This window comes from Staurois parvus, unplaced genomic scaffold, assembly GCF_062004578.1.
Source record: "Staurois parvus isolate SC_StPar_1 unplaced genomic scaffold, SC_StPar_1.0 ptg000394l, whole genome shotgun sequence".
NCBI lineage: Eukaryota > Metazoa > Chordata > Amphibia > Anura > Ranidae > Staurois > Staurois parvus.
In genome coordinates this window covers 2,881,070-3,015,318 of record NW_028318190.1, presented here as the reverse complement: position 1 = coordinate 3,015,318, position 134,249 = coordinate 2,881,070, and the positions used below count along the sequence as shown (strand labels likewise).

The window sequence follows — 134,249 nt, the reverse complement described above, 5'->3', positions numbered from 1 at the left end:
ACTCCTCGTTATCCATGTCACCTGTAATATCTGCATGCTAGCTCACTTAATAGTATTTTGTCATCGGTAGGATTTAAAACCCATCTCATGCTTCAGTATTCATTTCACTCCTACTGCAGCTTCCAGATCACTTGATTCCTTGGCAGACACTTAAGGGGATCATAAATGAACCCTATAGCATTGAAGAAAAGGGCCTGCCTGTAAAGTTGCTGATATTCACTGGAATCTTATGTAAGTGCTTCCCTTGGTACGTAGGGAAATGCTTGGAGTTGGCTGCAGAGTGATTTAGAGGTCTAAGGCCAGCAAAAGAGCCCTGTTCCTGAGGACCCATGGGGATATGCCCATTGTGGAGGGTAAAGCCAGGATTGGGTATATCCACCTGTTAATCCTGTCTGCAGAGGCTGCAACAGTGAGTACAGGGTGGAAACGCTCTAACTTTCATGTCTAAGGTGTATTTAACCTCAAAAAGCTTTTCTTTTAATTGGTATTATTTCCTGCACTGAGGTGCCCGGGCCGGGCCCTGCTGTGCCTGAGAAACCCTGGCACTCACTGTGCCTGGACCACCTCTTTCATTTGATTATTGCAGTTGAAACCCTGCCTTTCCTTTTTCTTCTGGCTGTGCCTTCTGACCAGCAACAATTCCTGACTCTCCTCCATTGACACAGCATAATGGTTTCAGCACACTACCTGGGTTCATAGCAGCTTACAAGTGCTTGGCAAGGAGGCATTTTCCCACCTTCTCACAGCTGGAGAGGTCATGAGTACCCCTCTGGGGACAATATTTCACAAGCATAGCAGATTACAATTGCAAGGGAAAAGGGTCAGATGGATTTGCTAGCTCTGCTGCCTCCAGTCTGATTCCCTGCCTTCCTCTGGCCATTCTTTTGGCCAATCTGCCACACCAGCTTCCTCTTTCCTATACAGAGAGGAATTTTCTGCCTCAATGTTTCATGGGCAGAATTTCTGGCCTTATTGAGGATAACCATTCCCCTTTGACCTCCCCTCCTGATTCAGTCCTTGATTTGGCCCTTGAGCCAAACATGTTGCCTTAGGAGGAGATGGTAATTGGATGATTCCTCTTCTTCTGAGGAAAGAGGTCAGGATGACATTTCTATAGAAGAGATTTCATCCAAGCTTAAGGATACCATAGCTACCCTTATCGACGCTGTACAATCCTGCTTAGTATTACAGTAGTTAGTCTGCTCACCCAAAGGTATCCAGCATGTGCAGGATCCTTTTGGCTTAAATGCTGGTCAGCTGAACTCCCACTTAAGAAATGCCATGAATGGTTATCCTTTGAAGGTAAATGCATGTTTGGTACCTTCTTGGATAAGTACATCAAGAAGATTACTGGAGGTAAGAATGATGCTCATTCCCAGAAAAAGGAGTCTAATGCCTCCACCAGCAGGTTTTTGACTTCTGAGGTTAGGAAAGGCTCCTTTTTGTCCCTCTCAATCTTCTAGTTCCAAATCTAACATATTTTGTAAGAAGACATGGCCCTCCAAACCAGCCAAGACTGGTTCCTAGGCTTTTACCCAATGATGGGGCTCTCCCACTTCTTAGAGTGGGATATACTGGTTGGGCCTTCTGGTCCCAGAAAATCTCAGATGCTTGGTTCCAGTGTGTTGATTCTAGGGGCTACAAATCTTCTTGCCTTCAAAATTGCCTCTCTCCTTGTTACAGCAGGCTGTCCCACTTTCTGCTGTTCAGGGGTAATTTTCCGTATTGCAACAGAAGAATGCTTGCAAGGCTTCAACTCTAACCTTTTTACAGTTCCCAAACCAGAAAGAGGAGTCCAGCCCTGTCTAGAAATGGGCATGTCGATCATTGCCTTCCTGGAGATTATCTGGCCTTAATAGAAATCCAAGATGCTTACTTGCACATCCCTATCTCTCCACCTCATCAGCGATATCTGTGTTTTGCAGTGTGCACTTAGCATTATCAATTTGTTGCCCTTCCCTTTTGTCTTTTGTCACGGGTCCTTTGGGTTTTACCAAGGTGCTTGCCCTGGTTTTAGCTCTGCTCCATGCCCAGGGGATTCATTTTGTGGTGTACCTGGATGATCCCCTGTTAAAGGGGAACTGAGCCCATTGTTTCAAATGTTTCTCAGAACTGTTATCATTCATGGCATTCCTTGCATGTAACTGTCACAGTTACTTGTGCACTCAACCAAACTGTCAAGTCATCAAATGGCTGCTGCCATAACTGATCACATGTGCAGCACCATAGCAACTGCAGATCAGAAGCTAAAATGGCAGCTTCCTTGTCTTTAAAGGATAGGAAGGTTTAGTTCTGCTTTAAAGGGACCAGTCCAACATCCAGCAGACAGTGCAGACTCTGCAGAGCTGTAGTTGGATCTTGAGTCTGAGGAAGTCCTCACTGGACCCTTCTTGCAGATTTTGGAGTACCTGGGCCTGTCATCAGTCACAGTCCAGTCCAAAGTTTTCCACTCTCATGTGCAGGCACTTTGGACCCAGGGGAAGCCCTGACTTTGTGCTTGCATGAGAGCCTTGGATTTCATAGTTGTCTCGTTTAAGGTTGTGCCATACACCCAGTTTCAATCCATACCACTTTATCTCAACATTCTCTCATTGTAGGACAAAAACACTTGGTTCTTGGACTGTCCCCTGCATCTGACCCCCAAGCCAGCCCCTCATAGCGTAGTGGATTTCCAAACCAGCACTTTCTCAGTCATTAGTGTCTGGCTCAGGGAAATGGACTTTGCATCTGGAAGTGTTTCAAGCCTTTCACCACAGGTAGGGGGTGCCAAACATGGATCTTTTGGCATTCAGATTTAACAAGAATCTAGACAGGTTTGGCACCAGGTCCAGGGACCCTCTGGCCTATGTAGTAGATGCTTTGGTGACATCGTGGGACCAGTTCAATCCATCAAGATGGAGAGCATTCTGATTTCTATTGCACCAAATTGGCCCAGGAGGATGTGGTACTCAGACTCCTGGTAGTCTCCTCGTGGACCTTTCAGGATCATCTGGATCTTCTGTCCCAAGGGCCAGTTATCAATTCCAACTTTTGGTCATGGTCTTTAACAGCACTGTCTTGGGAAACAGGAACCTTATCATATTTGGTCATCTGTACCCTCTTGAAGCTAAGAAATCAACTTCTTCTTTCTAAGTTTCAATCACACCTGGAAGGTCTGTTTTGCTTTGTGCAAGTCAAGGAACTTTTATCCTAGAAAGTTCTCTGTGAAATGTATTCTGTCCTTTCTCCAGTCTGTTGTGGATCAGTGTCTGGTTGTAGGTACCATCAAAGGCCAAGGTTTCATAATCCCTAAGGCCCTTGTTCAGGGTGTCACACATATATTTCCCCCTGTACGCTCTCCTGTGTCTTTTTACCTTATTCTGTTCTTGGCTTTTCAGAAACTGTCATGTAAACCTTTTAGGGATAATCCTTTGTATGACCTCACTCACAAGGTTGTTTTCTTGTTGCTATCACCTCCATATAGATGGCCTCTGAGGAGCCTTTGATACTGTTGCGCAAGTGCAAGACGGTCTTGCAACCTAAAGCCTTCTACCTACCGAAGGTGGTCTCTGCCTTGCACCTCAACCATTTTGTTATTCTATTCCTATGTCCTGCTCTGAAGCAGCCCAAGGAAATTTCTCCCCACTCTGTTGATGTGATACGTGCCATGAGAGTTTACTTCTTAGCTACTACTTTTACAAAACCCAGATTCCCTTTTTGCGGGGGCCTCCCTGCTTCTCCCTCTGCCATTGCTCTGTGGATCAGACAAGTTACTAAAGGACAAGTCTCTTTCTTTCTCCGTTAGGGAACACAGTACAAGATCTGTTAGTCTATTAGTGCATCATGGGCTTTTCAGCAATTGTTTCCCAAATTTTGAAGGCTGCCACCTGAGCCTCTTGTTTTTTGGGTCTGTTGGCATTGTTTGATGTGTTACCCACCTCTCAGTGGAACTGCTTTTGGATATCCCAATGTTAATAAGGTCCTGAACTGTACAACAAAGAAAAATAGGAGTTTTGACTTACCAATAAAAACTGTTTCTTGGAGTACAATACAGGACACTAGTTCCTCCTCTCTGTTCATATAATCTTTATATTACTTGCTTCAAACTGAAGATAGCTGGGTGTGGAAGTGGTTATATAGGGGTATGTCTCTGCAGCCTTCTGTTTTTGCCAGTGTCCAATCACCTGAAGGTAGCTGCATATAACTCAATGGTAATGACTTAATATCCTATGTCCTGTCCTGTCCGCCAAGAAACACATTTTACTGCTAAGCCAAAAAACTTGTTTTTCTTTTCCTACTCTGTGTCTTAATAGTAGCTTTATTTAAGAAATCTGTGATGTGTACTTTTACATTAGTGTCACTGGTGTTTCAGGTTCTTCCAGTTACTAGGGGCTGTACATTGTAGGGACACCTAGTGTGTCTGTGGTGACCTGTGCTTGCTTATACTTTATACCCTTTGCAATTTGACCACATGGGGAATCCCAATTCTTTTATTTCTGCTCTGGTTTGCTAGGTAAATTGTTATTGCTTATTTTTCACCTCCTTTTCTCTGTCTTCTTATGACACAGCTATCATACAGAAAGAAGTGGGTAGGGATGCATTTTACTGCAGTGGGGCGTGGATGTCACTTTCACAGTGGGTCTTGCACAGGCGGCATGCTTGCGCTCACAAAGTCCTTATATAGCTGTTAGGATAACTAGTTGTAAAACGTTGTCCTGCATTGGGAAGGGCATACACTAGACTTCAGACTTCTACATGAGAATTAGCATATACCCTGTGCAAAGATGATATGAGAACGCATACCATGTTTAAAATGTAAGTTCAGCTTTTCAGAAAAATGAAAATGTGAACAACATACACAATCCCCACCCTCTCCCTTGTCCCTGCTGTACTTCTGTGAGTGATGAGCTGTCAGTACCCAGGCGGCTGGTGCAGCCATTGCAGCGGTGTGGGAAGTTGAAGCCCCCTCTCTTCTCTTTCTTCTCACTGTAGTATTTCCAGGGTGGATCAAAGTGATTCTGATTGGTTAGCAGTTCCACAGCATCAGCCTGAGCCGTCCCAGAAGCCCTGCAGAAAGAAGAGGGAGAAGAGCAGCAATTTCAAATTTCCAGACCATTGCACTGGTTGTGTCATACTGACAGTTCATCACTCATGGAAGTGAATAAAGCTGGGACCAAGGGGGTGAGGAGGGTGTACCGTGTTCACCTTTAATTTTTTCTGAAAAGATGAACTAACTTTTTAACCATTTTGCTGCCATGCCCAGTGCGCCACTTTTAAACTCAGGTGGCCAGACCCTTTTTGCAGTTTTTCCATTGCTTTTTTATTCTGCCCTTACAGCTTTCAGAGTTTGTATAAGACCCCCCCCCCCCCAAATCCATACAGTATATTTTCTGAAAGCTCATGGCCAGTAAAATAAAAAGAAGTTGCTACTGATTTTATCAGATGCCTAAAGGGCCTTTTAGGGCCTCGAGATATTCGTGCAAGTATTTATCAAAATAATTTCATAAAAAATACACTAAAGCCATTATTAGCAGATACAAAACAGCGAATTTTACAAAATTCCTGCTAAAATCGAAGGTATGCAAAACTGTAAATAATCAAATTTCTCAAAAAATCTGGAGGTTTTAATTTTTCACTTACAGTTTTCAGAAGTTGTAAAAGACCCCTAAACCATACATTTTCTGAAAGCACATGACCAGTGAATAAAAAGAAGGTGCTACAGATTTTTTTTTTTAGGGGCCAAAAGAGGAGTGCAAATGTTTGTCAAATCTGTTTTAAATTTAAAAAAAAAATCTTTATTTGCACACATAAACACAACATAACTTACAAAATTCCTTTTAAATTCCTACTAAGACCTCATTCACATGGGGTGTACTACAGCGTACGCTCATGGAGGGCCATGGTTTTCTGCACAGCGATACACAGGTATTCTGTGTTTCCTTTTGCAAGCTGTCCAACTCATGTCAACTAGGACGCAGCTGCTGCAAGGACAAAGTCGCTTCTCCCAATCTGACATTTGGGAGGGTGTCAGTGTATGGCCCCAAACGCAAACAGTGTGAGTTCAGGGACTTACACCCACATGGATGTCAAGTTGGGAACAGTGACTGTGTCCATGCAGGCTCTGCATCCCAATTGACATGAATGGGACTGCCTGTACAGGAATGCACAGAACATCTGTGCAGCTAAACACAGTCCTGCTGTAGTATGCCCTGTATGAATGAGGCCTTAGGCCTTGTTTAGACATGCTGTTGGTTGCCGTAAAAATGTGTGGTAGAGCTGCATTTTTTCCACCCGCCAACTGCCCCCTTTGCAATAGGCAGTGGACGGGGGTGATTACAAGTCATGATGCTTTGCTTTGTGACCATGACAAAGTTGACCCGACTTGTAGCGATTGGCAAGCAGCAAGCCCAACAAATACTACACATTCAAGTCAATGGGGAAGTGCTACAAATGCCCTGCAAATGTGTGGAATTCACATGGTTGCGGCACATTTGTCAGCAAAAATGAAGTAAAAACAGATGGTGAGGTGTTGCACTGCTTCCTCACTGTTGTCAGTAGCCTCTGCAGTGCGATCTGAATGCATATCAGGCTTCAGAGACGGGGGAGATTTAGACACTTTTTTTTAGGGGGGGATGGGGGCTCAGCTGCACTGTAGATGATTTACTCATTAACAAATTGAAGCATAGTAAACACTGTTTATCATGCTGCAGTGATGAATGAACACAGGAGCATTCGGTATCGATCACTCACTATGTTCATTAAGGAAAGAAAGGGGGCTGGTGAACACATGTTTACCACTGTTTTTTTTTACTGTCTACTAAGAATGAGGTTCAGGTTTGGAGCCACCTTGGCTTCAAAGTGGAACTCATGGTTTCACAGTTCAATAAAATGTCAAATTTATGGTGGAAGAATTTGCACCCGAAATAATAATGCTCTTCACAATCTTTGTCTCTGAGAGCCAATAATGTGAAAAAAAAAATGGACAAGCCAGCCCTTCTCACTATAAAAGGGTAGACTCCCAACTGCCATGGTTTACCTGTTGGACCTGGTTAGGGAGAGCTGGCAAATCTTTGCAGGGAGACATTAGGGATAGATACAGTACTATAAAATGCTATACTGTGGATTGCAGAATGGTGGGTTACATACCCTCATGTAACTTCTGTGTTCACAGTTTTATGGACCTGCTATTCTTCAAACCTTTATGTGTATTTCCACCAAGCCTGATGATCTCTTTTTTTCTCTTGTGATTTTATTGTGTTCCTTTTCTTTCATTGAACTTTTTTCCATTTTATTTTTTCCCACGGTTAAAATCGTGAGTGGAGGCATATTCTATTTGATTTAGTCTTGCTAGGGCCCTTTTAAGTTTGGGTGTGCAGCATACACTTGCTGCTGAACAGTTTTCAAAGCAGCACTTTGTACACAACACACCACTGCATTGCTATTGTCATAGTTTTAGAACAAACTAGCTATAAAAGGCATAGGTGCTACACATGGTGGTATTAGGGGGCGAGCAGACCCTACAGAACTTAATGGTGGTAGAGCTGCACAAACCGGAGGTAGGGCATGTGTACTTTTTTTCCCTAACTGGCAGAGCAATGCAGTCAAAGCAGACCGAGCAGGCTGGTAGATTAGTGGGGAGCGGGGCTCAAACTAGACAGCAGAGTAATTAAAACGTATGTTTATGAATGCAATCATTCAAGTAAATGAACTAGCACATCTGTTATTTGAGAAGCACTATGACTTCACGGGAATATTGGAAACATGGACAACTCACATGACTGGGCTGCTAATATCAAGGAGTACACTGTGTTTCGGAGGGACAGAATTGACAGAAGAGGTATGCATGAGAAAAAGTGAATTTGAGAGATGATATCACTAACAAGAGCTGTGACGGTGCAGAGTCATTATGGCCAGAGCTCCATGAGAGTGCAACGAATGGTAAATTACTCGTGGGAGTATGTTTCTTTATTGTACATCACAGGACACAGAGCAAGCTTTTCATGACTATGTGGGTAATATGACATAGGTGAATGGACACTGGCAGATCAAAGATCCCCTATATAACCCCTCCTACACAGGAAGTACTTACGTTTTTTCTCCACTATATGTAAGGTGGATAGTCACTGATGTTCTGCATGTGCTCTTGGAGCATACTTGGAGGTCCAGAATGGTTCTGCTGAGAATTGAGGACTTCAATCGGATCCATTCAAAATCTGTTAGCCAAAAAAGGATGGTATCTGAGCTTCTTTGGATACAGTGCCTTGAAAAAGTATTCATACCCCTTGAAATTTTCCACATTTTGTCAAACATAAATGTATTTTATTGGGATTTTATGTGATAAAACAACACAAAGTGGCACATAATTGTGAAGTGGAAGGAAATGATAAATGGTTTTCAAACTTTTTTACAATAAAATATCTGAAAAGTGTGGCATACATTTGTATTCAGCCCCCTTTACTCTGATACCCCTAACTAAAATCTATTGGAACCAATTGCCTTCAGAAGTAGTGATGGGCTTCATATTTGAGATGAATGTAAGTTTGATTCGAACATGGGCCGTTTGCTGAAAACACGAATGGCAAAGGCATTCAGCGGGCTATTCGCCCGCCGTACCCCTGTGCCCTGGCAGTGCATTGTAATTGGCCAAAGCAATGCACCTGATTACATGTCACGTGCAATGCTATGGCCAATCACAGCGCATGATGATGTCACAAGTGGGCGGGGTTACCCTCCTCATCACAGTATTTAAGAAATGTCATTCCGGCACAGCTGTCAGACAGCAGGAGCCAGTGTTGAGAGTGGAGCATTTTTTTTTTCTTTCTTTGGGTCCGAGGTGGCGGCGGGCATTGTGATTGATTTTGGAACTACTTCGGGGACATGGTTTTAATTTTTCTTTTTAATAAAGGACTTGTCAAAGACTGTCTACTGTCATTTTTTACTACACTTGTTTTTTGTGAATGGATAGCAGTACCATGTATCGCATACTCATTCACATGGGGGGGCTGGATCTGGGGGCCCCCTTGTTAAAGGGGGCTTCCAGATTCCGATAATCCCCGCGCCAGCAGACCCCACAACCACCAGCCACGGTTTTAGGGAAGAGGCCCTTGTCCAACAAAGTGCTTTGGGGGGGAGCCCCCCACCCCAAAGCACCCCCCTTATGTTGAGGGCATGTGGTTCAGGAGGGAGGGTGTCTGCTCGTGCTCCCCCCCCCCTTTCCTGACCTGATGGGCTGCATGCTCGGATAAGGGTCTGATATGGATTTTGGGAGGGACCCAAGCCATTTTTTTTTAAATTTTGGCGTGGGGGTTCCCCTCAAAATCCATACCAGACCTGAACGGCTTGGTTTGGATGGGAGGGGGGACCCCACCCTGTTTAAAAAAAAAATGTAATTGTCTGGCAATCCTGACAATTCTTTTTACATTCAGCTGTCAGCGGGGAACATTAAAGAATGTAAAATATCGCATGGCTTATTAATAAAACTCATGCAGTCTTTTAGTAGCTGAGCGGTATCTTACCGCGTGCTCAGATGCGGTAAGATACCGCTCAGTAAATTGTCCCCTCTGTTCGAAGTTTGTGGTCGAAACGTTCAAGAGGTTTGACTGTTTGACCGCAAACCGAACAGGGGGGTGTTCGGCCCTTCACTCTTCAGAAGTCACCTAATTAGTAGAGTCCACCTGTGTGTAATTTATTCTCAATATCAATACAGCTGTTCTGTGAAGTTCTCAGAGGTTTGTTAGAGAACATTAGTGAACAAACAGCATCACGAAGGCCAAAGAACACACCAGACAAGTCAAGGATAAAGCTGTGAAGTTTAAAGCCAGGTTAGGTTATAAAATAAATATCCCAAGCTTTGAACATCTCATAGAGCACAGTTCAATCCATCATCCAAAAGATATGGCCGACCACCTAAACTGCCAGACCGTGCAAGGAGAGCATTAATCAGGAAAGCAGCCAAGAGGCCCATGGTAACTCTGAAGGAGCTGCAGAGATCAGTTCAGGTGGGAGAATCTGTCTACAGGACATCTATTAGTCGTGCACTCCACAAATCTGGTCTTTATGGAAGAGTGTCAAGAAGAAAGCTATTGTTGAAATAAAGCATAAAGAAGTCCCGCTCGCAGTTTGCGAGAAGTCACGTGGGGGACATGGTAAACATGTGAAAGAAGGTGCTCTGGTCAGATGAGCCCAAAATTTTACTTTATGGACTAAAAGCAAAACGCTGTGTGGCGGAAAACTAACACTGCACATCCACTCTGAACCAGGGGCGGACTGACCATTGGGGAACTCGGGCAGTGCCCGAGGGGCCGGGGTCAGTAGGGGGCCCCATGATATGTCCCTGGTACCTTTCATAGGCTTTTTTGGGTGTGGTTTGAGTGTGGGCGAGGACACAGGGGCCCCATGTTCCCCTATTGCCCGGGGGCCCCATGAGTTGTCAGTCCGCCCCTGCCCTGAACACGCCATCCCAACCATGAAATGTGGTGGCAGCATCATGTTGTGGGCATACTTTTCCTCTGTAGGGACGTGGAAGCTGGTCAGAGTTGATAGGAAGATGGATGGAGCAAAATACAGGGCAGTCTTAGAAGAAAACCTGTTGTCTGCAAAATACTTCAGACTGGGTCAGAGGTTCGCATTTCAGCAGGACAACGACCCTAAACATACATCCAGAGCTACAATGGAATGGTTTAGATCAAAGCATATTCATGTGTTAGAATGGCCCGGTCAAAGTTCAGACCTAAATCCAATTGAGAATCTGTGGCAAGACTTGAAAATTGCTGTTCACAGACGCTCTCCATCAAATCTGACAGAGCTTGAGCTATTTTGCAAAGAAGAATGGGCAAAATTTTCAGTCTAGATGTGCAAAGCTGGTACAGACAACCCAAAAAGACTTGCAGCTGTAATTGCAGAGAAAGGTGGTTCTACAAAGTCTTGAAATTTTGAAAAAAACATTTATCGTTTTCCTTCTACTTCACAGTTATGTGCCACTTTGTGTTGGTCTATCACAAAAATTCCCAATAAAATACATTTAGGTTTTAGATGTTAACATGAAAAAATTTGGAAAATTTCAAGGGATATGAATACTTTTTCAAGGCACTGTAGGAGAGAAGAATCCTTGAGGTTTGCCTGTAATGCATCCTTACGGCACTGGACCCTGCATAATGGAACGCTATACAATGTTTCTTCTGACCAAGGTGATTTCCAGCTGGGTGCAATACAGGTCCAAGGGGGTGGACCCCAGATGTAAGGGGGACTGAGTCCTTGAAGGTCTTTTATGACAGGGCCCACCATAATGGGTGAAGGTTGGATTCCTATTATGATTCAGAGTCCTGTGGCGGGAATGGTAAGTTTACATTGCAATGTTTCTTTGAAAATCCAACTGTCTGGTCATTCTCCTGGTGGCCGGTGGGGGCAGTGTGCTGTTTGGTCTGCATATCAACCACCAAGGCGGTACCAGGAGTCGTGCTGTTCAGGAAAAGGTGAACCACATTCTGTCTGGGGCAGAACAGCATGTGCCGTCTCTGTCAGCAGTTCTTATTCCAGATGTAGAAAACTGGCAAGGAATTTTTCTCCCTAGAGGTCAGTGGTTGATACCAGGAGAGTGGTCTCGGCAATCTGCCAGCATTGGGGGGAATTGGGTGGTGGATCTACTGACTTCCAGGTTCTACATCAAGTTGGGTTGGGTCCAGGTCCAGGTCGAGAGTCCCACTGGCAATAAGGGTAGATGAAGGGTAACACCTTAAGGACCAATTCTCCCTAATCTATGCCTTCCCCCAATTCTATTGCCATGTCTTTGAGCAGGATCCGGGAGGAGGTAGTACTGATAATAGTGGTAGCCCGGCCTAGCCCATAGTGTATCTGGCACGGGATGCTCCTTGGACACTTCTGGTCTGCCCAGACCTATTGTCTTGGGCCCAGTAATGTATCCTGCTCTACAATCACTAGGATTGAAGGCTTGGCTAATGAATCCCAGGTCTGGAATTTTTGGGGGGTCTTGGGTCCAGTTATCACTGCACTGTTGAGTGCCAGGAAGCCAGCTTCAGGGAGCTTCCATTACAAGACCTGAAAATCTTATATGCCTGGTGTGAAGCCAGGAAGTGGCATCCATGGAACTGTGTGATTGAAATGTTTTTTTCTTTTTTTCCAATCAAGAGGGGAAATTAAAACTGGCCTTAAGTACTATTAAGGGTCAGATTTTGGCTCTATCCATTTGTTTCTCACTCCTTGATTCATACTTTGTGCAGGATGTGATACAGACAGTTCCATCTGTCAGGCCACCCTTGTGTCCTTGGGATTTGAACATGCTCTTGGCTGTCCTTGGAAAAGCCAAATTTTGAACCAATTTGAGAGACTCCATTAGTCCTTTGATTTGGAAGATGGCTTCTTTGGTTGCTATCACATTTGCAAGAAGAGTGTCAGAGCTGGTGGCTCTTTCATGTAAAGAGACATTCTTGGACTTGCATCATGATAGGGTGATGTTGCATCCTCATTCATATTTTTTGCCTAGAGTAGTTACTAGTTATTGCTTGAATCAGGACAGTGTCTTGCCTTTTTTCCAAGTCAACAGTAGGCAGGGGAAATATCATTGCATACAAAGAATGTAGTTCAGGTGGTGAGGATTTACTTGAGCTTGGGGCACAGGTCAGGAATCCTGGTTTGTGCTATCAGAAGGGCCCAGGAAGGGCAGGTGGCATCTTTGGCCTTCCGCCATCAGGTGTCAGTTGCTTGTGTTTGCACGGCCGCTACATGGTCTTCAGTTCATACATTCACAAGGTTTTACCAGGTGGATGTCAGAGCCGCAAGGGATTCTACCTTTGGCCACAGCATATTACAAATGGCTGAGTAGGTCCTTCGGGATGGCTAGGCGGTGGTTAGTATGGTGTCACCCACCCCTCAGAATTTTTTTTATTGCTTTAGGACATCCCACATAGGTATGAAAAGCCTGCTCTGCATTCCCATGATGTACGATAAAGAAAATTGGATTTTTTTCTACATACTTACCTGTAAAATCCATTTCTTGGAGTACATCATGGGACACAGAGCAGGCTATTCCCTCCCCTCTTTCTGCAATTTCTTTGCTTGCTACAAAAACTGAAGTACTTCTGGTGTAGGAGGGGTTATATAGGGGAGGACTTCCTGTTTGATTGAGCTGCCAGTGTCCATTCATCCAATTGTGGCATATAACCCACATGAATAGCCTGCTCTGTGTCCCGTGATGTACTCCACGAAATGGACTTTACAGGTAAGTACGTACAAAAAAATCCAGTTTTAAGTTCCTCTAATATAAAGCATGAGGAAGCTTCTCAGCTTCCTACTACAGATTGAAATGGTGGGGAAGCAGGGCAATGTTATTATTACAGGCAATTATAATTGTCACGATATTGATTTGGCAAGTGGAAGTGCACATTCAACAAACACTTGACAATTCTTAAACTTATTGCAATACAATTTCGTGGAATAGATGGTGGAAGCCCCAAAAAGGGAAAAATGCCCTGTTGAATCTATTGATTTCAAACACAGAGCTCATTACAGAATTGCAAGTTAGAGACAGCTTGGGTAATAGTAATCACATGTGTGATAAATTACAAGAAAAAGAGGCATGTTGATATGACAAGAACTTTAAATTTCAAAAAAGCAAACTTCAATAAGCTGTGATTCTTACTGCTCAACACTCAATGGGACCAAATATTTGCAACAAAGAACACATAGAGCAAGTGGGAGTGTTTTAAAGATGAATTAAACAAACATTAAAGAATAAAAATTAAACCTGTGGCTAAATTCTAGTGTAAAAAAGAAGAAGAGAAAAACAGGCCTTTAAAAAGTACAAGGTACACCCTTAGCATTCCAGATTTACAAGGAATGCAACAAAAAATGCAAGAGGGCAATTAGGGCAGCTGAAATAGAATATGAGAGACACATTGCTACATCAAATATAACAAATCCAAATATGTTTTTCAAATATATCAATAGTAAAAAGGTTACAAAATCAGATGACCATGGGAAGCTAGTCACAAATGACAAGGAAAAGGTAGATGTATAAAATAATTTTTTTTCACTTCAGTTTTTGCAGATGAAAAAGACAGGTTGAAACAGTAATAGTACTGTCATTTCAGTGAAGATACCTATGTGGCTAACAGAAAACCAGGTAGAAAAGAGATTAGAGAAACTTAATGTCGACAAATCACTGGGTCCAAATAGCTTACACACATGAGACATGTGGGAACTTAGCTCATTTATAGCCAAACTCCTATTTCTAATTTTTAAAGAATGGTAGTAGTTGATTGGTGTAGAACAAATGTGGTACCAATTTAAAAAAAGGACTGAGATGTATACTAGTAAACTGCAGACCAATTAGCCTAACATCAATAGTATGTAAAATATTTGAGGGAATAATAAGAAATACTATTTATAAATTTTCCTTCGATAAAGGTATCATAAGTGACAACAAGCATGGATCTATTGAAAGCCGTTCTTGTCAGACCAACCTGTTATTGTTCTGTGGATGATTAGATGAAAATTGTATGGTGAAAGACCATTAATGTAGTTCATTTACATTTTGCTAAAGCTATTTTTACTGTACCTCATAAATGTTTAATCTATAAAATGTCTGTTGGAGCTGATGAAATTGTATGTAGATGGTTAGGAAACTGAATACATGAAAGGGTCCAGAGAGTAGTAATAAATTAATTATTTTCTGAATGGTCTAAAGTTGTGAGTGGTATACTCCAGGGTTCTGTCTTGGGGCCAATTATGTTCAATTTGTTTATTAATGATATAGAGGATTGGAATTAAGCGCTCAAATTCAATGCTTGCTGATGATACCAAATTGTCCAGGAAACTAAATTCAGCACAGGATGTAGCATCATTACAGGAAGACCTTGACAAAATTGGGTGTTGGGCAGGTACATGGCAGAAGAGGTTGGATATTAAGAAATGTAAAATTATGCACATGGTTTCCAAAAATACACATGCAAATTACATATTAGGAGGGGTTTCTCTGGGAGAATCAGTGGTGGAAAAGGATCTGGGGGTGCTCATAGATCACAGACTTAGTAATAGCATGCAATGCAAAAAGCTAGCAAAGTTAGCAAAATATTCAGAACAAAACAAAAACACAGATCAGAGTGATGTCATTGTAAGATACACTTTATTGAGCATAAAACAGCATCCACTTACATGTAAAATATGGAGCATCCAGCCTGGTGACAAGACATCAGATCAGTCCAAGAATTGTCACAGCAAATACCAGTAGGGTGAGTGAGAAGAGCCGTGCAGCACAGCCGGTGAACGTAAGCAATGTCTTTCTGGCTACAAGAGGCTTGAAAAAGGGAGGAGCTACAGCATTGTGACGTCACGCCGCCGAAACCACATGGGTCCCGGTGGCCATCTTGGATCTCTGTACATGGTCAGTGATTTCTGTTCTGTTCCCTATACAACTGCATTTGTTTGGAATAAACATACACCTCTTAAAACAGTATCACACTTTTGGCCTCTTTTTGGGCTCCCTGTGAGCTTTTAACAACCCACAGAGCTGCATCAGGGGAGCGGCAGAGCCATTGCTGACAGCAGAGAAAGCAGTGAGGGAATATCAGACCAGACCATACTCGCCTTTAAAGGGGCCTTCAGTTGATCTACTGAGAATGTTATCTCTAAATGCGCTATTTGATTGCGTATCTGGTGAGTGCGCAATCTTTACACTGTTGGACACATCACCGTAATATCGGATAGATCACTAGCAATTGAAGATCATTATCAGATCTTCCATGCACCCATCTTTGGACATTGATATTACTATTCCAGCACTTTATTAAGCACTATTGGTCACTACACAGTGACAGAGATATACAGTATGTTGCCACTAAGTTACTTTATTTTGTTGATATATTAGCACCTTATCACTGGTCACTTTATTGAATATTCTCATATATATATATATATATATATATATATATATATATATATATATATGTATGTGTGTTTTATATTACATATGTGGTTATTATAATTTGACACTGGGCTCAGGTAAGTGTTTAAGGGGGGCCCCCCAGTCTTTCCTTACATGATTGACAGCCAATGGTTCCCTTTGCTACCTCTGTGTCCTGTGAGGAGGGAAATAAAGACCAGCACATTTGCAGATGGTACAGCGCTGAATTAAGATTCATAAGTATATGGGAGGGGGCATACAACTACTGGGACAGTTTTGCATTAAGGCGAAAAAAGTCTTGCCTTTAGAACCACTTTTAATTACTGTAGTACCACTCCCTTAGGAGTTGCTGAGCTTTGGGTCCTCCTGTAGTCCTGCACAACCAGGCAACACGCATTTTCTTCCACACTTGCACACTGGAGAGAGTAAACAGTCCATGGGATGCCCAAGGAACTGTGAACATGAGGACAAATCTCCTTATAAACTATGTATAAGTCTATAGACAGTCTCTCCTTGAAGAGCTCTACAGCCCTTCTGGTGTACCTCCCCAGACCCCAGATGAATCCTCTTCTTTACTCAGTTTACTGAGGGAATCCCTGAGTAAGGGAACCCGGAAACTACCACTGTAGTAGAGCAGCCCCAGACAAGGAGCTAGTTGGGTTTGCCACCTGACTTCCCTCTCCCCTCATCCAGCCAGGGGGTGCAGGATTACTCACTCAGTCCTCTCCTGTAAGCATATAGGTTGGTGGCAGCTTTCTGGCTGGCTCCTTCCCTACTTCCCAGGTTGTCCTCTCTCAGGGGCGGTTCCGGCTAAGAGATCCTCCTTCCAAGATCCTGCCTGCAGGTGGGCCCTAATGGGGCTGGCGGTCACACCTAGCAGAAGGAATTGCTGCTACGATTTGCACAGGCCTTAATCACCGGTGTGAATGTAGCCTTAGGCTATATGCACACAGATGTTAATACAGGCGTATTGCCGAACAGCATAAAATACACCAGCATTTACTGTGCTTGGGAGACCTAGCTGAAATGCATTTTTTGCAACTGACGTAATTTTCTAAAAACATTTGCGTGATTACAGATGCCCAGGGTATTTTGTAATACAAAACAGAAATACGCCCCAGCTGGGGCTCCAAAGCTTTGTAAATATGGGTGTATTTTATGCGGTATGGCCAGGGCTGATGCTAGACTATTTTGCGCCCTAGACAAGACCAGCTACTTGTGCCCCCCCCCCAACCAAAATAAATAAATAAATACAAAATTTTAAAAACAGTAGAAGATAATAAACCAACAAAACATGAAACTGCTAAATCTCTTTTAATTTGCAAAAATAAGTGCCATAAAATGCCACCAGCACCAATATTAAAGACAAAATCAGTGTCACAGATGGACTGTATCTGTGGCTGGCAGTGGCAGGGTGACAGTTTCAGTGAGTGGAGGATGATGGATCCACACTCTGACAGATCCCAGGCTGGAATTCCCCTGGCAATGGGGGGAGATAAAATGCTGTGACAGCATGCAGCCCAGCCAACACACAGAGAACACCTGAACTGAGCGATCCCACACAGTGACAGAGCCGACACAACACACTACCACCAACACTGACACAGATCAGCAGGCCCAGCAGGCTCTGAAAGAGCAGGCTTTGGGATCATGATGATGTCACCACTCACCAACGCATTGCACATGTGATGGATGGCCAGCCGGCTGCGTCACACTCACATAGACACAAGACATTAGAGTCAGACATTACCTTCCTCTGCAGGCACAGCTCCGCCTCTGCTGATGAATGGGAAGAGAAGGGTTGGAACTCCACAGTGATCATCAGCAGCCGCCAGCCGGTTTGCAGTAAGGGACTGAATCCGAGAGGAACACTGGAAGGAAAGGCAGCTCAGCTGCTAAACTGGCCACAGACACCTAAACTGGATGATCATTCATGATGTGGTGGCGTTTCACACGAGAGAGAGCTGGCCTAGTTTGCCTAGTGGAGCCGGCACCCCTAGGTGGCAGTGCGCCCTAGGCAGCCGCCTAGTTTGCCTAGTGGAAGCACTGGCCCTGGGTATGACAATGTGCTTGTATTTACATTTGTGTGCATGTAGTCTAAGGCTTCATGCACAGGGGGCCATACAGCATGCAGATTCTGCATAATGAGATCTTTAGGACCTGCTCCTGCCACATACAGCTGCCCATTGATAGATGCATTAGAGAAGGCGGTTGTGCACAAGGGGTCACATAAGGTACTGTACCTGTGTGTGCACTGACATATGTTCTGAATGAATTGTTTTTTCAATCTGACTTATTAATATAATTTTAAACATAAAACTGATATTTTTCTTTATCCACTTACTGTATTTATGTTGGTGTACTAAACAGAAGACCAAAAAAGATCTTTCTCTTCTCCCATTCTTGCTGTTAAATGACTTCCATGGCAGTGCATTTTTTTTAGTTATCTATCATATCCTGGACATGTAGTAGTCAATTTGTGAAAACATTTACAATATTCAAAGTGAGGTAATGCAGATTGAAAAGGACAGTAATGTAGTGGTGTAATATTTATAGTATGAAGCCATCAGTTAGTGCTCTGCATTCTATTTGCAGCTAAGTGGCATTTGGCATGTAGGAAATGGAACGAGTGCCTGTGAATACACGTTGCAGAGTCCACCTGGGAGCATTTTGCCTTGGGACAATATTAAACAACCTGACATGGGTGGAGATTCAAGTGCAGGCAGAAGCCTAGTCTAGATCTCAGTCGTAGGTACCTTTAGTTTAAAATTGTGCTGTAACTCTTTTATTACAATAAACATACAGTTCCTTCCTCATTAAGACAAAGCTCCTATGTTAATAGATGTATAGGCTCTGTTGTATGTAATGTCATAAAATAGTGCCACGCATATATCTCTATAACTTCATATATGAATTAAAGCATCCAAACCATGTGATTATGGAACAATAGTGAATACACTAAATACAACTTAAAAGTCCATAATGTGCGCTTGATCTGTGCGTTTATAATTTGTTCCCAAACAGGTGCTCTTTATTGCAGTTTGGATGCTCTAAATCATATATGAGGTTATAGAGATATATACATGGCTCTGTTTTATGACATATCTTTTGTGTGTGGAAAAGCATGTAAGTGTCAGCAGCACTGGTATACACAGGAATTTGAGTTATTTGTTGCGCTGAAGTTTTATTTGTACACATTCTGTTGTATGTAAATCTACTATCCAGAAGAAGCTTTTTATGTAAAAATGTATTCACTCACATAGTAACCAGAAATTTTTTTGTACAACCACCTTGAGAAACACGTTTGTTCAATTAGAAAAATAAAAAATATTAGGGGCTTAAAGAGTGCCTCCTGTTAAAATGAACTGTTGCATGCAAAAAAGGAAAAAAAGACAGTATATATTTTAAATGTGATATTTTAACCGGTTCTGCGCCGCCCTATAGCAAAAATACTGCTACAGGGCGGCACGGCTGAGCAAAATCACGTGTATATATATATATATATATATATATATATGTGATTTTGCAGTTCCAGGTAAGGGGAGCGCGTGCACCCTGCCAATGCCGTCATTCGCTGCCTCAGCTGTCCATCTCTGGGTCCCAGCCGGTGATTAATCTCTGGAAACCAGTGATCGCTGAGTATCTCCAACGGGGGAGACACCTATGTATAAACAACACAGATCTCTCCCCTATCAGCGACTGCACACTGCTTTGTATGGCTCTGCATAGCAGAGCCATACAAGCAGTGTGCTTACAGTGAAACACACACGTAGCCCCTATAATGAAACAGCACACAGTTAACCCTTTGATCGCCCCACATGTTAACCCCTTCCTGCCCAGTGTCCATTAGTACAGTGTCAGTGCTTTTTATTAGCACTGATCACTGTATTGGTGTCACTGGGGATGTCAGTGACACCAAATCAGTTCAGAATGCCCTGAAAAAATAAATTCCAGCAGCTATACCTCCATTTGTAAACACTATAGTTTTTTTGGTTTTTTTTGTTTTGGTTTTTTACTGGACATGTTTAATAGCAAAAAGTCAAAAATATTGTTTTTTTCTCAAACTTGTTGGCCTTTTTTTGTTTAAATAACGCAGCGCCATATCACAAAAAATGGCCTGGTCAGGAAGGGGGAGGGGGGAATAAATCCTCTGGAGGGCAAATGGTTAAAGGTGAAGCTCAATGGGCTGAGCCCTGTTTTTTAGGCTCATTCAGACAGGTGTTGGCTGAGAGAATCAGTGATCCTTGCCTGTGGAGAAACTAGCTCCGTGTATGTGTTGACATTCTGACACTGGAGGGGAATTGACTAATTATCACTGACATCCCCAGTGAAAATAATACAGTGCTCAATGCTAAGAATAAGCACTGAGACTGTACTAATGACACTGGCCAGAAAGGGGTTATCATAGTTACATAGTTATGCAGGCCATAGATAGGGAGAAAACCAGCCAATTTTTCTTTAAAAAAACGAAAAATCGGTTGTTCAAGTGGCCGACGTTACCAGGAATGGTAAAAAAAATCGGCCGATATTCATCCCGTCTACAGCCGGAAAAAAGTGTCCCTGCAGAGAGCTCCACTATTTCTTTGACAGTGCTTTGACATTTATAGCGGCTGCAACAATGTATCTATTTGTATCCATTTCAGATACAGATGTTCTTATTCGGAAACAAATAGATACAATGTTGCAATCGCTATAAATGTCAAAGCACTGTCAAAGAAATAGCGGAGCTCTCTGCAGGGACACTTTTTGCCGGACTGGAATTCTTCTTCATCCTCTTCTTCTTCTTCCTCTTCTTCTTCATCTTCTTCATCCTCTTCTACTTCTTCATCTTCTTCATCCTCTTCTTCTTCCTCTTCTTCTTCCTCATCCTCTTCATCCTCTTCTTCTTCCTCTTCTTCATCCTCTTCTTCTTCCTCTTCTTCTTCATCCTCTTCTGCTTCTTCATCCTCTTCTTCATCCTCTTCTTCCTCTTCTTCTTCTTCATCCTCTTCTTCTTCATCATCCTCTTCTTCATCCTCTTCTTCTTCTTCTTCTTCTTCATCCTCTTCTTCTTCTTCATCCTCTTCTTCTTCCTCTTCTTCTTCTTCTTCTTCTTCTTCATCCTCTTCTTCTTCTTCATCCTCATCTTCTTCTTCTTCATCCTCTTCTGCCTCTTCTTCATCCTCTTCTTCCTCTTCTTCTTCTTCATCCTCTTCTTCTTCATCCTCTTCCTCTTCTTCATCCTCTTCGTCTTCTTTTTCTTCTTCTTTTTGTCTTCCTCTTGCAGGTCACTGCTCATGCGCAGATTTTTTATCGGTAAAAAGATCGGCCGATTTGCCCATAATTGCCGCGAAAATCGTCCGATCTTTTTCCAACTTTACTGATAAAAAAAATCTGCCAAAATACCGAAAAACGGCCAAACAATTAACCCACTAACGATCCGAAAATCGGCCGATTTTATTTTCGGCCAAAAAATCGGCCGATTTTCAACCCAACTATGGCCTGCATTAGTCTGGCTGAAAGAAGACAAAAGTCCATCCAGGTCAACATGTGGGGTGATCAAAGGGTTAACTGTGTGCTGTTTTACTGTGTGTGTTCTTTAGCCCTCATGCACACTGGATGTTTTGATAACACTGGTAATGTTAGCTGTGTAAAGTCACGTTAAAAACGCGAGTTTTTCAGCTTTTTTGCATTAGTGTTTAGCACCGTTTTGCTGCGTTTAGTAGCTTTTTCCCACGTTTTTACGCATTTGCGTTTTTTAAATGTTCTTTAGCTGGTTTTTTTTACTAAAAAAAAATATTTTGGTAAAAAAAACGCGTTTTGCTGTGTTTTTCAGCGTTAGAGTGTTTTTACAGCTAAAAAACTCCTCTAGAAACCCACTAGTCCTGGGGGGTTTTTTTCCAGCCAAAAAATGACCCAGCCAAAAAACATTGATCACAGTCTATGTATGCATGGACACATAGGATAACATGCTGGGGGGTTTACTAGCTGTAGAAAAAAACGTCAAAAGCCAAAAACAGCCGCTGTAAAAACGTCCAGTGTGCATGAGGGCTAACTGTGTCAGCACATTGCTTTATATTGCTCTGCTCTGCGAAGCAATATAAATCAATGCGCAGGAGCTGGCAGGGGAGAGATCTGTATTTTTTACATACATGTTATTGACAGCAGCGAGAACCAATAGCTTCCCTTGCTGTGTCTGAGCCAATGAGGAGGGAGAGAGCCGAGAGAGCCTTTGCTCTTGTGCATGAGCTGACAGGGGAGAGATCTGTATTGTTTACATACGTCTGATTGACAGCAGTGAGAGCCAATGGCTTCCCTTGATGTTTCTGAGCCAATGAGGAGGGAGAGAGCTGAGAGAGCCTTTGCTCTTGTGCATGAGCTGACAGGGGAGAGATCTGTATTGTTTACATACGTCTGATTGACAGCAGCGAGAGCCAATGGCTTCCCTTGCTGTGTCTGAGCCAATGAGGAGGGAGAGAGCCGAGAGAGCCTTTGCTCTTGTGCATGAGCTGACAGGGGAGAGATCTGTATTGTTTACATACATGTGATTGACAGCAGCGAGAGCCAATGGCTTCCCTTGCCGTGTCTGAGCCAATGAGGAGGGAGAGAGCCGAGAGAGCCTTTACTCTTGTGCATGGTGTTGGATTGAAATTGGGCTCAGGTAAGTATAAGAGGGGCTGGGGGGAGGGGAGCTGCCTGCAGAAGGATTTTTACTGTAATGTAGAGAATCCATTAAAGTGTTACTGAACCCAGGACCCTGCATTCACTATATCTGGTCTCCCATAGTATACAGAACATGGAAGTGCAATTATTTTAGTAAATATAAAAAATTGTCAGGTGGCGTAACTATGGCTAGTTTTTGTGGGGAAGGAGTGGCATTGAGGCATAATAAAGGTATAAAAGTATAAAGTTGTTTGCCACGAATGAGCAAGCTGACAGGGTCTCTTTAACACAAGAAATACTCTCTGGAGGAACTTCCCTATAATTAAAGGCTTTCCTTGCCTGTTAATAGCTATGCTACTAAAATGTGTAACCATCAAATATATGAATATTGCTTAAAATGGATGGTGAATTGTTAGACTTTAGCTCTGCTTTGGTTCTTATCTTTTGAAGAAATACCTGTTTGTGCCGAAAGAAAGTATAAAGCTGTTTTCAAGTTGCATATATTTCTGTAAACATAGTATTACAAAAGCAATAATGACACGTTTGTATACCTCGGGGATAAGTATTAGTAGGCTGCTTGCCGGACTAGGTATTATCTGCTGACAGTAACTACTAATCCACCTAGTCATTTTAGCATGTTCACTATCTCTGTGCTTGTTACTGTTACAATCTGTACAGAGGACTCTGCATATGAGTACCATAGTATACTCATACATTACTATCTGATAATACATTTCACTGGATATAGTAGAGATGTAATAGTATCAATACATACTAAAGAGGTATGTATTGTTAATAGGAAAACAGGTGACCTGGAATTTATTATTATTGGCTTATTTTATTATTCTGGGCACCCATGTGTTTCTGTACATGTTCACTCTGCCAGTAGTCCAGGACCAAATTTCTTCAATTCCCTTCCATTCTCTATCATTCTATAAACCCTGATAAATGGGGTTTGTTGAACCCCTGAAAACAGGTTGTTTTTTTATGTGCAATTAACATCCCTCTAAACCTCTAGTGTCTTCCTCTGATAAATGGGGCTTGTTGGACCCCGAAAAAACAGGTTTTTTTTAATGTGCAATTAACTTCCAAACAGGTATGGTGCACTCATCCTCTAAAACCTCTAGTGTCTTCCTCTGATAAATGGGGCTTGTTGGACCCCGAAAACAGGTTGTTTTTTTTATGTGCAATTAACCACTTGCCTACCAGGCACTTATACCCCCTTCCTTACCAGGCCAATTTTCAGCTTTCAGCGCTGCCGCACTTTGATTGACAATTGCGCGGTCATGCAACATTGTACCCATATGAAATTTTGATCATTTTTTTCTCACAAATAGAGCTTTCTTTTGGTGGTATTTAATCGCCACTGGGCGCTTTACTTTTTGCGCTATAAATAAAAAAAAGTGCAAAAAATTTGAAAAAAAAAAAGTTTATTTGTTTCTTTTATAAAATTTTTCAAACAGGTATTTTTTCTCCTTCACTGATGTGCATTGATGAGGCAGCACTGATGGGCACTGATAGGCGGCACTGATGGGCACTGATAGGCAGCACTAAAGGGCACTGATAGGCAGTACTAATGAGGTGGCACGGATAGGCGGCACTGATAGACAGCACTAATTAGGGGTCACGGATAGGCGGCACTGATAGGCGGCACTGATAGGTGACACTGATTATGGGTACTGATAGATGGCACTGACTGGCACAACCCCTGGGCACTGACTGGCGGCACTGACTGGCACAACCCCTGGGCACTGACTGGTGGCACTGACTGGCAGCACTGCTGGGCTGCACTGGTGGGTGGCACTGGTGGGCAGCACTGGTGGGTGGGCACAGGTGGGTGGCACTGGTGGGCACAGGTGGGTGGCACTGGTGGGCACAGGTGGGTGGGCACAGGTGGGTGGCACTGCTGGGCACATGTAGGTGGCACTTCTGGGCACAGGTAGGTGGCACTGCAGAGTGGCACAGGTGGGTGCACTGCTGGGCACAGGTGGGGGCACTGCTGGGCACAGGTGGGGGCACTGCTGGGCATGGGTGGGCGGAGCTAGTGGGCGCACTGCTGGGCAGAACTTGCGGGTGTCACTGCTGGGCACCGATCATCAGGGCACTGATCATCAGTGCCCTGATGATCAGTGCCGATCCCCGCTCTGACAACTGCCGGTTCTCGGCAGTACTTTCCTCACGATCTGACAGCGTGAGGAAAGTGCAGCCGAGAACCGGCACTTGCATTTCCCTCTGATCAGCGTGTCATTGGACACCGCTGATCACGTGGTAAAAGGCCGCTGTGATTGGCCTTTTACCACATCACGTGATCAGCTGTGTCCGTAGGACACAGCGATCACGGAGATCGCTGGGTGCGCGCCCCCTGGGCGCAGGAGAGCGCGTTCTGGGAGGTTGTCATATGACGTCCACCCAGAACTGGCCGGCCGCGGTGAAGCCGTCATTCGGCTATGCACGGTCGGCAAGAGGTTAACTTCCAGACAGGTATGGCATTCTCATCCTTCTAAACCTCTAGTGTCTTCCTCTGATAAATGGGGCTTGTTGAACCCCAAAAACAGGTTGGTTTTTTATGTGCAATTAACTTCCAAACTAGTATGGCGCTCTCATCCTTCTAAACAGTGTCTTCCTCTGGGGGTTCTACGGCTTCAACACTTCAGATACCACAATCTAGTAAGTCACTGCAGAGTCTGGCGCTCCTGTATCCTAGAAATAAAAATACTTTTTTATTTTATTAGGACGGTTTGTATTTTATTTCGTGTACAGTTTTGTGTGCAGCTTCCTTACAGCAGGTACATTGAAAATGAATCTTGATGAGCATCAAGTAGTCCACTGATTTCACACCTATGTGTTATGGTAAGGTGACCCTGTTGTACCACAATGCACAGGCCCATGAAGGTCAGTTTTGGGTCCGTTGCCCTGCCTTAAACAAAACTAATCCCTACTATACTGTACAGCTAAGGCTACATGCACACTGGAACTGCCTTAGATGTTAATTCTACTGACAGCTGAAATACATTAAACATGTCAAAAATGTGTAAACGCAGTACCGCTTTAGGCCGCGTTTTTTTCTCATTTTAATGCTATTAAAATGAACAAATGCCTAACTGCTAGTGCTTAGGCATGTTTCTAAGCGTCTACACTTGTGTTTGCTGTGTTTTGGCATTTTTTGGTCAAAACGTTCCTCTTCTGAACACGATTCTTCTGCATTCAGGAGGGAAGCTGCCATCTTAGCCTCAGTTTGATCTGCAGTTACCACAGTGCTGCACATGTAATTAGCTATCATGATGGCTTGACAGTTCAACTGTGATCCAACTTAAGCAGGCTAGCGACTGTTATCACCAGAGGTGTGCCTTTAACGGCTTCCCGACCGCCCTAGAGCAGATATACTGCTACAGGGTGGCACGGGTGCGCAATATCACATATACATATATATATATGTGATTTTTGGGTAGGGGGTGCCATTCACAGCCGTGGCTGTCAATCACTGGGTCCCCACTGGTGATTACTCGCCGTTGCCTGGTGATTGCCGAGCATCTGTTTGTAAACAAAACAGTTCTCCCTGTCAGCTCATGCACACTACTTTGGATGGCTGTGCACAACACAGCCATCCAAAGCAGTGTGCTTACAGTGAAGCACACGGACACAGCTTAGAGTGAAACAGCACACAGTTAACCCTTTGATCGCCCCTCATGTTAACCCCTTTCTGCCCAGTGCCTTTAGTACAGTGTCAGTGCTTTTTACTAGCACTGATCACCAGGGGCGGACTGACCATTTGGAAACTCGGGCACTGCCCGAGGGCCCGGGGTCAGTAGGGGGCCCCATGAGATGCCCCTGGTACCTTTTTCATAGGCTTTTTTGAGTTTGGGCAAAGACACAGGGGCCCCATGATCCCCTATTGCCCGGGGGCCCCATGCGTTGTCAGTCCGCCCTTGCTGATCACTGTATTGGTGTCGCTGGGGATGTCAGTGACACCATGTCAGTTCCCCCCAGTATCAGAAAGCCATTACTAAAAATAAAATTCCAGTATCAAATACCACCAAAAGAAAGCTCAATTAGTGGGACAAAAGGACATAAATTTCATTTGGGTGCAGCACTGAATGACCGCGCAGTTGTCAGTTAAAGTAACACAGAGCCGTAACGCAAAAAATGGCCTGGTCAAGAAGTGGGGGGTAAATCCTCTGGAGGGCAAGTGGTTAAACATGTCAAAAATGTGTGTAAACGCAGTACTGCTTTAGGCCTTATTTGGACATTTATTCATTTTATTGGCTAGTGCTTAGGCGTGTTTTATTTGCACTCTCCAGCTTTACTCTAGGTTTACAACTATACATTTTCCACTGCGCTTTGCATAAATGCACGACAGTCCATTTAATATGATTTCCTGGGACATGTTCACATCTCCACATTTTCACCCGGTGCGTTTTTTGGAAAAGATCAGGGACTTTTTTAAATGCAAAACGTTGCGTTTTTGGTTCTATAAACTTTAATGGAGACACTGCAGAAACGCATGTAGTGCATTTTTTATGCGTTTTTTATGTGTTTTTGATGCATTTTCATTTTATTCTGCCCAGCAACAAGTTGAAAAAAAAGCATCAAAAATGCAAGTGCAAAAACGCAAAACGCACAGCAAAAAGCACTGCAGAAATGGATCAAACGCAAACTGTATAGGTGTGAACCTAGCCTTAATAACCCCCAATGCAGGAAATTCATCATAGTAACCTGTCTGTAGTAACACTGCAACAAATCAACCAGGTGTGAAGGAAGCCTTAGGGCCAGTCCACACTATAGAAACGCAGTCCAGATGTGTTCAGGATGCGCTTCTGCATGCGTCTTTAGGGCATGTTCTGGTGCCTTTTTACTGCATTTTTCATGCATTCTGGTGCGTTTTTGATGCATTCCAGTTAATTTTTTCCACTCTCTTTTTCTTCAATTTAAATAGGGACATGTGCATTGCAGTGCGTTTTTGGTGCGTTTTGGTGAGTTTCAGTGCTTTTTTTATGCATTTTACTGTTTTTTTTCCAGTGCAGATCTGTGCAGGAAAAATGCAGCCTGCTCTACTTTTTTTTCTGCAGCTTGAACGCACTGGAAATGCAAGCATTGATGTGAACTATGACATTGACAACCATAGAACCTACTTTCTGTGTGTTTTGGATGCAGAAAAAAAGCAACTGAAAACGCATGTAGTGTGAACTGGCCCTTAGTCTTTTAGTTCTTACCCTTTTTAGTTACACATATATTAACACTGTACAAGCCTTGTGCAGTGGCATTTTATGAAACATCCCTGTGTTAAAATATATGAAAATGTAATTTATATATGCAGGAGGTGGAGCGAAGCTTCCTTTATCAGCGTTTTTGATGAGTTCTACCGTGTTCCAGTACAGTTCCGTGCAGCCTTGGGCATTTTATGAAACATCCCTGTGTTAAAATATATGAAAATTCCCTCAGGTGGAATTTTTTCGTTACCTTCAATTGTGGCATTGGCTGAGCTCACTACGGGGCACTTCCTCTTTCCTGTATCAGAAATCTGCCTTTAAACAGCTTTGCCAACAGCGTCCGGGCGCCCCGGGCCTTATTTCCCTTCGTTATGCAGCTTTGAACAGGCGCTTGACGCATACTTCTCTCTCAGTGGGAGTACGACCTGGGGCAGTCGTGGATCTGGAGGACTGGAATAGGGCCTGGTCGTTTATAGCTAAATGCTCATTTAATACGACCACGCTGGAGGCGGCCTACAAGGTATTGTTTCGTTGGTATTGGGTCCAGGCTCATTTGGCCCAAGCAAACCCTGCCTGCAGTGATCGATGCTTTCGGGGTTGTGGCCATTTTGGAGATGTGTTGCATATCTGGTGGTCATGCCTGAAACTGATTCATTTTTGGTCTTGTGTATTTGGCCGCCTTTTCACCTTTTTCTATTTCTCCATACGCCGGAATGCTCGGTACGCTTTGCTTCATTGTCCCATACCGGGCCTCCTAGCTCTCCAGCAGAAGTTGGCTTCCTATTTGTTCTTGACACTAGAACAATTGCTCAGGCATGGAAGAGCCCGTCTGTCTCTCTTCAAGGGGTGCGGGACCGTATGACCATTATGATGCTCAATGAACAGATGTTGAGTATCTGTAACGACTTCCAAGGGAAATTTTTTAAAATATGGGAGCCGTGGTTGACATATGTTTTTTCCACGCTCCCGCCGGCTAGTCTGGGTTTGTGATGTTGTTTGGTGTTGGTGTTCCCAGCCCCCTGCTCCTTGTCTTCTTCTTCCTTTTCTACTCCTCTTTCCTTTCTATTTTTGTTTGTCTTTCGTGAGGCGGTGATTAGCTGCCTTTGGTTTGAGCTACTGTCTGTGTTATATCACTGTTTTTGTAATCTATGTGCAGGCCGTGGATAAGGGGGTCACCAGTCCTCCTGTGTGGGGCCCAGGCCAACAGGGGGGGCCAGGCATCTAGGTGAGAGACAATCACTGGAACTGATCTCCTGTATGGCTCTCTCTGCAGCAGCTGAAAGCTGGCTTCTTTTTCTCTCCCTCCCACTGGCTTTGAGCTGCTGTAGAGAGAGCCATACAGGGGATTGGTTCCAGTAATTGCCCCCCGCCAAACCATGACCATCCCTGTACACCATATGTTTCCACCTGCTGCCCAGGCCCCCCAGTGTGCCCCCACCCTTGCAGTGCTGCCAGCTTCCCTTCTCACCTGCAGCTGCAAGCACACAATAGGATCTTTCAGGATGGAGAGTGGGGGAAGGGTCCAGTAAATATGTCCAATAAATATGCCACATTAATCAGCCCCTTCCTTTCCTGAATGAACACAATTAGTGGTCGGTACCGATCACTCACTGTGTTCATTCATAACTGTAGCATAATAAACTGTGGGGTTTTTTGGGGGGGGGGGGGGGCAGGCCCTGTCAGGTTGGCTGTATGGGGCCCTGTGGTTCCTAACAGCACCTCGGTCTATGTGCCATTGATAGCCCCTGTGTGTGCGCACCTTTTGCTCTGTTAGTGTTGGAGCACTGTTTTCGTTACTTTTTATGAGCCATTGATAGCCCCTGGGTGGGCGCACCTTTTGCTCTGTTGGTGTTGGAGCACTGTTTTCTTTTCTTTTTATGTGCCATTGATAGCCCCTGGGTGGGCGCAGCTTTTGCTCTGTTGGTGTTGGAGCACTGTTTTCTTTTCTTTTTATGTGCCATTGATAGCCCCTGGGTGGGCGCAGCTTTTGCTCTGTTGGTGTTAGAGCACTGTTTTCGTTACTTTTTATGAGCCATTGATAGCCCCTGCGTGGGCGCACCTTTTGCTCTGTTGGTGTTGGCGCACTGTTTTTTTTACTTTTTATGTGCCATTGATAGCCCCTGCATGGGCGCACCTTTTGCTCTGTTGGTGTTGGAGCACTGTTTTCTTTACTTTTTATGTGCCATTAATAGCCCCTACGTGGGCGCACCTTTTGCACAGTTGGTGTTGGAGCACTGCTTTCTTTACTTTTTATGTGCCATTGATAGCGCCTGCGTGGGCGCACCTTTTGCTCTGTTGGTGTTGGAGCACTATTTTTTTTACTTTTTATGTGCCATTGATAGCCTCTGGGTGGGCGCACCTTTTACTCTGTTGGTGTTAGAGCACTGTTTTCTTTACTTTTTATGTGCCATTGATAGCCCCTGTGCGGGCATGTCGTGTTGCTTACTTCTTCTTGAAATGTTTATAAATGAATAAAAACCATTGAAATACAAAATCTATGAAAATGTAATTTATATATGCAGGAGGTGAAGCGAGGCTCTGTTTATCAGCATTACTTTTGTTTTAGTTAAAAAAAGAAAGCAAAAACTTGATTTTGCCACTGACATCTCTCAGAGACAGAGAAGTTCGTAGATGATTCAGTCCACCAATGTCCACCTGGATCAACTTTGGCAAATACATGATCCTTGAAAATATTGAATGAAGTTATACTGTGAGTGCATATTGAACTTCAAAGTGCGCATACAATGAATAGATTCTTAGGACTGAGACAACTTGATGTGCCAGAAACATCTGAGATCATGAAGGCCTGTTGAGCTTCTCTGGAGCTGTGGGACTCCTGAGAACTCGGCTGGTGCCTAGAAAGTTAATAGCTTTTTATATTTGTAAGAGGTGTGCCTGCCAATGGGAGGAGTGCTGTGCAATGAGTCAGTGCTATGCATACTGTATGCACACATACCTGAGCTCTCACACAAATCACCCGTACACCTGGAAAGGATCAGCACACTCACACACAAAGGTAAGGGACAATTGTAGGAACTAAAGTTTGAAAAGGGACAGATTAAAGCAAAACTGAGAAGCAATGGAGCTAGGTTAAAGAAGTTCAATTTTTTCACCATCATCATATGTCGCTAGCTATATGATTGCCAGTATGTAAACCTAATTAGAAATAGGCGTTTTATTGTTTGCAGAGATAATCCTTATTTAGTTCCGCTTGGTTGTGTGATCATTTTGTATCGCGTACGGCTAATAGTGACATACGGAAAGGGACAATCTGTTTTACCTGTCATTTTATGAAATCTTACTGTGTATGTAGGTTAGAACGTCTGGTACCCCCACACCTGTGTATTTGGAGCATGCAGGGAGAGATATCCCCTTTACTGCAAATGTGGCACACTGACAGGTGGAGGGCGTTCCTGTACTGTGATCATGAAACAAGCAAGGTAAGGGGCCTCGTTCTTCTACGCTTGCTACAACAACATATTGTAGGTGCTTTGGCCTTCCCATCTGACATCAGCAACACTTTTGTGCTGGGCAAAAAGAAAATTGTTTTCATCTCTGCTGCATTAACACATTGTCAAATGAATTAATGGAATGCTTGTCTTTTGTGTGTTTTGAGGGTATTGAAGGAGTGTGTATATGCCTTGTTAACACAGCTGGCCAGAAAAGTAGTAGAGATGGACACAGATGCAGGCATACAGAAGGAATTAAAGTGACACTAAATTCAGGTTTAAAAGGAAAACAAATCTGTTCAAGTATGTATACTAAAAGTGGAGTTCCAGCCATTTTTGTGTTTATTAAAAATCAGCAGCTACAAAAACTGTAATAAACACACACTTACCTGTCCCAGAGTCCAGTGATGTACTCACCCCGCCGTCCCTTCTCTACTTCTGTCCTCCACAGCACCGGCATCTCAACTGTGGGCACCAGGCTGTGACAGCTTGCGGCTTCACAGCCTGGTGCCCACTGGGCATGCATGAGCCGCGCTGCGCTTTCTAATTGGTCCGGCAATCGGGATAATCCATCCCGATTGCCGGACCAATTAGAAAGCGGGTCCGACTGCGGGATGGAGGAGGGGGCCGAACTTCTGGATCACTTTGCCACGGCGAACTGAGCCAGAAGTGGGAGCAGGTACCTGCTCACTTGTCCCCCCCAAAAGGTGCCAAATATGGCAGTGGAGTGGGGAGGAGGCAAATAAGAGGAGCTTCCACTTTTGGGTGAAACTCCGCTTTTAGTTCACCTTTGCCTGTACACCCACCCCCCCCCCCAAATCCCTGCTGTACTTAGCTGTCAGTATCCACAGGTTTAAAATTCCTGCACTTTCAGGACGGATCAGAGAGATGCTCTGTGCCGGAATGGATCAGTCAGAATCGCTCTGATCCATCTCGGAAGCACTGCAGAGAGAAGAGGGAGAAGAACAGGGACTTCAAATCCATGGAACGCTGCAGTGGCTGCATGGGCACTGCCAGCTCAGCATCCATGGAGGTAAGTACAGCAGGGACTGGGGGAGTGGGAAAGGTGTACGTTGTTAGTTTGCCTTATTAATTTTTTCTGAAAAGGTAAATTAGTCCTTTAAAGCGGAGCTCCACCCAAAAGGGGAATCTCTGCTTTAGAGACTGGTCCCCCGCTCCCCATTAAGGATTGGCACCTTTGGGGAGCGGGTACCCAAAATTGACAGGTACCCGCTCCCACTTCCTCTGCGATCGCCTAGGCGATCAGCAGCACAGAAACAGAAGTTGTCCTTCTACCCTCCCTCCCTTTAGTCTTCTGGGACATGTGACAGTTCACGAGGCCATTCAGGAAGCACAGTGCAACGTGTGCATGCGCAGTGGGCACCCGGCTGTGAAACCACGAGCTGTCACAGCCGGGTGCCCACACTGAAGATGCCGGCGCCTGGAACACCAGGCGGCTGGTGAAACGGACTGCGGGGAGAACACCGCGGGATCATGGGACAGGTAAGTGGCTGTTTTTTAAAAGTCAGCAGCTACAGTTTTTGTAGCTGCTGACTTTTATTTTTTTACAGTGTGAGTGGAACTCCGCTTTAAGTCAAAAAATTATTTCAGCCTCCAGCAAATCTCAAAAATTCTTTTTTTTCTGCTGTGATCTGACTTCCTGTCAGAGGGTGACTAATGCAGGCCATAGACGGGTCGAAAATCGGCCGATTTTCGGATCGTTAGTGGGCGATTTGGTCGGCCGTTTTTCGGTATTTTGGCCGTTTTTGTTTTTCGGTAAAGTTGGAAAAAAATCGGCCGATTTTGCCGATCGGCCGATTTTCGCGGCAATTAGTGGGCAAATCGGCCGATTTTTTACCGATAAAAAATCTGCACATGAGCAGTGACCTGCAAGAGGAAGACAAAAAGAAGAAAAAGAAGAAGAGGAAGAGGATGAAGAAGAGGATGAAGAAGAAGAAGAGGAAGAAGAGGATGAAGAAGAAGAAGAGGATGAAGATGAAGAAGAAGAGGATGAGGATGAAGAAGAGGATGAAGAAGAAGAAGATGAGGATGAAGAAGAAGAGGAAGAAGAGGATGAGGATGATGATGAAGAAGAAGAGGATGAGGATGATGAAGAAGAAGAGGATGAGGATGAAGAAGAGGAAGAAGAAGAAGAGGATGAGGATGAAGAAGAAGAAGAAGAAGAGGATGAGGATGAAGAAGAAGAAGAGGAGGAGGAGGATGATGAAGAAGAAGAGGATGAGGATGAAGAAGAAGAAGAAGAAGAGGATGAGGATGAAGAAAAAGAAGAAGATGAGGATGAAGAAGAAGAAGAAGAAGATGAGGATGAAGAAGAAGAAGAGGATGAGGATGAAGAAGAAGAAGAAGAGGATGAGGATGATGAAGAAGAAGAAGAATAATAAGAAGAAGAAGTAGGATGAAAATAAGAAGAATTCCAGTCCAGCAAAAAGTGTCTCTGCAGAGAGCTCCGCTATTTCTGACAGTTCTCTGACAGTTCCTTGACATTTACAGCGGTTGAAACATTGTATCTATTTGTTTCCGAATAAAAACATCTGTATCCTAAATGGAAACAAATAGATACATTGTTGCAACTTCTATAAATGTCAAGGAACTGTCAGAGAACTGTCAAAGAAATAGCAGAGCTCTCTGCAGGGACACTTTTTGCCGGCTCTAGACGGGTAGAAAATCGGCCGATTTTTTTTTACCATTGATGGTAACGTCGGCCACTTGAACAACCGATTTTTCGTTTTTTAAAAGAAAAATCTGCAGTTTTTCTCCCCATCTATGGCCTGCATTAGTTCGAGCTATGTGATCCTATTGTATATAGGAACATAGCCACTCTCTCTGACTCGCTTCCAAGGTCGACTATGGACTACGGGATTTGTTGTGTGCACATGACTGCAACTAGAATGCACTGCTCATTCCAAACAAATAAAAGTGAGGGTAAATGGAGAGGTTCCGGAGCTCACAGGATATTACAAAGAAGCAGAAGAACAGTAAGAAACAATCTGAAAAATATGTTACAGGACCATTAAGTAATGGATGTGTATGGATTATTTTTGGAAAATAAAGATATCATTTAGTGTCATTTAAAAGGAAACATAAGGGGAACATAAAGGCTGCCATTGCAGATCTATCTTTTTTTAAAAAATGCTATTTGTCTGGTTATCATGCCACCCCTCTTCCTTTATTACTTACTAAGCAAGTATGCAAATATGAATGTATGATTAATCTGCATACAGTGAGCCACAAACTATTAAGTCAGTGCGCCACCATATAAACCAGGAAAATAGCATTTTTCACAGTAGGCAAGCAGTGACAGCCTCTTTTTGTCTCATGACAGACTTACTTTATAAAGTGGCTTGCAATCACTCAGAAGCTGGTCCTGCAAGTCTAAAACCTAAGTTACAGTTTAAATGGACACACTTGGCCCATGAATCCAGTTTTCATCATAGGTATGTGAGGCCCAAGGGGAAAGCCCCGTTCTTAGAAGCAGAAAAAGACCGAGTGGTCTATCGAGTCTGATGGTTTTTTGTTGTTGTTGTTGTTGTGTTTGTTTGTGGGTTTTTTTATTTGGGGAGGGTTGTTTTTTTCTGTGTTATTTTTTTTTTGTTTTTTTGAGGGGATTGTTTTTTATGTTTATTTATTTTTCTTTGTTAAATTTTTTTTGTCTGAATATAGATCTATGCTTGTCCCAAGCATGTTTGAAGCTATTTACTGTTGACTGGCTCAGTACCTCTGCTGGAAGTTTATTCCAAGCATCAACTACTCTTTCTGTAAAATAGTACTTTCTGGGATTAGTGTTGAACTTTCCTCCATTTAGTTTAAGGTCATGTCCCCGTGTTCTTGATTTTGATTTCGTGTTGAAAATCCTGTCCTCCTGAACCTTATTCACCCCTTGATGTATTTGAGCCCTCATGCACAATGGACGTTTTGATAACACTGGTAACATTAGCTGTGTAAAGTCACATTAAAAACTTGAGTTTTTCAGCTTTTTTTAGCATTTTTGCATTAGCGTTTTGCCATGCTTAGCGGTGATTTGCTGCATTTTTCCACGTTTGCATTTTTAGCATTCTTCTTTTTTTGTCAAAGTCCAAAAACGCTGGTTTGCGGTGTTTTAACGTGTTTTGCCACATTTTTCAATGTTTTTCAGCATTAGAGCGTTTTTACAGCTGAAAAACTCCTCTAGAAACCCACTAGTTCTGGGGGTTTTTCCAGCCAAAAAAGGTTGATGACAGTCTATGTGTGCATGGACACGTAGGATAACATGCTGGGGGGTTTACTGGCTGTAGAAAAAAACATCAAAAGCCAAAAACAGCCGCTGTAAAAATGTTAAGTGTGCGTGAGGACTAAAGGTTTCAATCATGTATTCCCTTTCCCTTCTTTCATCCAGAATGTACATGTTAAGTTCTTGAAGTCACTCTTGAAATGTTTTATCCCCCTGAACCTTTCACCATTTTTGTTACCCATCTCTGGACTCGTTCTATCTTATCAATATCTTTTTTTAAGTGAGGTCTCCAGAACTAGACACATTATTGTAAATGAGGTCTACCTTTTCTTCTCTATTTTAGACTACCCCCACCCCACTCTAAGTAAAGGAGATTAGCCTATTTATGCAGTAATTAGGGCCTTCTTTGGTAACTGCTTTGTAACAACTGGCCCACCTGCACTGAAAATGAAGAGTACAGATAGGATACCCCCCTCCCCCGTGCTGGCATGCAATATTTAAAAAAGTTATTAAAAGATTTCTAAATGGTGTAAGAATGGATATGTAAAAGACTATTGTAACATTTCTTTATCTTTATTATTACAATCTTTTGACATTGATACTCCTATGGCAGACAGATCTATCTGTCTATTATCTGTAGTCTAATAAAAACAGATTGGAATTGCAGGGATATGTTTAAGCCTTCACCTCGAGCAATTTCCAGTTTAATCAGATAAGAAAAACCCTAAAACACAGAGAAGGAAATTATAAACATTGCACATACAATAAACAATGGAAAGCTGCATCCGTCTGGTATTTGTCCAAGTCACAATGCTTACTGTAGGTCCGTTCAGGAAGCTGAACTATTATTATTATACAGTATTTAAATAGCGCCAACAGTTTGCTCAGCGCTGTACATTATAGTGGGAGACAGTACACGAGACAATACAGTAACAATACAATACACGAGGGGTTCGAGGGCCCTGCTCCTTGGAGCTTACAATCTAGGAGGGAGGGGATAGTGGTACAGGAGGAAATACCTGTGGGGGATGGAGTGGTAGGAAGAGTGGAGGAGATCGGCAATTAGGTGAGGGCGAGGGTAGGCTTCCCTGAAGAGATGGGTTTTCAGGGTGTACCTAAAGGTGAGGAGGGTAGGTGACAGCCTGATGAATTGGGATAATGAGTTCCAGAGGATGGGGGAGGCCCTCGAGAAGTCCTGGAGACGGGCATGGGAGGAGGAGACCAGGGAACTAGACAGTAGGAGGTCTTCTGAGGAGCAGAGAGTACGTTTTGGGTGGTACAGTATATGGATATCAGGTCGGTGATGTAGTTTGGGGCAGTGTTATGAACAGCTTTGTACGTCAATGTTAGTAATTTGAATTTTATGCGTTGGGCAATCGGAAGCCAGTGGAGGGATTGGCAGAGGGGGGTGGCGGATACGGAGTGGTTAGTAAGGTGGATGAGTCTGGCAGCGGAATTCAGGATAGACTGAAGTGGGGATAGCCTGTGATGAGGTAGGCCAGTGAGGAGGGAATTACAGTAGTCGAGGCGTGATATAATAAGGGAGTGAATGAGTTGCTTAGTAGTTTCCGAGGTTAGGAACGGACATATTTTGGAGATGTTGCGGAGGTGAAGTCTACATGAATTTGTCAGCGATTATACCTGGGGCTGGAAAGACAGATAGGAGTCTAGAATGACATCTAGTACTCTGGCTTGCGGGGTGGGACTGATGGTATTGTTGTTGGTCGTGATGGAGAAGTCGGGGGGGGGGCGCGGGCTGGGGGGAAAACTAGGAGCTTGGTTTTGGAAAGGTTTAATTTGAGGAAGTGGAGTGACATCCAATCTGATATGTCGTTCAGTAGGCTAGTGATTCGGTCAGAGACTGAAGGGGTGAGGCAAGGGGTAGAGAGATAGATTTGCGTGTCATCGGCATAGAGATGGTAGTTGAAGCCGTGGGAGTGTATCAGTTGGCTAAGGGAGGAGGTGTAGATGGAGAAGAGAAGGGGCCCGAGGACAGAACCTTGAGGGACACCAACAGAGAGGGGGAGTGAGGGGGAGGTGGCAGCATTATAGGTAACAGTGAAGGAGTGCTGTGATAAATAGGAAGAGAGCCAGGAGAGAGCGGAGTCTCTGAGGCCAAGAGAGTATAGTTTTTTTAGGAGGAGGGGGTGGTCGACCGTGTCGAAAACTGCGGAGAGGGAGGTCGAGGAGTAGGAGCTCTGAGTAGTGGCCATTAGCTTTGGCGGTTAGCAGGTCGTTGGTGATTTTGAGTAGGGTGGTTTCGGTGGAGTGTAGGGGACGGAAGCCAGACTGTAGGGGATCAAGGAGGTTGTTGTCGGTGAGGTGGGAACTCAGGCGATTATAGACTAAGCGCTCAAGGAGTTTGGATGTAAATGGCAGCAGGGAGATGGGTCTAAGGTTGTTTAGGTCGGTGGGATCCAGGGAGGGTTAAGTATGGGAGTGATGTGCGCGTGCTTCAGAGGGGAGGGGAATGCGCCAGTAGAGAGGGAGAGATTAAAGATGTGAGTGAGGGAGCGTAGGATGGAGGAGGAGGGTGATCATAGGAGTTGTGTGGGGACAGGGTCAAGGGGGCAGGTGGTAAGGCGAACTTCAGAGAAGACCTTAGTGACCTCTTCAGTAGTAGCAAGGTCAAAGGAGTGGAGTGTTGAGGAGGTTTTAGTGTGAGGAATGTTAGGTGGGGTGGAGGTCTGGACAGTGGCGAGGTCGAAGGAGAGGAGTGTTGAGGGGGTTTTTGTGTGAGGGATGCTAGGTGGGGTGGAAGTCTGAGCAGTGGCGATGTCCCTACGAATTGCGATGATCTTGCTTTGGAAGTGGTTAGCAATCTCGTGGGCGGTGAGTGGGGTACTGGGTGGAGGTGGGGGCGGAGAGAGTAAAGAGTTAAAAGTAAAGAAGAGCCGGCGAGGACTGGAGGAGAAGGTATTGATGAAGGTTACAAAGTAGGTTTGCTTGCAGCGTGGAGGGAGGACGTGTAGGTAAGGAAGGCAGATTTATATCGGGCAAACGCTTGTTGGGATCTGGTTTTGCGCCATAGTCGCTCCAGCGCACGACTGCGTTGTTTGAGATTTTTGGTATGGTCAGTCTGCCAGGGTTGAAGCAGTCGGGGTCTAATACTACACTTCACTGTTTGTCATTATCACCTTCATTATGATTTATGTCCATTAATATGCACCAAAAAGATAAATAGCTCCAGGCCTGGCTGAAAGGAAGTTTGCAGAAACTGTTATCTTTTCAGCATTGGAGACAATGTGTCCTCAGCTAAAGTCTGGTGAAAAGCTGACAGTTCCAAGAGTGTGAGTCTCCTTGGTCCCCCACAGCACTCAGTGGTTTCTTCACCAGCCTCTACATCACTACAGGAGATAACAGCACTGTGAAGGTCAGAAGGAGAACCCACTAAGAGCTGTGGGGGACCAAGGAGTTCAACAGTCCTGGAAGTGTTGATTTTCAAGCAGTCTTCGGCAAAGGGTTTCTCCTGAACTAAGCAGCATTCTGGTGGTGCAGGCATGAGTAGGTTGTACTTCTCTTATTTTGCAGGTATGCCTGTTTTGACAAGGCTGCTTTAACCCCCTCACCATCTATTCATGGCCCATTAACTGGGTTTTAAGGCGGAGGAAACAGGACTGACTTCTCAATTACGTGACTACTGTAATTGGCTTTGACAGTGGCCATGTGATCAGGAGCTTGTCCCGCCAGCTTCTGATCATAACTAGAGACTGGGAGCTACCGGTGACAATTTGATCACTGTGCTGGGAATGTGCAGCAAATCGTGGTTGGCAGGAGGTTAAATGAGAAATCTTTACTAAAACAACTGATATTGTTAATGTATATTTCAAAAAGATGCAGATCCTACAGGAATCCTGATTATATGAAAGTACACATTATGCATGGCCCCAGGACTGAAAAGATAACTTTCTGCCTGATTTATTTTTGCAGGAATTAAATCACAATGTCGACCTAGTAACAGACTCTTTGGCGAGTGCTGGTTAATTGCTACTTTTATTATTTGACACCATACATTTTAAAATGTCTGTGCACCACAAAACTGCTCTTCTAGAGTATATTGTGATTAGACAGTGTACGAGGGCCTATTCACATCTCTGCAGTACATTGCTGCACACATGTTAATGTGCATTGTGATAGGGCATCCTATTTATTAAAAAAACAGGTGCATGAACTCTTTTTAGCAACACAGCATGCACGGTTGGGGTGTGCTGCAATGCAGGTGCATTTGGGTATCTTTCAGAATTAATGCCAGCAGCATGCTTATCCCCGAAGGAGCTGCTGTTTCTTAGGTTGCTTGTTCCTGTGTCGTGTCCATAACTTTGCAAATATCACCACACACACTGACACACCTGGGTTGGTGGTGAATATTTAGTGCAGATGTATAGATGTATACACCCCAATGGTTAAAGAACTGTGAAACAATGGCATTAATACAGTAACCAATCACACTATAGCAATATATATATATATATATATATATATATATATATATATATCTACAGGTGAAACTCAAAAAATTAGAATATCCTGCAAAAGTTCATTTATTTCAGTAATGCAACTTAAAAGGTGAAACTAATATATGAGATAGACTCATTACATGCAAAGCAAGATAGTTCAAGCCGTGATTTGTCATCATTGTGATGATTATGGCTTACAGCTCATGAAAACCCCAAATCCACAATCTCAGAAAATTAGAATATTACATGCAATCAATAAAACAAGGATTGTACATAGAACAATATCGGACCTCTGAAAAGTATAAGCATGCATATGTACTCAGTACTTGGTTTGGAAGCTATCAGCCTGTGGCACTGCTGAGGTGTTATGGAAGACCAGGATGCTTCAATAGCGGCCTTCAGCTCTTCTGCATTGTTCAGTCTCATGTCTCTCATCTTTCTCTTGGCAATGCCCCATAGATTCTCTATGGGGTGCAGGTCAGTTTGCTGGCCAATCAAGCACAGTAGTCCCATGGTCATTGAACCAGGTTTTGGTGCTTTTTGCAGTGCGGGCAGGTCACCTTTTAAGTTGCATTACTGAAATAAATGAACTTTTGCATGATATTCTAATTTTTCGAGTTTCACCTGTATATGGACCTAACTGTGTGTATATATATATATATATATATACACACACACACCAAATAAGTGAACGGTAAAAAAAAAACCCAAATGTACTGTATATAAGCACTCAATTGCTTTAGACAGAATTTCATATTAACCCTAAACAAATGCTATCTAGGCGGTACTATGCTATCAAGAGTCGCTAGTCCAACAGTCTATAATATAGTCCTGCCACCCCCCCATCCCTCTTCTGCTGGCCAGCACATTGGGGCCCAAAACTTTATGCTAGATAGCTCAGGTTAGTGTCCTCGTAAGAGCTGATGCAGGTGCTAACAATGTGTTACCTACAGATAACCCTGTCCCATTAAGAACTGACACAGGTGGAACATCTGTGTGTCTCTTCTAAGTCCCAAACTGTCTATTGCTGTGCGGTGAGCAGTCTGCTGGTAATTGACTGTATATTCATCCTGCCTCAAAGGCCTCTGCACTTCTTCTCCCCAGCCCAGGAAAACAGCAGGAACAACAACCCTTTCTCTGTCCACAGTGTTACTTAGGAACCAGTCTTGTTGCTATGGATATTTGGGGGGTGCAGACCGCACCCAGGTGACACCCGCCTGAGGAGTGACACCTGTCAGCAGAGACACTGATCTGGATCTCTATCCCTGGCAGTCTCACGTGGAGAGGGTATCCGAACTGAGGGAGGGGAGTCTATACTGATAGAGGGGGGTCTGTACTTAATGGGGGAGGGGTCTGTACTGAGGGGGGACTATAATTTGTGGAAGGGGGTCTGTAGTTAGGGAGGGGGGTCTATACTTAGACCCCCCTCTCCACTAAATATATACCCCCCTCCCTCAGTACAGACCCCTTCTCCACTAAGTATATACCCCCTTCTCTCAGTACAGACCCCCCTCTCTAAGTACACTGAGGGAGGGGGGCTGTGCTGAGGGAGAGGGGTCTATACTTCATGAAGAGGAGGGGTCTGTACTTAGTACAGAGGTGGGTCTGTACTTAGGGAGGGGGGTCTATGTTTAATGGAGAGGGGTGTCTGTACTTAGGGAGGGATTCTATACTTAGTGGAGAGAGGGGTCTGTACTGAGGGAGGGGGTCTGTACTGAGGGGGGACTATACTTTACATGGTGGAGGGGGGGTGTTACTATGTTTTATGGCACTGGGTGACACCAACCCTAGTGATGCCACTGCTAGGAACTGCAGTCCTCTATTTTTTATTATTATACAGGATGTATATAGCGCCAACAGTTTGCGCAGTGCTTTACAATATGAGGGCAAACAGTACAGTTACAATACAATTGAATCAGAGGACCCTGCTCGTTAGAGCTTACAATCTATTTCCATTTTATCAATCCAGTGGAGTCTATGTTGGACTACACCTTCCACAATCCTTGCAGTCCACTTCCTGTGTGCCTCCTATTGGGTAGAGGGTAGGCTCAACACTGGCTGCACAGTTTACACTAGTAGTCTCCTCCCATACTATGTCTGTGTAAAAGTCTTTTATGAACACAAGCAAAGGCAGCTACGGAACATCAAACACAGTGAAATGTTAGCTGCTCCTCTCCCTGTCAGCTGCTGGCCAGGCCTACATCATTTTCCAAATGATTCATAAACACTGAAAAGTATTCATTGCCGCAAACCCCCTAAAAAAGCTCTAATACAACCATTCAGCTACAGAAGTCATATGATTTGTTGTAGAGAGTTTACCTTTGTGCAATTAAACTGTCATAATCTCAGAATAAACACAGCTGTTCTTTCCTGGTTTCAAAACAAGTCTGGAATAATGTTCCGAAACCACAGCAATCAAATCAAATTGTATTTCCAACAGTGAACATCACAGTACTTGAGACATCACAGTATATGAGATTCACAGGTGAAATGGGTGCAGCTGTTCATTGGACAAAAATAATGGTCAGGGCTGAGGGTGGATGGATTCAAATAAAGGACAATTCCAGGTCAAAACTTGTTTTATTCTTCAGGAGACCAGAGGCTGGGACAGTCCAGTTGCCCTAAACACACAGTCTGAGCTATACTGGAGTGGTTAAGGCCCCTTTCACGTGGATGTTCCAATCGGGTTCACCTGCCCATTTTTCAGGTAAACCCGATTGGAACCTCTATTCTCCTCTATGGAGCTGCGGGTCCATGTGTCCGTTTACACCCACCGACATCCGATATGATCTGCCAAAAGGAGATGGATGGGGATCAATTCCCCTTCTGTCTCTCAGACTAGATGTGATAGCATGGAAACGGACAGGCAGTCCATTTCCACTCGACTGCCCATAGAGGACAGCGGGCTGTGTCTGTTCTGCAGCAGCGGAGCAGACACGGACCTGTCATCCACTTGCTCAGCAGGAATCAGTAAAGAGATCCTTGCTGAGCAAGCAGATGCGCTGACTAGTCCTCCCCTTGTGAAAGGGGCCTTGGTTAGTCTGGCTGGAATAAGACAAAAGTCCATCTAGTTTAACTATAAAAAATAAGTTATAATCCTACACCCACAGTTGATCCAGAGGAAGGCAAAAAAAAAACAAAAACAGCAAAGCATTATCCAGTTTGCTCCTGCAGGGGAAAAAAATTCTTCCTGATCCCCCGAGAGGCAATTGGATATTCTCTGGATCAACTTTACCTATAAATGTTAGTATCCAGTTATATTCTGTGTATCTAAGAAACAATTCAGGCCTTTTTTAAAGCAATCCACTGAGCTGGCCAGAACCAACTCCTGATGAAGTCTATTCCACATTTCAATAGCTCTCACTGTGAAGAAACCTTTCCGTATTTGGAGATTTAATCTCTTTTCCTCCAGATGTAAAGACTGCCCCCTTGTCCTCTGTGTTGACCTCAGAGTGAATAACTCTACCCCGGGTTCACTATATGAACCACTGATGTATTTATACATGTTGATCATATCCCCCCTTAATCTCCTCTTCTCAAGAGAGAATAAATTCAGTTCCTCTAATCTTTCCTCATAGCTGAGCTCCTCTATGCCTCCACCTGAAATGGACATAAAAACGTGTCTTTCATGGAGCTTTAGCTGACTTGGTATCCTTATTAGTTTATTGTGCTCTTGGGACCGTGGTCGGTTATTTCCAGGAACCAGCCCTTTCCCCTTCCCTCTTCTCCCATTACTTTTCTAAACTCCTATTTTGTTTATTTGAACATTGCTGTATATTTCATTGACTTTGCTTGGTCTTAGCTCTTCCCCAGGCCATGTCTGGGGTGGACCATCCAACTATCGGTTCTCTACCTTCTTATAGCTTTATGTTGCTAAATGTCATCATCTGTTGGGCTATATCTGTTCATATGTCGATCGACCCCTTGTGTTGGGTTGCTGTTTGATCAAACATGTTAATGGTTCTTAATATTGTACATCTTGCTGCGTGGAGTCAGTCTTCACTTACGATAGCTGTTAGGTTACATGTGATGGCCTTTGGGTTGTTCAATAACATACAGTGCCTTGAAAAGATATTTATACCCTTTGACATTTTCCACATTTTGTCATGTTACAATCAAAAACTTAAATGTATTTTATTGGGATTTTATGTGATAGACCAACACAAAGTGGCACATAATTGTGGAGTGGAGTGAAGTACATAAATATGTGAAATGTGTGGCGTGCATTTGTATTCAGCCCCCCTGAGTCAATACTTTGTAGAACCACCTTTCCCTGCAATTACAGCTGCAAGTTTTTTTGGGGGGATGTCTCTACCAGCTTTGCACACCTAGAGTGACATTTTTGCCCATTCTTCTTTGCAAAAAAGCTCAAGCTCTGTCAGATTGGATGGAGAGCATCTGTGAACAGCAATTTTCAAGTTTTGCCAAAGATTCTTAATTGGATTTAGGTCTGGACTTTGACTGGGCCATTCTAACACATGAATATGCTTTGATCTAAACCATTCCATTGTAGCTCTGGATGTGTGTTTAGGGTCATTGTCCTGCTGGAAGGTGAATCTCCCTCCCAGTCTCAAGTCTTTTGCAGACTCTAACAGGATTTCTTCTTAGATTGCCCTGTATTTGGCTCCATCCATCTTCCTATCAACTCTGAGCAGCTTCCCTGTCCCTGCTGAAGAAAAGCATCCCCACAACATGATGCTGCCACCACCATGTTTCACGGTGGGGATGGTGTGTTCAGGGTGATGTGCAGTATTAGTTTTCCGCCACACATAGTGTTTTGCTTTTAGGCCAAAAAGTTTAATTTTGGTCTCATGTTGCCAGAGCACCTTCTTCCACGTTTGCTGTGTCCCCCACATTGCTTCTTGCAAACTGCAAACGGGACTTCTTATGGCTTTCTTTCAACAATGGCGTTCTGCTTGCCACCCATCCATAAAGGCCAGATATATGGAGTGCACGACTAACAGTTGTCCTGTGGACATATTCTCCCACCGGAGCTGTGGAGCTCTGCATCTCCTCCAGAGTTACCATGGGCCTCCTGGCTGCTTCTCTGATTAATGCTGTTCTTGCCCAGCCTGTCAGTTTAGGTGGACGGCCATGTCTATGTAGGTTTGTATTTGTGCCATACTCTTTCCATATTCGGATGATTGATTAAACAGTGCTCATCCATCGCAAGATGGATTGAATAGTGAGATGTTCAAAGCTTGGGATATTGTTTTATAACCTAATCCTGCTTTAAATTTCTCCACGACTTTATCCCTGACCTGTCTGGTGTGTTGCCTTCATGATGCTGTTTGTTCACTAATGTTCTCTAACAAACCTCTGAGGGCTTCTCAGAACAGCTGTATGTATTAAATTCTACACAGGCGGACTCTATTTACTAATTAGGTGACTTCTGAAGGCAATTGGTTCTACTAGATTTTAGTTAGGGTTATCAGAGTAAAGGGGCTGAATACAAATGCACACCACACTTTTCACACATTTATTTGTAAAAAATGTTGAAAACCATTTATCACTTTCCTTCCACTTCACAATTAAGTGCCGCTTTGTGTTGGTCTATCACATAAAATCCCAATAAAATACATTTAGGTTTTTGGTTGTAACAAGCAAACTATAGAAAATGTCAAGGGGGATGAATACTTTTTCAAGACACTGTATATGAATATGAAATGAGCATAAAAATGGGAAACATTGGCACTTGGATACTTTTTTTCATACCAGGAGTGGGGTGGGTTGTTAATAGCCTGGAGTTGGGATTTAATTCAAAAGACTTGGAACTGTAACTGCAGCCAGTGGTTTAACCAAGTGTTGACAACACATAACTGCTTTTTGATTATATCTTGTGTAACAACCAAAACCTTTTTGCACCTTCGAAGTGCTAGGTTGTAATTTTAATTTCAGGCCATCAAACTGTAAGGATCGGCAAGGCACTGCATTTTGCAGTCAGTATACCCTGTGAACATGAAGGGTACTCTGCCAGACTCTGATGCAAGAGGGGCACTCTGCCAGACTCTGATGTAAGAGGGACACTCTGCCAGATACTGATTCCAGAAGGGCACTCTGCCAGACTCTGATGCAAGAGGGGCACTCTGACAAACTCTGATGCAAGAGGGGCACTCTGTTGGATTTTGATGTAAGGAGGCACTCTGACAAACTCTGATGCAAGAGGGGCACTCTGCTGGATTTTGATGTAAGGGGGCACTCTGCTGGACTCTGATGTAAGGGGGCACTCTTCCAGACGCTGATGTAAGGGGGGACTCTGTTAGACTATGATGTAAGGGGTGCACTCTGTCAGATTCTGATGTAAAGGGGGCACTCTGTCGGAGTCTGATGTAAGGGGGTACTCAGCAGGACTCTGATGTAAGATGGTGGAACTCTGCCAGACTCTGATGTAAGGGGGCTCTCTGCCTGACTCTGATGTAAGGGGGCATTCTGACGGACTCTGATGTAAGGGAAGACTCTGCCAGACTCTGATGTAAGGAAGCACTCTCCCTGACTCTGATGTAAGGGGGCATTCTGTTGGACTCTGATGTAAGGGGAGACTCTGCCAGACTCTGATGTAAGGGGGACTCTGTCAGACTCTGATGTAGGGGGGGCGCTCTGACAGACTCTGATGTAAGGGGGAACTCTGCCAGACTCTGATGTAAGATGGTGGCACTGTGGGGACACTGATGAGAACATGACACTCATCCCAACTGCTGCACTCCATATGTTGTATTGTTTATTACCTACTCCTGACCCCTGTACTCTGTACATGCATTGATAGAAATAGACCTGACCATGGTGTTCATTGTCTCAACAGTTGCAGGTTTTAATGCAATTCTTCTTTATTGTAGGCTCAGTAAGGCAGCCTATACATTAGACATTTTATTTTCATTCAACAGCGGGATGACCAAAAAAAAACTGCATAGTACATCCACACATTCGATGTAGATAGAGGAATCACTCCCGCTAAGGTATTGTGTTCTGACAGCAGAGAGACTTCTATGCTGCCAGCTATAGCTGGAAGTGCTGGTTGTGTGGAAATGTTCCTAGAGGCTGGTTGTACAGAAGTCGATCGGTACACTGCCCTACAAACTGCTGATCCGTTCCTTCTGCTCTGCTAACCCCTATCCTCTGACCTGCTGACCCCCAGTACACTCCACTATTGATTCCTGTTTTTGTAGACTGCCCTGCTGACCTCCTATAGTCTGCCCCCCCCCCCCCCGACATTTTGTACTGCACTCCCACATCAGACCGGCTAGATCTGGCCCTATTTCATACACTGTGCATAGCTATGGGAAGTATTTTAACCTCTTCCTGTCCGCCCATTCTACATGAACGGCAGACGGGAAGCGGTGCCTATGTGGGCTAACGTTCCTGTACGTCAGCCCACATCGATGGCCCCTGCACGACTCACAGAGCACGCACTCTGGAGCCCAGTAATCGGTGTGTTGCCCGGACACAGTGGATCACATTACTGCTGTGTTTGGGTGATCACATGGTGTTTTACCATGTGACTGCTGTAACCAATCACAGCACTCACATAGTAAACAATGAAACTGAATATAAAGATCGCTTCTCTCTGCACTCAGTGTGAGAGCAGAGAGAAGCGATCCTGCAGTGTGTGAGTGTACAGCAGCCTGTCTGGTGCTCCAATTTAGTGCCCCTGTGTCCCTGATCACTGTCCCACAATATCAATAATAAAAAATGCAGGCAGGCCCTGTCACCTGTCCCAGTGTGCACAAAACACATCCATACACCATACCAATGTCCTGATCACTGCCATACCACAAACCAACACCGCTGACCACTGCCATATGCTATACCATCACCTCCATATACCATACTAGTGCCCTGATCACCACCATACACCATATCAGTGCCCTGATCACCACAATACCCCATATGTTCGTCTTATGGAGCGAATATTGAGCGGCCAGCCCAGTATTCCCGCTGCCGCCGTGTCAGAATACTGGTCTGCTCAGTTCTTCTCTACAGTAGAACCTTACCTGTTCCTCGATCCAGCGGTGTCCTCACGGTCTTCTCTCCCAGCGCCGGCATCTTTAATGTGGGCACCCAGTTGTGACAGTTTGCAGCTTCACAGCCGGGTGCCCACTGTGCATGCGCGAGAAGCGCTGCGCTTTGTGAATGGTCTGGCAGTCTTCTGGGACCTGTTACATGTCCCAGAAGACTGGGAGGGAGGAAGTGGGAGCGGGTACCTGTCAAATTCGGTTACCCACTCCCTCCCCCCCAAAGGTCCGCAGTCTCTGGTCATCCCCTGTACTGTGTCCGCAGGCTCAGGTCATCTGTAGTATGTCCACAGTCTCTAGTCATCTATAGTATGTCCACAGTCTCTGGTCATCTGTAGTATGTCCACAGTCTCTGGTCATCTGTAGTATGTCCGCAGGCTCTGGTCATCTGTAGTATGTCCACAGTCTCTGGTCATCTGTAGTATGTCCGCAGTCTTTGGTCATCTCCTGTAGTATGTCTGCAGTCTCTGGTCATCTCTTGTACTGTGTTCGCAGTCTCTGGTCATCTCCTGTACTATGTCCGCAGTCTCTGGTTATCTCCTCTACTATGTCCGCAGTCTCTGGTCATCTCCTGTAGTGTGTCCGCAGTCTCTGGTCATCTCCTGTACTATGTCCGCAGTCTCTGGTCATCTCCTGTAGTGTGTCCGCAGTCTCTGGTCCTCCCCTGTACTGTGTCTGCAGTCTCTGGTCATCTCCTGTACTGTGTCCGCAGTCTCTGGTCATCTCCTGTACTGTGTCCGCAGTCTCTGGTCATCCCCTGTACTGTGTCCGCAGTCTCTGGTCATCTCCTGTACTGTGTCTGCAGTCTCTGGTCATCTCCTGTACTGTGTCCGCAGTCTCTGGTCATCTCCTGTACTATGTCCGTAGTCTCTGATCATCTCCTGTACTGTGTCCGCAGTCTCTGGTCATCTCTTGTACTTTGTCCGCAGTCTCTGGTCATCTCCTGTACTGTGTCCGCAGTCTCTGGTCATCTCCTGTACTATGTCCGTAGTCTCTGGTCATCTCCTGTACTATGTTCGTAGTCTCTGGTCATCTCCTGTACTTTGTTTACAGTCTCTGGTCATCTCCTGTACTGTGTCTGCAGTCTCTGGTCATCTCCTGTACTGTGTCCGCAGTCTCTGGCCATCTCCTGTACTGTGTCCGCAGTCTCTGGTCATCTCCTGTACTATGTCCGCAGTCTCTGGTCATCTCCTGTACTGTGTCCGCAGTCTCTGGTAATCTCCTGTACTGTGTCTGCAGTCTCTGAACATCTCCTGTACTGTGTCCGCAGTCTCTGGTCATCTCCTGTACTATAAATAACATATACCTTCTGCGCTAAGGAAGTGTACAGCAATTCAAAATGAAGTAGAATAAATTAATAAAATGGCAGCAACTAACACCCACACCTATTACCTAAAAGTGATAAATACTAAATAAAAAAATAAATGGTGTAGCGCTCAAGACATAAATAAATATTTATATATGAATAACGCATATAAAAATATACAAAACTGTAATAATATCACAAATAATGATCTAATCCCAATAAATCTAAGTGACCTCTCAATAATGCCTTGATCCCTATTGGGTTCCAAAAAGTGACAAACCAAAGTAAAAAAATAGTGATCATAAAATATATCCAATTGTGATATATTTGTACAATAAATGTGCTCACAACTACCACGATGCTTTATTAGGATCAGTGACTGATCATAAAATTCAGTGAAAACCAAACAAGTGATCCCAGCATTGGGAGATATATCAAAAATCAGTGACTGACCATTTATTTTTTGATCACCTGTACTATGTCCGCAGTCTCTGGTCATCTCCTGTACTGTGTCCGCAGTCTCTGGTCATCTCCTGTACTATGTCCGCAGTCTCTGGTCATCTCCTGTACTGTGTCCGCAGTGTCTGGTCATCTCCTGTACTGTGCCTGCAGTCTCTGGACATCTCCCCGTACTGTGTCCGCAGTCTCTGGTCATCTCCTGTACTATGACCGCAGTCTCTGGTCATCTCCTGTAGTATGTCTGCAGTCTCTGGTCATCTCCTGTAGTATGTTCGCAATCTCTGGTCATCTCCTGTACTGTGTCCGCAGTCTCTGGTCATCTCCTGTAGTATGTCCGCAGTCTCTGGTCATCTCCTGCACTATGTCTGCAGTCTCTGTTCATCTCCTGTAGTGTGTCCACAGCCTCTGGTCATCACCTGTAGTATGTCCGCAGTTTCTGGTCATCTCCTGTACTATGTCTGCAGTCTCTGGTCATCTCTTGTACTGTGTTCGCAGTCTCTGGTCATCTCCTGTACTATGTCCGCAGTCTCTGGTTATCTCCTGTACTGTGTCCACAGTCTCTGGTCATCTCCTGTACTATGTCCGCAGTCTCTGGTCATCTCCTGTAGTGTGTCCGCAGTCTCCGGTCATCCCCTGTACTATGTCCGCAGTCTCTGGTCATCCCCTGTACTGTGTCCGCAGTCTCTGGTCATCTCCTGTACTGTGCCCGCAGTCTCTGGTCATCTCCTGTACTGTGTCCGCAGTCTCTGGTCATCTCCTGTACTGTGTCCGCAGTCTATGGTCATCTCCTGTACTGTGTCCGCAGTCTCTGGTCATCTCCTGTACTATAAATAATATATACCTTCTGCGCTAAGGAAGTGTACAGCAATTCAAAATGAAGTAGAATAAAATAATAAAATGGCGGCAGCTAACACCCACACCTATTACCTAAAAGTGATAAAGTGACTGTGTCCGCAGTCTCTGGTCATCTCCTGTACTATGTCCGCAGTCTCTGGTCATCTCCTGTAGTATGTCCGCAGTCTCTGGTCATCTCCTGTAGTATGTCCGCAATCTCTGGTCATCTCATGTACTGTGTCCGCAGTCTCTGGTCATCTCCTGTAGTATGTCCGCAGTCTCTGGTCATCTCCTGCACTATGTCTGCAGTCTCTGTTCATCTCCTGTACTGTGTCCACAGTCTCTGGTCATCACCTGTAGTATGTCCGCAGTTTCTGGTCATCTCCTGTACTATGTCTGCAGTCTCTGGTCATCTCTTGTACAATGTTCGCAATCTCTGGTTATCTTCTATAGTGTGTCTGCAGTCTCTGGTCATCTCCTGTACTATGTCTGCAGTCTCTGGTCATTTCCTGTACTATGTCTGCAGTCCATTGGTTCACAATTTTTTTCCTTGTTTTCCTCCTCTAAAACCTAGGTGCGTCTTATGGTCAGGTCTTATGGAGCGAAAAATACTGTATATATCCCATAGATTGTAGACTCTATAGCTTTCACACAGCCTAAATAATATAAACTGTTTTGGGTTATCTTTACCCCAAAAATGTAGCAGAATACATTTTGGCCTAAATTTATGATGCAAAATTATCTATTTGCTAAATTTTATAACAAAAACTAAGCAAAAAATTATTTTTTTGCAAAATCTTTGGTATTTTTTCATTTGTATAGCAAAAAATTAAAAAAACCCAGTGGTGATCAAATACCACTGCTTTTTTTCTGCATCAAAAATGCACAGAAAGTAGGTTCTATGGTTCTCAATGTCATCATTCACACCAGTGCTTGCAGTTTTAGTGCGTTCCAGTAGAACATGCTGCATTTTTTCTGCACAGAACTGTACTGGAACGCAGTAAAACACATCAAAAATGTACCGGAATGCGCATGTCCCTATTTAAATTGAAGAAAAAGAGAGGGGGAAAAAAGTTAACTAGAATGCATACAAAAACGCACTGGAATGCGTCAAAAATGCATCAAAAATGCATCGGAATGCATACGTCCATATTTAAATTGAAGAAACAGAGAGGGGGAAAAATGAACTGGAATGCATAAAAAAACACACTGGAACGCGTCAAAAACACATAAAAGACGCACCGGAATGCACCACAAATGTGTCAAAACTGCATCTTAAATGCATCTGGACTGCATTTCTATAGTGTGAACTGACTCTAAAGCCAGAGAAGCAGGACAGTGAAATAACACTCCAAAGTACCTTGCAACACTTCTGCTTCCACCACATCCTATATTACTTTTCTCTAATTAGCAATGTAGAAAAAAGCCTGTACTTGAGAATGTATTTCACTGGAGGTAAGAGTCCTCTAAGGATCAGATCTGTGTCTAAGACATATATAATCTTTTTTTAAATAATTGAATTTAAAGTAGATGCTAAAACACTGTACCATAAACATTTGCAATATTTTTCCATAAAATACTTTTTTTTCCATCTCAATCCTGCTGATCTCCTCCAGTCTTTTTCAGCAACTTCCTGTTCATGTGCACTCACTCCCGAATTGGCTGCACCTCCTCGCTGTACACTGGTATTGATATAAGTGGCCCAACCCTGCTAATGTCTGCCAGCACAGCCACATGTTTTCTCCTCCAGGGTGTATGTGACAGGGTGGCAATGCAGGAGCACCACTTGCAGACAGTAATCAACCCATAGCAGGATGTACTATAACGAGGCCATTATACCAGGATTACCGAGATTTAATGTTATTAAAATTGTAGATGTAAAAAGAAACAACTTTTGCAATTATATTAACATGTTAAAGCTTGAATGAGTTTTTAATGATCATGTTTCAGTCTACTTTAAAGTTCAACAATATAATAGGCACAAATAATGCAGGCCTGTAATTATGACTACATTGTTAATCGTATCTTTGTAATGCTCACATTTGACTTTGTGTCAGCCTCTTGCAGTCTACTGTACAGAAGAGCTCAGAGAGGGGAGGGAGAAGCAGCACAAGTAGCCTGTCGGGTGTGTTGCATTGCATGGGGCATGCTGATAGCACAGTGACAGAGATAAGCTCATCGGAGTGTTGCTTCTCTTTTCACTGTCCAGTCACAGGGTGGGGATAAGAAGGAGTCTTGTAATCTGGTCCGTTTCATTGCCAGGTAAGAGGTGGCAGAGCAGTGTAAATATCAGGACTGGATGGACAGAAATACAAATACAGTAACAGTTAAATCAGCTATTACATGAAAAAATATGTGTTGTGACATGCAGGTGGACATAGAATCCCAGTGTATCTTTAGAAATGCCAGATAATTTAGTAAATAAGCTACTTAACCACTTTGCCTCTCACACCTGTTCACCCCCTGTGGACCAGACCAATTTTTACAATTCTGCTATGGACCTGTTTATTCAGCGATAACTTTGTCATTTCAACAAGGTTATACATATATTGTTTTTAAGGACAAACAACATATTTTCTTGCAACAATGATTTTTTTGTCTCAATCCAGACAATCAGACGATAAAACACAACAAAGGTAAACAAAACACACTTTTTCCTTTTTTGAGCAGTGTTAGTTTCAAAATAAATAGTGTTTTTGCACATCAAATGTGTGCATTTTATTCTGTCATTTGTCCTGTTTAAAATGACACTAAAATTAGCATTCTGGTACAAAGCATTGTAAAAATATTCACAAATGAAACAAAGTGTTTTTATTTTCAATTTTGCACTTTTTAAAATTGGAAATGTGTAAATATATGTTAAATGTGTAAAAATATTAACAAACAAAACAAAATCAAATGCGTTTACATATTAATAGTTAACACGATAGAAACAAAAAAATTAGCACGCAAGTAATAGTTTCTTGTCAGGGTGCTTTAGCTAACATCATCTGCAGATCGAAGGTCATCTGTTTTTGACCTGCAGATGAATGAACAGAAAAAGACAAATGTAACAATATGTTACTTTGTATCTTTGTATATTCACAGTCTGGAGCAGTGTTGTTTATTGACAGCTAGAGCTGCCGACGTCTTCTCTGAGTATACTTTAATGCTGGCTTTGATTAATCACCTAGTTACATAGTTAGTCTGGCTGAAAATAGAAAAAAGTCCATCCAGTTCAAGAATTAAAAAAAAAAAGTTATAATCCTGCACCCACAAGCAGGGCAGAAAGACTGGATATGCTACACATGTCCTGTGTACAATGATAAAGTTTTTTTTGGACATGTGTAGCACACCGAAAGTCTGCAACTAGTTAACGAATTACTCTGGGAAAAATGTTTATTTACAATCTAGGTAACACATAATTAAATGTATTGATGTATATGCCACCTCCTAGATCACTGCCTGTTGTTTATAATTTACATGTTTATTCAGTTCCAGGGCTGCAACCTCTTTACACACAAGTCCCACAGTCACCCCTCCTATCCCCTGGAACACCTTGTACTCTGTGAATGGGTTTACAAAATATAAAGCATTCTGTGACAGGACAAATGGAGAGGAGGAACAGATAAAGAACAGGTAGAGATCCAGGAAGTGGTATACACCTCATTGCACCTAAAGCAGAACTTCACCCAAAAAGGCAAGTTCTGCTTATTTGCCCCTTCTCCTCTCCACTTTAACAATTGGCACTTTTTTTGGGGGGGCGCCTAGGCGATCAGAGTGGAAGATGTATCCCCCTTTGCCTGCATCTTTTTGGAACACATCACAGGTCCAAGAAGACTGGAAGACCATTCACAAAGCACAGCACAGCTCACGCATGTGCAATGGGAAGCTAGCTGTGGAGTCGCAAGGCTTCACAGTGGTTTTCCCTTAGTTAAGATGCTGGCACCTGGACCTGAAGCCCATTGAAGAATCGGCTTTGGTGAGGACACTGCTGGATCCCTGGACATGTAAGTGTTCTTAGATTAAAAATTAGCAGCTACAGTATATATAGCTGATGACTATTCATTTTTTGGAGGGGGACAGACTGGAGCTCCTCTTTAACTGAAGATTTTAAACAAACACTTTTGCTAAATTTCCTCTTTCACAAAAATCTAAAGAATATTGTGAGGGGAAATGCAGCTAGCTATTAGTGTGATATTAGATATCCACGATACAAACACACACCAAAATTGTCAGTGTTTGTGACAGATTCAGACACAGTGGCTGTCGGGAACAGGTACATGAATTTGTCTCCGGATGTAGCAGCACTGAAGCAGGATATGGGATCAGCTCACTGAATTTGGGCTGCAAGTCGAAACTAGAATGCAGGAAAAGTAGTGCATGCACTACTATAAAAAAAACACACTGCACCAAATTGCATGGTACTGACAGAAGCAGATTGTATTGGCAGTAAGCGGGATTTTTTTTTCTTTTGGTGGGTTTATTTATTTAGTTTAGGAACTTATATAGCACTGTTAATTTATGTAGCGCTTTACATATATATAATACATTCACACCAGTCCCTAACCCTCAAGGGGTGTACAATCTAAGGTCCCTAACTTACATTCATACATGCTAGGGCCCAGGGGCGGACTGACAACTCATGGGGCCCCCGGGCAATAGGGGATCATGGGGCCCCTGTGTCCTTGCCCAAACTCAAAAAAACCTATGAAAAAGGTACCAGGGGCATCTCATGGGGCCCCCTACTGACCCCGGGCCGTGCCCGAGTTTCCAAATGGTCAGTCCGCCCCTGCTAGGGCCAATTTGGACAGGAATCAATTAACCTACTAGCTTGTCTTTGGAGTGTGGGAGGAAGCTGGAATACACGGAGGAAACCCACACAGGCACAGGGAGAGCATGCAAACTCCAGGTAGGTGGTGCTGTGGATGGGATTTGAACCAACGACCCTAGTACTGCCAGGCAGGAGTGCTAACCATTTAGCCACTGTGCTGCCTGTTGGGTTGGTGGATGTCATTCATTGTGATTGACATGGATCTATATTACTAGACAACCTGATTGATGATGAATTTACATTATGCGATGTTTACGCTGCAGCGCTGGTCAGTGTATTCTGACAATGGAGGAGTCCCTACTGCCAGAATACAGTAGTGCAATGGGGAGGATTTCTTCATCCACCTCGTTTGAGTGGATAGGGGAATCTGTTCAGTTTTTTTGATCAGCCTATTGACTGATCGAAAAAAAAGATCAATGTGTGGTTAGCCCTAATGTCAATGTTAACATGCAATGGACCAGCAAGTTTTGAGCAGGCCTAGACATAGTGAAAAACTGAACAGGTAACCGATGGATTTAAACACCCTGTCCAGATGTAAAGTGCGCTTTAGGAGGTGTGGTTTGTTAAATAAAGACGATATGTCAAAGCATCTACAAATGACCTAGGAATAATAGATGAAACAGCGTTGCTATGTGAGCAATGCAGGCGTGTAGTGTACTCTTACAAAGAGGAAGTCTACCAGCTTGATTTGCCTGTAACAAAATCTGTCTGTCAGATAACGCTTTTCATGTCTTCGTGTTACAGCGCGGTGTAAAGGTTGCGAATGTCACCAATGTACCCTTTTGTTTCCCTGAGATACTGTTTTCTTTTTAGGTGGAAACTGTAAATATAGAATAGAGTTACAGAACACGCTGTAGAATAAAGGCTGTACCCATAATGTATCTATCATTACCTGTCTGACAGGGGTATTGGCCACACAAATAACTAGTGTAATTGTACAGCAATCATGCAGGCTGTGCATGCAAACCATTGCATTAGAGAAGGGGCGTCCAGTCTTTTCAGTATGAAGGCATGATGTATATTTTACATATATTAGTGGGCAAAAATAACAGGTTCCCTTTTGGCATCAGAAGTCCCTCTTTTCACATCAGAAACTCCCCCCCATCACATCAAAGCCCCTCTTCCATCAGAGTCCTCCTTTCACAACAGAAGTCCCCATCACATCAGATTCCCCATTTCTCATCTGAAGCCCTCCTTATCAGAGCCCCCCTTCAAGTCAGATTCCCCATTTCACAACAGACGTCCCCCTTCATGTCAGGCCAGCACCCCCCTTTACATCAGAATTGCTGTGAGACATATATATTACATATATTAGTGGGCACAAAAAAAACCAGTCTCCCTTTTGGCATCAGAAGTCCCTCTTTTCACATCAGAAACTCCCCCCATCACATCAAAACTCCTCTTCCATCAGAGTCCTCCTTTCACATCAGATTCCCCATTTCTCATCTGAAGCCCTCCTTTGTATCAGAGCCCCCTTCACGTAGGATTCCCCATTTCACAACAGAAGTCGCCCTTCATGTCAGGCCAGCACCCCCCTTTACATCAGAATTACTGTGGGCAATATATATTACATATATTAGTGGGCAAAAAAAACTGTCTCCCTTTTGGCATCAGAAGTCCCTCTTTTCACATCAGAAACTCCCCCCCATCACATCAAAACCGCTCTTCCATCAGAGTCCTCCTTTCACATCAGAAGTCCCAATCACATCAGATTCCCCATTTCTCATCTGAAGCCCTCCTTCGTATCAGAGTCCCCCTTCACATCAGGTTCCCCATTTCTCAACAGAAGTCCCCCTTCATGTCAGGCCAGCACCCCCCTTTACATCAGAATTGCTGTGGGCCATATATATTACATATATTAGTGGGCACAAAAAAAACAGTCTACCTTTTGGCATCAGAAGTCCCTCTTTTCACATAAGAAACTCCCCCCCATCACATCCAAACCCCTCTTCCATCAGAGTCCTCTTTTCACATCAGAAGCCCCCATCACATCAGATTCCCTATTTCTCATCTGAAGCCCTCCTTCTTATCAGAGCCCCTCTTCACGTCAGATTCCCCATTTCACAACAGACGTCCCCCTTCATGTCAGGCCAGCACCCCCCTTTACATCAGAATTGCTGTGGGCCATATATATTACATATATTAGTGGGCACAAAAAAAAACAGTCTCCCTTTTGGCATCAGAAGTCCCTCTTTTCACATCAGAAACTGCCCCAATCACATCAAAGCCCCTCTTCCATGAGAGTCCTCCTTTTACATCAGAAGCCCCCATCACATCAAATTCCCCATTTCTCATCTGAAGCCCTCTTTCATATCAGAGCCCTCCTTCACATCTTATTCCCCATTTGACATCAGAAGTCCCCACGTCAATCCAGCTCCCCCTATACAGCAGAATTGCTGTGGGTCGGGTAACATTTTTTTAGCAGGATGGATGTGGCCCTTGGGTCAGAGTTCTAGACCCCTGAATTAGAGGACAGTGGGATACATTGGCTGGTCACCAACAAGCTTTCATCCAATTTTGAAAAGATTCAGCAAATTGAAAAGATCAGTGCAAAAAAAAAAAATGAAACAGGAATATATCCAGTAAAATAATATTCTAGCTAGAAAAACATATTTCAGAATAAGTGTCTTGACTTTTTGAATCAGTTTATTGATCTTTACTTTTGGTTGCGAGTGTCACACAAGCAGTGCCGGGCCATGTATAGGTGGTGTCAGGGGCGGACTGACCATTTGGAAACTCGGCACCCGGCCGAGGGCCTGGGGTCAGTAGGGGGCCCCATAAGATGCCCCTGGTACCTTTTTCATAGGTTTTTTTGAGTTTGGGCAAGGACACGGGCCCCATGATCCCCTATTGCCCAGGGGGCCCATGAGTTGTCAGTCCGCCCCTGGGTGGTGTACAATGTTTTGCAAAGTCTCACTTTTTATCCTCAGAAATAACCTTTCTTTTCCACCATTCAAACACAGCTCAATTTTAGCAGTTTACTGGATGGTTACTGAATACTGTGAGGTTTGGTATACGCTGAATTTAATTAAGTGAAATGTAAAATCTATGGCAAAACATTGGACCACAACAAAAAAAACATCTACATTTATAATATAGAGTGCAAAAAAGAAATGAGCTACCAATGCTGGACCCCTCATTAAGGACTCATTCATACCAGGTGTGCTGCAACTGTATTTGGCAGCCTTGCCTTGTACAGCACCATTGCAGGAAGAGGCAAAAAGCTTCACACCACTGCAGTGATATGTGCTGGGAAAGGTACTACATAAAGTACTATTCAGTGCAGGGTGTTGCAGCGCAAACTACTGCATTACAATTATGCTGAGTGAATAGAAATTGACAAAATGCCACTTTGGCATTTCAATAAAGTTCACACAACAGAAAAACAAAGTGATTGCGCATTGTTGCTGTTCCAGCGTGCTATCATCAGTGGTCATGCGCTCAGGCACGGCTGTCTGTTGCAGGGCCATCTTAATGCATGGGCACCCCTGAGCAGTGCCCAGGGGCCCCAGGTACATGGGGACCCCATGATAGTCTTGCACCAAATTTGCCAACTATCCTGGATTTGTTAGGACAGTCACACTTTTTATAAACTGTCCTAGGATGGCCGTGTCCTGGGCAGCATGCCAGGATTTAGGCTGCGTGGACAGCCACAGCCTGTCACTCTGCTAAATCTACGATCCAAATGACATCTTCCCCTCTACTTGTTTAAAATCGATTATATTGAAAGTACTAGTAAATATATATTGAGTTCTATCAACTAGGGAAAATTGGATAGGCTCGTAGGGGCCCCAGTGCAATACTTTGCCCATGGGTCCATAATGCTGTTAAGACGGCCCTGGTCTGTTGTGAACAAGCTCTAGAATAATAATTCCCAGGCTAAATCTGGCTTTAATACATTTGAGTTGTAGATCCAGTGCAAACATGCAGCAAACAAAAATCCAAGAAAAAATCCAGAAACAGTTATCTCTTTAGTTATTTCAGGCAGTGACTTAGAAGGTGATGAAGCCAAAGCTTTAACTTGTCAATTGCACAGGTGTGACTACATGCTTCCTAGATTACAATGGAAGAACTGAGTTGGGCTCTCTGTAAGATTTGTGCGGCTTCATAGTGATGGATCAATTGCAATGGGGCTTGGCAACAAACTCCAATACTGCCCAAAATTGCTGGTGCTTTGCCTGCCAGACTACACACTACATTGTGATTGTCCAAGATCCTTTAAATTTACCAAAAGTATACAATATGAGGATAAACGTAAACAATCCATTCAATTTGTATCTAATCAAATAGGCCTTCACACTAAATGGTTGTTGGTAGATCTAAAGGAGATTGTACAATCAGATTGTAAAGCATATGGTCAGCATAAGATTTAGCCATGACAGAAGAGTTTGGTGAAATGTCCGTAAGTGCAGGCAACATAGGCTGGCCATACATGGAATGAAATTCAACTGGTTCAGCAGGGGCCAGCCGAATTGTGATCCATGTATGGGCACTGAGGTTGTACAGAAGTCGATCCACTGATCAACGTTTGTACAACTGCCCTGTTGGATCAGCACTGTAGTCTACAGCCTGCAATGCTGATCAGTGTATTCTGATGGGGGGGAAGTCTTCCCACTGTCAGAATACAATAGCTCAGCAGGGAGGATACCCCCCCCCCCCCCCCCAGCATCCACCTTAAGTATGTGGATGGGGGATTCAATTCAGGTTTTTTTTTTTGTTCAACCTACTGGTTGAACGAAAAAAAAAAAAGAGACTCATCTATGGGCTGCCTTATGCTGTAAATGCAGCAGCCCCCATTCTTTCTCCCTGAGAGAGGCTTTTGTAAACATGCCGTGGTTTAGTGCTATACCTTTCAACAGTTATGTGCAAGACTTTTGTGTTTTCATTTATTTTTGTTTTTTTTTATTTTGTTTTCCAGTTTGAATTTATTTTTCATGCCTGTGTTGGACATGTTTCTAATACATTTGTGATACATTTGTATTTAAACATTTAACATGTTGAACATTTTTAGGCACATTATAAAGTCCAATTAGTGCAAATGAACTTTTTTTAAATTTTGCTAATCGCCTGCCATTCATCACTTCCTTAGTCAGCGCTTGTGGTCTTGGTCTTATAAATACATCCTGTACATATACCACCGAGAGCAACCGCTATACCTCCCCAGCAGAGAGTGTATATGAAATTTATGTCATTTGTTAGTTGTTTGTGTGGTATGCTACTTTGTATGTTTAATCCTGTTTTGACTTATGTGATGTGATGTACCGATGTATTTTATGGTATATAGAAGTTTTTGTTTTAGAGTATATATTATTAATATAGTCTAAATGTACCTAAATGATTTAAATGTCTATTATATAAGTGCTTAGCCTATGATTTGTTCAGTAATGCATACAGCTTATACACAGCACAGTTGTATGTGCTTTTCTGTGCCTTTACAGTATACTGGTTAGTAAATATATAGTCAATGATGAATACATTTTGTTCATCAGTTTTTTCATGTTTTAAGATCAGATAACTAATGAACCTTTCATTGACAATGATCAATAACTAGATCATGCTTCTATTACTTTTTTTAATTTAAGGCGATGTATTAATTATTATATTTTGAGCTGCTCTATCTGACAGGTAATTAAATATCTCCTACTTATTGTCCTTGGCTGCTGTAGGTGACCTGTGCTCCTTAAAGGGCGGGGACCAATGTGCTCAAAGGATGGAAGTGGGAGAAAATGGGGACCTTCTGGATCTCAGTTTCTTGACGGGGGAGGAGCAAAGAGCGATAACACAAGTTCTTGAGCGAGACACACAACTTAGGGAAAAGGACGAGCAACGTGTACGGTATGTGATGTTTATACATAAAATGCTTTTTTATAATGATGCAAAACAGAAATGCAAATTTTATAGTCAAATGTATATATACACATAATGTTCCTTAAAGTGTTTGTAAACCTCAGGCATGAAATATGAACAACAGGCCTCAAAATTTCCACTCGCCATGCTTGCATTTGGCGAGTGGAAATAATGTGAAGTGAGTGTGTCCCAGGCCATAGGGCATAAGTGGTATGCCAGGGCTGCTGGGCCGCATATACATATGCGGCACAAAGCAGCTCAGCTGTTAGTCCCACGATTGTTTGTTATACTGAGGCTGGTCAGCTGGGATCCTGTGGTGGAAGAGCGCAGTGCTGGGGGAGGGGTAGGTGAAGACTACAGCACCCAGGAGACTGTGTAGCTGAGTGGATGATTCCCGGGAGAGGAGGGGAAGGAGGAGGCCAGAGGGAGACAACAAGGCATTGCAGGTGGATGCTTCTGGTAGTGTGGACTGTCCGTGCTCCATGTGTGTACCTGGAGTGTGAACTACTGCTGCAGACACCACGGGGCACTGGCCCGAACTAAAGAAAAAGTGAGTGCCTGCCTGCCATACAACAGTTTGTATAGTCTCAGGTTAACTCTGATGAGAGCCTTATCAGCGTTACACAAAGTGTATACAAATTGTCTTTATAATTTGTTCTAACAATAAGTGAACATCCTTTCATGTGAACCGCATAAAACATTTAACAGTGTCATTTCATGAGATAATTTACAAGGGCGTGTTTAGGGACAGGTCTCTCCCCCGTCGGAAATCCTTGGAGATCTCTGGGTGCTGGCAGGGAATCACCAATTGACAGCCAAGGCCGCGAATGGCTTCGTGAAAGTGGTTATAGCATATTTTTTGGGCTGTGATATATGCTATCGTGTACACAGTAAGTAGGGTCAAGTCCCTCCCACATTTTGCCACACCCACAATTTCTCACCATGTGGCAGGCAAGCAAATTATTGTCCTAAGGCTGACCCCCCCCCCCAGAAAAACAATTATCTAAGGCCCTGGTGACAGGGGAGGGCACATCCTGTGATTGACAGCCTCAGCCCCTCCAATCAGCTCTCAGAGCTCTCTTCATTAATGTAACTTCAGCTCTAAGCCCCCCTACTTTTCAGAGCTGAGAAATCTTGTGTGAATTCTGGGCTTGCTGGACTGGACTACATCTGAATGGATGTAAGGAAAAGACAGCTGTAGATAGGAATGAATCATTTCATCTCTGTGTAAAACCAGGCTAGTCACTTCTCTGGTAATATGTAAGGGCTTACAACCACTTTAAAATTTGAGTAAAGACTTATATAGTATAATGGGGCAGATTACCCACATAGTTACCACAGTCATTTTTTTTATTTTTTTGTGCATGTTATTGTTAGGGTTACCCAATACGATATATTTTCTGAAAGCAAAGATCCTAGAGAATAAAATGGTGGTAGCACATGTTTATTGCAAATTTTCAGTGAAATAAAATACACTAATGGTAATTTTAGCGTACTCAAACAATACTATATAGATACCAGGGGCGGACTGACAACTCCTGGGGCCCCTGGGCAATAGGGGATCATGGGGCCCCTGTATCCTTGCCCAAACTCAAAAAAAGCCCATGAAAAAGGAACCAGGGGCATCTCATGGGGCCCCCTACTGACCCTGGACCCTCGGGCACTGCCCGAGTTTCCAAATGGTCAGTCCACCCCTGATAGATACCCAGCATGGCAAACCTTAAAATTGTGCACGACTATAAAACAGCAACAAACTTTGGTACCCAAAATTATCCCTAGGTGCTGCTTTAAAAGCCTTTCCAGTTTAGAGTTAACCTTGAATAATGACCTTAGAATAGCTGCTTTCTCTCTGATGTTCGCGGTGATATGTATCATCGTTGTTTTTGTATGTAGTGGCGTGTACATGTGTTTAGCTCCTTATGTACAGTAACTTTATTTCTATCATATATCATATATATTCTATAGCACGGTAATGACAGGTTCTCTTTACTGAGACATCAGGAGTTCAAAAGACCTCTGATGTCTTAACTGACTTGCACTGAAGCTAATGGAGCACAGATTATGCTCCCTTAGCTTCTTCCTCAGCCACAGCAGCCAGGGAAAGTGACAGTCAAACCCGGAAATTACGTAATACAGATCTCTTCCATGTTCCTTCACCAGAGGGGAGACCAGTGAATGGCTGGTGTTAGTACCTTTGGTAGGCTGTGGAAGTGATCAGGCGCCTGAACAGCTGCCCAAAATACTTGCAACTGAAAACAAATTATTATTATTATACAGGCTTTATATAGCGCCAACGGTTTGCTCAGCGCTTTACATTATAGTGGGAGACAATACAGTAACAATACAGTTCAATACAAGAGGGATTTGAGGGCCCTGCTCCTTGGAGCTTACAATCTAGGAGGGAGGGGTGAATGGTACAATAGGTAATAACTGTGGGGGATGGAGTGGTTGGAAGAGTAGAGGATTCCAGTATTAGCTGAGGGCAGGATAGGCTTCCCTGAAGAGATAAGTTTTCAGTGATCGCCTCAAAGTAAGTAGAGTAGGCGATAGTCTGATAGATTGGGGTAGGGAGTTCCAGAGGATGGGTGACACCCTGGAAAAGTCTTGGAGACGAGCACGGGAGGAGGAGATAAGGGAGCTAGAGAGTAGGAGGTCTTGCGAGGAGCGGAGAGTACGGTTTGGGTGATATTTAGAGATAAGATCGGTTATGTAAGTTGGGGCAGTGTTGTGGACGGCTTTATATGTCATTGTTAGTGTTTTGAATTTTATCCGTTGGGCAACTAGGAGCCAGTGCAGGGATTGGCAGAGAGGGGTGGCAGATACAGAACAGTTAGTAAGGTGGATGAGTCTGGCAGCAGCATTCATGATAGACTGAAGTGGGGATAGCCTGCGATGAGGTAGGCCAATGAGGAGGGAGTTACAATAGTCGAGGCGTGATATAACAAGGGAGTGAATAAGTTGCTTATCTTGGAGATGTTGTGGAGGTGAAGTCTACATGATTTTGTCAGCGATTGGATCTGGGGCTGGAAGGATAGATGGGAGTCTAGGATTACACCTCGTACCCTGGCGTGAGGGGATGGACTGATGATTGTGTTACCGATATTTATGGTCAAGTCAGTGGAGGTGGCACAGGCAGGGGGGAATACTAGGAGCTCAGTTTTGGAAAGGTTGAGTTTGAGGAAGTGGAGTGACATCCAAGCAGATATGTCAGTTAGTAGGCTAGCGATGCGAGTGGAGACTGAAGGGGTGAACCCATCACCCAGTGAACCAATTTAAACACAGTCTGAGTTGCTATAGTAGCCAGGGGTGTGTGTAAAATCCTGGTCGCTGTGGCCTAAGGGCCTGTGTTAATGGGCTTTGGGCTTTTGTCTATGAGCAAATGCAGCTCATGCTGTGGTGCATTCTGTTTATATTTGACATGCCTCTGAGATCATTCACAGGTGCATTTGACCACCTTCTAACCTGCATTTAACCTCCTTCTAGGCTGCATCACCCTGCTTGTATATCTCCGTTGGCTTTCATGGGGAGAGAAGCAATTTTTTTTATTACAGGTACTAATATAGCACCGAGAATTTACACAGTGCTCTGCTTATTGCATGTTGACATCAGTCCCTGTCCCTGTCTTTGAGGAGCTTACAATCTAAGGTTCCTATCTCACATGCATACATATACATACCAGGGACAATTCAGGCAGGGACTTATTAACCTACCAACATGTTTTTGGAATGTGAGAGGAAACTAGGGTACACCCACACAAGCACTAGGACAACAGGTAAATTCTGGGCCAGTAGTGTCCTGGTTGGCATTCAAACCAAGCACCCTACTGCTGCAAGGCAGAAGTGCTAACCACGAAGCCACTGTGTTACCGTGATGTAAACAAAAATTAATCTACACAAGCAGGGCCAGTGCTTCCACTAGGCAAACTAAGCAGCTGCCTAGGGTGCACTGACACCTAGGGGTGCCTCGGCACAGCACAGGCCGGCACTCTTTCTGTGTGGCCTATTGATCTCTTGTATGAATTCTTCAATTCTCTACAGAGTCCCCCTCTCCTCATACACAGGGGATGATGAGGGAATGATGGTATCTTTACTCTGCACAATTGTTTCACAGCCTCCCCACACATATGCCCATTTATGTATGTATGTATATATATATATATATATATATATATATATATAAATATCCCAACCACAGCACCACCTGCCTGGAGTTTGCATGTACTCCCTGTGCCTGCGTGTTTTTCCTAAGGGTACTCTGGGTTCCTCCCACAATACAGAGACATGTTGGTAGGTTAATTGGATCCTGTCTACATTGGCCCTAGTATGTGTATGTATGAATGTGAGTTAGGGACCTTAGATTGTACACCCCTTGAGGGTTAGGGACTGAAGTGAATGTACAATATATATGTGAAGCGCTGCGTAAATTGACGGTGCTATATAAGTACCTGTAATAAGTAAACGATATATATATATATATATATATATATATATATATATATACAAAAAAAACACACAGACACACACACATGACAATATTCCATGTAGCAGTGCAGTGTTTTTAAATTTTTTATTTTTTTATTTTTTTGGCTGAGGGGGCGCATATGGCAGGTCTTGCCTAGGGCACAAAATAGTCTAGCACTGGCCCTGTACACAGGCCCTAAGAGGATGCATTAAAAAGCACTAACTCATTGAAGTTTCTTTTATTCTCTCAGTGCAGTTTAGAGAATAAAGTTAGAGAACAAAATCTGAATGGTATCTGTGGGCAACACCTTAAACCCATTGTTTTTTTTAATAATTCAACCACAGTACATGAATATTGAGACCTTCATCATGTTTACTATCTTCAAATGTGTCATTTTTATGTACTCCCTGGATTTGTTGCGTGTTTTTGTATTAGTGATTACAGCAAAAAAAAACAAAAAAAGAAAAATAGGTTTTCCAGGATGCCCTGGCTTTGTATGATATGTGATATGATATGATATGTCAACACAGACCTCAGAGTTGCATAGTATAATGTGAACTCAGACCTCTCAGTTGCATTATCTTCTAACATTTTGTTCTGTAGGCTTTTTTAACCCCTTTGCACCGGCGCCTCCCGGCCCTTTAAGAGATTTCAGAAGCCGGGAGGCGGGGTGGGGTCATGTCACGGCGGTCACATAATGGAAAAGGTCCCAATCGCAAGGGGAGATCGGGACCTTCCCGTTAGTCATGGAAATATGTGCTGGGAGCGCACAGGGCGTGCGCTCTCAGCACATATATATTTTCAAATGGTACGCAAAAATGCGGCCACTCGGCATCAAGGCACAGATGCTGAGAGGCCGCATATTTGTGTGCGCTCTGCGTCTAGGGGTTAAAGAGGAACTAAACTCTGGAAGCTGTGCCAAAAAAAGCAGGCACAGGGTAAAGAACGTATCACTGTTATTGTCTGTGGCCTTCCTGCAGCTGAACTTTCCTTATTACTGACTTATCCTCTCTTGTTCTCCACTGTGTCTTTGTGTGACAGCAGTAATCTAGATGGAGGCCTCCAGCTAGAACGTTGAGCAGAACAGCAGTAACATCATCAAATTTCACTCCAATTCTCCTGAGACTAGCAGTCAGAGGCGGCAGTGCCTTAGATTTCAGACTATAGATTTACCGATGCGAGGCTGTAGGCAAAGGAGTGCCTAGGCACCCGCACATTTCAAGAGGTCCACTGCTATTTGTCAGAAGGAATTCCAAGCAGAAGGTAAATCTTTCAGGGTAAATCCAAATTTTCCCAATAGCACAGCAAACCTTTATTGTTTTGGTTCAGGTCCACTTTAAGGAGAATAAAAATCAAATTAAAAAAAAGTTAGCATTTTGCCAATGTTTAACACACTTAGTCCTCTAGCATATGCAGATAGTTGCCTGCACAAAGCAATTACAGGTTGACAGCGGCCAGATAGCTTGCATCCAGGGGCAGTCATCTGTCCCTAACTTCAGATAATTCCTCCATGTATCATTATATCCGAATATCGGAAATCAAGCCACAAGAATACATTGGATTCTTAATGCAACTGGCATTTAAATCCTATGTGAATGAGGCCTTACTGTTTTGTGCAGCCATCAACACGTAAATATAGAGGGCTGTGCTATAACATGTACAATGCTGCTGATCTATAATTTTTTAGACACTTGGTACGGGTCAGTCTACTTTATCTATCTATCTATCTATCTATCTAGTAGGGATGCACCGTTTTGGCTGAAAACACCCCTTTTGGCCATTGGACGATCTGAAAAAAGCACCGATAAAGGTGCCGAAAAAACCCTGCCCCTCATTGTCGCCGCCGCCGACCCGGAGCTACCGCCACCAGCTGCCGCTCAGTAGTCCTCAGCCTTACCTGAGAAACCATCAATCCCGACGCTGGGCATAGAGATGAGCAAAGGAAAGATGGCCGCCACTCATCTCTATGCCCTTGGAGGACAGGAGCAATGTCACTTCCTGTTTCGGCCATTTTTTTTTGTAAAGCACTAGATCAATGTTTGTTTTGATCCAATGCTTTACATTGCAGAGGAGAGATATGGGGTCTTATTGACCCCATATCTCTCCATAAAGAGGACCTATCACTACTTATTTCTATCACAAGGGATGCATGCATTTCTTGTGATAAGGATAAAAGTGATTACATTTTTAAAGGGATAGTGCAAGACAAGAAAAACAAAAAACCCATTTAAATAAATGTAAAAAAAAAAGTTTAAAGTGCCCCCCGTTCCCCCGTGCTCGCACGTAGTGGTGAATGCATACGTAGGCCATGCCCACATATGTAAATGGTGTTCAAACCACACATGTAAGGTATCACCACGAATGTGAGAGCAAGAGCAATAATTCTCAGACTAGACCTCCTCTGTAACTTTACACTGCTAACCTGTAGACATTTGTAAAGCGTCACCCATGGAGATTTTTAAGTACCGCAGTTTAACGCCATTCCAAGAGCGTGTGCAATTTTAAAGCATGACATATTGGGTATCTATTTACTCATTGTAAATAGAAATTTTTTTAATCAGTGTACTTTTTTCCAAAAAATATATATTAATTTTTTAAAACTGTGCATTTCGGTTTCGGTTTTTCGGCCAAGTGCATTTTGAATTTTCAGTTTCGGTTTCAGCACCAGAATTTATCTATCTATCTATCTATCTATCTATCTATCTGTCTGTCTATCTATATCTATTTCTATGTATGTACTTTGACCATGTAATTAGCTTTTTGGCTGGGTTTTCACTTGTACAATTTTATATTCTCATACAATATTCAGATAACTGAGGAACATAGAGAAACTACCCCACAATCAATTATATTGCTGAGCTATTGATTCCTTCTCTTAAAAGATTACTCTTTGAGCAGCCTTAGGAACACTGCCAATTTTACTAGATAAAAACCACCAGAGAACTGTATTTAGATTGCTTTTTTTTTTAGTTTGGATAAAAGGGTAAAGGCACAGCCATCTAATTAGCTATTATATAAAAAGATATCAGTATGAATATTTTAAAGCCGTGCTGGTGACACCATGTCCACACAGAATGCATAATGTCCTAATGATAGCTTGCACACATAGAAAATCCAAGGAGACTGCAAAAGAACACACAGAAGAGCACAATCTCCTTGGTCAATCATGTAAACAATTTTTTAAAATCCACCAAGTAAAATGGATACTCACAAGCAAATGATTTAGCCGTGGGCGGTGGAACCCATCCTTGGACAATGTGGTTGGAAGACGCATATCTGGGGTCCGGTCCTTTCCTGAGCTCTGAAAAAGGGGGTCAGACCCCTGAAACACCTCAGCCTTCCAACCACATGGTCCAAGAATGTGTTCCACCATCCACAGCTGAATAATTTATGTTACATGCCTGATGTTTTTACATGCTTGTGAGTATCCATTTTACTTGGAGGATTTAATAAATTTGTTTATGGTAATGCACAAGGAGATTGCGCCATCCTGTGTGTTCTTTTGCAGTTTTTTTAAAGATTCCCCAATCTGTGGAGGGCTGCACCTGGAGCAGCATTATAAATTAGAACACCGCAGGCGAGTTCCCCAGATTGAGCGCTAGAGTGTTTTTGGAGGATAGAAAATCCTAGGACCTAGCATCTGATTTATTTTTTCATGTTTAGTAATATTTAACTGTAACAGTTACTGTATTTATGACCCCTCTAAGAGATCATAATATATCTTTCAGGAAAGTCAGCACCATGTTTATAGATATCATTATCTACTTCCTGAGATACTGAAGATCGGTTGCCTGATGCGGCCTATTCACCTTGTGACTGCAAAGTTACATTGTAACATAAAGAGTGAATACTAGAGGGAGAAGACTTAAAAATGCTTCCTTCTGTCTGAATGTCTCCCCATTCCTCTTTTCAGCCTAGGTCCAGTCACTTTTTTTGAATCTTAGTGACTTTTTTTAATTATAAAGTGGGCAGCTTTTTGAAATATAATACACTACTAAAATACAAAAATCCCCCTGCGCTCCACAGAACCTAGTGAGTCAGCTGCTATCACCTATTCTCTATACCGCAAGATATGTGAAACCAAATAATATAAGTGGTGAAGCGCTCAACTTAAATAATCAAAACTAGTGCAATATCCCCATATATAAATAATAAATCCCTAGTGATATAACAATACACAAATAATACCTCTTAGGTTATACAAATAATACTAATAAATAATACATAAAAAACTAGTGCAATATCTTCATATAGATAAAGAATATATATCCCTGGTGATATAGTGAAAACTAATAACTCTTAAACTGTGCAAAAGGTGAAATACAATGATTATTAAAATAAATGGTGATGCCACACTGTGCAAAATAATGGCAAAGTGTTCAAATAATGTCACTCCATGCTGCAATAGTGCTCTTCGTGAAAATCTTGACGTGACTCCCCTCAATAGCAGAAATGCCCCCTCACCTTCCACATTCGACCCTTGCGGGTCACAGAGCTTTTTATATATATATCTCTCTGTTAGATGTTAATCTCCTCCACTGCCTCCACCGACCATGATCCTCCTCCAGGCAGTAAGTACCACTCCAATTACTCCCCTCATACACCGAACTTTGCCAGATAAAATTCTCCTCCACTGCCACCACCGACCAAGATCCTCCTCCAGGCAGTGAGTAATATCCAATACCCCTCACACAATGGACTCAGGCACAGAGCGATTCATATAGAACGACATTTATTATTTATATATGGGGATATTGCACTAGTTTTGATTATTTAAGTTGAGTGCTTCACCACTTATATTATTTAGCTTTTTGAAATATATTTTTTAGTATTGTGACACATCAGGATTTTTTTGCAGACTTGTAAAGTTGCTCAGAGGTCCACTTTGAAGTGTATTTAAACCCAAAAACAAAAATGTTGCAGTTTACCAGTCCGTAGATGTGTTGGCTGCACTAGTTTTCACTTTTTTAAGGAAACATTTAGCAAGTACAGACAACACCTGCTTATCTCACCAGAAATGTAGTGCCCTTTACACTTAGGGCTCATGTACACTGCAGCTGATAAACTCCCGTTTAGGAGCTTTTCTGCATTTTGTTCAGCAGCCTCTCCCTAATGTTTTCCTATGTGTCCATGTACACTATGTCATTTACAGTTGAGCAGTTGAGTTTACAGTCGTTTTTTTGAATGCACCGAACTTGCGTTCAGGAGTAGATTTTATCAGCGTTTCAAACGCCAAACGCGTGTAAATGCGGCTAACCGCATTTTTAAGCGTTTGCGTTTAGTAGCGTTTCTTAACTGTTCCATATCCTAATGCTGTCCAGAGCCTTTTTTCATCATCAGAAATGCATGCAAAGTCAGTTCCAGGTTTTGGATGAAGGAAAAAATGGTAGAACGTGCTGCATTATGCTCATGATGGGATCCATAGTGAATACATCCAGAAAAGACAGGTCATCTCAACACATGCTGCTCTCTCTGCTTCTGCTATTTCTATTTCTCTCAAAATGTCTGAAATAGTTATTTTTTTACTGTTTTTCAGTGCATTCTGGGCATTTTAGAAGGTCTCCTGATGTTATATTTAAAAAACGCTTCTAAATGCAAACGCGCATAAACGCCTAGAGACCATAGATCAGCCATTCTTAACCAGGGTTTCCCCAGAGGTTGATAGGGGTTCCTTGATCTGTGGCTGATTGACCTTTGATATGATGGTGCTTGCAAAATTCCAGGTCGAATGCCATTTGGTAGATTTCTTTAGTTTTCTGTAGGGTGGAATTTTGACCACTACTTTAATGGGGGCATTCTTTCCATTGACCACTAATTGTAAGAGTCACCGCTCCCACTGACCCCAAATTAATTCATTTGAACAAGGGTTCCTGACACTTGAAAATTATTTCAAGGGTTCTTCTGGGATAAAAAGATTGAGAAAGGCTGCCATACATTATACATCCAGTCTGCTAAGTAAATCAAGAACTTTATCTAATACTGGCCTCTGGTTGAAAGTGAGTAAGTACTAGTAGTGGTCTCACCAGGGAAATGTTGATTTTGCCATAAAAAAATAAACAATATTTTGACAATCATAATGCTGAAAACACATTCACAGGTTTAATCGGCTTGTTAGTCACATATTAGCATAAACAGTAGGATTAGGTAACACAAGGAAGTTTAGTGTACGAATTAGTGACTATGATATGAGCAAACCCACATGGAAGAAAAATATATTTGAAATATATTTTAAAAATATTCTATTGACATTATTTGAAATGCTACAACTTTGGCCATATTCAATATATTTCAATATATATATATATATATATATATATATATATATATATATATATATATATATATACTGCATGTTGAAATGCGTTTTTATTACAAAATATATGAAAAATATTTTTAAAAATACATTTCAAATATACTGTATGTCTTTAAAAATAGAAATCTGCATTTTTGGAATGGATTTACAAATATATGTTAAAATATATGTTAAAATGACTTTTATATATGTTAAAAAAAATCTGAAGAATATATTTAAAAAAAATACATTTTTTTAAATATTTTTCAGATATTTTGCAATATATAAAAGACGCATTTCAACATGCAATATATATATATTGAAATGTATATATATTATATACTATATATACTTTATTATATGCTATATTAAAGACATACAGTATATTTGAAATGTATTTTTACAAATATTTTTCATATATTTTGTATTAAAAATGCATTTCAACATTTCAAATATATTTTTCTTCCATATGGGAATGAATATAGGTGTTCACTAACGTCTAGTGATTTGAAAATATGCTCAACACCAATTTAAAATTTTTTCCAATCTTGTACAATAAAGGGAACCTTGATGAGCAAGAAGTATGTTCAGAGAAATATGTTTGTAAGTGTAGCACCTAGTCAGGTGCTAGGATATGTATAGTTAGGTCAAACACTGCTGTGTTCCTCTGCTTACCAGAGAGGATGTCAGGTAAATTCAGTGTGGTATTCTGCTTAACAGATTGCTGTGATTGATGAGTTAGGTCTGCTCATGCAGCTCTGGTGCTGTTGGACTTTATCTGAGTTCTGCCTGCCTTCAGGAAGCTATGAGAGCCTTCCAGAACATGGAAAGGGGCTAGGCAAATGCACCGCATGAATAGGGAGACAGCGCTGGCCAATTGCATGAGAGGATTGCCCCACTGAATGTTGGGAGTGGTATTTATATTCTGGGAGCACATGGGTTCAGGAGTGGATTGCACCAGCTTTCCCAGGAGTGGATTGCACCAGCCAGGCTGGAGGCAGGTTGCCTCGCCTGGCACTTGTTGCCATGTGGCCTCAGGTGGGTCAACCTGAGGTCCTGCATTTAGAGAGAGTGACCCTGGTTCTTCAGAAAGCTGACTGAGGGGAGCTGTCTACCACAGATCTGTCAGGGATCACTGAAGAGACTCACTTGAAAGAATGGAAAGAGGCAAACATTCTGTCCTTGGATTTGTGAGTGTGCTTGCTATCACTCTGGTGCTTGATAACCAGCATGGGTCTAAAAAAGAAAGGGAACACTGGCTAGTGTTCTGAAGGGCTTGTCCAAGTGTCGCTACTGCCAAAGGGACTTTGCTCACTCCTAAAACTACTTGCTTCTATATGTTACAAGAGAAGTCTGCTAGCTACTGTCAGCCAAGACTTCACAAGTGTTCAACTAGAGATCAGCTAGATGTCCTCAGTGTGAACAGTTCTGATTTTTGGAGTATCCTACTACAATTTCCCATCCCTATCCTTAGTTCTGCAATAAAACTCCAAAAACAAACATCCCCTAGACTAGTCAATGAAGACAATGAGCGGAAGTGTGTATGAGTGTATTTGGCTGCAGAAATACAATGTGTGTGGCTGCAACGCAAAGCAAGGGGAGCCTGTAGAAAACATACAAGCGGCTCCTTCGGGAGTAGTGCTACATATATTTGGAATCAGAGGTGGACATTCAGGAAAGTTTGAGCTTTGTACACAGAGAAAGAGTAAGTATAAGTTCTAAATATCTAAGTTAAAATGCTGAAACCCATAGTAACCAACCAACAAACATTTTCACTTTTAACTGTAATGTGGTGTCTATAGGCTACAGCAAATTGCAGGTGATCATTGCTGTTAGCACTGGCTCAATACTAAAGCCAGTAATGTCTAAAAGAAATCACCAATGGTAACTTACAAGTGGTATATTCCTCAGAAAGTCCAGCAATAGAGCACACAAGGTCATTTGTGGTGGTAATATGATAAAAGCATGCAAACCAGGTCTTACGCTGGGATAACACAAGGGGGCTGATTTACTAAATGCAAATATACTGTGCACTGCAAGTACAGTTGCTCTAGATCTGAGGGGAAGCTCTGAAGTGAGGGGAAGCTCTGCTGATTTCTATCATCCAATCACGTGCAAGCAAAAATGGCCCCTTGCATGCAGAGACATAACTAGAATCTTCAGGGCCTCAGTGCAAGAAACCATGAAGGGCCCCCCTGACCCCCCCTTCCATCTGAGCCTGGGGGGCTTTACTCCCATCATGAGGCCCTTTATTATGATCCCGTGGCAAGGCCCTTTCACATGTTCTGAAGCGGGCCCCCTTCCTATTGTCTTCAGTAGGGTTGCCACCTTTTCTTCAAGCCAAACCTGGCGCACAGCAATGTTTTTTTTGCAGTATGCACTATACATATATTTTGTGATTAAATAACATTTCTGATCATAAGAATTTAATCACAAGAGCCCCCCCTTACATCAGAGTCCGTAGAGTTTCCCCTTTACATCTGAATCCACACAGTTCCCCTTTACATCTGAACTCGCAGAGTTCTCTTACATTGTAAGGAGGGACTCTGCAGACTGTGATATAAGGGAGAACTCTGGGGGGCTCTAACTTAAAGAGAACACTGAGAACTCTGATATATGGAGGGAACTCTGATGTAAGGGGAAACGCTGAAGACTCTGGCAACCAGGGCTCCCACTTACATCAGAGTTCCCGGCATTCTCCTTCAATCAGGGTTCCCAGAGCCCACCTTACATCAGAGTCTGCAGAGTTCTCTCTTAAATCAGAGTCTGCAGAGCCCCCTTACATCAGAGACCACAGAGCCCCCCTAACATCAGAGTCCGCAGAGCTTTCCCTTACATCAGAGTCTGCAGAGTTCTCCCTTACAGAGTCTGCAGAATTTCCACTTACACTGTAAAGGGGATCTCTGTGGACTTTGTAATGTAAAGGGGAACTCTGATGTAAGGGGTGCTCTTGGAACCCTGATTTAACTTCTTTCCACCTGTACTATAGCTAAAGGATGGCTACAGTGCGGACTTCCAGTTCTGGGAGGGAGTCAATGGACATCCTCCCAGAACCCCGCCTCCCATTTGCCGCCTGAGGCGCACCCCTGGCATGCTCTATGACTGATGTGTCCTGAAAGTGTCACATGCCTGATGAAGGGGTCCTGCGAGACTCTGAAATGTTGCCTTGCTGTAACTATGTGATTAAAACTTTTGGACCCATATTGGTGATCCTCGGTGTGCTGGTGACATTCTCCCTTGATGTGTCCTGCAGACACAGCTGATCACAGATCACGGTAAAGGGCCATTCACAGTGGCCCTTTACCATGTGATCAGCTGATCACATGTAAACAGACTTACCGGTTATTGGCAGTCCTTTCCTCTCACGCTGTGTCTGTGTGAAGAAAGGAGAGATGTTAACAGGCAAGATTGTCAGTTCATTGTTTACACTGATAATCAGGGCACTGATTATCAGTGCCCTGATTATCAGTGCAGTTTCATCAGTGCAGCATATTAATTCCGCCTATCAGTGCCCATCAGTGCTGCCTATCAGTACCCTTCAGTGCAGCCTATCAGTGCTGCCTATCAGTGCCACCTATCAATACTCTTCAGTGCTGCCTATTAGTGCCCATCATGGCCATCAGTGCAGCCTATCAATGATGCCTATCAGTGCCACCTATCAGTCTTACCAATGCTGCCTAACAGTGCCGATCAGTGCAGCCTATCAGTGCCCATTAGTGCTGCCCATCAGTGCTGCCTATCACTGCCTCCTCATCAGTGCTTCTTCGACAGGACTCTGAACTGAAAGTATCTCTCATACTGCTCAGAGCTTGCATTGGCAGGCTTCACACTTCCCCAGTGCACATATAGGAGGAGAGGGGCGGGAGGAGAAAGAGCAGATTGGCCCTTTCTCCTCTCCCATCCATGCAAGGGAGAAGGCAGGGGGAACTGTCTGTACAGGTTCTGGGCTGTATGAGAGAGACGTTCTCAGTCCAGAGCCCTGCATCCAGCAACCCCGCTAAGGCCTCCTCACATTGGCGGAATGCCAGGGCCCTGTTGCAAATGCAACCATTACGGCCTTGGTAGTTCTGCCACTGCTTGCATGTGAATGGGTATTCTTTGCAAAGTGAAGCTTTACCTCATTTACTAAGCTCTGGAGCAATCGCACTTGCAGTGCACAGCATATTTGCTTTTAGTAAATCAACCCCAAAGCGTGTTGACATGTGGTACTTAGCAAGTTAATGTGCGTTGTGTTAGAGCAGCCTATTCATCTCAATGGGCCCCTTATCTCATTAAAATGCATCGAAAAGGTGTGTGAACTTTTTTAAGCGCACCACAAAGCACAGTACTGGGTTGTTGTGGTGCGTAAAATGCACGTGCATGGCTGAAACTGGGGGGGGGGGGTGAGCATATGTCTCAGGCGACACATTGAGGGGGTTGCCACTGCTGACAGGAGTAGTAATAGCAGTACTAGATGTCCTGTGGTCGGCACCTCTGGGGGGATGCTGGGAATGCCAGCACACTGACAGTTCAGCCAAGAAAACAAAGAGTGGCAGCAAAGGAAGACTTCCACTGCTGGCTTCCAATATTGGGCTCTTCATTAGTTGAGTTATCAGTCAAAGCCCGGCAGAGAAGTAAGTAGAGGAAGTCAGCATTTGCTTTTGGCTCTTTGTTGTCAAGGGGGAGCAGTGATTGTCTGAGCTAGCACTACACTGGCATCTTCGGCATCCCTCCAGAAGAAAGATAAGCAGACAGTGAGAGAGGGATGATGCTTCTACAGGATTCCAGATAGATCAAGGAGCTAGGTATTGAGCACCAGTGCCCCCTCCCACACTGACTGGCAATGCCCCTAATCTGTCCTCACTAAGCACCAGGACCCCCCATTGAGCACCAGTGCCCCCTCCCCCACTGACTAGCAGTGCCTCTAATCTGCTCCCACTTTGCATCAAGACCCCCCATCACCCCCCACTCGGCATCAGGACCCCCCATCCCCCCCCCAAAGCACCAGGACTCCCCATCCTCCATGTGCTTATTGATTTGGAACCTGCTGAACCCAAACTTGATAAGTATTTTAATTTTTTCAAACCTTTCTGTATTGCTGTTGCCTTGTTGTCTTTGTTTCTTTGTAATATGTTTTTCTGTAAATATTTTATTTGCACCTTTTTTTAAGCTTTTAATTTTTGAACCATATTTTGAAAAGTGTCTCTAGTGCACTAACACAGCATGTAAAGAATCCTTGTCTCTTGAAAAGCGCTACTGTAGTGTAAATCTCTGAATATACCTGTCTGTGGTGACAATGGGGTACTAAACCTGGAGAGTGCAAAATCTGGTGTATCTCTGTATAGAAACCAATCAGCTTCCAAGGCTTATTGTCAAAATTTAATTGAACAAGCTGAAGTTAGTACCTGATTGGCTACCATGCACAGCTGCACCAGATTTTTCATTCTCCAGTTTTAGTAAATCAACCCCACTGTGGGTTACAGGCATGTTTTCTGAAGTCATAATTGCTATTGCTAATTTTGTAAATGGGTGATAGGCCAATCCTATTTGGGGGAAGTTTGGGGCTTAAACTCCTTGGCGGTATTCCCGAGTGTAGCTCGGGGTAAAATTTGAGTACCAAGAGCGGTAACCCCGAGCTACACTCGGGCTTACCATGCGGCGTTGCTCAGGGAGTCCCTGCAGCACTTACCTTGTCCTTCGTTCCCACGATGTGTCCCCTGCAGCATCCCCGGCCATCTCCTCCAGCCGATGCCGGCATCTGGCTTCCGTGTTCCGGTCCCTGTGATGTCGGGACGTAGGGGCGCCGGAACCGGCGGCAAATTTGAAATTTTAAAAAAATTTAATTTTTAAAAAAATTATTATTATATAGTAAAACATTGCTGTTTTAATGCATCTCACATATATTTTGTCCCTACTGCTTTGTCCTGTGCCCTGCCTGCATTTTGACTGTTCTTTCTGCCTGAAAACTTAGAAAAGTCCATGGCGTCCAAAAAGCGTTCCTTTATGTCAAAATCGGTTTTAGACCAGCTAGAGAACAGCGATCGTAAATCAGAACCACTTGCAGAATTGAGTGATAATGATTTGTGGTGAAATTCGTCATCAGACACTGAAAATGATTTTGCGACTTTGCTCAGCGATGTGCGAATTTGCCTCTGTATTTCAAATTTCAGTGTTTTTGGTTTGATTATATTATTGAATTAAATATATTATTATATTATTATTTTTTATGATTATTTATTAAATTATAATTTATGATTTCGTGTTTCAAGTTTTATCATATCCGCAATGTTTACTAGACTCTTGTTCGGACAGATTTCAGTGAGTTATTCCTAAAAATTACAGCCTACAATAAAAAACTACATATTTCCATGCAAAAAAATGGTACCGCTTTCAGCACCAAAAATCGGAAATAATCATACCGCCGAGGAGGTTAAAGAGTTAATTGCTTAGTTGACTAAACCCAGTGACATTATGATTGCTAATACCAATGTATTTCATTGATATTTGCAATCATTGTTACTGAATGAAACTGATTCATTCAGTCTTTTGTTGTGATTAGCTGTGATTGGGCAAACCTGATCACATGATACAAATAGGCTGTGATTGGCCCTGTCTGTGTCATGTGACTGTTTTGACCAGTCACAGCTAACAAGATAATTGTATACAATGGATAGCATGACAGGAACCATCCATTGTATACAACTGATATGTGATCTGCTGTGATTGATCACAGCGGTCACATGACACTGGCAACGGGCTGGTGTAGTGATATGTCATTGGCTGTGTCCCGTGGACACAGCCAGTGACAGGTCACACTGCTGCATGGCCCCGCGGCCGTGTGAACAGCTAGTTTTGACAGGACATCATATGACGCCCAGTCACAACAGCGATTGTCCCGCCCTCCCGTCAATCTGCTATAGGCCAGGTGGGAAGGTGTTAAAGTATATGTGAACCCTCAAGTTGTAAAAAAAACTCATTCAGAATAAAATACAAATACAAAACATTTACGTATACATATAAAAAATATTATAAATACCTTTCTGTTTTCCTTTTTTACAAGTGATCACATGCTCTCTGTTCTTGTTTGCAGCAGGAGCTCAGAGAGCTGGGGGAGAAGAGACAGCAGGACACTGATCTTACCAGCAGGGGCGGACTGACAACTCGTGAGGCCCCCGGGCAATAGGGGATCATGGGGCCCCTGTGTCCGTGCCCAAACTCAAAAAAGCCTATGAAAAAGGTACCAGGGGCATCTCACAGGGCCCCCTACTGACCCCGGGCCCTCGGGCAGTGCCCGAGTTTCCAAATGGTCAGTCCGCCCCTGCTTACCAGTTAATGGCTGTGGGGGGAGGGAGGCATGTTAGCTCATGTCTGATCATTGGAGGAGAGCAGGCTGAGTTCTGTGAAGTGCTAGAAAACTGACCCCACTGTATTCTCATGCCTAGTGTGGTTAGTTGTTAATAGTAGAGGTGGAGGTGGAGACTGCAGGGTGGAGTGTCAGCAATAAGTAGAGAAAGAGCAATACACTGACCTTCCCAGTGATTAGCCATGCAGAGGGGCTGGTCAGCATACGTTTGATCATTGGGTGACAGGCAAGCTGTTATCCCAGCACAACCAGAAAATTGACCACACAGGGATCAATGTCCTCTTGCGCCTAATGTGGTCACTTTGAAATAGAAAAGCAAGAGGACTGTCAGGAACTCCAGTGATTTCACACAAAGGAAGCAAAACAAAGAGAACAGGATACTTTTTCATACAAGTATATGGTACAGCAGGCACATATCAAGAATATGAAATGTTGGGTTTACATATTCTATAAGCAAGCCTCATCTGTTAAATATGTCAAAACTTTTTTGGAGCAAAATTATTTTTATATGTGCTGATAAAGATGCTTAAAATTAACTGAAGGTTACGCCTCTGATTCACAGCAAACTTCGATCATCTGTATCAGATCCTTGTGCACTGAAACGTCTTTCAGGAGATTGGTTCAGTGATGTAAGGGCATCACGTCCTTGGGGTCAAGTTGGTGGTGTTGATATTGTGAGAGCTTCAATTAGGAGAAAGAAGAAGACCAGAGGTAGATTATGATTTCACGTGGAGTGTGTACATCTTCTATAGAGTTCTTTGTTAATAGGCACAATTGTTATTTACAGCTGAATGGGACCACAACTGGGGATATGATGATGTCGGAATGAATGGGAATTATGACAGTGAAACATCTGAAGAGGACGAAATACAGAAATCTGAGACCAGGTAAAATGTGAACACACAATACAACATGGCAGGGGCAAATGGGGGTAACTGCAGGGTAAACTGATATTTTTTTTCTTCTTCCTAAGCCCGTGGTGTGCAAAAACTAAACACCAAAAGTGAACAAACTACAAAGTGCACTTATTTTATAATGCTTTGTGATAGAGGTTTTTTTTTTTACTTTTAGTTCTTTACCAAATGTAGTGGCTGCCTAAAAAAAATCATAGTTACATAGTTAGCCTGGCTGAAAATAGAAAAAAGTCCATCCAGTTCAACCATTAAAAAAAAAAAGTTATAATCCTACACCCACAGTTGATCCAGAGGAAGGCAAAAAATCCCAGCAGAGCATGAACTAATTTGCTCCTGCAAGGGGAAAAAACTCCTTCCTGATCATCCGAGAGGCGATCGGATATTCCCTGGATTAACTTTATTTGTAAATGTTAGTATCCAGTTACATTCTGTGTATCTAAGAAAGAATCCAGGCCATTTTTAAAGAAATCCACTGAGCTGGCCAGAACCAACTCTTGATGAAGTCTATTCCACGTTTTCACAGCTCTCACTGTGAAGAAACCTTTCCATGTTTGGAGGTTAAATTTCTTTTTCTCCAGATGTAAAGACTGCCCCTTTCTTCTCTGTGATGACCTCAGGGTGAATAGCTCTACACCGAGTTCACTATATGAACCACTGATGTATTTATACATGTTGATCATATCCCCCCTTAATCTCCTCTTCTCAAGAGAGAATAAATTCAGTTCCTCTAATCTTTCCTCATAGCTGATCTCCTACATGCCTCTTATCAGTTTGGTTGCCCTTCTCTGTACTTTCTCCAGTTCCCCAATGTTTTTTTTGTGAATTGGTGCCCAAAACTGAACTGCATATTCCAGATGAGGTTTTATTAATGATTTGTACAGGGGTAATATGATATCTCTCTCTGGAGTCTATACCTCTTTTAATACAAGCGAGGATTTTGCTCTCTTTAGAAACCGCAGCTTGGCATTGCATGCCATTATTAAGCTTGTGATCTACCAGAAACCCCAGATCCTTCTCCACCATTGATTCCCCCAGTTGTACCCCCCCCCCCCCCCACCCTAGTATGTATGATGCATGCATATTCTTAGCCCCCAAGTGCATAACCTTACATGTATCAACATTAAACCTCATTTGCCACATAGTTGCCCAATTAAACAGTGCATTGAGGTCGGCTTGTAAGTTGAAGACATCCTGTAAGGACGTTATTCCACTGCACAGTTTGGTGTCATCTGCAAAGACTGAAATGGGATTTTGTAATCTCAGACCCTATATCATTTATACATATATTAAAAAGTAAGGGTCCCAACACTGAACCTTGAAATCATGATATCCTTTTGTAGCCATTCTATTCTGGGCCTTCATAGCTGCCTTATAGTCCTTTATGATTTTAGTCCTTGGCACACATTTCAGCCATAACAAACGTTACCTGTTTCTTTTTTAACAGGCTACCCAGTGAGCTGTCACCACAAGAACTGTCTGATGACATACAGGTGTGTGAGTATGTATGCGTGCACTTGGTTGTGTAATGACTATTCCCCCACCACCCATTAGTAACTATCCATCACAAATCTAGTATTTCTGGTAAATGCAGATAAGGCAGGTACCCTCAATAATAAACTTTTTATATAACTGTCTTATTTTCTCCTGTATTTTCAAAAAGTAAACCAGCAAACTAATCAGACTGAGTATTCAGTCAGTGCCTATATACAATATAAAATCAAAGAACATACAGTACACTTTACAAGGTAACTGTATGTAAAGTAAAACTTTTTTGTTTTGGATGGCACATAGAAGGGTTTGAGCCTATTAGGCTCTCTGTGCTGTCTGTGTCCCTGTTGGGGAGACTAACTCTTATTAGTCCTGTTGACCATTGCCTCAGGTACAGACACTGATGGGAAATCCAAACTTTCTCAATTGGCTCAGAATAATAAGTAAAGGTGAAATCCTCCAATGGAGTAACTTCTTTTGGTGAAACAATAGATATCCCTTTGAAGAGACCTGCTCTTACTTCCTGTTGTGTATCTGGGGAAGCAAATACTGTGTGTTCTGTTACAAATGCACTTTATGCATTCATATGCCTTCTTAGACCCAGTCTGTCTAGACAGCATGGTCACCTGCTGACTTAGCACCATCCACAGGCAGCTTACCTCTTCAATAAGACACAGAAGTTGAATCCAATGCAACTTTACTTCAGCTAATTTCAGTACAGAGGATGTTTTCTAGTCTTTTGGAATGTAGTGGCCACAAACCGCTACTACAAAAATAACAACTTATAATAACTTAATGCAATTCAATACAACACAGAAAAAGCACATGAAAGTGTGGCAGAGCAATGTGAAATTACCCAGACAACATAAAGAAACTAAACAGGGGTCATATCCCTTCCCTACTCTATCCAAAATGGAAAAAAACTAAGTTTTGGATTTACATATACTTACTGTATATACAGTGCAGCAAAAAAGTATTTAGACAGCCACCAATTGTGCAAGTTCTCCCACTTAAAAAGATGAGAGAGGCCTGTAATTGGCATCATAGGTAGACCTCAACTATGAGAGACAAAATGAGGAAAAAAATCCAGACAATCACATTGGCTGATTTGGAAAGAATTTATTTGCAAATAATGGTGGAAAATAAATATTTGGTCAATATCAAAAGTTCATCTCAATACTTTGTTATATATCCTTTGTTGGCAATGACAGAGGTCAAACATTTCCTGTAAGTCTTCACAAGGTTGGCACACACTGTTGCTGGTATGTTGGCCCATTCCTCCATGCAGATCTCCTCTAGAGCAGTGATGTTTTGGGGCTGTCGCTGGGCAACACGGACTTTCAACTCCCTCCAAAGGTTTTCTATGGGGTTGAGATCTGGAGACTGGCTAGGCCACTCCAGGACCTTGAAATGCTTCTTACGAAGCCACTCCTTCATTGCTCGGGCGGTATGTTTGGGATCATTGTCATGTTGGAAGACCCAGCCACGTTTCATCTTCAATGCCCTTGCTGAATGGCCCCATTCATTCTGTCCTGTACATGGATCAGTCGTCCTGGTCCCTTTGTGGAGAAACAGCCCCAGAGCATGATGTTGCCACCCCCATGCTTCACAGTAGGTATGGTGTTCTTTGGATGCAACTCAGCATTCTCTCTCCTCCAAACACGAGGAGTTGTGTTTCTACCAAACAGTTCTATTTTGGTTTCATCTGACCATATGACATTCTCCCAATCCTCTTCTGGATCATCCAAATGCTCTCTAACAAACTTCAGACGGGCCAGGACATGTATTGGCTTAAGCAGGGGGGCACGTCTGGCACTGCAGGATCTGAGTCCCTGGCGGGACTCAGATATATTTTTCCAGTATATTTAAAACATGTAGGGATCCTGATAAGCTGGAATGTCCCTATTCTAAATTCAGTGTTGGCAGCTTGGCTATAGTCTGCCCGAACTCTATTATTGTTTCTGCATATCTTGGGTTTCCCCAACATTAAAGATAATTGTTTACATCTTATGAATATTTATTTCTCTCTGGCAAATCACTGGGAGGTTTTTGCCAATGGTGTATGCTGAGCAGAGATGTGCACGACGAAAACATTTGTTTTGTTTCAGATTCATTTGTTGAGTTAATCATTTCCTCTCATTATATTCATTATGTTAGAATGATTCGTTTTGGAAATTCAGATTAGTTTCGTATAGTCGGATTCGTTTTTAACGATATTTTAAACAAAACACGTCGGGAAGGGCACATATTCTGATGTCATCACATCTTTGTGCATGTGTGCTAAGTACCAATCCCGATCTGTATGTATGCTGTTTGCTCTATGCGAGTACACTTGCTGATCCTGATTTGTATGCACGCTATTTGCTGATAATAAACCAAAGTTACTGAGTACTATTATACTATGTTCAGCGTGCTTCCTTTTTTGATCCTATGGTCTGTGCTGCATGGGTTGTGGAGCAGGAGCAGTTATTTTTGATCAACTGCCCCGGGAGGTCCTGTGAGCCACTCGTGTGGGTCCGGAATGAGCATTCCATGGATCTTAAGAGCTATCCATATGATAGCAAGCCCTGTTTGACCTCCAGTATTAAAGGGGTCGAGCTGCATGGCTAGTTTGGCTATATTTGTTTGGTGATGGTCAAGGATTTAAATCACTTGTGTGCCGGCATGGGAGAAGGTCAGCTCTTTGGCAAATAATACACTCTTGTATGGGATACTGTGGAACCTTTCTTGGTATGGACAATATTATTTGACGTGGTCATAGTATTTGGATGTTTGATGTCAATGCAAAGGGACAGTATTTACAAATATTGGTGTTTGAAGTTTAAAACAGAGCACTGGTCAAAACTTATGTTTTTATTTTCTTTTCTTTATTTTTTAAGTGCTCATTTTGTCCAGGGGCTCAGGGAAAAGCTGTACTTACCCATTCCTCTGGTCTTCTGGGAAACCGTGCTCCCCCATGTGCAGCGGTGGACTGTTCCTGCCGTCCTCACATCCGGAGCTGGTCTATGGGCGTGATGACGTCAGGAACAGTCCATTCACAAGACCACTAGCATGCAAGGGGGCATATTGCAATATGTTTGCATTTTATATGTAGTGTGTTTTTTTTAATGATGAAAAATGTTAATGCAAAATGAAATGAAGTGGGTCCGAAAGAACGAATGGACCAAAATGATTTCAGATTCATGTCGTTACATTTATGATCATGTCATTTGAATGAAATTAATGAATGTGAATTAATTAATTGTTTCGTTATAATTTATTTTAGATTTGTTGAAATTTGTTATCCGAATCTCAGAATAATGAAAATTGTGTCCAAATTTTTAATTGCAATGAAAAGAATCGACATTGTCTAATGTTGAGGAAGGATATACATTTTGGGGTAACTTTGGAGAAGGATCCTTGCCTCCCAGGCCTGCTGCCTGAGGACGGTCTTTGCTGAAAGAGGGGCTTGAGCCTACAGCCTAGAGAATTTATGCTACCCTGCTGGAGGGTACATTCAGGAGTGGAGCAGGAAGATGACTGCCTGTATGGAGCATCTTGGGAAGAGATTTCACTGTTGAATAGTGTCATGGAGAGCTGGGTATGACCTGTTGGTGATGGGCATTGCAGGAAGTTATGTTGCTCATCTCTTTAGGTACTTGTACTGCCCAGTTGTGTTTAATAGTCCAATACAAATTGATAGTCTTAGTTTAAAGGTCGATAGTATGCATTTACGTTTGCTACTGCAGAGGTCTGAAGCTATGTTTTTAGCTAGCCTTTTTGGGGTATCCTGAGTCCTGACCCTCTTTTGTGAGTTTATTGTGCCTTAATAAACTCTCAAAGATGTGCTAAAGTGACTGATGCCCAATTGCTTTCACAATGACTCAAGGATTTTACCTTGAAGTTTAAAATGCTAGCTCACCAAGCTGCCTGAGGGTCCTCCTCATCTGCCCATACTTAAATCTGGGTACACACACATAGCTTTTTTGGCTGAACACACTGTCAGTGTACAGTGATCAATGCTGCAGCTGTTAATTGAAAGAATTCTATCTGTGCAAAGATAGAAAATGAGAGAAATCCCTCAGGATACAACAAATTTTCCTGCCCTCCCCCCAAAAATAAAAAATTTATGAGAAAATAGGGCACAAGAAAGCCCTCTCCTGACCTTTATAAAGTTAATTATTATTATTGGGCCTGATGCATAAAGATAATTTTGACTATAAAAACCACAGTAACCAGATTCTCTCCTAGTACATTAACTGTAAAAGGTGTTACTATGAGCCTGCACAGTGATCACGTATTCATTCATGAACTTCTTTAGTTGTCATACACTTTCTGATAATTGCTAGCTTCATGAACAATGTGAAAAGTAAAAGTAAGGATGTACATTATTTTCTCTTAGCCAAAACTGCAATAGTTGGCGCTAAATGACAAATATTGTATTACATGTACAGCAGGTACCTAGGTGTCAAACACATTATTACTAAGATCTTCTTTCTTTTGTAGGATGGGAGCACTTCCCAAGATGGGGAAGAAAACAATATACCAGGTGTGTAATTATGTTCAGTTAGCATCCATCATATCTTTTTTTGGTTACACCTTTTTTAACGTATCAAATACTTCAATCTTCAAGCTTCAATCAGTGATGTGCAGACTTGGAATGCTGAATTTGGCATTGTGCGTCCTTAGTGTGACAGGTTGGACCACCAACAGACTGCATGAGTCATATGTCAGTTTCTCTTTGATACTCTGGAATGATGTGTCTGCAGCCAAGTTTCCAGTTACGTATAAGTTCCATCAACAATGCTAGGGGTCTGATTTTAGATGCTGGATTCTTTTACATTAGCTAATCATCCTAGCTTAGGATCATACAAGCTGTGGTGGGGTGACACCAATGGGAAGATCTTGTTACTTGAGTCCACTTAATGAAAAAGAATTGGGAGATGATTCAGGCAACCAACATCCACTGAAAGTCAGCATACAATTTTAACTGCTTCCTGACCGCCCTATAGCAGAAGTACTGCTACTGGGTGGCATGGGTGCACAAAACCATGTGTATATATATGTGATTTTGCATTTCCGGGTAGGGGGTGCCCTACCCGTGCCACGATTCATGACCTTGGCTGTCAATCACATGGTCCCGGATTCGTTAGTGCCCAGTGATTGCCAAGCATCTCTGACGGGGGGGGCTGTTTGCAAACAGAACAGTTCTCTCCCCTGTCAGCTACTTGCAAAGCAGTGTGCTTACAGTGAAGCACAAACACACCCCAGATGTTAACCCCTTCCTGCCCAGTGTCATTAGTACAGTGTCAGTGCTTTTTATTAGCACTTATCATTGTATTGTGTCACTGGGGATGTCAGTGACACCAAGTCAGTTCCCCCAGTGTCAGAATGCCTGCCGCAGTCCCGGCATAAGTCGCTGATCACCGCCATTACTAGTAAAAATAAAAAAAAAATAAAAAAATCCCGGTATATATACCGCCATTTGCAAACGCTATAACTTTCACGTACACCAATTAATTTACACGTATTGGGATTTTTTTTAGCAAAGACATGTAGCAAAATACACTTTGGCCTAAATTTATGACGAAATTAGATTTTTTAAAAATTTTTTACTGGACATGTTTAATAGCAAAAAGTGAAACATATTGTTTTTTTCTCAAAATTGTTGGTCGTTTGTTTTTTATAGCGCAATAAATAAAAAACACACAGGCAATCAAATACCACCAAAAGAAAGCTCTATTTATGGAGAAAAAAATAACATAAATTTCATTTGAGTGCAGCGTTGCATGACTGCGCAATTGTCAGTTAAAGTAATACAGCACCGTAACGCAAAAAATGGCCTAGTCAGGAAGGGGGGTAAATCCTCAGAAGGGCAAGTAATTAAATGGGTCTACCCTTCAATAATCATGTCCATAGAGAAGTCTTTACAAAACATCAATTTAAAGCCAATCTCAGCTTTCCTTTCAAATCGGCTAAATACATTACAGGTGTATTAAAAAGGATTGAAAAGAAAGTCTTACCATTATCTTTATAAAGCCACAACCTAAGTAGAAAAGCTTATCACCTGCCAACATGACACAGAGGAGGACCCTTGTTCTCTGTGTGAGAGTCCTTGTCTCTCTGCAGGATCTGTCATCCCCCTGCTGAGCCAGGACTAGAGCTGTCCAATCAACTGGAATTTCCTCTGCTGCAAACATACTATATTGAATGGTAAATACGGCTCTGGTCATAAGGAATTGAAAACCATAATTTATGTGGGTAACAGAATGTTTTAAGCTATGTAAATTTCTTTAAACAGACATAACAACCCAGTTCTAACAAGATTTAAACAACAAGGTTTATAAAGAACCTGCCTTATTTAAAGTGGTCCTGTCTGAAAATAAGAGAGTGATGCCATGGCAAACCTCTGATTAAATTGGAAGCTTTGCAGCTGTAATTCTTATGATATCAAATCAGATACCATTGATTTACTAAAGTGGAACTCTGGGAAAACCATTCCTCTGGTCTTCTGGAAAACCGTGCTCCCCCATGTCCAGCGGTGGACTGTTCCTGCCCCCTCTTAGCACCTATGCTTACTAACCTGTCTAAGAAAGATCTGTATACAGTACTCTGAAAAAGTTTTAGGCAGCTATAAAGTAAGGTAAAGTAAAGTAAATTTGCAATTTACAAAATGAAAAGTGAGCGAACAGAAAAAAAAAATTAAAAAGAATTAATATTTGATGTAACTACCCTTTGGCTTCAAACCAGCATCAATTCTTATACTTGCACACTTTGTACACTTGCACAAAATCATGGATTGTGTAGGATTAGAGTCACACGTATGATTAACCAATTATACCATGCAGGTGCTAATGATCATCAATTTCATATGTAGGTTGAAACAGGTTATACATCATAATAAGACTGAGCACACCAACAAGGCACAAGGATTTACTAAAACCGAATAGTGCAAAATATGGTGCTGTTCATGGTAGCCAATCAGCTTCTACCTTCATCTTGTTCAATTAGGCTTTGACATAAACACTGGAAGCTGATTCAATTTCAGCGGTATCAATTCAGAGCTGCACCAGATTTTTCACTCTCCATTTTTAGTAAACCAACCCCACAAGGTACTGTCGTTATAGTGCATCAGGTCTCTGCCAGGCAAAAATTTCAAATCAGACTGGGCTTTCAAGCTCTTTTGAAGAAGCACAAAGAAACGGGCAACGTTGGGGAACGTAGATGCAGTTGTTGGCCAAGAAAACTTAATGCAGCAGATGAAAGACACATCATGCTTACTTCTCTTAGACATAGGGAGATGTCCAGCAGTACCATCAGCTCAGAACTGCCAGAAACCAGTAGAACCCAAGTACACCCAGAGGTCTGGCCAAAAGTGGTCTTCATGGAAGAGTTGCAGCCAAAAAGCCATACCTCTGACATGGAAACAAGGCTAAGCGACTCAACTATGCACAACAACATAGGAACTGGGGTGCAGAAAATTGGAAGCAGGTCTGGACTGATAATTCAAAATTTTTAATATTTGGCTGTAGCAGAATACAGTTTGTGATACAATGAGTGTCTGCAGGCAACAGTGAAGCATGGTGGAGGTTCCTTGCAAGTTTGGGGCTGCATTTCTGCAAATGGAGTTGTTGATTTGATCAGGATCAATGGTGTCCTCAATGCTGAGCAATACAGGAAGATGCTTATCCGTCATGCTATACCATCAAGGAGGCGTGTGATTGGCCCAAATTTATTTTGCAGCAGGACAGTGACCCCAACATACAGTCAAAGTCATTAAATTATCTTCAGTGTAAAGAAGAACAATGAGTTTTGGAAGTGATGGTTTGGCCCCCATAGATCTCAACATCATGGAGTCTGTCTGGGATTACATGAAAATATAGAAGGATTTGAGGTAGCTTACATCTACAAAAAATCTATGGTTAGTTGTACAAGATGTTTGGAACAACCTACCTGCTGAGTTCCTTCACTAACTGAGTGCAAGTGTACCTAGAAGAATTGATGCTGTTTTGAAGGCAAAAACTGGTCACACCAAATATTGATTTGATTTAGATTTCTCTTATGTTCATTTACTTTCCATTTTGTTAATTGATAAAAGTAAACAATTAACACTTCTATTTCTGAATGCATTCTTAATTTACAGCATTTTTCACACTTGCTTAAAACTTTTGCAAAGTAGTGTACTTACCTATTTTTCAGGCCACTCTGGCCATGTGATCCCCCCTGTGTCAGCCACCTCCAGCTGCAGGGTAGAGGAGAGGGTGCTCTGACAATGACTGGTAATGCCTGGGAGGGCGACATCACCTGTAGGCTGTTGTCAGTGCTCTCCCCTGAAGCAGCGTTGGCTAACACAGGGTAGCAGGATCATGGGGCCGGATCGGAACAGCTTGATAATAGGTCAGTATATATGAGGGGCATTCAAGTCAAATCGGGACTTTTAATTTTACAGGTATAAAAAGGATGCTAGTGCTATTAACACACAGTATTAAGTGGAAAGTGTGTCCTATTACTGATAGGACTGGACTGGCCTGCACATGCTGCAGGCCAGTCCAGAGACCGTTAATCAAGATGGCAGACAACATTGTTAGTGCGTGCATGGAACAGCATGTGGTGATGAAGTTTCTTGTAAATGAAGGCGTAAAAACCTCTGATATCTACAGAAACCTTCAAGCACAGTACGGTGATGAGACACTCAGTAAGACATTTGAACGGTGTAAACAATTCAAAGATGGCCATACATTCGTCAGTGACGATCCCATGGTGGTTCCCAACCCACAGCAGCCATTCCTGTAAACATTCAACACATGGAACGCTTGATCCTGGTTAATTGACACATAACCTGTTGTGAAATTGCACAAGAGATGAATATTTATGTGGGAGCGGTGAACACAAGATATGTTATCGCACGATGGGTACCAAGACAACCTGGGCATATCATTTCACTCCGGAATAAAAATGAGCATCGGAGTAGTGGAAGCATGCGAACTCACCACCACCAAAAAATTTTTGAACAATTGCATCTACAGGTAAAGTGATGGCCAGTGTTTTCTGGGGCAAATGTGGCATTATTCACATGTATTTTCCACCCCGTGGTGCCACTATCAACAGTGAATATTAGTGTCATGTTCTGAGTGATGTGCATACGCGTCTGGGGAAAAAACAGCCTGGTTTGCTCATTAAGGGTGCCCTGTTTCTCCAGGACAATATACAAGCTCATGCTCAGTGCACATTACAGCAACTTGGCCGGGAGGTATTGCCACATCGTCCTTACAGCCTGGACTCGCTCCGAGTGATTTCCACCTGTTTGAACCCCTAAAAGAGTTCCCTAGGGGTCAGCATTTCATCACTGATGATGAAGTGAAGCAGGCTGCCCTAGGATCGTTTAGACATACTGACAAATCTTTCCATGCCAAAGCTTTCCAGGTATTAGTTAAACGCTGGAATAAGTGGATAAATGTAGCAGGGAGTATGTCGAAAAATAAATGCAGTTTCCACTCCTTGAAATTTGTTCTTTTATTATACAGTATAAAGTCAAAGGTCCCAGTTTGACTTGAACACTGCTCATACATCTTTCTTACACAAGTTAGTTAGCATATATGTTAGGAGGGGGAGAGTAGTTAGGGTTATCCTGGCATTCCACTTTAAGTAATGGAGCCAGGCTGTAATTACTAGAACCAGATTTTCCATCTTCAAATTAAAGTTGACCTTTGGAGCTCCTATATTACTTTCCTTAAATGTTTTCTATCATGTTACCATATGATTGTAAAACTTACCTTATTAATACCTTATTGATATTCTTTATTTTAATTAAAAAAAAATGTTTACAGTGAAACATTTTATTGATTCTCCTGCTTCTAGATCCCATCCCTATGCGCCGTCGTATCCCTAGTGTGGGAGAACTCGATATGGAAGAAATAAATTTATCTCCAATAATTTTGCTACCAGAAGTGAGTATCATAAAGGTTGATAAACATGTTCTCAATGTTTCCTAATTTAACACCTCTATAGGAGGTAGTGCTTGATCTGGAAGCCCTATTGTTCACATGTGGCATTTACTGTAGACAGAACTTCTTTTTACCCAGGGAGTTAAAGTGGATTCAATAAATATTGCATCTTAAGCCGCAGTTTTGTTCTCTTAAGGACGTCTTTGCCAGTGAGTTCTCTACTCATGGGTTTCTATATTTAAAGTGGAAGTAAACTGTATCTGAACACCACAAACTGAAAATGCTATTGTATTCATTTTTAATATTCAAAGCTAATTCATCCATCCATGTCTCCATGCTTTATTTTACTAAGAAATCATTTCTGAAAACACCCTCTAGCATTTCTAGCTGCAGCCACCTTGAGTAAGGATGGATGATTCATGTAGCATTTGCTACAATGACTCCATATGCCCTTAGCTCAGGCATGTAGGCAGGAGGGTGTCTCTAGCTGAGAAAGACCCACCTGCCCTCCAAATGAAAGAAAAAATAATGCCCCTGAAGACTCCTACAATGTATGACATCATTTTGGCCTAGGCTAGGAAGCAACTGAAGAGATGTAAAAAAAAAAAACAGTTTAAAACATGTAAATATAATATACTTTCCTATCTATTTACTACTGCTAGCAGCATAAGGATTAAAAATTGTTAATGTTGATTGAGAAAGTTTAGTTCTGCTTTAAGAGAAGCTCAAATAACAGCAGATTGGTTATTTTCAAGTATATACAGTAAGTGAGTAAGTGAGGAAGGAGGTACCTTTTGTTCTCCAAAGCTGAGGAGTTACTGTTACATATCATAGTTTTACAGTGTATGTGTCAATTGCTTCCCTGTTTGTTTTTCAGGAAAATCACAGTGAAAATGACCTGTTACAAACGGGCTCGGAAGGTGATGGACATAGGAACCTCAGTTATAGTCCATCGGTGCCAACTCTGGGAAATAAATCTGTAAGAAACAGATATATTACTTTTATCTCTGTTAGTATATTATTATTATCATACAGGATTTATAAAGCACCAACAGTTTGCGCTGAGCTTTACAATATACGTGGGGACAGTACAGTTAGAATGAAGTTCAATACAGAAGGAATAGGTGTTTCCTGCTCATGGAGCTTACAATCTAAAGGATACAATTACATATTTTTGTAACAGAAGAGCAATAGGTTTATTTCACCAAAAATGGATGAGTGATTTTACCTTTACTCTTTATATAACTTCAAAATAGTTTCGTCATAAAATATCTCTAAGGTGTTGAATTGTTATTGTTTTCTAGAAAGCTTTGTTTTCTGATAAATTGTTGTTTTATCTCATTTTATCACCACCTCAAACAGCTCATTTTCCTGAATTCTCACATCTGACACCTACTGAAACCCTACCAAAACATAAACTGTATTTCTACGTTTGCAGCCAAATTGAGATAACACCTACTTTATATTTGTTAAGTGTTCCCATTCACATGGCATAGCTTTAAAAAAAAAATCTGCTTATCTTTTTTAAATGCTCTTTTCTGAAAATCCAGGACTCAAATTTTTTATTTAAACTAAGATTAGAATTTCACCTGTTTTCAAGTAAATTAGTCAGCATTTGCTGGGTGAGTGCCCTGTTGACCCCCTCCCAGCTTACATCCTTTGACTGAAAATCGAGAATTTATTTTTTTGGGGGCAGAAATTTGCCAGCTAAAAGTAACAGCATCCAGTCAGATGCAGTTACTGTTGGGATGTTCGGACAGCCACTGGTGCTGGCTGTCATAAAATAGCCCAGCAGAGAAATTCACTGATCTGCACTGTATATCAAGAATGTAGGTATCTGAATTTAAAAAGTCTAGTAATGTATGGTCAGCTTTATTTCTCCCTTGCTATGTATGTTTAAGAGGGGGAAAATTTGTAGTTTGTAATTTGCCAAATATATATTTGCAGGACTGTCTGATCTAAAAGAGAGTGGAAGATCTCAAAACATTGTATGTCATAGCATTGCCCCCAGTTTGTCCCTTACCGTCTACAATGCCAACTTTTCAAACTAAGCGAAGCTGCCAACAGATTCTTTTGTATAGACCTGCTCCAAATAAGCAACTAAAAAGGAAAAAAAATATTCTTTTAAAATAATTTTAGTTATGCTGCATGAATGGGAACACATGATAAACATATAGTTCGGGTTCTCAAATTTCACTGCAAAGGTGAAAATATATTTAAAGGGGTAGTAAAGTCCGCTTTAGAATGTGTGCCTACAATAAGGCTTACTTATAGGTACAGTGAATATCTCCTAAACGCCGCAAGTTTAGGAGATATTCACACTGGATGCAGCCGGTGACATCACTGGCACACTCTGAAGGGACGGCATATCCGTACCATCCATTCAGAGCTCTGTGCCATAAACCATGACTCCTGTGCGCATGCGCGGGTGTGAAGTCATCATGGCTCAGCCATTCAAAGGACATGAACCACCGCATCTGGAACGAAGACCGGAGGAAGATGGAAGCCCTGTCAGCGGTGACAGTGTACTATGGGAGGGCTTCCTGCTAAGGTAAGTATTTCCTAATGTGCTAGTATGTTCTGCATACTAGCACATTATGCCATTTTACTGCAGGGGATTTTTTTTTAATGACCACAGTTTACTACCCCTTTAAAAGTTTATCGCCAGTCTAAAACCAGTGTTATTTTAAGGAGTGATATCATTTACCAAGAGAAATACACCCGAACAGAACAATGCATTGAGTCTATTATGTGTTGCTACATCACTTTCATTTTAGTAAAATGGTAGACATTGGAGATTTATAAATTAAATAACTTTGGTTAAAGAGAAGTTTGGGATTAAAACTTACACCTTTACATCGATAACTGAGCAATCATAGACCACTGATCACTCAGTTCTTGGTCTTCAATGAGCAGCGAGCTGGTGGCTGTCAGTCACCGGCTCTCTGCTTTGCCCCTCCAGCACTCACCAGGCTGCGGAGGGGGCAGGAGTGGCTGGCTCAGGCTCTCAACAGGCTCTGAGCCAGTTGTCAGTCCAGGCATCTGGGTGGATCCCAATGTCAGAGTCACAATCTCTCCAGAGTTGAGTTGTGTCAGCCAACACTGGACTTTATGTAATTAGTGCAGAACGAATTGCACTCCTGTGATCCAAAGGAGAAGGGCCCTACTTCTCCTTTAAAAAGTTTACTTCATAGATGATTGCTCGTGCCACATTTGTTTTCAATTACTTCTTTTTTTTGGATGGCATATTCGTCTTTGTTAAGCTGGCCATAGATCAAAATCTGGCCAGTTCAGCAGGGACTAGCTGAATTTCAATACATGTGTGGCCACTGTACAGACGTACAGTGTACAGATCGAGTTCTGTTCAACCACCCTGTCAGATAAAAGCTGCTCTATCAGCACTGCAGGCAATAGGCTGTAGTGCTGATATGCGCATTCTGACAGCAGGGGAGTCTCCCAGCTGTCAGAATATAATAGAGCAGCAGGGACCATCCACCTCAATTGTGTAAATGGGAGAATCGGTTCAGTTTTAATGAATGTTCTGCCTAATCCTTAGTCTAGTATTCATAGCTGATTTTGGCAACAAACCTCTCTCCTGCAGCTCTCTGGCAGTATGATGAGCCTGTTCAGTGCGGGTGAAATCCATTCCCTAGAAATCCAAGGCTGGATCCAGTTTTCTCTTCAGTATGACTCACCCAAGAAGGAGCTGAGAATCCTGGTTATACAATGCAGGGACCTGACAGCAGCCCAAAGCCAGTCTTCAAACCCGTGAGTTGAGAGGGGGCTGAAAGTAAAGTGATCAAAAAGATGGTTAAATCTAGAGGACAATGAAGTGTTACCCATTAATTAATTCTAACTTAGACTGCCCAATAAAAGCAAGAGATACTCTTGATTTGATGCATATTTTTTAATTGTATTTGTTTTCATTCTTTAATTGAGAAGAGTGAATTTTTCAAAGTACCACCCATGTACTGCTGTAACCATAAAGTGAGGATCGCAGCAAGTACCAGTGCTCACTACACTCATGAAAAAATGGCCAGATACCTCCTGACTTATCATTCTGATAAAATATCTGTTTGTTTATGGCCAGCATTAATCACTTAGATCAAATAAGGTATTAAGTATGTGCTAGGCCTAGAAGGTACATATTGCTCAAGTAAAATTAAATAGTTATCGTGGGTTTGGCAGGAGAAACATGATATTCAGCAGGGATGACATCAAGGTGAGCTGCAGGATTACACATGTTTGTATTTCTGAGAACTAATGTACCACATGTACCTGTAGGAATTTTTCTTGTGTTTCATGTGTCATTCACACTACATAGTGTGGTCACCGCTGATTCCCAATAATCTAAAAAGCAAGGCAGTGCAGCCACCAAATTATTTTGAGTGTTTGGTTTAGGAGATCAGTTGATTTCCATATTAAAAACCAAACCCTGTTTTAGAAATTAAAGCAATTTTTTTTTAGATCTAAACAGAAGGCAGAAAGACAGGGACATCTTCGTTTAGTAAGCCGCTTTTTGTTTGTCAGAAAAAGTTTTATTAGAACATGTTCAAGCACACAGGTTCCAGAAATGCTCACAATGCAATATTTGAATATGGTGTACAGGAGTAATGAATCAGGTACAGCTCTCATAATCACAAAGCTGCAATCAGGCATCAGTTATTGTTGTTCATCAATAACGGGTGTATTTCCAAGGCATGCATGAGAATCAAATACTATAGTATTTACCAGCCGTTAACAGACATACAGTTAGGTCCATATATATTTGGACACAGGCACAATTTTAGTTTTTTTCAGGTATTTACCAAAACATATTCAAGATGTAGTTATGTAATGGATATGGGCTGAAAGTGCACACTCTGGTTTAATTTGAGGGTATGTACATCCAATTTGGAGGAAGGGTTTAGGAATTACAGCTCTTAAGAGTAGCCATCCCCCTTTTTCAAGGGACCAAAAGTAATTGGACAATTGAATCAAAAGCTGTTTCATGGCCAGGTATGGGCTACTCCTTCGATATTTTTTCATCAATTAACCAGGTAAAAGGTCTGGAGTTGATTCTAAGTGCGGTATTTGCATTTGGAATCTATTGCTGTGAACCTACATCATGCATTCAAACGAGCTGCCCATGCCAGTTAAACAGGCCATTATAAGGCTTCAAAAACAACACAAATCCATCACAGAGGTAGCAGCAACATTAAGAGTGACCAAATCAACAGTTTTGTACATTCTGAGGAAAGAAGAATGTACTGGTGAGCTCAGCAGCATAAAAAGGCATGGATGTCCACGGAAGACAACAGTGGTTGATGATCGCAGGATCCTCTCTATGGTAAAGAAAAACCCATTCACAACATCTAGACAAGTGAAGGACACTCTCCAGGAGGTGGGCGTATCATTGTCAAAGTCTACAATCAAGAGAAGACTTCACGAGAGCAAATACAGAGGGTTCACCACAAGGTGCAAACCATTCAAAAGCCTGAAGAATAGAAATCCCAGATTAGACTTTGCCAAAAATATCTAAAAAAGCCAGACCAGTTCTGAAAAAGCATTCTTTGGATGGATGAAACTAAGATTATTCTGTACCAGGATGAAGGGAAGAAGAAAGTGTGGAGAAGGCTTGGAACAGCTCATGATCCAAAGCACACAACTTCATCTGTAAAACATGGTGGAGGCAGTGTGATGGCATGGGCATGCATGGCTTCCGGTGGCACTGGGTCATTGGTGTTTATTGATGATGTGACAAAAGACAGAAGCAACTGGATTTATTTTGCAGTGTTTAGAGATATACTGTTAGCCCAGATTCAGCCAAATGCAGCAAAGCTGATTGGACAGCGCTTAACAGTAGAGATGGACAATGATCCAAAACCCACTGCAAGAGCAACCCAGGAGCTTTTGAAGGAAAAGAAATGGAATATTCTACAATGGCCGAGTCATTCGCCTGATCTCAACCCAATCGAGCATGCATTTCACTTGCTGAAGGCAAAACTAAAGGCAGAAAGACCCACAAACAAAGAACAACTGAAGACAGCTGCAGTTAGAGCCTGGCAAAGCATCAGAAAGGAGGAAACCCAGTCTTTGGTAATGTCCATGGGTTCCAGACTTCAGGAAGTCATTGCCAGTACAGGATTCTCAACTAAATATTAAAAATGAACATTTTATTTATGAGTATATTCATTTGTCCAATTATATTTGAGCCCCTGAAAATGGAGGGACTGTAAAAATGGTTGCAGTTCCTAAAGTTGGACTTGATATTTATGTTCAACCCCTTGAATTAAAGCTTAAGGTCTGCACTTCAAATTCATTCGGATTGTTTAATTTTAATTTTTTCTGGTGGCATGCAGAGCGAAAAGTATGAATATTGGGCCTGTGTTCAAATATATATGGACCTAACTGTATATCCACAACTTATCCCAAAATCTTATCAATGACCAGATCCACTGGATCTAATCCTGGTACATCAGGCCAGCTTCCCTACACCCTTTCAAACTTGGAAGAGCAGCCACGGTGTTCATAAATTACTTTTTCATACCTTAGGGTGGTACCCTTATGGTCAATCCTTTCCCTAAGGGATGGAGGAGAGTTACTCTTCCAGTGAGAAAGTATAGTTTTGCGTGCTTGAAACAGTGCCCTGGAAACAGCTTCTTTTATAAAGGCATCCAAAATAATATCATCTAGAATCCCCATCAAACAACGCGTCGGGTCAGAAGGTATATCTGTCTGGAATACACTGTTAATCGTGGCAAGAACATATGTCTTGTATCTGTGCAATTTGGGGCACCTGCACAACATATGTATTAGATCCCAACGGTCCCTATTGCATTTAGGGCATATCGGGTCAGACAAAAGACCCATTTTGAACAGTTTTACAACAATGTAATGCACTCGTAATATGAGATACAGTTGTGAGAGGCACTGGGAGGCATTAAGGGAACTGGCATATACAGCTTTCAGTGCATTTTCCCACTGTTCTCCAGGCAAAGCCGTTTTTTTTTTAAACACTTGATGTTGTTTTAATTATTTGCAGAAAAGGATCATTTAATTCTTCTGTTTTAGCCATGACCCATAGTACCATCTTTTTCTTTCCTATAACACCAGATATGTAAAATGTTATTTACTACCTGATAAATCCGTACAAGGCAAGAGAAAAACAAAGGTAAAGAAGAAGACCCTGGATCCACTTTTCAATGAGACTCTGAAGGTCAGTGTAACTGTGCAATAACCTCAATCTTCTCAATTCATGCTGTGTGTCTGCACAGTGTCCTGTACCTGAATGGCCAGCCAAAGGATGCAAACTGACCATGCTAGGGCTGGCCATACATTATACAATTTTCTTGAGAATTTTGCTTTAGATTTACCAAAAACCATATAATATGAGTTCAAACCTAAACAACACTTTCAATTGTGTCCAATTAGGCAGGCCCTTGCACTACATAGTTGAAGGTAAATCTAAAGGTAATTGGGCAGAAATTGGACAGAAAATTGTATAGTGTATGGCCAGCCTTACAGATCAGCTTTTGTGCTTTGCGTAAGGAAGAAAGGTTACTGGCAGGATCAACCAGATACTTCAGATGGAAGGAGTAGATAAAAATGATAGAGACTATGATTTATAAAATACAAATATGTGAACTCACACCTACAGTAGAAGAAAAGGGTATTTAAGGTAACATATACTTTAAAATGATCATCTGTATTCAGAATTATATAAATTAGGTGTAAATAAATGATTGTGCTGATAATTGTCATCTGCAGTAATACAGACTTTGGTGGCAAAATTCATCTTCACAATCTTGCTGCAAAGCATAACAGGCACTATATAAGTGGACACTAGAGAGATGACATTTGCTTTTTCCATGTTGTTTCATAGTTTGATGCACAATACAGCACGGTTCAAAAACACAAAGGCATAGCTAAGTTCTAATATTAGACAGCCATGTTGTCATGAGCTTTAAATAAATATACCAGTCCCTATGCCTTCTATACTTTTCAAACACAATTCTTTTTTTCAGAAAATGAACCATAGATGTTTTATTCTTCCATCTTTTGAGAAGCAATTGCATGGCAACAGTTAAACTCTAATCCTAGGTTGAATTTATAATCTATTGTGTACTTGGAGTATAAATTATGTAAAGGTTCCATGCTAAAGTACGAAGACTTGATATGGCGTGACATATAAATGCAGATATTGTGCTGAATTTATGAGCATAATTCTGTTCATTACAAACTATTTACTTTGGCTAAGATGATTTAATTTTACACAACAGTTGGCTGGACATGTGAGACTATAGGTAGAGCTAATCATGGACCATATTTTATAGGTTAACATAGTATTTAATGGATGCTTATTAAATCTTTGAGCCACAGATGGTGTTTGTGATACATAGTGTCTCTTCCTGTGTGACAGTACAAACTTGAGAGATCGGAAATACAAAGTCGTTTTCTAAACCTGTCCGTGTGGCATCGGGGATCATTGGCACGGAACGTTTTTCTAGGAGAGGTAGAACTGGATCTTGCAACCTGGGACTGGACCCAAACTCAACCAGCTTGGCACAACCTTCAGCCTAGGGTGAGTTTTCATGAAATGATGTTGCTATTAGGTAACTTTCCAAGATCCATTTAGGATACATGGAGCTAAATTCACTGGTACAATCTGAAGGGTTATGTTTAAAAGCACATCATTCCGTAACCAATTCCAGGAGAGAGAGAAAGACAGACACAAACAAAATAGCAGCAAGGGGCCAAGCAGTACTGCCTTTGGGCACATTATACCTATATTTAACATGTAACATGCTCAATTCCCCCCCACCTCCCGATAACCCCCCTCCCTCCCTGTGATAGTGGGCAGGGGTTCCTTTCCCCACATTGGTTGTCACATTTCAAAATCACCATGACTCTGCTGGGTTCCCTTTGCACAGCCATATCATTCATTTACAGCAACCTGTGAGAAAACAACAAGTCCCATCTTCCACTGTGGCAGACAGCTTGTAGTTCTCAATGGACTGCTAGGGCACTGATGACCACCCCTGTAGTCCATTTACAAGCCTTCAAACAGAAAGCCTTTACAGAGGTTCCACCAGAAAGCTGTAGGACTTGTCTACAGGAGCCTGACATTGCACCTGTGACCCACTGATCATGTATGCAGTGCTTTGCAGGCTTCTGCAGGAAAAAAATAATAAATACACATTTTTTTCTGCAAAAATATGTGCATGTATTATTTTTTTCTGCAAAGGTAAAGTTGGCACTTATGAGCAGTAAAAAGATAACTAGTTGACATGCACTTAACTGTTCAGTTTAAGCAATTAGATTGTGTACAGGCACACAGTGAACTTACATGTGGAAATTTTGGAAACTTTTGATTGCATGATTTTGAGCTTTCCATGGTAATATGCTCTTCGCCTTCCTAAGTGAAAACTAATTAAACTGGGGTGAACATTGAATGAAAATACCTTTGCACCGCTATTGTAGTGGTTTACTTCACTTTCACAGCAATTCTGGTTGATTTGTGATTCAAAACTGGAAAACAAATGAAACATTAATTGGCAGATTGTTGTGTTTTCCGTTTCACATGGCTTAATTTAATGCTGATACTAAGCTTCCAGGGCTTCCGGAAATCTTGTAAAGTGATAACCTACTTTGCTCTGCCTGTGTGATATTATTTGCATTGTTTTTACCTCTCACTGTGGACTACAAAACATTCCTAAAATATGGAGATAAGGAGGGAGGCTAGGTATTCATAGCATACTTTCTCAGCTACATTGACAACACTGGTCCTCTACAGATACAGTACAGAGAGCCAGAATTGTCACCCTAAGACAAGAGGTGTTTTACCACAAAATCACCAGGTGAATATAAAGCCTAAAAAAAGAAAAATAATGCAGCCACCACATTTATGATAAACTGCAATATACTAAAATATAAACTTTGCGAATTTGCATTTTCTGAAAAGTCATGAATAACACCTGTAATGTTTGTAATATGTATGAAATGTAATTTTCTATTGCCTTTTGCAGAGCGAATTAAAATTCCCTTAACAATGAAGTAATTGAACAAATAAGGCCATGACCATGTCATGTCAATTTTTGATCAATGATGTCACTCGGGAGACCCCCACTTTTTGTTTATTTTAGTGGTGGGGACCGAGAGATGTTATTTGGCACGGAGGAAGCAACGGGATTGGTCATGTCTTGTCTTGGCAGAACAAACACCCATTTTTTCGGTCAGTTGCTGAGCCTCCCAAATAGTGAATGAACCTGCAGCTCTGCAGCAGTGATGGGCTTGATTTTCGAGTCAAAATTAAGTTCGCCCACCGCACCCCACAATGTATGCGCTCTGTCAAAGGTCAGGTGCAATGGCCATTCACAGCACAATTGGGCGGAGTTAGCAGTGACCTCACCACTAGCTCTGCCCAATTATTTACATCAAATGGCAATGGCAAATGGCAGATAGCGTCGTGATTGATGTAGGATCTACTTCGGGGGACATATTTTTATTTTTGTATTTTTAAAAAAGGACTAGCCAAAGACTGTCTACTGTCATTTTTTTACACCACACTTTTTTTTGTGAATGAGAAGTGGTACTATGGACCCCATGCTCATTCACATAGAGGTGGGCTGGGGTCTGCGGGCCCCCTTGTTAAAGGCTCAGGAGAGGGGGGGCAGTCACTCTTCCCACCCTTTCCTGACCTGCTGGGCTGCATGCTTAGATCAGGGTCTGGTATGGATTTTGGGGGGACCCCAAGCCATTTTTCGCATGGGAATTCCCCTCCAAACTCATACCAGGGCTTGTATAGATGGGGGGACCCACATCTTTTTTTTGTTGCTTATTTTTTTAATGCCAGCAATTCTTTTTCTTTTTAATTCAGCTTGTCAGCAGGGAACCCTGCTGACTGATGATACATTACTGCATGGTTTTCACTATTAAAATAAAGCGCTTTCAGTACCTGAAATAAATAAAAATACTGCATGACTTAAAATGCTGTGCAGTGTCTTACTGCATGCTTGCATACTCGGATGCAGTAAGATACAGCTTAGTGAATTGTCCCCTGGATTTGAAGTTTACAGTTGAACTTTCCTTAGGTTCTAATGTTGAACCGCGAACTGAACAGGGAGGTGTATGGCCCATCACTAGTATTAACTAGTTGCCGACCGCAGATAGCCGAATGACGGCTTCACTGTGGCCGGCCAGTTCTGGGTGGACGTCATATGACGTCCCCCCAGAACGCGCTCTCCTGCGCGCCCCAGGGGGCGCCCACCCGGCGATCTCCATGATCGCTGTGTCCTATGGACACAGCTGATCACGTGATGTGGTAAAAGGCCGATCCCAGCGGCCTTTTACCACGTGATCAGCGGTGTCCAATGACACGCTGATCACAGGGAAATGCAAGTGCCGGTTCTCGGCTGCACTTTCCTCACGCTGTCAGATCGTGAGGAAAGTACTGCCGAGAACCGGCAGTTGTCACAGCGGGGATCGGCACCGATCATCAGGACACTGATGATCAGTGCCCTGATGATCGGTGCCCAGCAGTGCCACCCGCAAGTTCCGCCCACCTGTGCCCAGCAGTGCGCCCACTAGCTCCGCCCACCTGTGCCCAGCAGATCACCCACCTGTGCCCAGCAGTGCACCCACCTGTGCCCAGCAGTGCACCCACCTGTGCCACTCTGCAGTGTCACACACCTGTGCCCAGAAGTGCCACCTACCTGTGCCCAGAAGTGCCACCCACCTGTGCCCACCCACCTGTGCCCACCAGTGCCACCCACCTGTGCCCACCCACCAGTGCTGCCCACCAGTGCCACCCACCAGTGCAGCCCAGCAGTGCTGCCAGTCAGTGCCACCAGTCAGTGCCCAGGGGTTGTGCCAGTCAGTGCCGCCAGTCAGTGCCCAGCAGTGATGCAAGTCAGTGCCGTCTATCAGTACCCATCATCAGTGTCACCTATCAGTGCCGCCTATCAGTGCTGCATATTAGTGCCGCCTATCCGTAACACCTCATTAGTGCTGTCTATCAGTGCCGCCTATCCGTGCCACCTCATTAGTACTGCCTATCAGTGCCCTTTAGTGCTGCCTATCAGTGCCAATCAGTGCCGCCTATCAGTGCCCATCAGTGCTGCCTCATCAACGCACATCAGTGAAGGAGAAAAAATACCTGTTTGAAAAATTTTATAATAGAAAAAAAGAAAAAATTTTTTTTTCAAATTTTTTGCAATTTTTATTTATAGCGCAAAAAGTAAAGCGCCCAGTGGCAATTAAATACCACCAAAAGAAAGCTCTATTTGTGAGAAAAAAATGATCAAAATTTCATATGGTTACAATGTTGCATGACCGCGCAATTGTCAATCAAAGTGCGGCAGCGCTGAAAGCTGAAAATTGGCCTGGTAAGGAAGGGGGTATAAGTGCCTGGTAGGCAAGTGGTTAAGCTATCTATGGTGGAATATTCTTAAGGCTTTTCTTTTTCCTCCTAGAATTGAGTGTTGGGGAATGTTACATTCTCCCTACAAAAGGCAATAGAAACTGACATTTCACACATATTACGAATATTACGGATATTGTGACTTTCACGCAACTGCTGAGCTATTCACAAAGCAAAACGTAGATGACCCCTTAGTTTTATTATGACTTTTTCAAAACCTAGTTATCATGGTGCAGACATATGATCTATCATATCTCCCACAGACTCCACTCTCACCAGAATTCTTATATAGTCGGGGAAGACTTAACTTGGCGGCCAAGTTTACTCCTCAGGGAGCTGAAGGTAAGTTTGTATTGCTTTATTGTCCATAAAATGAGAGTAAAAAGAAGCAGAGAAACAAATATTGTACATTAAGAGAAATGTAAGTGTAAAGTAATTGTAAATCCAAGTTCTGTTCTGTTTTTCCCAAATTAGAAGTATTCCAAATCTGCAATATTTTGTTGTGGTAGAAACATATTTTTGTTATCTTTTAATAAAGGAAAAAAACTATTTTGATATAAGGTGTTAGATCAAGAAATTGTTAAATCTCAGGTTGGAGATGCAAATAAATATGTCCATTAAGGGACACAGGATTAGTAGGTAATCTGAGACCAATGGATTTTCATGCTGCCTTCAGTGAATTGGGACACAAAAAAATATTAAGCCAGTCACCTGTATAACTCTGCCTCCAACTTTCATGCCTCAGCTTTTTGCTAATATTCTAGGTTGGTTAGATGAAAATTCTAACTATATTTTTACTTTTCCTTCTCTTGTATAAACATACTTTCTACTTCATAGATTTTTTTTCCCCTTCAGTCAAGACATCTATATTGTACTTGAGTTGGTCTCAATCAAGCAGTCTTCCGGAACGGCATATCCTCAGCAATAGCTTTGGAGGCCCTACCTGGACTCTGCTGGACTGAAGATTGCAAGACTATCTTGAATTGTGATCTTCGGGAAGTGAGCTTTGTAAAATACACCTTAATCATAATACCGCTACCAGGAGACACTTTTATGTTTTCCATATGCCTATGATAGTGTTGTTAGGCACACTTTAAGAGTCCATGCACACTGGGCTTAAAAATTGCTGCTTCTACAGGAGTTTTGCATTTTTCCTGTAGAAACTGCTCAATGTTATCCTATGTGTCCATGCATATTAGGATGTTTAGAGGCATATTTTAAGCTCTGCATTTAGAGGCAGAAAGTAAAACCCTTCTGGTTGTTTTTTTGTGAGTTTTCTGGCAAAACGTTCCTAAACGCGTATACAAAAACGCTCTATATGAGTGTTTTTTCCTGCCAAGAGAAAGGGCGTTTTTAAAGCCTGGTATGCATGGACCCTTAATGTGAGTTTTTGGATTTTATCTTTGAAACAAAGTCTTTTTAGCAGTTTTCACTATGAGAAGTTTGCTCTCTCTTCTTTGAACATATTGCAACATACACTCCTCAAAAAAATTAAAGGAATACTTTGAGAACACATCAGATTTCAATGTGGAAAAATATTGTGCTGGATATCTATACTGATATGGATTGGGTAATGTGTTAGGAATGTAAGGATGCCCCATAGTTTGATGGAAATGAAAATGATCAACCTACAGAGGACTGAATTCAAAGACAGACCGAAAATCAAAGTGAAAAAATGATGCAGCAGGCTAGTCCATTTTGCTGAAATTTCATTACAGCGACTCAAAATGGTACTCAGGCATGCATATAAGCACGTGGGGGCCATACAAACTACTGACAATTTTGGGGCATGCTCCTAATGAGACGACGAAGGGTGTCCTGGGGTATTTCCTCCCAGATCTGGACCAGGGCATCACTGAGCTCCTGGACAGCCTGAGGTGCAACCTGGTGGCATCGGATGGACCAATACATGATATCTTAGAGGTGTTCTATTGGATTTAGGTCAGGTGAGTGTGGGCCCTTTCAATGGTATCAATTCCTTCATTTTCCAGAAACTGCATGCTCCCGCCACATGAGGCCGGGCATTGTCATGCACCAGGAGGAACCCAGGACTCACTGCACTAACGAGGGGTCTGATAATGGGTCCAAGGATTTCATCCCGATACCTAATGGCAGTCAGGGTGCCATTGTCTAGCCTGTAGAGGTCTGTGAAGCCCTCCATGGATATGTCTCCCCAGACCATCACTTACCCACCACCAAAACAGTAATGCTGATTGATGTTACAGGCAGCATAATGTTCTCCAAGGCTTCTCCAGATCCTTTGATGTCTGTCACATGTGCTCAGGGTGAACCTGCACTCATCTGTGAAAAGCACAGGGCATCAGTGGTAGACCTGCCAATTCTGGTGTTCAATGGCAAATGCCACTTGAGCTCTATGGTGTTGGGTAGTGAGCACAGGGCCCACTAGAGGACATCAGGTCCTCAGGCTACCCTCATGAAGTCTGTTTCTGATTGTTTGGTCAGAGACATTCACACCAGTTGCCTGCTGGAGGTCATTTTGTAGGGCTCTAGCAGTGCTCATCCTCTTCCTCCAAAGGAGCAGACACCGGTCCTGCTGATGGGTTAAAGATCTTCTATGGCCCTGTCCAGCTCTCCTAGAGTAACTGCCTGTCTCCTGTAATCTCCTCCATGCTCTTGAAGCTGTGCTGAGGAACACAGCAAACCTGGCAATGGCACTTATTGATGTGCCATCCTGGAGGAGTTTGACTGCGTGTGCAACCTCTGTAGGATCCAGGTATTGCCTCATGCTACCAGTAGTGACACTGGTAGCAAAACTAGTGAAAAACAGTCATAAAAGATGAGAAGTGAAAAAAATGTCAGTGACCTCCACCTGTAAAACTATTCCTGTTTTGGGGGCCGTCTCATTGTTGCCCATCTAGTGCACCTGTTGGTAATCTGAAACTGATTAACAACCCCCTCTGCTACTTAACTGACCAGATCAATATCCCAGGAGTTTTCTTGACTTCATGCTATACTCTGATTAAAAAGTGTTCCTTTAATTTTTTTGAGCAGTGTATATTTTCTTAATGAATCAAAGTGGCAGATGAGTTCCTACTTACCATTTGACATGAAGATTCTGACATCCTGAGTCAGATTGCTGCTGATTTGCATGCATTTTTTGACCTTCCTAAAAATAAGGGTTATATCATAAATTGAACTGCTTTCCATAGGCAGTGGATTGACATATGCAGATGTATTTGAAAGATGAAGATGCAGATGCATTTGAAGATGAATTTGAGTTGAAAGGCAGTGAAGAAAAAATAACTTTTATTAGGATCAATGCTGATTTATGTTACTTGTATATTTGAACAGATTTTTTTTATTTTTAGGAATTTTGTATTGATGATATGAGTTATAATCACTTCCTTATTTCTTTGGTGCATATATACATATATATGATACCTGTTTAAAAAAAATCAGAGGACAGTACTGCTGCTTCGGCTGACCTCAGTCCATACTCTCCCTTACTTTTCCGTGGAGCTGTTCACCAGTAACCCCAGGGGAAAATCATGGCATTATTTTGGATTCTGAGATTCCTGTTGTTATAGGACAGCCTTTTTCAATCAGGGTGACATAGTCGATGCCTGTGTGCATATGGCTACCATTTTGGTTGACGTCTACTGCTGCCTGACAAGCTGATTCTGTCTGTCTTGCACCAGTCTTTGCACATGCTGATCCGACTGCCACAGGTTTGGAGGGGCATTTGAGTGGTATTATGTTTATTGTTTTGGGCTGCATGTGATTTCTGCATTGTTGAATTTACCCATTGATTACTGCTTGACCCTCAGTTTGGACTGCTGTTGGACATATCATTCGTCTAAGATTTTCTGCTATTCCTGTGTCCCTCAATCAATAAAAATAATAAAGAAAATACATTTTTGTACTTATCGTAAAATCCATTAAGGAAAGGGACACATAACCCAGAAGTAACACTTTGCTTTTCTAGAGCACATTTCCATATATTTGATTACCATTTTTGGCCAGCGCCATAGTATGTAAAGCAGGTTGCTGGTCCCTTCTACATCTATGATATATAAGATCAGAGATGGTTTCCAAATTGTAAAGTCCTTTTGTTGTATATTGAACAAGAAAATGTATAGTAATAACAAAGTTATTAACAATATATGCTTCTTTTTGCTGCCCTATTTAAAGGCAAAAGTTAAATTCAGGGAAAACCAAATATTAAAAAGTTGAGTGGAACCAGCTGAAGTCTGATGCAAATCTGCATTTTTCTTTCCCTCAGGTTTAGGTCTTCCACCTTCTGGAGAACTTCACATTTGGGTAAAGGAAGCTCAGCAGCTTGTTCCCCATAAAGCAGGGCGTGTCAGCTCTTATGTAAAATGGTAAAGTAACTATTATATTTTTCAACCTTGTCATTGTGTTTACTGATTTATGTTGGTATGCTACCATAAGTCCTTGTTACTGCTTTGTCCTATTATTTGATTATTTTACTTTCTATGCAAGTCCTTGGTTACCTTACCTACCACCAATTTCTCAGTCATGTTCATGCATTGTCTAGTTGTGTCCTCCCAGATGACAGTCCATCCAGTATTCAACGTACAAGAGTAATTCCACGTAGTCTACGGCCACTGTACAATCATACAATGGTATATGATGGTTTCCGTTCAGAGGACCTGTCTGAAGCCTGTGTGGAGTTCACAGTCTGGGACCAAGGAACCATATCTAGTAAACCACTGGGAGGCATTCGTCTCAGCACAGGCAAAGGTAAACTCTTCTGTATATCTCCTTTATTCTTCTGTCATATCTCTATCAGGATATCAAAGATGTAAGTGTAGCCTGTGCAGAGGACTAATCAGTTAGACTGGCCGCTGCTAGAAAAACCCCAAATGTGAACAAATGTGTAAGTTCAAATATAAAAGTTGCTGCGCTGCCTCTACTAAACAATTGTGGATAAATAAACAACCTACTGCATAAAGGGTCCCTACAAATGTGCATATGTTTCAATGCCCTATGGGCTGACAATTAAAACAAAAACCAATATGTATATTCAACGTGCTCAAACGAAAATAGTGCTAAAAATAGCAAATATACAATGCAATCAAACGGTGTATAAAGGTAATTTGAAACCAATGTGTAGTCCCAATAATTATGCAAACGTATGAAAGTTCCAAAGAAATCTTCTTCTCCATAGCAATTCTCTGTGTGAAGTGCTCCAATTAGTGCTCCCTCCCCAGTGCCCCATTCACCACATATAATTGACCACCTGGAATGTGCGCTGCGTTGTGGTGCGTTTCCGCACATTTACATATGTTTGCTTGTGTTTGTCATGCAAAAATGCAGCTTGCTGTACTTTTTTTCACTGCACTGCAATGGTGTAAACTGTGGCCATAGGATAACCAGGATTTTGGGCTGTCTATGCAGTAGAGATATGTTAAAAAATGCATCCCAGTTCATCTGGTGCGAATAGGCCCTAAACCAGTAATCAGACTGAAAGAGGAAGGTCAGGGACTGGAAGCCAATGAAGAGGGTTGCATGCAAAAGAAAAACTGACAAGGAACATGCTAATAGGAGGAAAAAAAAAGCAAAAGTAGAAGGCTGATCGATAAGTCAGCTTTGTGCACTGTCCATTCGGCAGGCTAGAAGTGTACACCGTTGTATTGCTTGATTATATGTGGTCTCATCTATCTGGCTGTACTGTGTCATGAGGTTGTATACATTTCTGGACTGGATGGAAAGACATACAAACTCTTTAGCAAATAAAACGTCTCACGTATATGTATGTATTTTGTGTATGTAGCTGTTTACATGGAGTTCACCTTTAAAGGTTTCATTTTAAGAATGAGGTGATAAGTCAATTAGTGGATCTGTTTTTATGTGTTCCAGGTAATAGTTATGAAGTCCCTGTGAGCTGGATGGATTCTACAGAACAGGAGAAGAAATTTTGGGAATCAGTCTTAAACAAACCAGGAGAATGGTTAGAAGTAACACTGCCATTAAGACAGAATCTGACCCCTCGTTAGCATGCAGGTAGTTGTGGCATGAAATTCCATTTCTGATTCAACACATGAACTTACAATGCCTGACAATGAAACACGAAGTGACTTCTTAAACACCTAGAACCAAAAGGACTTTTGGATGATTTTATGCTGTCCAGTGGGTTAATATTCCTTTGGAAAAGCTCAACTGTATTTTAACTGATAAACAGGTTATGACTGTTAGATTGGCCCGCCATGATGCCAACTTAATCCAAAGTAAAATAGGATAATCATCACAGTGGCACTGCCATTAACAAATATAGATGTAGTAAAACCCATGTCATATTAACTAGAAAAGATGTAGTCTTTTATTATGTGTGTGTTTTAAGACTTGGTTATGTATATAGATAGTCCTATGACTATGTTTGAGATGTAAAAGCAATTATTTAAAAAAGGCAGGCAGTGCAATGACTGTATATTCTAATATAAAATGTTCTAAAGACGCCTCCATATCAGTGCGCAAAATTCTTTGGAATGATCAATTAGTAACCAGATTATCCTGGGATGCATAATGTGTTTCTCTACACACTTGTTAGATTATGAAACTGCCCCAACCTTCCTCAGAAAGGATTGTTGACCTATGATTGCACTTTGGAAGATGAACATGCATACGTACTGTACGTTTTGTGACACTTAAAGGATAATTTTAGTCGAAACCTTTATCTTGTGCTAAGTATAATTTTAGCCGAAACCTTTATCTCGTGTTAAAGGATAATTTTAGCCGAAACCTTTATCTCGTGTTAAAGGATAATTTTAGCCGAAACCTTTATCTCGTGTTAAAGGATAATTTTAGCCGAAACCTTTATCTGGTGTTAATGGATAATGTTAGCCGAAACTTTTATCTCGTGTTAAAGGATAATTTTAGCTGAAACCTTTATCTTGTGTTAAAGGATAAATTTAGCCGAAACTTTTATCTGGTGTTCAGGATAATTTTAGCTGAAACTTTTATGTTGTATTAAAGGATAATTTTAGCCGAAACTTTTATCTCATTTTAAAGGTTAATTTTTGCAGAAACCTTTATCTCGTTTTAAAGAATAATTTTAGCCAAAACCTTTATCACATGTTAAAGGATAATTTTAGCCAAAACCTTTATCTCTTGTTGAAGGATAATTTAAGCCAAAACCTTTATCTCATGTTAAAGGATAATTTTAACCAAAACCTTTATCTCTTGTTAAAGGATCATTTTAGCCAAAACCTTTATCTCATTTTAAAGGATAATTTTAGCCAAAACCTTTATCTTGTGTTAAATAAAGCGGGGCATTGTTAAAACCTCTGTAAGTAAGCTAGAGGAATACATTGACAGTTGTCACTGGGGCATGTAAAATTTGATATTTTCCTTTACCTTTTTTGTCTAGATGACAGTGGTTACCAAGAAAGACAGTAAGAGTGATTCTCTGAACAGGGAGAGAAACATAAATACCCAAGAGAGGTTTTTACTTTTCCCCACTTTACCCTAAACTTTCAAAAGTTTCCACTTCTAAAACTCCTTCATAATCTTATTCAGTGTGAAAATGCATAGCACAGTGACCTGTGCAAAGTGCCGTAAGCTGTAGTAACCAACCATTTCATAATTGAGCTGATTGCAGTAATCTGGAAACTGATTGGCTGCTATGTAATACCGTCATATCGAAGAGCCTAAACATCTGCTTAATAAATCAGGCATATTAAGGTTTGCTTCAACTTGTCTGATTCAAGAAAGCAGTAAAAAGATTAATGATGATGTGAAAATGTATCATTCCATCAGAACAGACACTTCTTGTCATTAGATCATTTAAGAGATGATTTCTTATTGGTTTCTCCATTACTCTTTGAGCTGACTTAGTGAATAAGGTTCAGAAATGCAAAAAGCACACCACAACATCCAGTAGCCTGCAGCAAACATAATTTATGGTTCAGTGATCTGACAACAATAAACTAAATTATGATTGTTTGTTTGTGGTTATTCTTCTTTGCATTGCCTCTCTGAAACGAACACATACACTTGCATAAAAAGCAGAGAAAAATGTGGATTGCTTTCCTAAATTTGCCTTCCTTCAAGAACATGTTTGCATGTATGCAGGTAACGTGATTCAGCAAGTGCCTCTTACTACAATGGAAAAATCCTTCACACTCCAGCTGTCAGCCATCATTGTTGATGAAGTAAGATTAAAATGTCCAACACCAGAAGCTCAGAGAGCGAAAAAAAAAACTTTCTTGTATTAAAAAGGTATGGGCGCAAGAGAAGGAGCTGTTGTACTAATCAATAGGAAGGCTTCTTAAATATATTTTACTTATTTCAGGTACTTATATAGCGCTGTTAATTTACGCAGCGCTTTACATATATATTGTACATTCACATCAGTTCCTTCCCTCAAGGAGCATACAATCTAAGGTCCCTAACTCACATTCATGCTCACACACATTAAGGCAATTTAGACAGGAAAAACAAAAACAGCTGTAAAGACAGACTGTGAAGAAGGCGGTTCTAAATAAACCCAAGCAGAGTAGTATATTGCAGTTTAATACAAAAACCTTTATTACAAACCTTAATCAAAAAAGTGAAACCTTGCAAGGTAATCAAACATATAAATACAAAACAGTAAATTTAAAATAAGCAGTCCGGACTGCGATATCAACAGGCTCAAACGAATGCCACTGAGCAGCCATCCACACTCATTTTGATGATATGTGGATGGCTGCTCAGTGGCATTCATTTGAGCATCCATGTGGATCCTGGCTGCTTTAATTGATGTTACTGACTGCTTGTTGATATCGCAGTCTGGACTGCTTATTTTAAATGTACTGTTGTGTGTTTTATATATTTGATTAACTTGCAAGGTTTCACTTTTTTGATTAAGGTTTGTAATAAAGGTTTTCATATTAAACTGCAATATACTACTCTGCTTGGGTTTATTTAGAACTGCCTTCATCACAGCCTGTCTTTACGGCTGTTTTGTTTTGCATTTTGCTCAGTTATAACCCACATCTTCATTTATGGTGAGTCAGAGAGTCATTATGTAGGCTGACCTGACTAGTTCAGTGGCTATTTTTTCATTGCAATTTAGACAGGAGCCAGTTAACCTACCAGCATGTCTTTGGAGTGTGGGAGGAAACCAGAGGTCCCGGAGAAAACCCACGCAGGCACAGGGAGAACATGCAAACTCCAAGCAGGTAGTGTTGTGATTGCGATTCAAACCAGCGACCCTAGTGCTGCCAGCTATGAGGCTATGAGGATAGATTGACTATATTTATTCTTCCATGAGAAGAGATGAGTAAAGTTTAATACAATAGCCAAATTTTTTTTTTTTTTTTTTTATCCGAGTACTTGCAGATTACAACTTTCAATATTGTTGGTTCTTGCCCTGTCAGTGATTCCTCCCAAATCTTCCAGTCTTCATGGAAAAGAGTTACCAGTGGACAGTACAGTCTCAGTTAGGGCTCATTCAGATGGCAAATTAGTGCCGTCCTCTGTGCAGAGTCATTGACAGATGCATCTACCTCAGAGCTGCGTGCAGGTAGCCCATAGAGTGAATGAACACAAGGCGCCAGCACAGACACGACTGCATGTCAAAGTTTGACATGCGGAACAGATGGCTAGGATTAAGCTATCCACTTTACAGTACGGCAAGTATTCTGGGGGCTTAGCAGTTTCTGACCCCAGGGATGTATTTCCTGGCGGCACAACTTCAACACCTAGTAGGATGGGACTTACTGGATACCGGGATCCTATCATGGAACTAATCTCCCTTTTAGATCTTACTCTCTCTGCTCTCTCCCACCTAGAAATGGCTCTACCAGCCCTCCCTCCTCAAGCCCCCACCGCGGATCTCCTAAAGAGTCTGTGGCGAACTGTGAAAACTTCTCTTCATGTTACCGGCAGGGGTGGACTGACCATTCGAGCACTCGGGCACTGCCCGAGGCCCGGGGTCAGTAGGGGGCCCCATGAAATGCCCCTGGTACCTTTTATAAGCTTTTTTGAGCGTGGGCAAGGACACAGGGGCCCCATGATCCCCTATTGCCTGGGGGCCTCATCAGTTGTCAGTCCGCCCCTGGTTACCGGGTATCTGTCCAGTACCCTGCTATGGCATAACACTAATTATACAGAATTAGCTAAATTAGAAAGATTCCAAGATTGGAGGGAAAAAAAGGATTAAAATTTGTGGCTCAGCTGTATTCTGGGGAAACACTACAGTCCTTTGCACAACTTCAAACTGAATTTGCACAAACAATTTTACCAGTATCTTCAAGTACGCTGCGCTTAGCAAGCCCAATCTCTCCTCTCTAATCTCACACTGACGGAATCTGCTCTGCTTAAAGATGTTACTCAGGCGACAGACAATAAGGGCATGATCTCTCGTATTTATTCACAATGATTAGCTACTGTACAAAATCCCACCAATTTGCGTAGTAGAACAGAATGGGTCCAATATATTAGTGAGATTACTGATGACACCTGGGATGCTGCCCTGGAGTCTGTACCAGTGATCTCTCTCTCAGCCTCCCACAAATTATCACAATTATTTATTCTCCACCGTGTTTATAGGACCCCTATGAAACTGCACCAGTGGGGCAGAGAGATTCTCCTAACTGCCCAGGATGCAATGTACACAGGGGTGACTTTATCCATATGATCTGGCATTGCCCAAAATTGAATAGGTACTGGAAAGAGCTCTTACAATTTCCCAGCATCACAATACACCATACCTCAAGACCCACCAATTTGCCTACTAGGCTCATCAGATCAGGAAGCACTACAACCCAGAGAGTATACTATGATTTCTAGACTACTATATCTAGCCAGGAAACTAATTGCTGGACAATGGCTGTGTTCTATCCCACCAACTAGAAAGCAATGGGCAGATTACGTTAACTTATTACTGCTTAGAGAAAAACTCACATACTAACATCGTAATGCCCATCGTAAATTTCAGACTGTCTGACAAGGCTGGCTAGATATACCTGGGCTAGCCCCATCTCAATTGATAATGGATAATCTATTACAAGTGTGATACCCTACCTCCATGTAGACACCATTATACATCCCTCTATCCCTCTGTTAGTGATTGTGAAGTCAAACTGATCCTTAGCACTGTGCCCAGGTGATCTGTTTATGGTTTATGGTTCTTAATGTTATGTTTTGTTTTTGTTGTCTTGGTTCCCTTTATTCCGTGGCTATATATGTTAACTGATTGCTGTTTTCAGTTGTCGATAGATCTGTGCATCCACGGGTTAGCACTGTATAGTACGGTGATTGTTTTTTCTACACCCTGTATGCTATGATTCAATTTTTCTGACAATAAAAGCTGTCTGGATTAAAAAAAAAGTTTGACATACGGACAGGAGCGGGTACATGGATCTGAGCTATGGCTGCCTGCATGCAGTTCTGAGGATAAACATGCATATGCCAGTGGCTCTGAATGGAGGATGACACTAATTTTCTATCTGAATGAGCCCTTAGTCTGTTAGTTTGGAGAAGGGAAGAGCAGGCTGTATGTTTCTGTTGATGTACATATATTGTTCCTGCGTGCAAGGTTAGCTCCATAGAACACTGAAACAGAAAGCAGCCATACTGAAACCTGGGGCGTAATAAACAAGGGTTTAATATCACTTTAAGGGAGAATATGATCAACTCATAAAACATAAAAAGGTCTATTCAGTAAGCTTTGTATAAAGTTGTTGCAAATGACATAGGGCACTCTGGATCTGGAATTAAAGAGGTTTAGCCTCAGCTTTTTGTACAGTAAGGATGGAACAAATATGGAATTTGCTTCCTCAAGAACTAGTTCTAGCCAATTCTGTAAATTGTTTAAAACAAAGGACTGGATGTGTTTCTAAATGTACCACATCTAACTGGGTAATAATATTTAGAAGAAATAAAACTAAAGATTGTTGTTTCAGGGGTTAGCCAATTGGAACAAGTTTTGGGTTTTTTTGTCTTTGGATTAGCTGCATGTTTAGGATTCTGAGCATGCAGGTTTCTAATTTATATAAAAGAGAAAATCTAATGCTGTTGATGTACCATGAAATTGCAGCACTACGTATATCTGGATACAGGAATAACAACTATAAATCCAAAACTGCGCAAAACCACATGAAAACCAGTCAAAATATATTTCTGCTGTGTTTACATCAATAAAACGAATTAAAAAAAACATGAAGAGAAAAAAAACTAACAAAGTTATGATACAATAAAAAAAATGTGGAAGAAACAAATACGGTACATAGAACCCTAAATGAAATAAACTACCCCCAAAAAAAAATCAAGCATATTTCACTGAAGCATCTCTCTCTCATCAGTGAAATTATGTGGCAAAATCAATTTGCTGAAATCTCCTTAGTCATCATTGAGGAGTTTATGTCAAGATGTAGAGATAAAGTGAAGTAAGGTAGAATTTAAAGGGCAAAAAGTAGATAAGAAGGTCTAGAGGATTTCTAAGAAACTAAGAGAACTGGAGGTAAGGGAGGAAGTGGGAGTGGGACGGTGTACAGGATTAAGGTCCCTTTTGGTTATAGCAGGGGTTTACCCATTACATATATGCACATATGGCCCATTTGTTGCCTGTATATTGTCACATTGGTGCATTTGTTACCTGATTACAGTTGGCTGTTTTCTACCCCTGTATTGTAATCATTGCCTCTTTGCTGCCCATACACTGCTACTGAATACACACTGTAGATATATATACTATATTGTATTGGAACACCCCTCCAAATCATTGGATTCAGGTGTTTCAATCATCTCCATGGCCACAGGTGTATAAACTCAAACATCTAGGCATGCAGACTGCTTTTACATACATTTGTGAAAGAATGGGTCGTTCTTAGGAGCTCAGTGAATTCAAGCGTGGTAACATGATAGGATGCCACCTGTGCAATAAGTCCGTCCGTGAAATTTCCTTGCTACTAAATATTCCACAGTTTATTGTTAGTAGTATTATAACAAAGTGGAAGCAACTGGGAACAACAGCAACTCAGCTGAAGCGCACAGTGCGCAGAAGTTGCCAACTGTCTGAAGAGTCAATAGCTAAAGACCTCCAAACTTTGTGTGGCGTTCAGATTAGAACAACAACAGTGCATATAGATCGTCATGGAATGGGTTTCCATGGCCAAGCAGCTGCATTCAAGCCTTACATCACCAAGTGCAATGCAAAGCGATGGATGCAGTGATGTAAAGCACGCCGCCACTGGACTCTAGAGCAGTGGAGATGTGTTCTCTGGAGTGAAAAATCACACTTCTCTGTCCGGAAATCCAATGGACGTGTCTGGATTTGGCGGTTGCCAGGAGAACAGTACTTGCCTGATTGCATTGTGCCAAGAGTAAAGTTTGGTGGAGAGGGGATTATGGTGTGGGGTTGTGTTTTCAGGGGTTGGGCTTGGCCCCTTAGTTCCAGTGAAGAGAACTCTTAAGGCGTCAGCAAACCAAGACATTTTAGACAATTTCATGCTCCCAACTTTTTGGGAACAGTTTGGGGATGGCCCCTTCCTGTTCCAGCATGACTGCGCACCAGTGCACAAAGCAAGGTCCATAAAGACATGGATGAGCGAGTTTGGGGTGGAGGAACTTGATTGGCCTGCACAGAGTCCTGACCTCATCCCGATAGAACACTTTTGAAAAGAATTAGAGCGGAGACCGAGAGCCAAGCTTTCTTGTCCAACATCAGTGCCTGACCTCACAAATGCGCTTCTGGAAGAATGGTCAAACATTCCCATTGACACACTCCTAAATCACGTGGACAGTCTTCCTAGAAGAGTTGAAGCTGCTATAGCTGCAAAGGGTGGGCCAACTCAATATTAAATCCTACAGACTAAGACTGGGATGCCTTTAAAGTTCCTGTAAAGGCAGGTGGCCCAATACTTTTGGCAGCATAAAACATTCAGGCAAAGGAAGTTTGTACTGTTTCCATTTTCTTCTGCCAATTATTAATATTCATGTAAATTAATGATTGCTATTGAAAATAGGTTTGATGCATAGAAGAGGATGAGGGGAATTATGCATATACATTAAGCTTTTTGATTTCAAAATGTGAGAGCATATTGAATCTATCGGCTCCAGGTCTTGTGGGATTTTTTGAGAGTTGTTAGGAATAATGGTTAGTCTTTCATTAAGAAACATTAAGGTAGTGTTTGACCTTGGCAAATATGACAGATTGCTTTTTCCATGTGTAAAGTGATTTAGCTACTAAAAAATCTTGTTATTTTTTTCTTCAATATTATCGACTATAAATGCATAGCATCATAATGCCTACAGGTGTCACTATTGCTATATGTAAAGACATTTAGACAAAAAAGTAGTGGTACTTTAAATCCTAGCCAAAATCTTGAGTCAGTTATTCAGCATTGAGGTTGGAGGATCAGCATAATTGCCAAGCAGTAAGTATTTTGAAACGTAGGCCAGCAATAGCCCTACTTAAATCTCTAGGTGACATGGGTGTTTCCAACAAATGTCAAATTGAAGAAGTAATAGTGGAGTGGAGGGGGTGCTGAATACAATAGACTTATCTTCCAGGGGTAAAAAGGCTAAGGAAACTGATTTTACAAAATTTACACAATTTATTGCAGATTGATCTATTATCCACTCCTACAATTTCAGATAGTGGAAGGTATTGATTTTTTCAGTATGAGAAACATGTAAAGTCTTTGTTTCCAGATCTAGTCCTGTCATAAAGTATTGACAAATGTGTTTTTACATGTTTAACAATATGCAAGGATCCAAAGTTCATTCTATAATTCTAGTTATATAGTTGCCCTTTTGTTCTTACTACACGCTCACTCCTGAAAAAGACCATTAGAGATGAGCACATTTTGAAAAGCCTGTTTCACTGATGATTCACCCAATGGGGGAGATTTATTAAAAGTGGTACACTCATAATCTGGTGCAACCTAGGCAATCATCTTCCAACTTCAGCTTGTTCAATTAAGCTTTGGCAATAAAACCTGGAAGCTGATTGGTTTCTACGCAGAGCTGCACCAGATTTTGCACTCTTCCGTTTTAGTAAATACTGAGGTGTTTTTACTAAAACTGGAGATTGCAAAATCTGGTGCAGCTCTGCGTAGAAATCAGTCAGTTTCCAGGTTTTATTGCCAAAGCTTAACTGAACAAGCTAAAGTTGGAAGCTGATTGGGGCATGAGTCATCATCAAGAACAAAATCTGCTGTGAACCACACATTTCCTCATAATGGGCTTTTAGCAGGATCCATTTTTTTTTAAATCTATTGAGCCTCGAAACATCTTACTCTTTTTTCACATTGGCAATCCTCATAGAAAGATGTCCAGATAAGAAAAAAATAATAGACAGGGTCCAATTTACCAGAAGACAAAGTAGAGATACAGGGTTGACTTACTAAAAAATGGAGCATGCAAAATTTGGTGCAGCTTTCCATAGAAACCAATTAGCTTCCAGGTTTTATTGCCAAAGCTTAACTGAACAAACTGAAGCTAGAAGCTGATTGGCTACCATGCACAGCTGCACCAGATTCTGATTGCACCAGTTTTAGTAAATCTCCCCCACCGTGTGGGGTATTTTATATTAGATATATTGTGCAAGGATTAGAATCCTGGATTTTATTGATGTAAGTGTTCTTGTTGAGGAGATTGCCCCTCTCTTAAAAAACTTTCTGTCTTTAGAACCACTTTAGCTGGAGAGTTGATTCATACATTTCTAAAGAGGCTACTCAAATGACTTTTCCTTTCATACAGTCCTTTATTCCCTTTGAGGTGACATGAAAAGTGTAGCTCAAATGTGATATAATAGGCTTGAAACTAACACCATTGACTAGTCAGGACATTTCATGGCCTCATTCACACAGGGCGTATTTGCAGCTACCTTAAGGAGTGTCAGACTTTTTTTTACTGCTTGCAAATGGCCCTGTATATTATTCTATTATATTCTATTATATTATGTGTCCATGCACACACAGACTTTTAGAAGCTTTTAGTAGCAGTAGCATTTACCAGCAGGAGAAAAAACTCAGGGCCAGTATATCCAGGAGCAGTAGCGTTTTATCAGAAAAAATACTGACAGCTCCTAAACTCTACTAAACTCTCCGACACAGGTCATGCTGGGTTGGCGACGTCACAGGGGGTGGGGTCTCCTGGTGACATCATTGGATAACCCCACCCCTTGATTATTTAAAAGCTGTCAGACAGTGGAGGCGCCAGACGGCAGGAGCTTTCGTTGGGACCATAGGGTTTTTTTATTTCCTTTTTTCAGATCGACAGTGGCGCTTTTATTTACTTTTTACACTTTTTACTATGTACCCCTACTCATTCACATAGGGGGGCCGGGATCTGGAATTTTGTTAAAGGGGGCTTCCAGCTTCCGATAAGCCTCCCACCCGCAGACCCCCACAACCACCGGCCAGGGTTGTGGAGAAGAGGCCCTTGTCCTCATCAACATGAGGACAAGGTGCTTTGGGGGGGACCCCCCTGTGCTCACTCATCCCCCCCCTTTCCTGATCTGCCAGGCTGCATGCTCGGATAAGGGCCTGTTAAGGATTGGGGGGATTCCCACGCTGTTTTTTTCCATTTTTTTTTTCATTCAGCTGTCAGCAGGGAGCCCCACTGACAGCTGATGACTATGACCCATCCGTTGTTAAGGAGGGGGTGGCTGACTTCCTGGCCCTCTCTTTAACCACTTGCCCTACAAAGGATTTACCCCCCTTCCTGACTAGGCCATTTTTTGCAATACGGCGCTGCATTACTTTAACTGACAATTGCGCGGTCATGCAATGCTGCACCCATATGAATTTTGTCCTTTTTTTCCCCACAAATAGAGATTTCTTTCAGTGGTATTTGATCGCCTCTGTGTTTTTTATTTTTTGCGCTATAAACCAAAAAAGATCGACAATTTTGAAAAAAAAAAACAATATTTTTTGCTATAAAACATATCCAGTAAAAAAAAAAATAGAAAAATCAAATTTTGTCATACATTTTGGCCAAAATTGCAGAGCAATACAAAGCAGCATGTCGGTGCTGACGGGAGAGATCTGTGCCGTTTACCCATAGACCTCTTCACTTTCACTGTTGCTCAGCAATCGCCGGCTGCCGGTGGGGAATCTCCAGCTGGGACCTGATTGACAGCTGTAGCCACCAATGGTGGCGTTAGCAGGGCATTGCGCTTGCTCGCCCCCTACCCAGAAATGCGAAATCACATATATATATATATATATATATATATATATATATATATATGTGTGATTTTGTACAGCCCTGCCGCCCCGTAGCAGTAGTTCTGATATAGGGCGGCCGGGAAGCAAACAATGAACCCACTTCTTCACACTGAAACGTACATGTAACTAACACACCAGGCTAAACACTGCTAAACCCCAGCAAAAAACGCTAAAACATTAGCGTTTTTTGTCCAGCGTTTCTAAAGCAGTTTTTAGCTTCTCTAGTGTGCATGAGACTTAAGTTTGATGTATTTCAGTCATTCATGTTTTCATTTTATCCCTCAGACCTTTACATAATGATCTACAAAAGACCATGTGTATAATCTTTTGATTTGAAAAGCTTTTTTTGTTTTTATGCTTACATTTATGCCATATAATTCTCCACTTTTCTTTAAACATATTAAAAAAAGCAGACTAGAGCTCTTTATTGGAGCTTAGGTGGAATATATTTAGTAAAAAATATGTGGAAAGTGTGTTTTTCCAATGGCAGTGCTAAATTATCATTTTAGATCTCTTTTTTTGATCTGGGGGAGGGTAAGGTATACTTTTGCAGACACAGAACATGTGATTTTTTAATTTGGAGCAGCATCAAGGTAGTAACTGCAGGTGAGCCAATGAGATAGATAGATAGATAGATAGATAGATAGATAGATAGATAGATAGCAATAGCTGTAGCAATTGTGAGGGAATCCTCACATTAATAGAAGTACAGTGTAGAGTTTGTGTGTCGGGGTGTGGCAAAACCACCAGCTATGCTAAAGACTCTTGTGTGCAGTACACTCCAGGTCAATAAACCAAGAACATAAGCAGGTTACTGGTATGCTCTATCCAAAAAAAAACAGGCCTGTGCATACATTTGTAGTGCCACCCCCGAAGGAGCCGCTTAGTAAATATAGCCGCCTCATAGTTTAGCTAGGGGGAGCTAGTATTTAATTGCTAGTGAGGAAGGCTGAGTAGCAGCCTGGGTGTAATAGCCAGAAGGGCAAATCTTGATCAGGAGCTGAAAGGCTCTGCAGGCAAGCCCCTCTGGAATTTCCCTCTGCTCTAGGGCTTTGGAGGAAGGCCCTAGGGGCAGTGGGTGAATCTGAGGAGTGGCTGACTGTACTTTTGAGGGACCTCAGCCAATCCCCTACAGGAGGTTGACAATGGGCTGGGACACCCTTAAAAGTCTTGGAGCCTGCTCAGTTGCAAGTGAGTTCGGGTGGAAAACAGGGAGGAAGATGTGAGGCTGGAGGAAGAAGGCTGCAAGGGGGCCCAGTGGGATAGGGCCTGCCTGGAGTTTGAAATGAGGAAAACTCAGAGCTCACCGGCTCCCTGAGAAAGGACCACCTGTATGGCAAGGAAGGAGCGGTCCAGCTGATAGGCCTGATAGCAGCCACCAACCCACAAGCCGTACAAGACAGGATCTGAGTGAGTACGCCTGCACCCCCTGAGCAGATAGGGAAAAGCACATTCTGATGGGAAACCAGATTAGCCACCTACCAGTGACCATCTTTGTTCAGGAATACATCCAGGGATGCCTCCAGATTGCTGGGTGAAGAGGAGAAGTTCATCTAGGGTCTGGGGTGGTATATTAAGGAGACGCTGGCTAGCTCTCCAACACAGAGTGTATTGCAGTGAAGGCTTGTAAATAGTTCCAGGAAATTGCCCTCAGTTGCTCAGTACCCTTGGTCATCCTGTACACCCCTAACTCTATCCCAGTTCAAAATCCCCTAAATAATATAACAAAACCAAAGCTCAAGGACTGATTTCTACTCTGGATGCAAGCCTTTGTGAAGATGTGTGATGTCTGGCTGTGCAGGACTATAGGGTGACTCAAATCTTCTAGAGACTCCTAAAGGGGTAGTGCTACATTAATCTGAGTCCTCTGTTCTGCGCCTTAACACCAAGAACGATTTCAGCCCCTCTGACACACCTAGTTGAATGGAAATCACTGAAAACATGTGCAACACCCTGCTATAATGCAAGTTGCAGGATGTTAAGAGAAACACAAGATGTCCTGTAATTCAGTGGCACCGAACCTCTGTAGAACAGCCCCATGGACCTTGTATACTGAACTGCAGGACTTTGCAGTGTATCGGAGGACTGCATGTCCCAGAGGAGCTGGTGTTTGGGCAGGGGCATTTATATATACGGAAACCCGGGAAACTGGACAGGAAGTGAGAGGGGAGAGATCTGGAGAGCAGAAGTGGAGAGAAAGAGTTGTGCTGTCTGCTGGAGTACCGGACCAGACTGCAAAGCTATAGAGGAGAGGGCCAAGGCGGAGTTGCTGACCCCCAGCCTTGCCACCCTGTTCAGACAGACATTCTGCCAGCAGTTGACCCGGAGCACGGTGTCCGGACGGAACGCTGCAAGTGGGACTGGAGAATCTGTGGGGGCCCCCATCTACAGATAGCGAGAGACCACTGGGACCACAGTGATTCCACAGATCAGGTGGGAGAGTCCCATACACCAGCCAAACAAGTGAACACTGACATTCCTGTCAAATCTGCTACTTTTCTGCACACAGTTGTGAACATCACATATAGTTAACATGTGTTCCCCTGGCCGCTACTATTGAACACATTTACAGCATAGTTCAATCATCAGAGCTGATCACAGCGTACGCCTCCTGCAGGCCATCATTTTCCTCTAACCATTGGCCTACCCTCTTAAAAGAACATCTACTACCATTGCTATTAGCTACTGCAGTTCAGAGAGTAGTTACCCTTTGCCAGCAAGTGCTTCTGCCATCTTCTGACACCTTTTTACCTAAAATTTGCAACCTTTTCACTGCATTTAAAGGGACACTACCCAAGTCAGGTACTTTTCCTTCCTTCTTCTATTTCTTGTACTCCTTTGAGGGACTGTCACCTTCATTTCTTCCCAATTAAAAGGTCTGGATCATTGTAGTGCACCAACTGGGCCCCAACGAGTACACAGGAGATTCCTCACTGCATATAAAGAGATGTTAACTACCCTAGTTAAGAGCTCTTTCCTATCTCAGATTTAAACCTTGCAATCAGATCCTGAGGGCCCAAAGTGAGCTAGTTCAACCTTTGATAGTTTTTCTTGTTTCACTGGGGACTAGAAACACCTCAGGTTGGAGGTTTCGGGTTAACTTCTGAAAAGCAGGCCTGCCAACACTGATTGCGATTTTGCTGTATGTGTTGTTTCTTTGCTTAGAGTTGATAAAAGTGATAATTACCATTATGTACACATATACCACTTTATGCTGTTTGACTGAGCTTACAGTCAAATTTACTATAAACATATCAGTTCACTCCAATCTGTGTGTGAGTCTGTTTTCTAGTGATAATTTACTTTGGTCAGAAGAGTACTGTGGTGTCAAGAGGGGTTGGGCTATCAGAGAGGGTTCCAGAACAACAGGGAGCCTGAAAATAACTTAGTGACCCCTAAGGGGGTAGTGCTACATGTGGAGGCTTATCTGGGATATCCCTGCCCAGAGAATCTGTGAACCCCAAAAAGAAAGTATGGAACCCTCAAAGCTCAGTGCGTGTTGCCAAGAGGAGAATGGAAGAACAGAGCACTGTGTGATGCTGAGGATTCCCGGGGATGACTGGACTGAAGAGTAAGTTGAGCAGATGCTGTTGGCTTGCATCCCTGACCAGAGAGTGAATGTCCTCAACATCAGAAGTAACTGACTGACTGAATGAAAAAATAAATTCCCCCCGTGGTCGAAGAAGATGCAGAGATGGCACAGATGTGAACACTGGACTCCACTGACGACAGCACATAGAGTTCGAGGAAAGGAACCCCTGAACCCAAGCTGTCTGCTTCAGCAGACACTGGGGGGGCATACCTTCTACTTCACTGGCCGAACTAGGGAAGTTTATAGAATCTCTACTGAAGAACTCTACTTCTATCACCAGTCATAACTACCGAAGACTGAGATTCTTCTCTGGTAAGGCCCCTACTCCCCTGGGGGAAAATGCCTTCAACACTTGGGTTGATCAAGCCCTCCAGGCGATAGAGGTGTGGGAAGTAGCAGATGCTGTGAAGAGACAGAGGGTGGTAGAGAGCTTACGGAAATCTAAAATGGGATAAGTCAGGCTGTACCGCCCATGAGTGTACTGATCCGAGGTACTCGCTATTGGGGAAGAATGATGATGAGGATGGGAAAATCCGTTGATGATATACGGTCTCAGAACAGAATCATGGAAAACATTAGGGATTCTCAAATGTGAAGGGAGGTGAAGTTTAAAAGCAACAGGATTGACCTGGTGAAGAATGGTAAAGGGACCAATGAACCGAGGAGCAAATTTCATTAAGGGTACCCGTAGACGGATACTTTTGGTAGAGAGCCAAACCTTGTCACCCTGGAAAAATTTGGGACTCGCCTGGTGATGACAATCTGCAGCTACTTTGTACTTGGAAGCTGACAGATGTAAGTTGTTGGAAACATTTGCCTCAGAAGGAGTAAGAATAGGAGAACATACGACAGGAACCTGGGCTGGAGCAGACACCAATACCCAGGATGAAGGGTCTGGTGAGGAGGCTGCCAGGGAGGACACAGGAGCAGGCGTGAAGGCTTTGATTTGTACAGTGGGCAAGACAGGCTGTGCAGAACAGGAACCTGGGGTAATACAAGGAACAGAGGGCACTGTAGGGTGTATGGGGGCAGGACAGGGGACAGAGGGTACAGTAGCTACTAATGTGGAAACCACGGCTGGGTCCAAAGCAGCTGAAGAGAGTTTTGGGATCTCAGCATGCAGAGCACATGAATCTGGGAACTCAGATGGTACAGAGGTCACAGATGTTGGGACCTCCACCCACCCAGAAGGTAGCGACATAGGAGCTCTGAGCTGTAAGGAACTAGAGGTGGACAGCACCGGAAGGCTGCCCACAATAGGAGTAGGCAGGGGAGCAGTTTTACTACAAGAAACATCTTGTAAGGTCTGGCAATGTTGAAGGAGTATCAGAGAGGTGGTGGCCTCAGCTATAGGTACAGTGCGAGGTGGGCGGACAGAACATGACTTAATTAGATGACCTTCAGCCCCACAGTAAAGGCATAGACCAAATCTTAGACGACGCGATCGCTCTTGTGGAGTAAGGTGTGTTCTGCCTAACTGCATGGGCTCTTCAGATGTTGTTATGGTAGCAGAGGTAAGTTGATCAGGGACTTTCTGGAAAACAGGAGCAAAAGAACCAACGGGAGGGCGACGTGAATAAGCCCTTTCCAGATCTTGCTCCTGGAAACGGATATCGATCTGGATGCTAAGAGCAATCAAGTCATCCATGGTGGTGGGTATGGTTCTTCCAGCTAGTTTGTCCTTAATATGGTCTGCTAGGACAGACGGAAAACAAGCAACGTCAGGAACAAAGCCGGGGTTGGTACACAGAGAGACACAGATAGACAACACAGGATTCACAGCGGAAACACAAGGGAGCTCCAACAACACAAAGTTGCTCAGCCAAAGTGGGACAGACTGAGCATGTCTTAAATAGACAACCCAGCTAAGAGGCGGCCCAGGAAGTGATAGAAGGGAAGGACATAAAACCCAGAAGATAGCAGATGACACCCACAGGTGAGCACAGACAAACACACATGTGAAGGAATCAATAGCAGCAAGGAGGTAAGAATAAACACACAAGAGGCTGCAGGCTAACTTGTGACAGTGGTGTCAACAGGGGTTGGGCTTTCAGAGAAGGGTCCAGAACAACAGAGAGCCTGAAAATAACTTAACTTAACTCCTAAGGGGGTAGTGCTACACTCAAATAAGGACACAAAAGAAAAATGCCTTTATTCTGGCTGTGAACTATTACCAGGAATGAACGCACACCCAAAGGAGTGAACACACACTTTTGCTAGGTGATTATTCACAGAAAGGTCAATGTCTGTTGTATGCAAAAGCAAACTACATATTAGCAATAAACAATACAACACTATACAGTTACACTTTAAGTAGACCTAAACTGTCCTGCAGGACTCAGAGTTTAAACATTAGTTGTCTTACTAAGAAATTACTCTTCCAAGTGAGCAGAGAAGAAAAGAGCAAGAGATTTTAGGCTAGCTCACTGATGGGCTCCCAGTAACCAGAGTTAGGGTTTAACTCTCTGATGAAGAGGATAAGAAATATCTGATGAAAAACTAAACATAAGATGTAGGAATGACTCTTTTACAGGCCTAATGGGGCCCTTACATTGGTGCAAAGGAGGAGTATAGTCCTTTTGAATGGAAAGAGAGTGCTTAAACTGGCATGGGGGTGGGACTGAGTTTGGCAGCAATATGTCCCTCTAAGTGCAGAACTGAATCTGCAAAACTTTTTTCCCTCCTGGAACAGAATAGGCTTGTGGTGGAATATATTCAGAATTCCTGACTACCAGAGACACAGAAAGCGCTAATGCAGATATCCTGTGTGCAGTAAATCAATGAGCATTAACAGAGGTAGGCAGCAACACTGAAAGGCCTATATAGTCTGTTTCTGTGTGGGGACCCGTACTGTAAAAAATCATGAACTGGAATAACTGGCAACAGCATACAGCTTGTACATGTAATGGCATGGTATGTGTTAGGAACCCTCTCACCCGTTCTTCCAATGTAGAAAGCAAAACGAGTGCCCTCTTTGTCACTTGATCCTCCCATGAATGAAACCACACCACTGAAGTAAATCTGATCTGCCAGGCTACAGGACTGGCTATCCTGTCCCTCAGTGGGCTCAGCAATCTGGACTTGTTATGCTCTCTGATCTGTGCCACCCAACTCTCTCTATCTCCCCAGGGATGGTGCTGGGTGGTGTGGCTTTTCCCCTGATGGTGTCCCACAGCACTGCCTCTCTCCACTTCATCCCTGGTTGCACTCCTCTCTGCCTGGGATCTTTTTTAAGTCCAATCCCCCTTTCTCGTCCAGGGCAGTCTGGGTGCTGTGGTATATGAAATAACTTGTCTATTTTGTGGCATCTGTGTGGAGACCACAAGTTTACAATGAGCCTATTTGCTGATGATTTAATACATTTTGTTTCCAATCCACAAGTAGCATTGCCAGTATTATGGCAAGAGCTTGCTAACTTTATATAATAAAATTGTATGCGAGCGCAAAGATCAAGAAAGCAGCTGATATAAAAGGTAAAACCTCTTAACCTCCAAACAATCCAATATATATACAGTAAATGCAGCGCTAAAATGTAACAATAAATAAATGATAAAAGACAATAATAAAAATGATAATAATTCTAATGAAGTTAAATGAGGTGGGCTCTATGAAGTGCTAAAAGGTGTTAAATAGTGAGTCGTCAAAACATGACGCATCCAGCGACTACAGTCAAATGATATAAAAGTGACTAAAGTGCTGCCTTTGATAACTGGGATCCCTTTGATAATGTGCTCGGGCACGAAACGCATCAGAAAGGAGCCTGCCATAGTGACATCACGCCTCAGATGGCCGCATGGAAGGCTGGTGGCCATTTTAGAAGTTTATTTTTACACATGTGAGTGCTTATATACTACCTTATTCTGCTGGATATTGGATTAATAAAAATACTACGCTATTAGTGCTTCATATGTCTCTGGTTTGGTTTATACAAGCCTCTAAGGTGGATATTACCCCAATTCTTGATGATACTGATCCGGTGGTCTGACGCTTGCTTGGAGCTGTTCCTGGGAGCAGAGAGTGTCCTGTGTGTGATTGGAGTTGCCTTGTGTGCCTATGGTGTGCCAGATGATTCCGCCATCCTCGCCTAGACCTAGATGACCACATTTGGATATTTATATATATGCGCATACCTTTTGCGCTTCTGGTGAGTGCATTCATATTACTGGTCCACGTCATAGAGATCATCAGCACAGAGCACGGATCACCGTTATATCTAAACTTGTTTGCTTTGTTATCAGAAAACACACTTTAGTCACTTTTATATCAGTTGACTGTATTAGTTGTACAGTATACTGTATGTCATTTTTTGACGACTTACTATTTACCACCTTTTAACGCTTCAAAGCGCCCACCTCATTTAACTTCATTAATATTAGTTTGCTAACTTTGCTTTCCTCAGAAATATAAATTTAAAATGAAAACTGAGGCTGTCAATATGTCTCTATCTGCAGAGACCATAACTGCCCTTCAACAGAATTTTCCTTTTCATTGGCAAACTAGAGCCCTTAAATGTCTTGGAATTAATTTTTTGCCTGATATGGAGGTTCTGTACTCCTCAACTATCTACCTCTATTGACAATAACACAACAGAAATTTAAAAAGTGTTCAACTGCATAGCTAGGAAGGATGGCCCTGCTTAAAATGCATATACACCCCCACTTTTTATATGTATTGTAAACACTACCTATTCAAATTTCAAACAACTTGCACTCCATGTTCCTCCCTTCTTTTGTATATATGGGCAGGTGATCAATCTCCAATCCTCTATGACAGTCCTATTAGACAAAAATAAAATGGTGGATTAGGATTACCCTCATACTTGCCAACCTATCTTGAGGTCTGAGGCCACAGTCACATTGTTCTCAGTCTTCCACTGAAATCATCATCATAACCATGGTCACTGTTGATATGTCTGTTGGGAATGCAACAGCATGTACTATAATGTACTATATATAGTATTGTATGTTAATATCACTTGACCAGTAGATGGCACTGTACACTAAGGTTACCAGTTGTGCATATGTGTAAAACTTGTTGTTTCTCTCTCTTCCTCTTCCTCTCTATCTCTTCCACAAGTCAGATGTCTGCTATCACTGTCTGCTGAAATGTGGTCTGTATGTTTGCAACTTAAGCCACACAAGTAAAGTCAGACTTCTGCCTCATCACTACCAGTGTCTTCTATAACACATAACCAACAATGTCTACTAGACAAGGATCTATTATTCCAAAGCCAAAAGAGCAATGACTTAAGATCTGCATAATTTACATGTCTACATCTTTTTCAGTCATGAATTGTTTTTCAGGAATGTCTGCACCTCTAAATAAAAAGATAAGCAGGTAACCTGTATTAAAGCAGCTCTTGTAGTTGAAACTATCTCCTCTCTGTTAGACTCCCCTCCTCCCATACAAAATCACTAGGTCTAAGCTACAAAAAAATTCCACGTAAACCATAAAAGTTACTTAATTTAGATTCTAGCATAGGCCCTGGTGACATCACAGGACCTTTCTACAGGTTTCTGGGAAACCCAAGGATCTGAAATATCATGAGAATGTGCTCCAGCAGAGTGGTTCTAGTCTATGACTAGCCAAAAGCTTGTTTCTGTTGCTACCAAAATATTTTTGTCACTGTGCCCTAGGAGTTGAAAGATTTAAGTGGTAGTGGGGAGAGTAGAATGCTTTATTTTAGAATTTATGTTAGAATTTTAAAAATAAATACATAAATTAAAAATTTAAAGAGATCAGTATTAGTTGGGAAACAATACTATACAGGGGCGGACTGACCATTTGGAAACTCGGGCACTGCCCAAGGGCCCAGGGTCAGTAGGGGGCCCCATGAGATGCCCCAGGTACCTTTTTCATAGGCTTTTGTGAGTTTGGGCAAGGACACAGGGGCCCCATGATCCCCTATTGCCTGGGGGCCCCATGAGTTGTCAGTCCGCCCCTGATTCTATACAATACATTTTTTTTGACTGGTAGCATGCATTGATAATTGTCTGATGATAAAACTTGGTATTAAGGAATTGGCATTGTTAGAGAAATGCTTTGTGAATGCAAGTTCAGCATTAGAAGATCTTTATGAAGATTATAATTATTCAGTTTTCTGTTAGCTCTTGGGGAAACAACACACTTTTCTGCAGGAGATTTACTGTACTTCAACCTTCAACCTGGGAGTGACTTCATTTTTTATTCACCTCTTTATTTAAAACCATGAGAATGGTTATTTAATTGGGGCAGAGATGAACTCCCTGCACTTTTCTGCAACTGATCTGATGTCACAGACATAACCCTATGCATACACTAAGCTCAGAGCATTATACCGGTTTGGCAAGTTTTTGCCTGAATACTTTACCTTTATTTAGTAAGTCTCTCCCCTAGATTGTCAAACTGTTTGGTGCTGTTTATGTTTAAATAGGGTCGCCATTATGTAATTATTGCAGAATATGCTTGATGTTCTATTCCTTGTAGCCATTTATTCACAGCAGATGTCCACAAATGTAAAAAAACAAATTGTCAAATAAAAACGCAAGTATGTTTGTTGATTTGTGACGTTAAAGAGCCATGGCTGGTGAATCACCCTCCCCCAGTTTTAGATCTTGTAGTACTGCTTTGTAAGGCTTCATTCACATTAGTCCTACATGCAGGTTCCTGCTGATAGAAAAAAATGGATCCATTTTGACGAGTTTAGATGCACTTACAGTTGTTGTGTTTCAACACATTTAGATGTATTGCATCTTTATGCATCTAGCTGGAGCAGCTGGACTGTACATGCAGTCAGACACGTTTACAAGCGTGAGTGTGTTACAAATGGCGAATCCAAACTCAGCAGCCACAAATGCAGAGGTCTGAACGGTCATATTCATTTATATGGTGTTGCATACATACAGTATGTGTGCAAAACAAGTATCTGAAAGTCTGCATTTTTAACGGCTATGTGAATGGACCCTAAAAACACAGCTCCCCCTGCCATACCCATCACCTCTTGTAGGCATATTTGGTAAGGCTGTACAAAGAGCAATGTTGATGTGTAAAGAAGAATACAATTATTTATTATATAGTTTAATGCAGAATTTATATCACAGCATTCATATGTTAACAATTGCTAATAAAGATCCCAGGGTAAACAAGATACAATATGTAAAGTGCGACCTAGAGTGAGAGAATGGACGGAGGGTCGGCATGACTAAAGGGAGGAACAGATCCAAGAGGAGTTAAAATCTGGGTAGTTTAGTGGTGAAGGGGTGTAGTTCTTATCTGATTGGAGGTATAAGGTTGGATGGGCAGGGGAGAGCTGCAAGGGTGGTTTGTGCAAAGGACGCTGGTTATTCATTCAGGAAAGTTCTGGCAAAGAGGAAACTGACCCTCCCACCATATATTCCGGTTGCCTGGTGTTCTTGGGGTTGTGGGGTACTATTTTGTGGGCATTTATAGGCAGATAATTATACCAAACCAATAAAAAAAAAGGTCACATTGTCACAGCAGTTTAGAAGGTCATGGGGTCTTTGGGGATCAGTGTGTAACTATATTGTTACAATAAAAATTGGGGGCCCATCTAGGGTATGGCGCTTCCACCTGGTTGGCTATTGATGGTTATCCCAGGCAGTGGTGTATTTAGGTTTTGTGCTGCCCTAGGCAACACAAAATTTGCCCCCCCCCAGAGAGATAGCTTGACATTGACCAACAACACCCCTGCCCCCCCTCCCAAGAGAGCCTTGCACTGCCACTGCCCCCGATACACAGGCCACCATCCGCCATGGCGAGACAGAGAAAGACACTCGCCTTCACAGCTCCAGATATCCCCGGGAACAAGAATGGGGTAGTGCATACACCCTCATGAAACCAGCAGTCTCTCTTGGAACCCACCAGGTCCCCATACCGCTTGTGTCCCTTCTTCCATCCCCTCTTCCAAGGGGAAGTGCTGCCCCCCCTGAAAAATGCCACCCTAGGCAAATGCCTTGTTTGCCTTGTGGTAAATACACCTCTGATCTCAGGAGCTAGGTCCCCTGAGGGAAAATGTAAGAATGTGTGAGATCGTAACGTCTTCGAGCTGGTCGGGGTGCAGCTGGAGGACATGGGCAGTTATAGTGATAAAGTGTGCCTTAAGGACACCCAATAACCCCTTTCTTGGTTGTATTGCTGTATTTATTTATTCGTTTGTTAATAAAAGGTCTACTGTGGCCACTTAAAATGCATGTCAAGCAGTTTGTGTCTTTACTGCAAAGGTTTAAGGACCAAGGTTGATGAATCGTTTAGTCATGCTTATGACAGGCAGAGTATGTTTTATGTTTTTAGTTAATTTGGGTACAAATTGTCTGTCACAAACCCTTGACGTTTCCAGTGTTTGCTCTATCTAAGGCCAGGTTCACATTACTGTGGCTGCGTTCTGCATGTAGGGTAGCCTGTTTATTTCAATGGGCTACCCTACCTGCAGAAACACAGAGAAAGAAGTCCTCAATGCGTGTTTTTAAAATCGCTTTGTACTGTGCCACATCATGATGCAGCACCATGTGGATTGGCAAATAAGAAAACCTGTCACGTTTGTTGACTCATGGGGGTGATATTAAGAATTAATGGCACTCCCACACGTTTGCTAAAGAGCAGTCCATTCGCCTGTGGATTGGGAATGCATGCGATTTAGCAAGTACTCTCCTTATGAGAATGTTAGTTGTCTGGCTGATATACCAACCCAATGACTTCAATACTATTTGAGACACTTAAATGGTAAAGTTATGTTGATTAGGAGTCTTAACTTTCTCTTGACTTCACTTGTTTTCATGACTGCTTCCAGATATGTGGCTCAAATATCTAAAGCCAAACAGCCAGGCAATTAGCATTTTTGAGGAGGCCACCAGTGGTAGCTCTCATGTTTATGTACTATGTAATGCATATGTGGGGCAGAAGGCAGGGTGGGCCTTAACATCCACACGCCACACATATACATCCGTGAGGACTTAGGTTTCTGTGCTGGAGAGAACATGTTGGATTGCACAATGCTATTAGTGTCCCTGTATTTTAAGATATTTAGAATACAGGTGAAACTCTAGAAAATCAAATGTTCACAGTGTGAAAGTGAGGGCCTACAAGCAGGGGCATATTTACCGCGAGGTAAACAAGGCGGCACTTTTCAGGGGGGCGGTACCACCTCCCCTTTCCCACAAAAGGGACACTTCCGTGGGAAAGGGACAGGGGCTTCTGTTTCTAATCTGTGTCCACGACTCTGTGTTTCACTTCGATCCAATCCATGAGGCGCTGCTGGAGGAGGGGTGTAGAGGGTGTCCGTCCGGTGTCTTCATCTCCCTGGATCTTGATTGTGATGTGGGCGGGATGACATGCCACCCCTCTCATCTGGTCACACCCCCGTGATCACTGGCCAGCCTATGGCAGCCTGTCCCTCCCGCTGCAAGCTCCGCCTCCTTGCTGGCGATTGGCCACCGGATCTGTAGCTCAGAAAAGGCACACAGGCAGCCAATCACAGGTGAGGAAGTGGAGCTTGGAGAGGAGGAGCCAAGTGGCAGCGCGAAGATCAAAGGAAATCGAGTGAGGGACCAGC

General features: G+C 42.4%; 1 protein-coding gene across 3 annotated transcripts; it reads left to right on the top strand.

Annotated features, from left to right (window-relative positions):
- Positions 1-30,682: 30,682 nt before the first annotated feature.
- Positions 30,683-111,892, top strand: SYTL1 (synaptotagmin like 1). Of its 3 annotated transcripts, none has more exons than XM_089686241.1 (15): positions 30,683-30,760; positions 60,966-61,134; positions 79,804-79,952; positions 80,029-80,128; positions 81,600-81,645; positions 86,129-86,171; positions 91,481-91,569; positions 92,444-92,545; positions 95,168-95,334; positions 98,662-98,764; positions 99,968-100,129; positions 104,230-104,308; positions 108,210-108,309; positions 108,486-108,691; positions 109,811-111,892. In XM_089686241.1, exons 2-15 carry the CDS (start codon positions 61,010-61,012, stop codon positions 109,945-109,947), a joined length of 1,608 nt encoding a protein of 535 aa, XP_089542367.1. In that variant the 5' UTR covers positions 30,683-30,760; positions 60,966-61,009; the 3' UTR covers positions 109,948-111,892. The 3 variants fall into 3 exon arrangements, with proteins under 3 accessions (XP_089542367.1, XP_089542369.1, XP_089542370.1); XM_089686243.1 differs by lacking the exon at positions 30,683-30,760 and adding an exon at positions 31,060-31,184; XM_089686244.1 differs by lacking the exons at positions 30,683-30,760; positions 79,804-79,952 and having other exon boundaries at positions 60,995-61,134.
- Positions 111,893-134,249: the final 22,357 nt, after the last annotated feature.

Bases quoted from the DNA above. Each gene is read 5' to 3' on its own strand.
- SYTL1 (XM_089686241.1), top strand. From the start codon at position 61,010: ATGGAAGTGGGAGAAAATGGGGACCTTCTGGATCTCAGTTTCTTGACG. The intron at 98,765-99,967 runs GTCAGTGTAACT...CCTGTGTGACAG, and splicing joins TTTTCAATGAGACTCTGAAG to TACAAACTTGAGAGATCGGA. The intron at 104,309-108,209 runs GTAAGTTTGTAT...TCTTTCCCTCAG, and splicing joins TACTCCTCAGGGAGCTGAAG to GTTTAGGTCTTCCACCTTCT.